The following is a 117,420-nucleotide window of genomic DNA, read 5'->3' as shown; positions in this document are numbered from 1 at the left end:
GCTGATTCACGGAATTCCTAATAAGGATAGTGAGAATATTGAAGAGACAGTCCACGACTTTTTATCAGGAATGCCAGTACAAAACTCGAAGGATATAAAATTCACGGCAATGTACAGAATTAGAAACAAGACCAAGCGCCCTTCCCGCTCGAACTCTCGCCCCGTTTCGGACCCTATTTTTGTCTCTGTTCTGAATCTTAGGCATAAAGATAGGATCATGGCTTGTGTTGGTAGCCTAAAAGGCACAGGAAAGAGCATCAGTAATGACCTACCATCTGAACTTGCAAAGCGTCGGAAAGAACTTTTGAGTACGGCTTACAAGCTTCGAAATTCCAAAGTAACCGCTGAGAAAGTATCTCAAACTAAAGTCATGCAACAGGGTACTAAACTATGGCTAGAAACAAAAAAAACTTCTAGCTCAAACTGGGTTAAGTTCAGTGATGCATGCCATGACCCCCTCGCCTTGGTTTTATCCGCAGTTATTAGTGATGGTGCTTCTGACGCGTGACGTAAACTATCGAGTATTTTCGCCTCAGTAAAGTGAGGGGATGCAATTTTGCTGCTCTTTTTTTGCAACGTCCGTATCTGTGTGTGTTTTTTTTAGTTATTGTCCTATTTTTCCTTTTCTCTATTTACTATATTATTTACTCCTTTTTTGCTTTCTTTTGCAATGTGCGTATCTATGTTTTTTTTATATATTTATTTTCTTATATTTCTCTCTTTCCATGTTATTTACTCTTTTCTTTACTTTTTTACTTGTAAATATTTTTCCGTTCCAGAGCGAAAATTCAAGTTCGTGCCTTCGCCTTATGAATTTGCTGTCATTAGGATGTCTACGTCACCCGTGTTCACTCGACTACAGCGTGGTCTCTATTCATCACCTATATTGGTAAGTAGTAATGTATGAAATTGAGTTTTCATCGAGGACTGACGCTAATCTCACGAAAAGGAAATTAGATGAATATGAAAGTCGTAGAGTAAATTTTAATGAAATTTTGAATAACCCGATAGGAAGAACACCAAATATGAATTTTGATGAAAATTTAGATAATATGATTGATAGTAATTTTGTGGAGGAGTTTGGGCTATGGGATGTTGGGGCTCGGTGGGAGGATGTCCTCCGGGTTGTGCATTTGAATGCTCAAGGGCTGAATTCTTCCCTGGATGATATACAGCTTATATGTAAGAATTCTCGCCCTGGAATTATTGGTTTATGTGAAACTTTTTTAAATGAAAAGAACCAGCTACTTATGGATATACCCGGATATAATTCAATATTTCTAAATAGAAAGATAGCAAAAAAGGGGGGGCTAGGATTTTATGTATTGAGTAATCTGGCAGTTGTAAGAAGAGATGATCTGTCTATAAACATTGAACGGGTATTTGAATCTCTATTCATAGAATTGGCTACTAGCTCCAATGAAAAGATAATAATTGGCGAAATATACAGATCTCCAAGCGGATCAATGAAACAATTTATGGAAATATTAGAGATTGTTCTTGGGAGAGTATTGTCTGAAAAGGCAGACATAATTTTAATGGGTGATTTTAACGCTGATATGATGGATATGTCATCGAGTCAGGCTTGTGATATACTGGCACTAGTAATCTCGTCTGGGTTAACTCCCTGTATGAATATCCCTACACGAATTTCAAACCAATCTGCAACCTTAATTGACAATGTGTTCTCATCTATACATTCTGTAAAAAATGAAGTGCTACTATCAGATACATCGGATCATTTTCCAGTAGGAGTTTTACTTCCACTCCCCCGGTCTGCCCGCCGAATAGTCCCTGATAATAAACCAAGATTCCGATATACACCAGCAAACATCGAAAAGCTCAAAGATGATTTATTCACTACGTCATGGGAGTTTACAATACCTGAGAGGGTGAGCTTAGAAAATTATAATAAGGCTTTTGATTTTTTTTATGAAACAGTAAAGAAGAAATTTATCCACCATTGCCAAACACCCCAACCAAGTCTTTCTAAGAGATCAACACCCATAGCCCCATGGACTACAGCTGGAATACTAAAGTCAATAAAGAGAAAACAGAACCTTTGGAAAGAGTATAGGAACAGACCAAGTGATGCTAAATTAGAGACTTTTAAACTATACCGGAAGATGCTTAAAACTCTGATTCGAAAAGCTAAAATTACATATTTTTCCCGAAGGTTTGCGGATTGCGGCAAAAATATTAAGAAAACTTGGGATGTAATTAAGGAAGTTACGCAACCATCGGCAAGACCTAGAAAGCTCCCTAAATCACTTAGTGTTCAGAATCAGTTTTTCTTGGATGAAGACCAAGTACGACATCAGATGACTAAATTTTTTGCTGAGGTTGGGAAAACAACGGCGTTAGGTGTGGTTCCTTCTTCAAGTTCTAGAACTTGGAAGCAGTTCCTCGGTCCTTCCTGTGTAAAGTCAATGGTTCTTGAGTCAGTTACGGAGCAGGAACTGATAACAATAATTTCGTCATTGAAAAATTCTTCATCTGGATTCGACCAAATTCCGGCCAAATTAATCAAACAGATTCTTCCCTCAATCATTACACCACTGTGCCACTTAGTTAACCAGTCATTCAAGCTCGGAATATTCCCTCAGCGTCTCAAGTTGGCACGAGTGATAGCACTATTTAAAGGAGGTGACCGGGAGGACCCGGAGAACTATAGGCCTATATCTCTTCTGTCTGTCTTTTCTAAAATATTTGAAAAGGCTATGCTAAAGCGTTTGCTGAGTTTCCTAGACGCGAAGAAGTTTTTTCATCGGCACCAATTTGGTTTTCGGGAGAAGTGCTCAACAGAACACGCATGTAATATGCTTCTTCATTTTGTACGGCAGTCTTTAGACTTCGGCCTTATCCCTGCGGCAATATTCCTTGATGTGAAGAAAGCTTTTGACAGCCTCACACACGAGATACTTATTGGTAAGTTGTCGCATCAAGGCGTTCGTGGAGAAGCTCTGTCCTGGTTTTCTTCATTCCTAACTGGCCGATCCATTGCAGTTGAAGCTTCTGATGAGCATATTCCAGTCGAATATGGAGTGCCACAAGGCTCAGTTCTTGGGCCATCCCTTTTCCTCATATATGTCAACGACCTCTATCGACTATTTAGCAACCCACGATCTGATTTCTGTTGTCATTTGTGCCAGAAAGGAGATGCTGTGGTTGAAGCCTTGGATACGCCTTGTCAACATGAAGAACTCTTTGCATTCGCCGACGACACCACCCTGGGGGCTGCAGCACCTGATGAATCATCTCTTATCCTCAAGCTACAATTGATGGCAGAAAATATATATCGTTGGTTTGATGGAAATTTGTTAGCTTTGAATGTAAAAAAATCGTTTCTTCTTATATTCTCCCGCATAGGCAAAAGCTGCCCTACAGTGACAGAGCTTAAAACATCTAAGGGATCCATATCCCGCCCAGCTGACCGGTTTATTCGATTCCTTGGGATACTTCTGGATGAAAATCTATCTTTCAAACGGCATACTGAGTCAATGAGATTAAAGGTTTCTCGAGGCCTTGGAATTATTCGAAAGCTGAAGCGAGTCTTTCCTTTCTCTATCCTTCGTCTTTTATATTTCTCTCTTATTTACCCTTATTTATGCTACTGCTCGTCAGTGTGGATGTCAACATTTCCATCTGTACTTACACCTTTACATAATCTCCAACTGAAAGCAGCAAAAGTTCTTCAGTCTACCACCCATATTTCTATTGAACTTCTGAAGATTAAAGATATTCATACATTACACCTCTCTTTCATTGCGTTTCAGTATTTCCGTGGAGACCTTCCATCAAGTTTTTCCGGGCTTTTTGAAATTGTTCGAAATGTCAGTCCTTATGAAACTAGAAACAAGGATGATGTGCTAGTGCCATCCACCCCTGCAGTGCGCTCGGACTTTGGTCTGATAGTTGCTGTCGGACGTGCCTGGAATTCCATTCCTGTTGGGATTCGACGGTCCTGTACCAAAGGATCCTTCAAGAAACGGTTGAAGAATTTTTTAATCAAAAAAAAATAAATTAAATTATAATATTGATCAGTTATTTATATTGTTTAGTTACCAAGATTTAATTTATTTATTTAATTATTTAGATTGAATTTATTTATTTAGATTTGGGTGGTGTGAGTGTTGGATCCTCGATGTATATATATTTTTTTATTTTTATTTATTCTTTGTAAGTAGGTGGTGCGGAGACCGGTTGTACTCGGGTGAAGATTGGTGAGTAGACTCTAAATATATTTTAAGTGTGAATGTAATTAATAGTTATTTATGTATTGTTTTGTTGTTTTTTTTCCCAAATAACGGGCCATTGAGCCCTTTGGGATATTTTTTGTTTATAAATGGATGGATATTGGTAATAAAAGGAACTTGAACTTGAACTTGTCCCACCTGTGAATATAGATAGATTTATATATGTGTTTCAAACTACGTAAAAATTGTGAATATACAACATTCTTGGCTTTCCCACTACTGGGAGCTTTCCGTTTCCAATTGCCAACAATTGATCTGAAAATGTTTGACCTGAGTCATCGTTTTGCAATCAGACACGCATATTTGTAGTTAATTTTAATATTTTTACGTGTGCCCATAAATTAGAATTTTTCAGGCAAGCATTCATTTCGTCTGCAGGAGTTAAACTACGTAAAAATTGCGAATATACAACATTCTTGGCTTTCCCATTGTCTGTGCATATACAAAGCCGTATGTACTAATAAAGAAGTCATATGCAAACGCTCTTTTTACAAACAAACAAACATGCATACACACAACTCGTTTTTATATAGATAGATAGATAGATAGATACAATACAAATTAACTGCGTAAAACTTACGAATATACAACATTCTTCGCTGTCCAATTGTCGCTGCATATAAATAGATTGTCAGGTTTACCGACCCTCAAACATGCAACGTACAATTGTCCATGGGAAAAACAGTCAGTATTAAGATCTATACCACATTTTTCTAAGGATTGACCTTGAGCTTTGTTAATGGTGATTGCAAATGCTAATCGAATTGGGAATTGCTATCTTTTAAATTGAAAAGGCAGATCCGTTGGAATCATGGGAATGCGAGGAATAAGAACAGCCTCACCCTCAAAAGGCCCTGTCAAGATTGTGGCCTCTATTAGGTTTTCCATTGTTTTTTTTTTACGGCAAGTCGCGTGCCATTGCAAAGCTTTGGTGGGTTGATATTTCTTAAAAGTATTATTGGTACGCCTATTTTTAGTTGTTGCACGTGTGGTGGAAACCCTAAAAAATCTATGGAATATAAAAATTCAGATGGATAATTAACCGCTTCATTTGGTTCCAAAACTGTGTCGACTGACTTGTAAAGGACTGCCTGGTCTCGAATCTTGGTCAAAACAATATTGTTGATTTCGTGGACGTCTATATTTTTGGGTGCGAGAATCGCTCTTTCACTTAGCCATTTATTATTTTTATAATTTTTTAGAATATTCGGAAATACTTTTTCAATCAATTCATTTTTGGACGTCACTAAATTACAGAAATCAGCAGGTAGTTGTATACGTCCTGAAATTGAGTCTACTGGGAGCTTTCCGTTTCCAATTGCCAGCAATTGATCTGAAAATGTTTGACCAGAGTCATCGTTTTGCAATCGGAAACGCATATTTGTAGTTAATTTCAATATTTTTACGTGTGCCCATAAATTAGAATTTTTCAGGCAAGCATTCATTTCGTCTGCAGGAGTTGATCTAGGTATTATAGGTAATGTTTGCCTGAAATCTCCCGCAAGCAATATTAATGTGCTGCCAAAGGGTTTCGACTTCCCTCTCAAACCTTTCAAGCATTGATCCAGAGCCTCGAGCGATTTTTTGTGTGCCATTGTGCACTCATCCCAAATAATAAGTTTGCATTGCTGCAATACTTTACCCATCCCAGATGATTTGGAAATATTGCACGTGGGAGTTTCTGTAGAATGCAAATTCAGAGGCAATTTCAAAGCGGAATTAGCAGTTCTTCCACCAGGCAGCAATGTTGCGGCTATTTCAGACGATGCAATTGCCAACGCTATATCATTTTTTGATCGAATTGATGCCAGAATCAGTTTTATCACAAACGTTTTACCAGTACCTCCTGGCGCATCCAAAAAGAAAATTTCTCCAACGTTGTTATCGACACAATGCATTATCGTATCATAAATGTCTTTTTGTTCCGACGTTAACTTGGAAATGTTATTTTGTACATACGACAATAGATCACTCGTACTGTAACTTTGTTCACGATCCAATTCTACACATGTCGAAACAGCAGCGATACGGTTAGGTGACGGCATTCCCAAATCCTGAAGAGGTTTGTTTGCCATACGTACGCACAAATCTTCTATAATAACTAAAGTGTAGTTATAAATTTCTGATAAAAAATCAAAAGTCATATCTGACGTCTCTAACTGTTTTCGATGGAGTATATATTCGGACATTTTGACTTATATTTTTCCCATAACTCTGTAGGAGCTGATGGAGAGCAAGTTGTTAAAATGATGCCAAACAATGCACGAATTTGACTCGGGGTTGACGTTTCGCACGCGTCATTGATGCAGTTATCCCAGTGTTGGTCATTCTCCAATAAATTCAGAGCTTGGCATGCACTACGGTAAGTGTCATGTATAGTACCGTTTACAGTTCTCAAATACTCAAAGGATGTCGGACCGGGTACATTCACCAAAAGCAGGCGTAGAAAGAAGCATTCATGTTGATTGGGGTGAACGGTGTATGAGTCTTCCTATCGTGGTATCTTTGAAGATGGTAGGTTGGCCGTCGACTGACTTACCCTGTTTTCGACGTTCAAATACTTTATTTTTAGTATTCCACGTGTAATACGAAGGCACTTCAGTATACAGCAGTTTTTTTGCAAAAGAATCATTTTTACAAAGCGAAAAAAAGCTGTTAATTTTGTATCCAGTGGATTCAGGGCTCTTTGTTGCACGTTGGTTTCCGAGAAATAAACACGTTGACCATTCTGTAAATGTACCGCTAAGTGAACAACAGCTGGACTACGTTCATGTATCGGAAATGAAAGAATTCGCCAAACAGCTTCATTACTGCTTATGTATCTTCCAGCCTGATATTGTACGATTTCTACGAAATCTTTGATTTCGGGCTTCAAGCCAAAAACTGCTATGTCACTACCTTTGTTGACGTATTTACATATGTATTTGATTGCCTTTACGGAGTTACAGTTTTCAACGTTTATGTGTGCATTAAATGTTTTTGATAATAATGGGGAATATGGAACAACCCACTGGTTATCTACTTCGATGGTGGTACCGTTACGCTTCTTTATTATTGCTGTTTTACCGCCATCTTCAGTAGATCTTCTTCTATATTGTGGGTAACCATCATTGCCAGTAATTGTGTTGGATACTAAAAGTCGAGGATATTGCTTTGTGCACCTTCCTTTGGCCATCCATGGTGAATTTTCGTTCAGTACACCGCAAGGTCCATGTATCATATTTTTTACAATAATATCGTGTAACCCCTTATCGACATTTTTATCAGGTATTTCAGCGGAAATCACATCATCAATTTCGTTCGAAGTAATTTTTTTATGTAGCCAGATTAGTATATGTGCGTGTGGCAAACCTCGTTTTTGCCATTCCACTGAGTACATCCAGCATCGCACTGACCCAAACACTTCAAGTTTTACTATGTAGTTTATCAGTGATTTCAACTTTTGCCGGAAGACATGGGCCGTAATGTCATGCCTATGAACCGCCGATTGTCCTTGAAGTAAAAGCTGCAGTATCTCGTCCCAAGATTGATTACATGTAAATGTAATAAATAAATCTGGACGACCATAGAGACGAACATACGCAATAGCATCTTGAGCATATTCATGCATATGACGGGGACTGCCAGCATATGACGAAGGTAAAATTGTTAATCTTCCAACGTTTGTGGTATTACCGTCATTTATAACTGCATCTCGCAAATGAATGTATTGTTCAGAGCGGAGCTTGGTCTGATTCAGGCGGATATATAGCAAACGTTCTGATTCAATTTTAGCATACATATCAACGACAAATTGGTGAAACAATTCACGGCATTTTAAAATATTATTTTCTTCATCCTGCCGAATCATTAGTCTATAGGAATAATAATGCATTGCACTGCATTTCTTATTCATTTCTTTGTTAGTGGCTGGATTCATCAATTTAATATTAAAGTGATAGCCGTCGGCTCCATCCCAAAAAATGATAGGATATTGTAGGGCATCGTAGCATGGATGAGTTTCTGCAATTCTTAACAACTGAGCGTTTCGCTTATGAAGAATAAATTCTCGAGGTAAAAACTGATCACCGACCATAACGATTTCCACTTCGTCGATAGTCGGAGTATTGTATCTACGCACATGTTGGCCAGGAGGCGTTTTGTCAGCGGAAATAACAATTTTATGCGTATCAGTAGGCATCAAATCGATGGCTGTTTTGAACAGACGCACTAAATTATTATTTTCGTGGAAAAGATGTTGCAATTGGGAAACGATTGTCCTTTCAACGTTGGGAGAAATTTCGCAACGTGCATTCAATTCAGAATTTCTATCACTGATGAAGTACAATTGTAAAAATTTATGATTCTCGCCTGAGAATGGTAGAAGGGACCCTGCTCTATGATAAATTTGCCCTTTTACTTTGAAAGTAGACATAAATTGACCTGGATTTTCGGTTTGGGCTCCAAACGACGTCATTTGGAAACATGAGTTGTATTTTCTGATTTGTGACAAAAAACGCTTAGATTCTGACGTAGTTCCAGTAAGGAAAGTCTTCAATGGCTCTGGTGGTGCAGCCAATAGAGGAAGTTTAACTTTTCCTGAGGCGCAACACATTCCCATGGTTTCACCTTTGAATTTCAAGGCCTTGCAATAGGGACAAATTTTAGACATTGTCCCGATTTGAACACATCTACTTAAGCTATAATCATCGACTGGCCTGTACCTGAATGCCAGGCGATAACTTTCAGGTTGCTCTGATTCCTCGGCACGCTTTCTTTTCTTACTTTCTCTATCAGCAGCAAGCCTGATTTCTTGCTGTTCTTGTGATTCCTCGGCACGCTTTCTTTTCTTACTTTCTCTATCAGCAGCAAGCCTGATTTCTTGCTGTTTTTGCGATTCCTCGGCACGCCTTCTTTTTTCACTTTCTCTTTTAGCAGCAAGTCTGCTTTCGCGTTGCTCTGGTAGTTCCTCGGCACGCTTTATGTTCTTTCTTTCTCTATCAGCCTCAAGCCTGTTTCCTTGCTGTTCTTTTGATTCCTTGGCACGCTTTTTTTTCTGACTTTCTCTATCAGCGGCAAGTTTTTTGGCATAGACTCTTTGAGCATCTTCATCGGCTTTTGCCATTGTAAGTTCATCAGTCATTTTAAACTTAAACATGAATAGATTTCTACGTGAACATATATGTCTTAAATATCTTTAATGACGTCACCGTCATAGCAAAAATGACGACAACTAACTTCATGACGTCAGTCAACACAGAAACATGACGTCATCTGACAGACACACAGACAGACAACTTATTTTTATATATATTTAGAATTAGAAAATTTAAATAAAGAAGAGAAGAATAATAGACTACGTAAACAGGAGGATTTCTGGATCCATACTCTTGGTACAGCTTATCCTTTTGGGCTAAATGATCGTGTAGCAAAATATGGTGACATGTCTCATGTTGTTGTTAAATGTATTGATGGTTTTATGGACCATCCTTCTTTTACTTGTCCTACTAAACGTAAAAAACGATCGAGAGGACATAGGAAAAATAATAGAAACAAGAGCTCATTTGGACGAGGTCGGAAGAGCCGAGAGCTCATATGGTACGAGGTCGGAAGAGCCAAGAGCTCATTTGGCACTTGTTAGAAGGTCAGAACCTAAAGTTAAACTTTATAGCACAAGATCCTTCTAAATATCAAATTTCATTAAGATCTGGTCACCCTTTCGTAAGTTACAAATACCTCAATTTTCAAAATTACCTCCCCCCTCCCAATTCCACCAAAGAGAGCAGATCCGGTCCAGTTATGTCAGTCACGTATCTTAGACAGGTTTCTATTCTTCCCATCCAGTTTCATCCTGATCTCACCGCTTTAAGTATTTTCTAAGATTTCCGGTCCCCCCAACTGCCCCCCCCCCCCAATTACGTTTGATCCGGTTGAGATTTAAAATAAGACATCAGAGTTACGAGGTCCTTCTAAATATGAAGTTTCATGAAGATCCGATCACTCCTTCGTAAGTTAAAAATACGTTATTTTTCTTATTTTTCAGAATTACCCCCCCCCCCCCCCCGCAATTGAGCGGATCCGTTCCAATTATGTAAATTACGTATGCAAGACCTTTGCTTATTTTTCCAACCAAGTTTCATCCCAATCCCTCCAATCTAAGCGTTTCCCATCATTTTAGGTCTCCCCACCCCAAACTTCCCCCAATGTCACCAGATCCGGTCAGGATTTAAAATCAGAGCTTTGAGCCACGATATCTTTCTAAAAATCATGGAGATCCAATCACCCGTTCGTAAGTTAAAAATACCTCATTTTTTCTAATTTTTCAGAATTACCCCCCCCCCCCCCAACTACCCAAAAGAGAGCGGATCCGTTCCGTTTATGTCAATCATCTATCTAGGACTTGTGTTTATTTTTCCCACCATGTTTCATCCCGATCCCTCCACTCTAAGTGTTTTCCAAGTTTTAGGTTCCCCCTCCCAACTCCCCGCCCCCATCACCAGAACTGGTCGGGATTTAAAATAAGAGCTCTAAGACACGATATCCTTCTAAACATCAAATTTCATTGAGATCCGATCACCCGTTCGTAAGTTGAAAATACCTCATTTTTCTAATTTTTAAGACTTACTCCCCCCCCCCCCCAGCTACCCCAAAGAGAACAAATAAGTTCCGATTATGTCAATCATGTATCTGGGACTTGCGCTTATTTTTCCCATCAAGTTTCATCCCGATCCCTCTACTCTAAGTGTTTTCCAAGATTTTAGGTTTCCCCCCTCCAACTCCCCCCAATGTCATCAGACCCAGTCGGGATTTAAAATAAGAGCTCTGAGACACAATATCATTCCAAACATCAAATTTCATTAAGATCCAATCACCCGCTCATAAGTTAAAAATACTTCATTTTTTCTATTTTTCCGAATTAACCGGCCCCTACTCCCCCCCTCCAGATGTTCAAATCGGGAAAACGACTATTTCTAATTTATTTTGGTCCGGTCCCTGATACGCTTGCCAAATTTCATCGTCCTAGCTTACCTGGAAGTGCCTAAAGTAGAAAAACCGGGACTTTAGGTTTTCCCCCTCCAACTCCCCCCAATGTCATCAGATCCGGCCGGGATTTAAAATAAGAGCTATAAGACACAATATCATTCCAAACATCAAATTTCATTAAGATCCAAATACCTGCTGATAAGTTAAAAATACTTCATTTTTTCTATTTTTTGCGAATTAACCGGGCCCCCACTCCCCCCCAGATGGTCAAATCGGAAAAACGACTATTTCTAATTTAATCTGGTCCGGTCCCTGATACGCCTGCCAAATTTCATCGTCCTAGCTTACCTAGAAGTGCCTAAAGTAGCAAAACCGGGACCGACAGACAGACAGACCGACAGACAGACAGACCGACAGAATTGGCGACTGCCATATGTCACTTGGTTAATACCAAGTGCCATAAAAATGAATTAGATGTACATATGCTTTCTATAGATCTATGCCAGCTACTTGAATCTAGGGGTATGATTTCTGTAATAAAGTGTCTAAATAATTTATCCAAGAGGAATTTAATCAAACTTTTCTGGATTGTTAAGAATAATACAGCTCTTGATTATAATTTTAAAGTAATATGTGATACAATTTGCATTCTAACTAAAACGAAATTTATTTAAAAAAAAAAAGTTCGATAAGATTAGTAATAAGGATAACAGATTATATTTACCTATTAATTTTACTTGTAAGCAGATTGAAGATATTAATTTACCAGAAATTTTAAATCAGCGGCAGGTGAAACAGGCCCTTCCTAGTAATAATATGAAAAAAACTTCGTTTTCTTAAAGAGTTAAAGAGGCTGCGTCCCAAAGTCGAACCTTAAAACGTACAGGAATTAGAAGAGGCAGTTGGGGGGCTGCCGCCCCCCAAACCCCCAGCTTTTAAAGACTCTTTTGTACAGGTTTTTTGTTTTTTTGCTAACCCCCCGCTCTTGGCTTCGGAAAGGCCCTCTTTTAATTAACAAAAAATTGAAATGAATGAATAATGGAATAACTTCGAAAAATGTTAAACACAAGAGGACAGGAGAACCATTGCACCGAAACTAGTAATTAGTAACAATGAAGTCCCCCCACAAAAAAAAACCAGTACAAAAGAGTCTTTAAAAGCTGGGGGTTTGGGGGGCGGCAGCCCCCCAACTGCCTCTTCTAATTCCTGTACGTTTTAAGGTTCGACTTTGGGACGCAGCCTCTTTAACTCTTTAAGAAAACGAAGTTTTTTTCATATTATTTCTGTACGTTTTTCTACAATCCATGGTGGATGTAATTTAATAATTCCTGTACTCCTCGTACAGGAATTAGGAGAGGAACTTGGGTGGCTGCCGCCCCCCCCCCCGCTTTTAAATCATTGTATAAAATAGAAAAAAATTAGGACTATAAGAAGACTATTAGGAGAGGCAAACCCCCCGCTTTTAAAGACTCTTTTGTCCAGGTTTAATTTTTTTTCATATTAATTCTGTACGTTTTTCTACAATCCATGGTGGATGTAATTTAATAATTCCTGTACTCCTCGTACAGGAATTAGGAGAGGAACCCCCCCCCCCCGCTTTTAAATCATTGTATAAAATAGAAAAAAAATAGATAGAATGACCGAAATGTTTCTTTTGCTCATAAGAAGCTAATATTCTGTTATCTCTCAAATGATAAGCTGTCCAGGTGTTATCAAATTTTTTTTGATGTTGTGAAAAAAAACCGCCCGTAAGGGACTTGAACCCTTGACCCGAGGATTAAAAGTCTCACGCTCTACCAACTGAGCTAATAACTTGCATGTGTGTAAATATAACTTCTCAATAGCTTTTAAAAATTTCAAATTAACATGGGCTCTTATGGAGAGAAATCCGTTAATTAAATAGCTAATGGGTGGTTTCTGGAAAACAGGGAAGGAGTTATCGGATCAAGCTAAAATTTCGCGGATAAGCTCCTGGGCCGTAGGGGACCTTAACTTGTGAATTTCAGCCCGATCGGACAACGTTAAAAGGGGTGGGGGGTTGGAGGGTCGAAACTTTCGGGGGGTTAAGATTTTCCTACGAAACTTTCATGGGCACTTACTCGGAGAATTCCGCATCGAATGAGTCTTCGTACACCCAGATCCGATGTCGGATGTGACCTGTAGGCGTCTAGGAAAAAAAGTAAATGAATTTTAAGTGGCTATGCGTGGTTTCTGGAAAAGCTGAAATCGGATCAAGCTGAAATTTCGCGGATAAGCTCCTGGGCCCTAGGGGACCTTAACTTGTGAATTTCAGCCCGATTGGACAACGTTAAAGGCTTGGGGCTTGGGTTGACAGGTCGAAACTTTCGGCCAGATTTTCCCCATGAAGAAAAAGTTGGAGGGGGATGAAATTTTGCAGGTTTCTTAGTTGGAGCTCGGGCTACGAAATGCATCCCTCCCCATCCGTCTGCGACCACTGGAACCGAAGATCGCTTAACATTGTCGTGTGTCGCCTCTTTATAGAGGCACGAGTGTGCCTCCTTGATTTAAATTATAATGATAGTCCAGTTTTAACTTATAAATTTTCAAAAACTATTGGGCAAATTATTTTTAATTATAATTTAATACTAAAAAAAACTAGATAGTGATATAAATTGGAAACCGGTTTGTAATTGTAAGCAACTTGGCCCATTTGTAAATCCTACTTACAAACATGTTATAACAGGGGACTTGTCAATAATAAAGCAAGATGATCTTCAAATTATAATGAATAAAGGGGCTAATTTCCGTCTTTCTCATCATTTGAAACCATCGAGTGTTCTTGATGGCTTGGAAAATGATTTTGATTTATTTATTGATAAGTGGTGTAAGAAAGAGAATAAAAATAAAGAGAGTTTTCAAAGTTGGAAGAATTTAATTATTAGTAGAGTAAGAAATAAAAAATATTCTAACTTAAAAAATAGTAACACTAAATCATTATTTTATAATGCGAAGATGAATTTGTAATTGTGCCAGTGGATAAAGCTAATAATAATTTTGCCATAATTTGTCAGAAGTTGTATTGTGATATCTTAAAAAGGGAGTTATGCACAACTAATGTTTACGAAAAGGTAAATATAGAGGATGAGAATTTAATTGAAAAGACTGAAGAAATTCTTTTTAAAAATTTTAATATTAAAATAAATGACAATAATAAAAAGTTCCCTTTCCTATATTGGACTGTAAAATTTCATAAGAATCCCCCTAAACCACGGTTTATTGCTGGAGCAGCTAAATGTCCAACCTGCATTGCTGCTACTGACCTCTCTTTAATTTTAAAGGAAATTGTAAATAAACTTAAAACCTATTGTTCTGGTATTAAAAAATTTTCGAATTTTAATCCATATTGGAGTGTTAATAATTCACTGCAGGTGATAGATTCTTTAACAATGGTTTCAGCTAAAAGAATTGAGTCTTTCGATTTTGCGACAATGTATACTAATTTATCACTTAATTTAGTGTTTGATAATTTAAAAGCTGTTATAAAGAAATCTTTCCTCTTATCTAGTAAAAGGTTCTTAAAAACAGACATTTATAATAAAAAAGCTATATGGACAAACTGCTTTAATACTACAGTTAACTTGAGATGTTACAGCTTGGATATGATTTTTGAGTTATTGGAATTTGTTTTATACAATACTTATATAAGATTTGGGGGTGATTTGTACAAGCAAATTATGGGAATTCCCATGGGGGGGAATGCCAGCCCATTTATAGCTGACTTGTTTTTAAGTCAACTAGAATATAAATATATGATGGATAAGAATAATCCAATTAATTTAAAACATGCTTTGTCAAATAATAAAAGATATTTAGATGATATTTTGGTCTTAAATTATAAGGATTTCATTGATATTTCTAAAAATATATATCCATTAGAGCTTATTCTTGAGCCTAGTCATGGCGCTGGTCATGAAGATCATTTCTTAGATTTAAATATTAATATTTGTGATAATAATAAATTAAGTTTTAAAATGTATAATAAAACGGATGATTTTGATTTTGAAGTGATTAGTTTCCCATTCCCTGAAAGTAATTTACACTCAAATATCACATATTCAGCGTTTTTCTCACAGTTACTTCGTTATGCAAGGATTTGTAGTAATTATATTGATTTTAAAAATAGATGTAAAATCTTAAGCCAAAAATTGATATCAAGAGGTTTTTCTGCAAATAAATTAACTTGGCAATTTAAAAATTTAGTTTTCATTATAACGAACTTTTAAATAAATATCAAAAGAATTATCTAGAAATACTTAAAGAAATTTTTAACTAATTTCGGAGGTTCGAGAAATGTTGTCACAGCGCCATTTATTTTGAATTGTGTTTCTAATTGAGCGGATTTTCTAAAAAATTAGCCACATGGTAAAGATGAATTCTATAATTGTTTAGTTCATTCAGGTTTTTTGCAATGTGTTAATATTTGTGATTTGGTAAAATTTATAATATTTAGTTTACCTATTGCTGCTAAAAGGAGGGATATATTAACACGATAAGCTTGTTTTTGGTTTTACTTGGTTGTTTTACATTTGCTATTTTTTTTTCTCATAGGCATGTATTTTGGGGGTGATACCTGACGCGGGGATGCCATGGATATTCTGTGGTAGCCACAACACTGTGCTGGGTAGAGAATTTAGAGTGGCGAAACCCTATATAGGCCAGTGTATTCTCCTGATGAGCCCTTATGTTGGGTGTTGCCTCTGAATTATTTGTCTATATTATTTTTTCTATTGTTTGGTAAATGACGACTTATACTTATTGACGACATGACTGCCTGTCCATGGATTATTCTTTGTGGTTGATTGTGTGTGGCTATGCTGTTTGACCTATGTGATTGTATGGATGAGTAGGGTTAAGGCCTCATTCAAGTGCTGGTCTATATTAGTCACTAATTTAGGAAAACAGTCTTCCTTTTCTCCTTATGTCTCCTTTTTTTTTTTTTTTTTTTTTTTTTTTGTGTTTGTGCTGTAGCATTGGTGATTTCTCTTTTCATTACATATATATATATATACATATATCTACAAATATATTATATATATATATATATATACATATATCTATATATATAATATACATATACATATATATAAATATATATATATATATATATATATATATATATATATATATATATATATATATATATATATATATATATATATATAGTTGTCTGTGTGTGTGTATTTGTCAAGTGACGTCATGTTTGTGTGTCGACTGACGTCATGTTTGTCGACTGACAAAATTAAAGACCGGGACATCGGGACACAAATGACGACCGGGACACTGGGACATAGGGAATATAAATGACGACCGGGACACTCAAAGAGAAAGCGACCGGGACACAAGGAATGTTCGATTAGCAATCACCATCAACAAAGCACCGGGACACAAATGACGACCGGGACACAGGGAATATAAATGACGACCAGGACACTCAAATAGCAATTACAGACCGGGACACCGGAACACAAATGACGACCACGACAAAAATGACGACCGGGACACCGGGACACAAAGAATATAAATGACGACCGCGACACTCAAAGAGAAATTACAGACTGGGACCCCGGGACACAAATGACGACCGGGACACGGGGAAACAACAACAACGGGGACGCCGGGGGGACAGGGGGATATATAAATGACGATGGGGACACAGGGAATGTTCGATTAGCAATCACCATCAACAAAGCTTAAGGGCAATCATTAGTATAATGAGGTATAGATCTGAATACAGATTGTTTTACCCATGGAAAATTATATGTTGCATGTTCAAGAGTCGGTAAACCTGACAATCTATTTATATGCACAGACAATGGGACAGCCAAGAATGTTGTATATTCGCAAGTTTTACGTAGTTAAAAAATATATATATATATATATATATATATATATATATATATATATATATATATATATATATATATATATATATATATATATATATACATATATATATATATATATATATATATATATATATATATATATATATATATATATATATATATATATATATATATATATATATATATATATATATATATATATATATATATATATATATATATATATATATATATATATATATATATATATATATATATATATATATATATATATATATATATATATATATATATATATATATATATATATATATATATATTTACAGGTGGGACACGGGGACACAATAGGGAATATAAATGACGACCGGGACACTCAAAGAGAAAGTGACCGGGACACAAGGAATCAAGGAATGTTCGATTAGCAATCAGGGACACAGGGAAACAACAACAACGGGGACGCCGGGGGGCACAGGGGGATATATAAATGACGACGGGGACACAGGGAATGTTCGATTAGCAATCATCATCAACAAAGCTCAAGGGCAATCATTAAAAATAATAAGGTATAGATCTGAATACAGATTGTTTTTCCCATGGACAATTATATGTTGCATGTTCAAGAGTCGGTAAACCTGACAATCTATTTATATGCACAGATAATGGGACAACCAAGTATGTTGTATATTCGCAAGTTTTACGTAGTTAAAAATATATTTATATCTATCTATATTCACAGGTGGGACACAGGGCCACAACTACAATGGCGCGTAACCAATATGGCGCGTAACGACTTACGCGCGCGGGGGGCTTGGGGGGGGCCCACCAGCTAGAGTATATATATATATATATATATATATATATATATATATATATATATATATATATATATATATATATATATATATATATATATATATATATATATATATTATTTTTCCAGTTATTGTAAGCAATTGAATTTGTTAGACCCTATATATTAACAAAATACATACCCTCCCTCCTCCCCATCTTGATGTTAGGAGTGATGGAAAGGAGTGAAGATAGAAGTTCGCCCGCTGCAAAATATATTAAATAGGAATATTGTGTATGTTACGAAATAAGAATTGTTTTCTTGACATGTGGTGGGTTGCTAATACATATGTACCCAAAAATGTTTGGGTAAGATTTACAGTATGTAGGCTATTTTTAGAACCTAAAACAGAGACAGATTAATTAAAAAGGAACAAAGTTTTTGTGACGGAAGGAAAGAGCGGAGATGTAATTTGAAACGAACAGTAAGGGGAGGGGAAATAGACAAAATAATTTTCTAGCTCTGCTCTGCAGAATGACCCAAGTGCCCCCCCCCCTTAACCTTGTTCTTTCGTGTGCACACACATGCACATGAAGACCAGAGATAAATCGTCTGAGTGTTTTCATGGTTCCAATTGCCAGATAAGAATATATGAATAATAACAAAATTACTTACAAACAGGTTTCTCGTTTGTAAGAACATCCTCGTTCAATTAGTCATTTCCATTAAAATAATGACCACTAAACAAACGAATGAAATGGAAACCGAAGTACACCAAGCCGTAAAGATTCACAAACTATGGATTGACAAACTTGTGGAACCTAGAGTTTCCGGATGCGTTCCAAAAATGGAAATTGAAAGTGGTCTTTTCATGGTATTCCGCCAATTCGTTCCTGATTGCCAATAACCCATAGCTATGACATTGTGCCAGTAGAACAACAAAAAGAAGTAACTAAAGCAAGAATTTAAAATTAATATGCCGATTTTTACGACTTTTATCCACAAAAGCCATTAGAAACTACATTAAAAACATTCCTGTCAAGAAAACAGAACGAAATTAGCCTCATGAATACATATCAATATAGGAAATCAAAATCTTGTACTACTTACGTCTAACTTAAAATAAGAGAAATCAGTTACCCAACTTTCAAACTAGAGTTGTCATTTAGAAAACGTTCAATGTAAATATGTCTTCGCTGTCATCCATATTCGTCGAATCTGACATTCTTAAACTTATTAAACAATTTCCAAAAATTGTTTGCTAAACTGTCCTCAATGGGAGGATCAGAACGGAAATGCATGTTCACTTAGAGTTTGAACCTCCTAAACTACATTCTTTGGCTGATATTCACTTGGAAAAAGGTTGGTAAACAGTTTTGGGTAATCATGTCAAAAGTTCTAAAATATCAGATACTAGCTTTAGGCGTAATGGTGGTGATATGTAAAAATAATCCTATCGGTGAAAATCCACACTTTACATTATCGGTGAAAATCCACATTTTAATCCTTTGGTTGATAGAAATTCTATTTAAAATAGAATGTAGAAGTTATAGTTTTAAAGACTTTAGCTACTTTTCTTGGCAACGCCAATTCGCATAGCAATATGCTAAACGAAACATAACGATTCTAGACGCAGGCAAATAGCCTTACCAAATAAAAAAAATATTAAACTAAATAAAAAACAAGTTTTTTTTTTAACTGAAAGTAAGAAGCGATTTTAAAACTTAAAACGACCAGAAATTAATCCGTGTATGAAAAGGGCTGCTCCCTCCTCAACGCCTCGCTCTTTGCGCTAAAGTTTGACTCTTTATCTCAACTCTACTTTTTAAAACAGTAAAAAATTTTAGCGTAAAGAGCGGGGCGTTGAGGAGGGAACATCCCCTTTATATACGGAGTAGTTTCTGTATGGCAACAGTGGAGCAGATGTATTCTGAGCATATATAATTGGTTCTCTGTTCTTAATGAACTATAATTTGTTTCATATATTTTAGGGATCTTTACGGCTGGGAGGAAATGGGGCAAAAGGCGATAGATGCGTATTATCAAACAGTTCGTGGTAACGATCAAACAGTTCGTGGTAACGAACCCGGTAAGGAGCGACCCGGCTCAATAGTAACCAAAACTCTAAAAAATTGAATTTTGATATCAATAGCTACATCAAAAGAATCGCATTTTAATGCTGATTTTAAATATATAAGTTTCATCAAGTTTAGTCTTACCTATCAAAAGTTACGAGCCTGAGAAAATTTGCCTTATTTAGGAAAATAGGGGGAAACAATCCCTAAAAGTCATAGAATCTTAACGAAAATCACACCATCAGATTCAGCGTATCAGAGAACCCTACTGTAGAAGTTTCAAGCTCCTATCTACAAAAATGTGGAATTTTGTATTTTTTGCCAGAAGACAAATCACGGATGCGTGTTTATTTGTTTGTTTTTTTGTTGTTTTTTTCCAGGGGTCATCGTATCGACCAAGTGGTCCTAGAATGTCGCAAGAGGGCCCATTCTAACGGAAATGAAAAGTTCTAGTGCCCTTTTTAAGTAACCAAAAAAATTGGAGGGTATCTAGGCCCCCTCCCACGCTCATTTTTTTTCCCAAAGTCAACGGGTCAAAATTTTGAGATAGCCATTTTGTTCAGCATAGTCGAAACCCATAATAACTATGTCTTTGGGGATGACTTACTCCCCAACAATCCCTGGGGGAGGGGCTGCAAGTTACAAACTTTGACTAGTGTTTACATATAGTAATGGTTATTGGGAAGTGTACAGACGTTTTCAGGGGGATTTTATTTTGTTTGGGGGTGGGGCTTAGGAGAGGGGGCTATGTTGGAGGATCTTTCCTTGGAGGAATCTGTCATGGGGGAAGAAAAATTCAATGAAAAGGTCGCAGGATTCTCTACCATTACTATAAGAAAACAATGAAAAATAAACATGAAAACGTTTTTTCAAATGAAAGGAAGAAGTAGCATTGAAACTTAAAACGAACAGAGATTATTACGCATATGAGGGTTCTAAAAATACTTTAGCATAAAGAGCGAGGTATTTAGGAGGAGATAAATACCTTGCTCTTTAGGCTAAAGTATTTTTAGTAATTTCAACTATTTATTCTACGGCCTTTCTGATTCAGGGGTCATTCTTAAAGAATTGGGACAAAACTTACGATTTAGTGTAAAGAGTGAGGTATTAACGAGGGTACAAACCCTCTCGCATACATAATAAAAATATAAGGTTATGAAAGTTTGTTACGTAAGTTAATTCTTAAATTACGTATATTTTTTACTAATAAAAACGTTCGTTAAAAATTAAAAGTTCTAGTTGCCTTTTTAAGTAACCGAAAAATTGGAGGGCAACTAGGCCTCCTTCTCCACCCCTTATTTCTCAAAATCGTCTGATCAAAACTAAGAGAAAGCCATTTAGCCAATAAAAGAATTAATATACAAATTTCATTTTAATAATTTATGTGCGGAGAGCCAAAACCAAACATGCATTAATTCAAAAACGTTCAGTAATTAAATAAAAAAAACTAATTTTTTTAGCTGAAAGTAAGGAGCGACATTAAAACTTAAAACGAACAGAAATTACTCCGTATATGAGATGGGTTGTCCCCTCTGCAATCCCTCGCTCTTTACGCTAAAGTTTGACTTTTTGCCACAATTCTACTTTTTAAAACAATTAAAGGCTTTAGCGTAAAGAGCGAGGGATTGCGGAGGGGACAACCCATTTCATATACGGAGTAATTTCTGTTCGTTTTAAGTTTTAATGTCGCTCCTTACTTTCAGCTAAAAAAATTAGTTTTTTTTATTTAATGCTCACAAAGACCAATGGATGTACATGACCGCTAATGCTGTCGCTAAGGATCTACACTTGGAAGAAAAGAAGGATTGAATAGCTTTTCATTTCTGTATTACAACTGTGTTACAGCTTAATATACGAGCAAGCTTCTTTGGATTACTTAGTTGAGTCTAGTACCTGAGTTTCTTTTTTTTGTATGATAAAAATTTATAGGGGTAATAATGACGAGGGGTAATAAACAAAATTGGATAATAGCGATGATATACTCTAGATCCACAATTTCTGTTCCTGTTTCGTAAGGACAAAAATCTCAAAATTGGAAAGACTCCGTGGAAAACTTTTTTAAGATAAAATTAAGAAAAAAGTCTAGACTTATTTGTTTAATCACTAATTTTTGAAAAATGGAAACATTTTGTAGATGTGGCAAGTTTTACTACAATCTCTGGCGTATAATTCATATATCCGTAAACAGTAACTATGGTATCCTGAATTTCATTGAATCTATCCACTTCACCGACTTTTTTTCATGTCCTATTAGATTTTTTTTTTTTTTTTTTAGTTCCACTTATTGGCTGTATGAATTGAACAAGGCCAGTGGTGTCAGGGCCTCTTTTGTTACTTGAGCAACTGCCACCCATGGATGACTGGGCCAGAGTAACACAAACGGCAATACCGGTTGGCAATCAGTATGAGTTTAGTATCTGAACTAAAAGGAACTAGCTTATGAACCTAATCGGATTACTTTTTGTACTGTATTGTGTTAGATTGCGCAATTAACTTGCGGACTTAATTGTGAGGGATTGCTCACTTCATACAAAGTGAGTTATTTTTAGTGCATAATTGAATATATTGGTGTTATCGCTGATTAAAAACTGTGATTAACAATTAAAAAGACTGATTAACAGTTTGTGAATCTGCAGTATCTCGTCGGAATAAATGACGGGAAAAAAGCCCCTTAGGCTACCACCCGAGAAGGATACTCCCACTGAAACCCTTACCCGGTCGCCATTCCAACCTACCTATAAAACTCTTCCTAGAACCCCCCCAACTACGCGATCCAAAACTGTTAGCCACTTGTCAGGAATTCAGGCCTTAGCCGAAACTAACTCTAATGAAAGAGGTGAGACGCCTGGCAAAAAGAGGAAAAAGGATGAAACTCCTTCACCAACGATAGTGCAACCCCTCTCTTCAAGTGTCCCAGAAACAAGTGCTAACGATCACCCCAATTATTATACTGTCTCAATCAAGAAAACCAATGGCCAAGCCTTTTCAAAAGATCGAATAATGCAAATTAGGAAAGCTGTCTTTCTGATCACCAAGGTGAATTTTGAACTTGTTTTCAAGCAGGACGAGTCTATTGATATTTACTTTACGTCTTCTCAGGCGGCAGACCATGTCCTGTCAAAATCCAAAGAAATAATTTTTGATGGCTCAAAAATTTTAGCCACAAAAAAAGATGTGGAAAAGTTACACAAGTATGGGCTGTATGGTGTTGATACCATTGTAAAAGTGGAGGAAATACAAACTGAACTAATAGATTCTTCAGGTCTTCTCGTCAATCCTTCAACTGCTATAAGGCTAAGTTTAAACAAATAAGGTTTTCTTCACCCTAGCCGTTCCATCCTCATTTCCTGTAAAGTTGAGCTAAGTGGAGAAATATTCTTGTACGGTATGTCTCTTTTTTACAAGATTTATAAGCCTAAGCCCCTACAATGCTCCACTTGTCTGGCCTACGGCCACAGCAAAAAACACTGCAAACAGTCCCATCCGTCTTGCCTTAAGTGTGGCAAAACAGGCCACGTAATTAGTGAATGCCCTGAGTCAGACCCTTTCTGTAGAAATTGTAACCGTAAGGGACACACAGCCCTCCAAAAACAATCTTGTCCAGCTCACCAAAAGCGAGTTGTAATCCTTAGAACATCTGATAAAATGAACCTACCCTACTCAGTTGAAGCTGCAAGAATCCCTTGGCAACCCACACCCCATCGGCCCAGTAGAAGCCAAGCAACAGTTGCTGTAGCAGATGCAAAGACAGTATCATTTCCAAAAGAGGCAAATAATGTTCATACTCAAGGTTCTAGTCATTCCCCCCATCCCTTACCTAAGTTTACTTCAACATCCTGCCCTCCAAAAGATTCATCTAAAAATAGCCAAGAATGGCAAAGGCTTGCAACTTATCTCACAGTCAGTCACTTAATTGAGGTTAGTAATGAAGCTGAGGAAACCAAATATATTCTCAAGAAGAAAGCTATCACTAAACTCCTAGGTGATGACATATTAGAAACAGCTATGGCTCAATTATCCTCCCTGAAAAAGGACATAGATTCCACATCAAAGCTATTTAAGCCTGTAGACTCAACTGCAAATCAAATCAATGCAGGCTCTGAAATTGCCACAACCCCCAAGACGGTAGTCGATGCCACTGCCCTAGTCAAAGGCAATAAATCTAAGAAAAAAATGGCAAACTTTCCATCCCAGTCCAAAATTACCACCAATGATATTTCGTCGGCTGAAGAAGATTTCCAATATTCTAATCAAGGAGATGATGAAACTCAGACCACAATGGATGTTTAAATGTGCACCGTATAAGATTTTACGTTTCTCACGAATTTATCACTGTGTAATAATGTTGTTTTTAACTATTACGATGACCAACATAATTTGCCCACCAACCCCTTAGCTAGCCCCGATAGCCCTTTAAACCAAATTAACTGTGAATATCTCGACACTTTTGATTTTGTGAAAAATGTAAAACCTAAACTAGTGGAAGAGACCAAACTTAATGTAATTTGCTTTAACATCAGAAGTATACGGGATAAGTGGGCTAATTTTAAAGACTTAATTTTAATTAATGGTTATTGCCCTTTCGACGTAATTGGAATAACGGAAACGTGGCTTTCAGAAATTGATGATAAGAATGAATTTTCCCTCCCTGGTTTTCAAGCTATTCATATTGAAAGAAAATTAACCAAGTCCTCTGGCGGCATTTCTCTTTACATCCGGTCAAGTCTGAAATTCACCAGGCTATTAGACTGTGAATCCTTATTCTAGCAACCTATAAATAATAGATGCATTTATTCAATAATCGTAGACATAAGTGTTGACGAGAATTCTTTTATTTTTTCATTACTTTATAAGCCCTCCTCATTTCCGACCCCTTTCTTTTGTAACCTGTTGGATGATTTTTCTAGTTTTATTAATTTACCACAAAAGAAGGCAATAGTTTTTGGGGACTTCAATTGTAATTTACTAAATGTTAGCAATAATAATGATTGCGATACCTTTTTTGAAACATTCACCTCAAGTGGTCTTCTTCCCACAATCCTTTTCCTACTAGAGTTGATCCTGTGAGGTCTACAGCTACTGTAATTGACAACATTTTTGTATTCACTTCCCTGGGAAACCACCTGTCCTCCAAAATAATATTTTCTGACCTGTCAGATCACTTTCCAATCTATCTCTCGCTACCCTTCCTACCAACTACTGAGCCCTCTAGAACTAAAACCCCTACGTATAATAGAATATATAATACTGTGAATATGAACAGGTTCACGGATCGTTTGAAATCCTTCGACTGGTCCAAGGTTTTGGATTGTCAAGATGTTAATTCAGCCACAAATGGTTTTACACAGGGACTGAGTGATCTTATCAGTTCAACCTTTCCAGTTCGCAAATCAAACCGAAAAACTACCCATATACGCCCCTGGATGTCTAATAGCCTGATAATCTCTTCATACCGAAAAAATGACCTATATAAGTTAGCTTGCAAAACCAGTAACGTTATTGACCTGACTAATTACAAAAAATACAAAAATTTATATACCAAACTTGTCCGGGAAGCAAAAAAAATTATTATTATTCAAAAATCTCTCATTGCAAAGGGAACTTGCAAAAAATTTGGTCAACAATAAATGAAATTCTTTCAAAAAAAAAAGAAATTCAAGATCTGTACCTCTTAACCTTAAGGACTCTTAACCATTAATCTGCCTTGTGGCAGATTAATTGACCCAAGTTCAGTACCGGATGCTTTTAATAATAATTTCACTAATATTCCAAATCCAAACTCCTGTTCCTTCTCCCAGTCAGTACAACCTAGCAAGAATCCTGGATCCATGTTTTTCTCTCCAACTGATCGTAAAGAGGTGCTTCAAGTTATCAAATGTCTCTCTAATAGTATTACACCTGACTTCTTTGGCATAAGTAATAAGCTTCTTAGGACCGTATCTTCCTATGTTTGTGAACCCATTGTGCACATAGCAAACCTGTCTATGACCAATGGAGTCTTCCCAGAAATATTTAAATCAGCAATTGTTATCCCGATTCATAAAAAAGGCGATCCGTCTGAGATAAGTAATTATCGTCCAATCTCACTTCTCCCAGTTATATCTAAAGTGCTCGAGAGAATTATGTTCCGACGTCTTTCTCCCTTTTTATTTGGGATTCATTCTTCAGATTCGTTGATTTCTCCTCATCAATATGGCTTCCGTTCCAAATTTTCAACTGCTCATGCACTAATAGACGCCACACAGTTTATACGTTCCCAACTTGACCTTAAAAATACTGTATTGGGCTTATTTCTGGACTTTTCTAAGGCCTTTGATATGGTTGATCACAGTGTTCTATTAAGTAAACTCAACAACTTAGGGATTCTTGGAGTTCCTTTCTCATGGTTTGGCTCTTATCTCTCTGGTAGAGTACAGAGTGTGAGTCTGGGCGGGTTGACTTCACATCCCTTACCTGTCCGAAGGGGCGTCCCACAAGGCTCTGTTCTTGGTCCAATACTTTTTCTCCTTTATATTAGTGATTTGGTTACGGACCTGGGTCCATTAGTGCATCCAATACTTTTTGCTGACGATAACAACTTTTTCATCACCGGTCCTAATTTACCATCCGTCGTCGCCTCTACTCAAACCCTTCTGAATAGAGTACAGGAGTGGTGTCTAGTTAACTGCATGACCATTAACATCAAGAAAAGTCAGGTTGTATTATTTCGAACCCCTTACAAAAAAAATGAAGCTCAGCAAGCACTTGGCCTAAAATATTCTACCAACCTCCTCCCACAGGTCGAAGTTGCCAAGTTTCTTGGTGTCCACATAGACTCTTCCCTATCATTTGCAACACACGTGTCCTACATCAGAGCCATAATTTTGCGACAGGTAAGTATGATTAATCGTGCGAATTATTTTCTTCCTCTCGATATCCTTGTCACCCTTTATTACTCTTTTATTTACCCATATATCTCATACTGTGGATCTGTTTGGGGCAACACTTTTCCTTCAGTTACCAATAGATTAAAATCTGCCCAAAACCGTGGCATCAAAGCAGTTTTTCGGCTGCCCCGACTATATCCCACCCAGGACTTGTACTCCAATTTTGGTATTATCCCTTTTGAACAAATCATCAAAAAATTAAATCTATACCTTGCATACTCCGCTTACCATAAAAATCTTCCTCCTCAATTATTATCTTATTTTAATATTAATAATTCTGAAGGTCTCTGTCTCCGTTCATCCAACCGTTCCTTCATTGTCCCCATACGTGTCTCTAGTTCCGCCCAGCGATCCCCCATTTATAAATCTATACTTCAATAGAATATAATACCCTCCAGTGTCGAGCTATCCACAAGTTTTCGCACGCTGTATAACAATGTACTAAAATTTTGATATTATAACTCTCTAAATTCTTATTCAATTTGCTTTAGTTACCCATGTTTTCTCTTTCTTTTTTTTTCTCTCTTCTTCATTTTCAATTTTTTTGTGGTTATGGTCCTCAACAAGTTCGCTTCCAGGATCTTTATTATTATTGGTGTTATATTCTAGTTTTATTTGAATAAATTGAATTGACTTGAATTGAATTGATTGGGTTTAACTCAGAATTCTAACGGTGTAATAGAAGTTTTAGCTGTTAACCCCCGTCAGATTTAATTGAGAACCTTGCAGACCCTTATTTTAGATATAAATGACGGGAATATAACGGCTCGCTGTCATAGATCCTGTCAAAGAACCTGGGGCCATAACCGTAACGTATTTATTAGCTTATATTGAGTGATCTTCCTCAGCCCGCCTCGAAATTCTCCTAAAGAAAAGAGATTTTGATACTTCAGACCCATCTCCTCTTCCTTACCCCATTGGCTCCATAAAAGTTACATAAGGGGAAAAACACAGCCTTGGTGGTGAGACTGCTGCTATGCGTAGGTGCATCTTGAGAGGTTGACCTTAAGATGGTGACACTTACATTTAGCGGGGTTGGAAATGGGCACTTGGTATAACACAATGCCTTGTTTTAATGAGTTTCAGATATAATTTCTTAATTTTGTGGGAATTTCATCCCTAACTTCAATATTTCTCAAATCCTTTAAGACAATTTTGATTATTCAACGTAAGCACTGAACAAACGATCAATAGTCGTAATGCTTTCAGCTTCAAAGTAGCTGGTCAAAGTTATCAAAAAATCAATTTAGCGGCACATCCATCACAGACCACTGACGGTAGTTTTGAACTACATTCATTTGGCCAAATGTACCTTTTTGACCGCGATAAAGCTGTTAAAGGACACCCTACACATCCTTTAAATTGTGGAATCTCTCGTAATCCAATGGATCTCTTGGAAGAAATATGGTGTTACACAAACAACTATGCTAAAGGTTACATGAAAATGTGAAAAGTGTAGGATGATTTATAGTAACTTGCTGCTTCTTTGGGGCAATAGGCTCGGATAGAAGACAATGAGAATCAATGTATAAAAGCCAGTCGCGTAGCCGATTGTTGCCGTTGGCATAGCAGTGATATATATATATATATATATATATATATATATATATATATATATATATATATATATATATATATATATATATCCGTCCTTCTCATCATCTGAAACCATCGAGTGTTCTTGATGGCTTGGAAAATGATTTTTATTTATTTATTGATAAGTGGTGTAAGAAAGAGAATAAAAATAAAGAGAGTTTTCAAAGTTGGAAGAATTTAATTATTAGTAGAATAAGAAATAAAATATATTCTAACTTAAAAAATAGTAACACTAAATCATTATTTTATAATGCGAAGATTAAAACAAGCAATTGCTAATCTAAAGAATGAATTTGTAATTATGCCAGTGGATAAAGCTAATAATAATTTTGCCATAATTTGCCAGAAGCTGTATTGTGATATCTTAAAAAGGGAGTTATGCACAACTAATGTTTACGAAAAGGTAAATATAGAGGATGAGAATTTAATTGAAAAGACTGAAGACATACTTTTTAACAATTTTAATATTAAAATAAATGACAATGATAAAAAGTTCCCTTTCCTATATTGGACTGTAAAATTTCATAAGAATCCCCCTAAACCACGGTTTATTGCTGGAGCAGCTAAATGTCCAACCCGCGTTGCTGCTACTGACCTCTCTTTAATTTTAAAGGAAATTGTAAATAAACTTAAAACCTATTGTTCTGGTATTAAAAAATTTTCGAATTTTAATCCATATTGGAGTGTTAATAATTCACTGCAGGTGATAGATTCTTTGACAATGGTTTCAGCTAAAAGAATTGAGTCTTTCGATTTTGCGACAATGTATACTAATTTATCACTTAATGTAGTGTTTGATAATTTAAAAACTGTTATCAAGAAATCTTTCCTCTTATCTAGTAAAAGGTTCTTAAAAATAGACATTTATAATAAAAAAGCTATATGGACAAATTGCCTTAATACTACAGTTAACTTGAGATGTTACAGCTTGGATATGATTTTTGAGTTATTAGAATTTGTTTTATACAATACTTATATAAGATATGGGGGTGATTTGTACAAGCAAATTGTGGGAATTCCCATGGGGGGGGGGGGGAATGCCAGCCCATTTATAGCTGACTTGTTTTTAAGTCAACTAGAATATAAATATATGATGGATAAGAATAATCCCATTAATTTAAAACATGCTTTGTCAAATAATAAAAGATATTTAGATGATATTTTGGTCTTAAATTGTAAGGATTTCATTGATATTTCTAAAAATATGTATCTATCAGAGCTTATTCTTGAGCCTAGTCATGGCGCTGGTCATGAAGATCATTTCTTAGATTTAAATATTAATATTTGTGATAATAATAAATTAAGTTTTAAAATGTATAATAAAACGGATGATTTTGATTTTGAAGTGATTAGTTTCCCATTCCCTGAAAGTAATATACACTCAAATATCACATATTCAGCGTTTTTCTCACAGTTACTTCGTTATGCAAGGATTTGTAGTAATTATATTGATTTTAAAAATAGATGTAAAATCTTAAGCCAAAAATTGATATCGCGAGGTTTTTCTGCAAATAAATTAACATGGCAATTTAAAAAATTTAGTTTTCATTATAACGAACTTTTAAATAAATATCAAAAGAATTATCTAGAAATACTTAAAGAAATTTTCAACTAATTTCGGAGGTTTGAGAAATGTTGTCGCAGCACCATTTACTTTGAATTGTGTTTCTAATTGAGTGGATTTTCTTAAAAAATAGCCACATGGTAAAGATGAATTCTATAATTGTTTAGTTTATTCAGGTTTTTTGCAATGTGTTAATATTTGTGATTTGGTAAAATTTATAATATTTAGTTTACCTATTGTTGCTAAAGGGAGGATATATTAACAGGATAAGCTTGTTTTGGTTTTACTTGGTTGTTTTACATTTGCTGTGTTTTTTTCTTTCATAGGCATTTATTTTGGGGGTGATACCTGACGCGAGGATGACATGGATATTCTGTGGTAGCCACAACACTGGGCTGGGTAGAGAATTTAGAGTGGCGAAACCCTATATAGGCCAGTGTATTCTCCTGATGAGCCCTTATGTTGGGTGTTGCCTCTGAATTATTTGTCTATATTATTTTTTCTATTGTTTGGTAAATGACGACTTATACTTATTGACGACATGACTGCCTGTCCATGGATTATTCTTTATGGTTGATTGTGTGTGGCTATGCTGTTTGACCTATGTGATTGTATGGATGAGTAGGTTTAAGGCCTCATTCAAGTGCTTGTCTATATTAATCACTAATTTAGGAAAACAGTCTTCCTTTTCTCCTTCTGTCTCTCTCTTTTTTTTTCTTTTTTTTTTGTGTTTGTGCTGTTGCATTGGTGATTTCTCTTTTCATGATATATTTATATACATATATATATATATATATATATATATATATATATATATATATATATATATATATATATATATATATATATATATATATATATATATATATATATATATATATATATATATATATATATATATATATATATATATATATATATATATAATGAAAAGAGAAATCACCAATGCAACAGCACAAACATACAAACATCACAAACACAAGGAAGACAGAAGGAGAAAAGGAAGACTGTTTTCCTACATTAGTGATTAATATAGACCAGCACTTGAATGAGGCCTTAACCCTACTCATCCATACAATCACATAGGTCAAACAGCTTAGCCATACACAATCAACCATAAAGAATAATCCATGGACAGGCAGTCATGTCGTCAATAAGTATAAGTCGTCATTTACCAAACAATAAAAACAGTAAAGACAAATAATTCAGAGGCAACAACCCAATAAAAGGGCTCATCAGGAGAATACACACCTGCCTATAGGGTTTCGGCACTTTAAATTCTCTACCCAGGCAAGTGGTGTTCCTACCATAAATTACCTATGGTATCCCCGTGTTAGGTGTCATCCCCAAATACATGCCTATGAAAAAACAAGCAAATCTAGAACAACCAAGTAACACCAAAACAAGCTTATCCTACCTTAGTTCTGGCTCTCATGTATTTAAGTTACCAATTCACAATCTATATTAAAACTAAACTCTATCAATGAATTCTTTACAATTCAAAACCAAAATATCATCTAAATATCTTTTATTATTTGACAAAACATGTTTTAAATTATTTGGATTATTCTTATACATCATATAATTATATTCGAGTTGACTTAAAAACAAGTCAGCTATAAATGGGCTGGCATCCCCCCCCCATGGGAATTCCCACGATTTGCTTGTATGAATTACCATTAAATCTTATATAAGTATTATATAAAACAAATTCTAATAAATCAAAAATCATATCTAAGCTGTAACAATCTCAAATTAACTGTAGTCTCAAAGCAGTTTGTCCATATAGCTTTTTTATTATAAGTGTCTATTTTTAAGAACCTCTTACTAGATAAGAGGAAAGATTTCTTGATAACCGTTTTTAAATTATCTAACACTACATTAAGTGATAAATTAGTATACATTGTCGCAACATCGAAAGACTCAATTCTTTTAGCTGAAACCGTTGTTAAAGAATCTATCACCTACAGTGAATTATTAACACTCCAATATAGATTAAAATTCGAAAACTTTTTAATATCAGAACAATAGGTTTTAAGTTTATTTATAATTTCCTTTAAAATTAAAGAGAGGTCAGTAGCAGCAATGCGAGTTGGACATTTAGCTGCTCCAGCAATAAACCGTGGTTTAGGGGGATTCTTATGAAATTTTACAGTCCAATATAGGAAAGGGAACTTTTTATAATTTTTATTAATTTTAATATTAAATTTTTTAAAAAGTATTTCTTCAGTTTTTTTCAATTAAATTCTCATCCTCTAAATTTACCTTTTCGTAAAGATTAGTTGTGCATAACTCCCTTTTTAAGACATCACAATTAAGCTTCTGACAAATTATGGCAAAATTGTTATTAGCTTTATCCACCAGCACAATTACAAATTCATTCTGTAGATTAGCAATTGCTTGTTTTATCTTAGCATTAAAAAATAATGATTTAGTGTTACTATTTTTTAAGTTAGAACATATTTTATTTCGTATTCTACTAATAATTAAATTCTTCCAACTTTAAAAACTCTCTTTATTTTTATTTTCTTTCTTACACCACTTATCAATAAGTAAATCAAAATCATTTTCCAAGCCATCAAGAATACTCGATGGTTTCAAATGGTGAGAAAGACGGAAATTAGCCCCTTTATTCATCATAATTTGAAGATCATCTTGTTTTATTATTGATAAGTCCCCTGTTATAACATGTTTGTAAGTGGGATTTACAAATGGGCCAAGTTGCTTACAGTTACAAACATGTTTCCAATTTATATCACTATCCAATCTTTTAAGTATTTAATTATAATTAAAAATCATTTGCCCAATAGTTTTTGAAAATTTATAAGTTAAAGCTGGACTATCAGCTATCCGGGAACACAATCAAAGTTTTCAGGGTAACTATTTAGATTAGCTGTACATGCAATATATCAAGAATTTTTTTAAATCTAATCAAAGAATCTTGTTTACCATGTGTCAAGTAATTTCCAAATGAAAGATCATTTCTGGAATGATCCTAAAACATAACACTTCTAATAGTCAAAAGGAATTGCGAAATGGTAACGAAGAATCTTGGCTTTATGTGTAAAGTAATTCAAGTTTATGAACAATTTTAGAGAAAAGACTAATTATCATGCCAATGGCGTACATTCACAATTTTTTTCGGGGGTGGAGGGGGAGTGCATAATATATTTCCGATATATAGGGGGGGGGGGGGGGGAGAATTATCATTTCTTCAACGAAAGTACCAAAAATCATAATTTTGTGAAACTACTCAAAAAGAGATATTTTTCAAAATCCAGGGGAAAACAAGGGGTACAAGAACACCCCCCTCGAGTTGAGGCAAATGTACCAAACACTTGTTTGCCGATTCCTCTTGGGACTGGAAACAGTGGCATTTCATACAGCGCTTGGGTTGTAGTTGAATTCTATTCTTATAAGTTGAATACTTATTATTGAATAAGTTGAATATCTAAATAAATATTTTATATCATAACTTTTAGTAACTACATTTTATAAATGAGCTAAAAAGGGGAAAATGCATTTTTCAGTTCTAAAAATTTGAACGCGGTGCGCACTTTTAGTCAACTGCCTATTGATATCTAACTATAGATCATACAAGCAAAGTTTTATGAATGCTGTGGATGACAAAGTCACACTTTTTTATTTAAGTAAATTTCACGCTACTTTTAAATTTTTAGAATAGTAATTTATTTGTGATGCACTGAATATCCGGACACACTGCTCATACACAAAAATAGCTTAAAGACAAGAATGCTATTGAAAACACTCACATCTGCAGTGGCAAAGGTACGCTTGTGCTACAATTTTCATACATTTTTAAATTGTGTGATAATTAAGTATTTTTGTAATTAAAATATATCAGAATATTAAAATGTTAGGTAAAGCAAAGCTCTAAACGAATTCTCAGCTAAATCAGATGAGAGGAAAGGGTTGAAGTAAGTATCTCAAATTTTCGGTCAGACAGTCAGGCAGACGAAGCAAGTTAAGTAAAACGTGGTAAAATTGATTTTTTTTGGTTCATTTTTCTAGTGAAATCTAAGAATTTCTTATACAAATGACTTTTAACTGTATATTTGGGCGTCAAAAATTTCAAGTATGCTAACAACTGCCTCAGCAGTAGCCTGGATAAAATATAAGTACCTTAATTGAAATGTGCTTGGATTCTTTAAAATTCAAGACATAATCTGTAAATCTGACTGTAAGTACTCTTGGGTTTACAGAGTTTTCTTTCTTAAATATAGCTTTGGTCTTTTCAAAATTCAAAAGCAAAGTTGTTTTAAAAGGATTTGAGAAAAATTGCAGTTAGGGACGAAATTCCCCAAAAATTAGGAAATTGTCTCTGAAACTCATTGAAACAAGGCATTGTGTGATTCCAAGTGCCAATTTTTAACCCAGCTAAATGTAAGCGTCACCACCTTAAGGTCAACGTCAACCTCTCAAGATCACCTACGCATAGCAGCAGTCTCGCCACCAAGGCTGTGTTTTTTCCCCTTATGTAACTTTTATTGAGCCAATGGGGTAAGGAAGAGGACATGGGTCTGAAGTATCAAAATCTCTTTTCTTTAGGAGATTTTCGAGGCGGGCTGGGGAAGTTCACTCAATATAAGCTAATAAATAAATTACGGTTATGGCCCCAGGTTCTTTGACAGGATCTATGACAGCGAACCGTTATATTCCCATATATCTACAATAAGGGTCTGCAAGGTTCTCGATTAAATCTGATGGGGGTTAACAGCTAAAACTTCTATTACACCGTTAAAATTCTGAGTTAAACCTAGATAACTTCGAAGACCACACTGCCTTTCCATGACGAAAGTAAAACAGTTCAAAATAGGGATGATACCTTTTTATTGACAGCGAAATATAAAATTATTTAACTGGATATTTCGAATACATATACAGTGTTCATCATCAGCAGTAAAATTAAAAGACATGAATAAAAATAAACAGAATTTATACCTAATAAACCAATTACATATAGTTTATTGCTCTTATTTTTTTCAATGCAACAGCCGAGGCAAATCTCCTTGACCTTTTCGGTTCCGGTTCATTAGATTTAACTGACGTATTACGTGGACAGAGGTCATAGCTCTTAGGTGAAGTGATATTTACTTTATTTGACCTCAGTAAATTATCATAAATTGAGTTCAATCCAAATTCACCTGTATCTCTGTTTATGGAATTATTCTTGAATAGAATTTTTTTAATTTCGATTGTTTCCCTGAAAGTTTGCTTTAAACCTTGGTCCCTAGAAATCAAAGAAACATTTTCAAACAAAATAAAATGATTTGGAAAATTAAAGATATGCTCCGCGAGGGCCGACGTGAAATCTTCAGGTTTGGTATTTCGCTTTAAAGACGTTGAAATGGAATTATGATGTTGTAGCAATCTCGTTCTTAAATTCTGGTTAGTACGTCCCACATAAGAGCTTCCACAAGTACATGGAATTTTATAAACCCCACTTTGTTGCTCTACGGAAGTCCGATCCTTTCCAGAATTTAAAAAACTTGTCAAAGTATTACTACCTCTTAAAGCTACCTTTAAACCATTATTTTGTAAAATTATTTTAAGTTTTTCACTCAAACCTGGAACATATGGTAGAGAACAAAAGATATCTTTCTTTTTTGTTGTTTCCAGAATATCGTCAGAACATTCTAGAAATTTTTTCCTTCTTTTTGAAAAAGTCTGGTCAACTAACCAACCCGGATAATGGTTACTTATTAAAATGTTTTTTAGCAATAATAATTCCTCCTCAATGAATTTTGGAGAACAAATTCTAAAAATGCGGTCAGTTAAAGATATGATTAAACCAATTTTTACTTGGCGGGCATGACCGGAGAAAAATGACAAAAATCTGTTATTGTTAGTAGGTTTTCTGTAAATCTTAAAATCCAGACTATTTTCATTTTTTTAAAAGAAGGACATCCAGGAAAGAAAGTTTATTATTCTCTTTTAATTCTCTTGTAAATTTTAAATCACCTCCCCAAAAATTAAGATGTTCTAAAAAACTTTTTAATTCCTCCACCCCATAATTTTATACTGAAATTATGTCATCCATATATCTCCCCCAAAATTTATGTTTTAAAAAATATGAATCTAACGCTATTGTTTCAATATTTTCTACAAAACAATTTGCTAATAAAGGACTTAAAGGGGCCCCCATAGGTAAACCATTTACTTGTTCGAAAAAAAAACCTCTGAATTGAAAAAAATAAGAGAACATATTGCACAACCTAACTAAACTCATAATTACACCGACCTCCAAAACTGTTTCACCACCAATTAAGTCCAAATTTCTTAGTATCTTTCTCTCAAGAAGAATTTCCGCTGCTTTTACATCAATACTCGTATACATTGACACTATGTCGAAACTTAAAATTATAGAATTTGAAGAAATCTCAACTTCTTTTAGTTTTTTTACAAGTTCTGACGAATTCTTAATGTAAGAAATTTGTGTAGACAGGAGTGGTTTACACAATGACACTAGCCACTTACTCAGAGCACTTGTTGGTGACTTGTTACTCGCAACAATTGGTCGTAATGGCAGATTTGGCTTATGTATCTTTGGAAGTCCATATAATTTAGGGCACAAAGAACCTCTTGGTAAGAATTTGTAGAAAAGTTGAGGTGTAATCTTCCCTTCTTCCTTCAAACTCTTTAACTCGTTCTTAAACTTCAAGGACCTTAACGTTACAAGAAAAGTCCGCATTAGAAAAAGGTCCAAAATTTTGTTTTAAAACTAATAGAGTCCCAGTAGAAGAAATTATCTCTTCAATAGAAACATCTTGACATAGAAACCCCATCTTAATTAAAGATGTTAGCCTAGTAAGAGCTTCTACTGTTAAAGCCCTGTCAGAGTTTGCTTTAAAACCAGAAATCCCTAACAATTCTATCAAAGACATAAAGATTCTTAATAATTTAAGAAGGGATGAATCTATTATTATTACAAAAGCAGACAAGGGTAACACTTTAGTGGTAATGGACACCAAGGACTACGATTCAAAATTAAACGCTTTACTGAAAGATGAAAAAACTTACAAACAACTTTCTTTTGACCCGACGGACTCATACACAAAGAAGTTTAAGAACGAGTTAAAGAGTTTGAAGGAAGAAGGGAAGATTACACCTCAACTTTTCTACAAATTCTTACCAAGAGGTTCTTTGTGCCCTAAATTATATGGACTTCCAAAGATACATAAGCCAAATCTGCCATTACGACCGATTGTTGCGAGAAACAACTCACCAACAAGTGCTCTGAGTAAGTGGCTAGTGTCATTGTGTAAACCACTCCTGTCTACACAAATTTCTTACATTAAGAATTCGTCAGAACTTGTAAAAAAACTAAAAGAAGTTGAGATTTCTTCAAATTCTATAATTTCAAGTTTCGACATAGTGTCAATGTATACGAGTATTGATGTAAAAGTAGCGGAAATTCTTCTTGAGAGAAAGATACTAAGAAATTTGGACTTAATTGGTGGTGAAACAGTTTTGGAGGTCGGTGTAATTATGAGTTTAGTTAGGTTGTGCAATATGTTCTCTTATTTTTTTCAATTCAGAGGGGTTTTTTCGAACAAGTAAATGGTTTACCTATGGGGGCCCCTTTAAGTCCTTTATTAGCAAATTGTTTTGTAGAAAATATTGAAACAATAGCGTTAGATTCATATTTTTTAAAACATAAATTTTGGGGGAGATATATGGATGACATAATTTCAGTATAAAATTATGGGGTGGAGGAATTAAAAAGTTTTTTAGAACATCTTAATTTTTGGGGAGGGGATTTAAAATTTACAATAGAATTAGAAGAGGATAATAAACTTCCTTTTCTGGATGTCCTTCTTTTAAAAAATGAAAATAGTCTGGATTTTAAGATTTACAGAAAACCTACTAACAATAACAGATTTTTGTCATTTTTCTCCGGTCATGCCCGCCAAGTAAAAATTGGTTTAATCATATCTTTAACTGACCGCATTTTTAGAATTTGTTCTCCAAAATTCATTGAGGAGGAATTATTATTGCTAAAAGACATTTTAATAAGTAACCATTATCCGGGTTGGTTAGTTGACCAGACTTTTTCAAAAAGAAGGAAAAAATTTCTAGAATGTTCTGACGATATTCTGGAAACAACAGAAAAGAAAGATATCTTTTGTTCTCTACCATATGTTCCAGGTTTGAGTGAAAAACTTAAAAGAATTTTACAAAATAATGGTTTAAAGGTAGCTTTAAGAGGTAGTAATACTTTGGCAAGTTTTTTAAATTCTGGAAAGGATCGGACTTCCGTAGAGCAACAAAGTGGGGTTTATAAAATTCCATGTACTTGTGGAAGCTCTTATGTGGGACGTACTAACCAGAATTTAAGAACGAGATTGCTACAACATCATAATTCCATTTCATCGTCTTTAAAGCAAAATACCAAACCTAAAGATTTCACGTCGGCCCTCGCGGAGCATATCTTTAATTTTCCAAATCATTTTATTTTGTTTGAAAATGTTTCTTTGATTTCTAGGGATCAAGGTTTAAAGCAAACTTTCAGGGAAACAATCGAAATTAAAAAAATTCTATTCAAGAATAATTCCATAAACAGAGATACAGGTGAATTTGGATTGAACTCAATTTATGATAATTTACTGAGGTCAAATAAAGTAAATATCACTTCACCTAAGAGCTATGACCTCTGTCCACGTAATACGTCAGTTAAATCTAATGAACCGGAACCGAAAAGGTCAAGGAGATTTGCCTCGGCTGTTGCATTGAAAAAAATAAGAGCAATAAACTATATGTAATTAGTTTATTAGGTATAAATTCTGTTTATTTTTATTCATGTCTTTTAGTTTTACTGCTGATGATGAACACTGTATATGTGTTCGAAATATCCAGTTAAATAATTTTATATTTCACTGTCAATAAAAAGGTATCATCCCTATTTTGAACTGTTTTACTTTCTGAGTTAAACCCAATCGGTATTGTCGTTTGTGTTACTCTAGCATAGTCATCCATGGGTGGCAGTTGCTCAAGCAACAAAAGAGGCCCTGACACCGCTGGCCTTGTTCAGTCCATACAGCCAATAAGTGGAACTAAAAAAAAAAAAAAAAAAAAAAAAAAAAAAAAAAAAAAAAAAAAAAAAAAAAAAAAAAAAAAAAAAAAAAAAAAAAAAAAAAAAACTTAAAGGACATAACAAAGAGTCGGTAAAGTGGATAGATCCAATGAAATTCAGGATACCATAGTTACTATTAAATATGAATGCTACGACAGAGATAGTAGTAAAACTTGCCACATCTACAAAAGGTTTCCATTTTTCAAAAATGAATGGTTAAACAAATAAGTTTAGACTTTTTTCCCTTAATTTTATCATACAAAAGTTTTCCACGGACTTTTTCCAATTTTGAGATTTTTGTCCTTATGAAACATGAACAGAAATTGTGGATCTAGAGTAAATCATCGCTATTTTTCATTTTTTTTTATTATTATTACCCCTCGTCATTATTACCCCTATACATTTTTGTCATACAAAAAGATAAAGTCAGGTACTAGACTCAAACAAGTAATCTAAAGAAGCTTGCTCGTATATTAAGATATAACACAGTCGTAGTACAAAAATGAAAAGTTATTCAATCCTTTTTTTCTTCCAAGTGTAGATCCTTAGCGACAGCATAAGCGGTCATGTACATCCATTGGTCTTTGTGAGCATAATACGCATCTATCGCCTTTTGCCGCATTTCCTCCCAGCCGTAAAGATCCCTAAAATATATGAAACAAATTATATCTCATTAAGAACAGAAAACCAATTATATACGCTCAGAATACATCTGCTCCACTGTTGCCATACAGAAATTACTCTATATATGAAAGGGGATGTTCCCTCCTCAACGCCCCGCTCTTTACGCTAAAGTTTTTTTTACGGTTTTAAAAAGTAGAGTTGAGATAAAGAGTCAAACTTTAGCGCAAAGAGCGAGGCGTTGAGGAAGGAACATCCCCTTTCATATACGGATTAATTTCTGGTCGTTTTAAGTTTTAAAGCCGCTCCTTACATTCAGTTTAAAAAAAAATTGTTTTTTTTTATTTAGTTTGATATAAGAAGATTTTTTTTTCACCTGGTTCTACTACTTTCTTTAAAATATAGAATAAAGTTTGCCTAGAAAACCGTTGTTATAGTAAGGGACAGATGCTGTATGCTCGCGGATTGAAATGTTTTTTTTTTCTCTTTCACTTTTTCCCTAAATTAGCCAGTTTTCTGCCACTTTGATCCGCCATGTGCATATGTTTGCTAGATGGCTATCCAGTTTCTAAGAACATACTGTTTTTCTATGGGGATTTTGTGTTTTCAGTAAAGCACTACTTTTTTAGAATTCAACAAACATAGGAAAGTCTCAAGAGTCAGCTTATCTTAACTAATTTTGAGCATAAATATTGCAGAAACTCCAAGACTAAAACTTTTGTTCATTTTAATTTTCAACTAACTATGCTCTTTACTTCCATCATAAAAATCTTTTTTTTAAAGAGCTACGAAACATGGCTATAATTTTGAAGTCGAGAGGGAGGGGGTAGGGGTAGACCAATTATTCTGCAGTTATGCAAGCCAAAATCTTTGCATAATCTTAATTTCAGTAATATATTACATAATTATTATAAATAAATTTCATAATCGATATAAAAACCATTTCCAAGAAAAAAATTTCGAAAGAAAAGTAAAAAGCAATGTAAAGGCTAAGAGAAGTAGAAATAAATCATATAAGGTAAACTTGTAACAAACAAAAATTTTAATGAATGAATAAATGAAACCTAAATAGACTAACGTTAGAATGAATAATCAAGTCAAACTGAAAATGAGCAAAAAGAAATGCCAGTGAATAAATGAAAATGAAGAACAATAGAAGTTCAAATTGATAACCAAGTCACATTAAAACAGAAACAATCATAAACAACAGGGGGGGATAACCGTCTCCCTAAAACCTCCTAAATACTGGAGTGTCATTTTATGTTTTAATTTTGTTCGTCACCTTTCTTTGAAAAAATCTTCCTAGACTAATTTCTTATCATTTTCAAGCAGCATATTTTTATCATTTAATAATTGCAAGTCATCCTAGTTGGCTAGTTAGCAAGCTAAAATTGAGATTTCATGACCATGAAGACGGAAGTTTGAATCCTGGTGTCACTGAACATTTTTTTTTTTTATTTTTTTTTTTTTTTGTCATCTGATTAGGTTGTTTAGTTTAGTTATTAGGTTATCTAATTATGATAAGTTTCTATTATTTTTTTTCGATTGTATGCCCATTTTGAAAAATTTTAAAGAGCTAAATCTTGGGTTGGAATTTAAAATTTACACGATTCAATTAATTTGAATATTCAGTCAAGATTGTCAATCAGCCGTAAATTTTAGCAATCATTTTTAACGAACTTTAATTCGGGGTGAACAGGAGGGGGAGTCTTCAGTCATAGGACTTGGAAATCTATATACTTTTTGGTCTTCTAAGGGAACGAGACAATTTTGCCCCCCCCCCATTCTGTAGATATCATTGAAAGTAGATGTATCTATTCATCCATTTTAATCAAAGAGTCTTCTCATGTCCTGTTTTTTTTTGCAACTGCTAACGTGTTCAAACAAATACACGAGTATGTCATTTACTACAAAAGGATTCTGTTTTTGTTTCAACAAAATTTAACATCATTTTATTAAATAATTCCTCATTAAGCTAGGGAGCACTTTCTTTGGATTCAATGTCTGAAGTATTTTACCAACAATTTTTTTTTTCTGAAGCTATGATGTACTATTATTTTACTATAAGATGCAACTTCAATTTTTATCTTCAATATACCGTTATTACTATTTTGTAACAAACCTTCATACTAGTGACAGCAAAAACACGTTAATATATTGTAGACAAGTTGATCCAGAAACGGAATTGTTGGCGTCGCAAAGAGGGAGAGCACTACTTGGAGAGTTCCTTGAGAATTAGTGGGTTATGCCCCCCAGAAGCATATTTTTTATCTTTCGAAGATGTGAGTGAAATGGCTGTCTCAAAACTTGGATCTGATCCCATAAAAATTACAGAGGTGGCTGAGGCAAAAACATATCCCCCCAGCGACTTTTTTCCCTTAGAAAGGGTGCTATTACTTTCAAATTCAGACAACCAAGCCACCTCACAAGTTTCTGTAATCGTCCCTTCTTTAAACAGTGAAGAAGGGAAAAAAAGTAATAGAGATACATCGTTCTTTATTAATCAATAATTCAGCATTGACTCTAAAATGCATCCGTGAAGCTTTTGTATTAAATATATGCTTGACAGTGTCAATTTGAGATCCTTGACACTGTCGTCCCACAGACCATATCACATCGACTGGCAAATCTTTTACATCTATCAACCATTCTGGTTAAAACGGTAATTGTTTTCAATACATATCTTGATCCTATGTTGTGTGAGGTTATGAGGGCACCAAGGGCAAAACGGTTCGTTGGTTGCACACACTCTGACAAAAATTGCCCCGAATAGGGGAGCTAGACCTTGTAATTCAAGATCGAATGAGCTTCCATTACTTTTCTGTAGGTAATGGGGCTCGTGCTCGAGTCCCCTAAATGTAGTTCAGAGGTTCGTGGAGTTTCAACATAATTTGAAAAAGGAAAAGAACATAAAAGTCCAAAAATATTTTTTATAAACTAGATATACATAATAAAAAAGTAGAGTAAAAACTTGAAATAAAATCAAAACATGAGAAAAATTGATGGACTATTAAAAGGTTTACAGTCCCACCCTTCCTCGTTACAGCTTTGTCTCTTGCCCTCTTAGTGCTGATACCCCTTTGGAAAAAAAAAATATTAAATTCACTCACCTAAATATTGGGCGGACAAACTTCATCCTTCCTTGCGAAGTTGCATAGTCAAGGGCAGGCGAAACTTGTTCTTTCCAGCGCCCTTGAATGCATAGTCTCATCCACCTATAAATAGTGTAAAAATACAGGTATCTAAAAATACAGGGTCGGGCCTTTCGAACTATGCAAGCAGATCCTAAGTTATCTTAAAAACTATTTTCATATTAGGAGACTATTTGTTAAATAGTTTTCCTGGTTTAAATCGCCAATATTTTTGGCTCGAAATAACAGGTACACTTCTGCAAATAAGCTTCGATAAACATCGCATTTAAGAATGTGGAAACTAATTAAAATACATTATTCAAATCTTTATTTCTTTTTCTACTTCTTCAAGAGCCAAAATTAATAGGGTGACATGGGTTTTATCTTCCAGATCTAAAGTCCTGCTTGTTCCAGATAAGAAACCGAGCATTAAATGGTTACTTAGGCACAATTTTCCCAGTAAAAGCAAAAATAGAGAAAAAATTAATTAATGCTGGAAAACCTTTAAGTTTTCACGGTAGCAGGGCCTTTATTATCAGTTTATACACTAAGGCACTACAGTAGACTGCATTAATAAAGCGATTTAATCAAATAAAAAGTGATATGTTCTACTATTAGGCGGACGGATACCCCCCCCCCTCCCCTATACACAGATACGGTCACAACTACGTCAACGATAAACAATATTTAAAGTGATGAAAACGAAGTAAAATAAACAGATGAATTACTATTGAAACCAAAAATCTAAATTCAACCAAATCTTACTTCCCAGAAAGTTTGGTTGGGGTCCGACGTCCCTCTCTGGTAGATATGCTGATAACGAGAATCTACAAGCACCTCCATTCCCTTGCCCATCAAAAGGTTAAAATGGACCGGACCCCCGAGACAGAATTAGAGCAGAAAAATTTACTCCCCCCTATGATTGGTCAAGGTCCAACGATTCCTTCTTAAATATATTTTGAAGAAAAGATATAAGAGGCATCCTATCTCTCCCTAACGAGTGTCGAACAAACCCCTGATATCAGAAAGGCAGAATTAGAACAAAGATAATTATTTCTGACTAAGTTCGACTGAAATCCACTAAACCCTTCTGGTTCTTATTGTGGCAAAATAAATTCAGCCCCCCCTCTCTTTTTCACTCACACAAAGGCTAGACCAAATCCTCACCTTGACTTAAGTCCCATCCGGCCTTGGTGGTCGTCTAAGGGCCTCTTTCCTCACGAGCGAATGTATTTGCCGTCTATACTGCTATCTGTTTTGTGCCAATCTGAGAAGACCAGGGAGGTCGCAGTTGGAGCAGTTCTCCTTCCAGTGCTTCGGTGGGCGACCTCAAGGGCGAGAACCAAGGATACGACCTTCGAAGGCAATTTTCGGTAGTTGGTCGTTGCAAATGCAATGGACGTGGCCAAGCCCCCTAAATTGTTGGACATGGACCCTGTTCAAGATGGCAGTGGTATACTGCAGCCTTTTGAGTAGGTCGGCATTTGAGACTCGATCTACGTTATGCCAGCAATTCGACGCATGTTATGCCAGCAATTCGACGCAGCGGCTTTGTCTCAGACACGGCGAGTTGCCTGGAGTCATCTACTCTGACTGTCCATGGTTCACACTCGTAAATAGCTATAGGAATAATGATGGAGCTTCGACGGAGATTCGATTTTGCTTCCATATTGGCACCAGAGCTTCGAAGCTGGCGCTACCTAGAGCGAGGCGTTTTTTTTTATATACACTGAGCGATTATTGTCACTCGTAATCTGGCTCCCCAGATATGTGAAGCTGTCTACCCATTCTATTTCCGCTCCACTAAGCTTTATTTTTGCTGGGGATGGGTTATTGAACCTTGACACGCGCATTGCCTTCGTTTTATCCTCGTTGATTTTCATTCCAAAGGCTCCTGTAACTACTTCCAGGTTATCTAGTTTGGTTTGGAGTTCAGCGACGGATCTAGTGAGTATATCGATATCGTCTGCGTATGCCAGCTTGTCGATTACGATCCCTCCTATCATTGCCCCATTAGTTGCTTCAACATGCGACATTACAAAATGGAGGAAGAGATTAAACATGTGAGGTGAGAGGATGCATCCTTGCAAAACACCAACAGAAGTTCGGAATTCTTCGGTGGTTCCCTCAACTGTTTGTACTTGGCTTCTGAACCGCTCATATATGTTACGAATGAGTGATACGACACATGACGGGACGCCATGATGCAGTAGTATATGCCAAAGGCCCTCTCTCCAAATTAAGTTGAAAGCTTGTTTGAAGTCAATGAAGAGTTGATAGAGGTCCTGACCGGATTCAAGGTACTTTTCCATTACTTGACAGATGACAAGAATCTGGTCTATCGTCGAGGGGTCCGCTCGGAAACCCACTTGATACTCAGGGATGATGTGACTGAATGATGCTTTTATTCTGTCCAGTAGTATCTTGGTCAACACTTTGGCGGGTTGGCTTGTCAGGCTGATTAGACGGTAATTGTCACATTAGGCTTTCGACCCTTCCTTATGCAGAGGAATTAATGCAATCCATCTGGTCCACGCGATTTATTTGATTTGAGTGACTTTAAGGAAGTTTCAACCTCGCTTCTAAGTGATGGTGGGCTTGGTTCCAATGGGAAGATGGTTAATTCCTAAAAACGGCAGGATTAGAATTGATTGGGGGGTTTAAATTTTCAAATCCTCATCCTGAAAGGGAAATGGATGGTAGAATAGCTTTATTTCCCACCAAGTTTAATTGAGATTTGACGACCCGTTCTGATAGATGTCACGATGAGAAGAGTATTGGTGCTCACTCCCCCCATAGAGGTCGAAATGATTGTACAGCCCTAGATAGTACAATAAACCCATCTGCTCATACTTTTGAACAAGTTTGGGTGAGATCTGATTTGGATGACAAGGCAAAAAGTTTATGTTATCAAGCCTACTAAATAGCATAAACAAAGTATTTTGCTAAATATATTCATAGCAATAGTTCCAATTATAGATAATAATATTATCAACACAAATAGGAATAATAAAAATAAAATGATTTATAAACAACTTACCGTAGTCTAATCTCTGAGTTGTGGTTATCGTTCAATGCATATGCCTTTTCCATCTGCTTGATCGCTTCCTCAGGAATATTTTCAGCAAAGATCTGAACCAAAAATTCAACAACCTGCATTGAAGAAAACTTTCGAATATCCAAAGGCGAAAATGGTGCGGGTTGTGGCATACCATCCTTAATCCAATCGACCCAACGATTCTTTAGAGCGGTACAGGCCTCAGCCAGGGTATAATCGTAACTAAAACAAAACATTTCTCATGTCCCATTTTGACAAGGCAACATAGGACAAAGGGTCACACAAATTTAAACTTTATGACATTTTATAAGTCATCTTTTCCAATAGCTTAGATAAAACCAATGGAGCACCAATGGTAGAATAGGCAATCAACAAGATGCCGATTTGTTCAAGATTCCGTTATGTAGCAAGACGGACACAAGAAACTTGACATATTTGGAATAATTCACTATTAACTACTTTCAATACTTTGCTCTTAACGGGAAAAAACCAACACGTAAAAAACATCAGAGGATCACAAATAACAGTAAAAACTCGTCCCAGTAAGCTACGGTTGACGTACCAAGGACATTAAAATAAAAACGTTATTTGCCCCCTGGACCAACCATAGGTCTATTCATGCATGAGACAAATCCCCAAGATTTTTCTTTTGGTTGTTTCAAAATTGTGAATTTCTTAGGACAATACCACCTTTTCATCACCGTTGCCAGGTCAAAATGTGAAAAAATAAGCGAAACAAATCTGACGACAATTTGTGTAAGTAAATATTCTTAACAATCCGTTGATCCCCAAAAACAGCTACACCTTTAAAGGAACAGTAAGCCTTTTTAACTAGTTTGATGCCATGTACTTTTAGCTTTCTGTTTGCTGATTTCCCCCCAGATTTTCTTTCTTTAAATTTTGCAACCGCTACTACTTAAAACTGCATATGGAGATGTTTTTTGTTAATATTGGGTTCCTGGTTATTCTTAGTTTTTACTATGTAGACGGTTCTGTAAGATTCCGCTTAATCGATTTAAACGATCAGATTGTTTTCACTGTCCTTGGTACTTTAAATTGACTTCGATTAAGAGACATATGACCGTATAGAATAAGAATATTCCTGATGGAGTCACTAACAATCAAAGAGGGGGTAGTTAAAAGGCAACTCTTAAATGGTGTTAAAAAAAAATCACTGAAAATAAGGAGCGACATTTAAACACAAAAATAAGAGAAACTATTCGGTATATGAAGGGTCGCCCCCTCCTCAATACATTGCTTTTTACGCGAAAGCTGTTAGCACTTTTCAAAAATCTTCCTATTCTAAATAAATCATCCCTGTGTTTCAGTAGCCGTTCTTAAAAATTGGGACAGTCAAATTTTGGCATAAAGAGCAAGGTATTGAGGAGGGACAACCCTTCATATATTCCAGCATGGCCTTAACTGATAAAGCTTGTTACGATTTATCTGGTTATGTTAGAAGACATAGTCATAATAACAAACATAACAAATATTTTCGAAATTAAAGAAGAGAAGACCATAGTAAGCGCATACTATTGATGTACAGGGTTCTTTTTGCGGCTACCCTTGTGGCACAGAAATAGTACTACATTCATAGAGTACCATATTATACACCTATAGAAGAATCATAAGATTCAAGGCAGATAAATTTTGATCATTCGTGGATTTCATAATGTCTAATAGTGTTTCGTGATCTTGTTGTGGCGAAGGGTTTTTTCCCCTTTTCTCCTTTACTCTTTCCTTTATATTTGGTTTTCTAGGTGGGTAGCAAATTAGTAGTAATAGTAATACTAATCTCAATCATTGCTACAGCAAGAACACGTAATTAACACTAGAGCAACAACTAAATAATCTAGTGCCATTGTTTACACTGGTACCCAAATGCAAATTCGGGTACTTTGGATCCATTTTTAAAGGTATAAAATACACGAAGTGTTCTGTGTTTAAGTGTATCAAGAGAAACACATTTTATTTCACTGAGGTACGGTAAAAGATATGTTCGTATAGCAGCAGCAAAATTTTAATACAGAGATAGTACATCATAACAAAAAGATGTGAAAAAAAGATGTGAAAGACGTATAAAAGATGTGAAAAGACGTAAAAGCTTTCGTGTAAATAAACTTGGTCGAAATTAGTAATCTTTAAGTTTTTAGTAATCTTAAGTAATCTTTAAATTAAAGTTCTAAACCCACATATAATCTTTTCACACAATCTCTCTTAACATAAGTGTACACTTACTGAATCAATCAATCAGATAACCATTCAATAGATTTAGACAAAGCCAATAAAATTTCCACCCCGAGATTCTAAACATGGTTGTTATTTCCGAAGAAGAGGTGTTCCTTCACTACATTCACGAGGAGTAAGATCAGCTGATTTTATCCCGACGATTTTTTTTTTTATTTTAGGAGAGATGGGGATTTAAAAATAAACTTTATGGTTGAAATAATAACCCACAGGGATTTTGAAAATTTTCGCCTGAGACTCAAGAAACAAAATATAATAATAAATAAGTTAAAATATGCAAAGATGTTGGAAAAAAAGCTTTTTGAAGCTTGAAAGGTAGACTTAAGACCCTAGAATTATATTGTTTATATATATATATATAACTGTTATTAGCAAGTATGATTATGCATCTACTCAAGAAATAAATATTATCAGTTACTACTTACCTTGGTATATAGAAACTATACACATATCGCTGGCTTTGCATGGTAGCCATATTTTACATCTCGAGCTGAATTGGTTGTGTTGATTACATTCAATATAGAGGGAGAATTTTAATTGATGTTCGCATAACTCCGTATATTACTATATATGTATAACTCCGTAAATTACTCTGTATATGAAAGGGGCTGTTCCCTCCTCATTGCCCCGCTCTTTACGCGAAAGTTTTACTCTTTCTCTCAACTCTGCTTTTTAAAACAGCAAAAAACTTTAGCGTAAAGAGTGGGGCTTTTAGGAGGGAACAGGAGTGAATTCTTATGTTAGAGAGATTGCAAGTAATATATAGTTTTACTTATAAGCATAAAATTTACACATGTTTAATAGTTACCTAGTTTTGAACTACCTGCAGTATAACGTTATTATTCTTTAAATAATTAAACATTGTTAATAAATAATTAAACAATTAAACCAATTAAAAAACCACTACTTCGTATTTAATTTTCGCTAAATTTTCGTTTATTTTCGCTAAAAGTTCCACTATATTTTTCGCAATGCAAAGGCGTATCAATAGATGTAAAACAGTTATACCCCTGAGCTAAAGGAAGTGCAGAACTCAAAACTCAAATTTAAACACATCGCATCTTCAAAGGACATCTCTAAACAAAAGAGGGAAGATGAGAAACTACGGGTAGATGAAGATTTTGAAAAGAAAAAGATGGGAAACGGTTTCAAAAGTTAAAAAAATATTTAGGGAGATATTGTTGTACATTTTCCTTCGAATCGACCTTGGGGATATAGAAGCATGTCGTGTCTGTCTAGGGTTTTTATTCTAAATATAAGTAATGGATAAAAATGATCGTAGTATTTCTATGTGGAGATTTAATGAACAGTCGTGAAATTTAAAGAGCAAGCCAAAAATACCTTCAGAAAACAATGAAAATCAATATCTTACCTGGGTTTGTATGGAGGTAAGCCCTTCCCATGGAGCCATGTATCCCATTCAACCTGATCTAACTTATCTGCCATCCTATGATCTTTGAAATAGTTCAGTAAATGAGTCTTAAAATCTTCTGTCTGGATTGACTGATATTGAAAGTGCTTAATATAAGTTTTTAGCCATTCTTCAAAATCCTCATTGCCAACAATATCGCTGAGGTACCATAAGAATACGCTGCCTTTTTCATATGGGATTGAGGAGAAAGCGTCATCAGGATCAGATCCAGTTAAATCTGGGTTCAGCTTGGTGAATTCATTATCAGCCCCAAGAGTATTTACCTGAAGGTAAATTATATAAGCTTATTCCAGCACTACAAGCCAACATCCAACAATACTTATCATGGCTACAGCGATAGCTGCAATCTAGTAAAAAACGAAGTTCAGCAAACAGTGGTGGAAAATCTAAAACCCTGTAAAATAACTGTGTTGGGAGTAAAAACTGCCATTTGACGCTGATTCAGGAATGGAAACTACTATCTCAGTTAGTATCAATAGTAAAATATTATTTTGAAAAAACATTCACATGAATTTTGAAAAAGAGCCAGAAATTCCGCAAGAGTGCGTCGGGTTAAAACATTGAGTACACCACTGGAATCGTCATTGTGACGAACTCTATAGAAGAAACTTGCAATTGAAGCAATTGAAAGAGAAAGCAGTAGTGAAAAACAATTCATAAGTCATTGCTCGATTTGGTTTAATAGACGTGCCTTTTCGGATTCAGTCTTCCAGTGATGATTAATGTAAAAAGACTATCAACTTTACTCATGTTTATGACCCTCTGCAGCCTTTTTTCCATATTGATACTGGTTAATTAGTTCATGTTGTCTTTGTTAGTTGGATTTTTTTTCGCTGTTTGTCGTTTTTGTTTTCGTTTAATTATAATACTCTGTATTTTGTTTTTTATACTTTTAAGGGTAATAAAGTTCATTCATTCATTCACTAATATAAAAGAGAAAACCTTATTACGCTCAAAACCAAAGGGCTTAACCTGTCTAACCTTTTCATTGTTTTACAGCAGGGTGAAAATAAACTTTTTATTCTTTTTACTAAAGAACTTTTTTTTGGGGTGATTACAATGAGATTTTACAAAATTTAACTAGCATTAAAAATCAGGTGTGCATCAGTTTGTTTGTCAAAAGTAACTGTAAATATACTGAAGCTAGAAAACATATTGTTGCAATAACAAACGAGGAATCTAAATAAAAACCAAAAAATAATCGATAGAAAAAAAATAAAACTAAATAATCTGATGGCTTGAGCGCCACAAGACGGAAGTGAGGGTATATTTGATAGGACCAAAAACCCGAGCCTGTTATTTGAGAAAAAAGAAAGTATAAAAGAATGTAAAAATAAGAAAGCAGAACGTAAGGACTTTAGAAAAAAAAAGACAAGAACTTACTACTTCCTCAAGGTCATTCCAGCCACCAATTGCTGCAAATTGTCTCGACTGTTCTCCGTAAAGTCTTCCGTTTATTTTGCGTTCCAAAAAGACAGTGAATCCTTCATTAAGCCAAAAGTGTTCGAAGTTGGCATTAGTTACTAAGTTCCCAGTCCAGCTGTGTGCTATTTCATGGGCTATGACAAACGTTAGGGAGCGGTCACCAGCCTATATAAAAGTAAAAAATAAATTAACCTTAAGATTAAAAGATCCAGTTATACAAAAATTGTTAGGATTTTCTGGGGAACGGAAAAAGACAGACAAGTTTGACTTCACAGAAAAAGCAGTTTTTTTCTGAAATTCAGCAAAGAGTAAAGATATGAATATAATATGGAAAAAAAAATTGTTGGAATTTTCGGGGCAAAAAAGATAGACAATGACTTCCCAGAGAAAGTATTTTTTTTTTTAGAAACTCAACTAAGGACAGGGATGTGGATAGGATAGGAAAAGAAAAGGATAGGGACACAACAATTGTTAGGATTTTTCGGGAAACAGAAAAAGATGGACAGGTTTGACATCCCAGACAAAGCAGTTTTTTCTGAAATTCAACAAAGAATAAGGACAACACATGTTTCCAAAGACTTTCTATCGGATATGCATATGCCCCAAATACTCCTTAATTTGTCTAGTCTAAACGAATCAGCAGCGACTAATTATTTAGGCATCCTGGTTTATAACAGGCTGCTAGATATCCAAACATACTGGTCATTTTTTTTTACTTATTATATAAAAACCGGTTGGCCAAGCAGGAAATAAACAGCCGAAATGTGTTTGTATTTTGCTGCGTTCACCTTCACTAGCCAAGCTTGATAAAATTGTTCCTAATATTTGCAATTCAATTAAGTCCCGTACCCAAAGCCGTTCCTAGGGTTGGTGGTGCCCGGGGGTAAATTCACCATAGCACCCCCTCCCAACTCGAATATAAGCAAAAAAAGCCGAACCGAAGTGAAAAGTCGGGTCAAAGTGGGCAGCCCCCTAGCTGTGGCGCCTGGGGCAGGTGATCCAGTTGCCCTAACCCCCCCCTTGAATGGATCTGCCCGTGTCCCAGATAGGTCTATTGGAAAGCTCAAAAGCCTTATTTGGCTAATGAACGTCGTTATCGAAAGGTGCCTTAAAGGTTCCATTCCTTTATTTTCGCAGATCTGCTGAATTGACTGATTTTCAAACCCGTCAATTCCCGTTTATGTGCTGAATATTTTAGCTTTAAGTAAATATTTAGTGGTTGGCCTCTTCAGAAGGAAAAACGTTAATAAACAATTCTTATTTCATAATATGCATAAAAATTGTAGTCAACATACTTCGTGGGTTTCTTCCTCTTTCATTCACGTTTTCTCCATTTTGTCAAATAAATATATCATTTTCCTTTTTATCATTGCGTGCATTCGTATCTTAAACATTGGCAATGAAATGCCATCTATAATTTCATTTTATTGAGGCAACGTTTAAAGAATATTTGACAATTTTATCTTAAAAACAACATCTATGACATTTTATAAATTGTCCCCTATATCTATAGCTTTCAAACAAAATCTTAGAGATTCCTTAAGTCACTTTGAAAAACGCTAATTTAGATGGCGTTTAATGGCCAATATTAAAACACATCACGGTATAAAAAAAAACAACAAAGGAAGATAAGTCCTGTGGTGGAATAGTGGGTTTGATAACAGCTTGGAAAAACGAGCTGCAGCTGCAGCAGCACGCTGTTGGGCCGACACAAGGAGCTTAGTAGTCGAGAAGCGTAGTTAATCCGATAAAATATAATACAAGAAAGGAAAATGATATATTTATGCAGAAAAATAGTAACAAATGTGAATAAAAGTGAAAGTGACCCAGAGAATCTACTGACAACAAACTTTGTGTATATTATGAAGTACGATTTGTTTTATTAACATTTGTGCTTATGAAGAGGCCAGCCACTAAATGTTTACCAGACTTTCTCTTTTTAAATACTTTTGTATGTAACTTGTACTCTTACCATCAATATTTGTCTTTGATACGTTTTTTAGAAGCTCGTATTCCAATGTTTCCCTTTACTGACTCAAATACGATTTCAAAAGGGCTCGTCGAACAGACCAAGAAAAAAGATACAACTGAGACAATATATGAAAAAAAAGAAGCAAAAAAACCGAATAAATAATATATCTGCTTACAAGAAGTGTAGGAGTGGCAAAGGTAAGACAAGGGTTTTCCATTCCTCCAAAAGGAAATGAAGGAGGTAGAACTAATATATCATAGTTTCCCCAGACGTATGGACCAGCAAGGGATTCTGCTGCTTTCAAAAAGTCATCCGTCTGAAAAGAAAATATATTTATAAAGTAAAATGATACAGCATTTTTAAAATTTCGAGCGGTTGACAACTTCTTTGTTGTGGAACACACACAAAAATTGCTGGATAATGACTCTGCCCAGAAACGAGCTAAGACCTAATCTGTTACAAAAGAAAAATAGAAAGAAAAACAAGTGACGGCCGGATTCTGGGCAAAAGCAAGCTGGAGGTAAAAGTGGGTTCGTGAAAGCTGAACCCATGATATGACGTTTCCAAAACGTCCGAAAACAAACCAGGATCAAATCTCAAGTGACAGTTGAAAACAACCTGTCTACCCGTAAGTCTGTGAGGTGCGTGGACGTTACACACATACCCATACTAAGACTACCCATTCACAATCAGATTTCACTTATACCTAGGTTTAACTAGCGTTAATTTGAGCAAATCAGATTTTCATTGAATTTTCTGATTGGCTGAAAGATTCTGATTGGCTCAACTTAGTGCTAGCTAAACTTCGGTATAATTAAAATCTTATTGTGAATGGGGCATTACTGAAACTTATGGATTAGAACTCTTATTAGCTTACTTTAAATACGTCAAGTTTTGTGTATTCACGAGATGAATGAAATACATGTATTTTGAAATGGTGAAACATGGTGAGTCAAATGAGTTTCATCCCATTTTCGAAATAAGTGTTGAAAAAAGACGGAAGGGGGCTAAACCCTTTCCTCATAAAGAATGCAAGTTATTACTTTATTCTTGGGTACTGTTTGGTTTTGTTGAAAAGAGTCACATAATCGTCCTTGCCTTCGGGTCTCTATGATGTTATTACACGTCGAGCTTTCTGTCTTTTTTTTTTTTAAACGAATTTACTCATACATAGTCCATTCTGTTATAAGGGTTCGAAGGTTAACCTCCTTTCTTGCTTCATTAGTTTAGCTTAATTAGTCTAATCCAGCTTTATCAATCAGGGCTGCCACCACGGTCAGTTTTTAAAGCGCAACAATTGCCCAAATTTACGTGCTACTAAGCGATTTTCGGTGCTACATTCAAAAAACTGGCTGAAATAGCGCTAAAATAGCACTTATATGCTACAGGAGGCAACCCACAGCCGTGCTACAGTGCTATGCATAATGAAATAGTGCTAAATAGTACTTTCGTGTTACAGGTGGCAACACTGTTATATGTAGCTTTAAGCTAGCATGAACCTGTCAATAGAAAAACGAACGTCGGGACTAAAATTTCATCATCAAAACTAAAAGCTTGAAATTTAGTTTCTTACAATCAAGGGCTTTCTCCATACGATTATCTGACAATAATACCTTGAAAAAAAAGTGTTTTTTTTTTTTATTTTATCTCTTAAAAAGAAAAAAAACTCTGGTATACTTATCTCTCGTCAGGATTAAACTGTAATTAGATGAACATAATGAACTTATGGAATGAAAGTTTACAAGAAATGAGAGTTGAATTTCAGATGTTTTTCCTTCAGATTTCATAATGGCGTCAAAATTGACCCTGATTAGATTTTTGTTGATATTAGATTAGATTGATAAGTCTAGCTTAACTAGTTTTCACTTTATATGCCCATTGTCACATTTACACTTGGTTTTATATACGTCTAAGTATATGTGTGAGACTCAGGCTATAACTGGAATATCTACTTTAGAAAGAATAGAAAGGTAAACCTTGCTGACTTTCTGGAAGTAAGCTTTCTTTGCCATTATCACTGTCGTCACATGTCACCGTCCTGGCTAAGCGGTTGGCACGCTGGTTTGAGAATTCTATGTCCAAGGGGCACGGGTTCGATCCCTGGCATAGCCAGTTATTTGGTTCGGGACGGGGTCAGTGGCGAAAATCTGTAAGCTCAGCCAGGATCGACCCTGCTTTTAATAGGTACCTGGAGAAATATGACGAAGGTGAGCAGGAAGGGTGGGCGAAAGCACAGGATGGCTGGCCCCCAGCCCCAATTGCACTTCCTGGCTGAAGAGCCACGAAACGGAGATCAGCACCACCGGCTTGGACCTTAAGGGTCTGGTCCCGTCACACTTACTACTACTACTACGCATATTACTGGCATTAGAATATTTTGTCTTTTTTCTTATGTATTGCTTGGCTTCTCTTTATGTTGTATGAGAGGGCAAAAAATACATTGTCATGATTATTTAGCGCATACTACCGTACTTGGCTTTAAAGACACATCTAAACTTGTTTGTGTATTATTATATTATTATTACATATTATAAATACCATGGAGGCAATATTCCTGAAAAGAATTCTTGAATATAAAAACTAAAGATCCTTAAGGAAAAATACAAATGTGGAAACGTTCCTAAGTGATTGCGACATGTGACTTATTCTTTTCAGGTGACTTGTTCCATTATTGTGTACATAAGCTAAATATACTTTGACAAATACACTTTTTCTTCCTACATAAAACGCATATTTTGTATAGGGTTAGTTGACCTTCTTCAATAACAGACAATGCATAGCTCATCTATCGAAGACTGATATTTACGAGAAAACACATTTTAATCCAACATGACAATTCGTTTTATAGAAAGAACAATGAAAAGAAAACCAGCGTTTGTTACAAACTTCTTCTGTTATAAACACAATATTTATACACTTGATCAGTGTATTTGAGATTTATTTCATAAATTGATTGTTTGATTACAACGGAATGACTTAACGACTGAGCATCACCACGAACATAGTAGAAAATTAAGTTTAAGGAAATAGTATTTTTTCCTAAGTTCATTTTTATTTTTTAGAAAGCACATTAGTTCTTTAAAAATTAGTACTGACAAAAAAAGCAAAGGAGTTATTTTCATTTTACTGGTTACTATGGATTATCATTCCTTGATATCATTGAAATTCTGATATGGAAAAAGAAATTTGATGTTGAAATGGGAATGTTGAAAAATTTAAACTTTGGCAATCAAAGAACGAGCTGAAAATTCGATTTCTCCCAGAGGATTACATTTGTTTTATATAATACTTAGAGCAATAACCTCCCTGGATAAGACTATTTTTGTGGTAATATTTTTTTTTGTTTTTTTTTCTAGAGAAAAAGAAGCAAGAAGCAATTGAAGCATCTAAATACATTACATCTAAATACAATACATACATCTAAATACATTTAGTCTAAATATTAAGAGTGGTGACTGAAAGGAACCCCCTTGTTCGGTAAGGATGAATCTTTGGTGTTGAATAGGACATTAAATTCTTGTAATAACTGGCAAAAACATGACGATGAGTTCAGTACCGTACGAGGCGATTCTTCAGCACCACGTAACCGGATCTTCAAACAAGATTTAGTTTTCTGAAATGAACCTGGTCCCAAAATATTAGAAAACAAAGCTTTACTTACAATACCATTAAGCACTTTTTTTTTACACTAACAATTCATATTAGTTTTCATCATTAGTGGAATATACATCACAATCGAAAACAAAAAACATCCATTTGACACTATAAAAGTCTTGTTATGCAGATTTAGTTCTTTTTTTCATCTGAAACAAAACCATTTAAATACAATAAGCATGAAAACCTATTTTGATGGAACCCATAGCTTACCTCTGCAAATTCATAGGCAGCCTTCTCGACAACATCAGGCTCTGCCCAAACTCTTGATCTATCACCAATAACGCGTGAATCTAATTTGCCGGCAACAATAGCTATTAAATAGGCTGGAATGGGTACTGACTGTTCAAATTTATAAACACCTTCTGTTTCACTGACATTTTTTCTCTGGGCACTCATAAGAACAACAATTTCTTTGGGAACCCTTACCTAAAAAAAAAGAAATTCGAATTTCATTAAACCATATTCAATACTGATAAAGTTGATTAAATAAAGAGCAATTGCTCTCCCGTGTAATAATTTTTCCCTATAATTTCGTACAGAATGGATGGTCATAAAATTTGGGACAGGTCTCATTCAATCGAATCTCATTCAAGTTTCCATATCTTTATTTGAGGTCACTAGTAAGAGGTGGGCAAGCATCCTTGTGGTATTTCATGGCATCAGATCACATTTTGCTTAAAATGATCAAAAGGTCCGAAGATTTTACTCCCCAGGAAAGGCAAGCCCAACACAGTACAGGGGGCAAGGGGCCAAATTTCATCAAATAGCCATTTCATCATAGATACATTTTATTAGAAACGTTAGGCATATTGAACCTGGCTATAACTTAAACAATTCAAGCGCTTCAAAGCTCTATAACCCCCTACAATCTCCCCTCCGTTCACCCTTTCTTCAGTACATTTCTTCGGGAGCCCATGGCCCCTCCGGTACTCCCACAGCCCTCTCACAGCTATTTCATTCTCGATACAAAAGATAAGCACTTTGCATCTTTTTGGAAGAGGAATCATGCAAGAATTCTCAAACTATATTATTAAAGGGACAAAGTTGGCTCTTGGCCCCCCAAAATCCCTCCACTCGTCTCATTGTGGGAATAACGTAAGGATTTTGATTAGCTTACTGAGGAGCTAAAATGAGAGAGAGAGGCCTTCCAATTCCGTCCCACCTTCCCAAAACCAACCTTTAGCACTAAGGTGGGCAGAATAAACGTTTTTGACAGGAAACGATTTCAATCTGCATGACCAGAAGACCAAAGTGGGGCCATGCCCCTCTGGATAAACACCCCCCACCACAAAATTTTCATTATCAAATGAAATAAATAGGAGTTTTCCGACTGCTTTCTATAAAGTGACGGCTTTCTAATAAAATATTACATAATGAAACCAACTAAATTAATTTCAAAAAGAGTTTATACCTCCCACTTATAGCTTAAAAGCCTCAAGATAATTTTTTTTCATCTAAGAATGGCACGGTGCTATATCTGGACCAAGTTTAACTATAAAATGGCGGAAAAAACATCTGAAATAGAAAAACCGGGAATAGGTAAATCTTCTAAATAGACGGCGAACGTTGAGAGAACAAAAAAGAAAACATCTACATTAAAAAAAAAAAATAATAGAATTCCGAATATTTCAATTTCACTTTGCATTAATCAACGGGACGCGAAAGAACGAAAAAATAGCTTGATGGTGATGATGATGATTTTATTAAGTGATTAAATCTTTACAAGCATTTCAGTGCTAAATGTCTACAAACTAAGACTAAAAAGAAAGAGAAAAAAACTAGAATAAGTAAAATTAATAAATGCTACAATCAAAGCCAACAATCATGTATAGATATCAAATATTTACATCAAACCAGTCTTCTAGTTGAATACAAAAATCTGTTCAAATATTTCCTTAACACTTTATCAGAAACTACTGAACTAGGACAAAATAGGAAAATTAACTCCTAGAGATTGGAGTTCTACATCCATACCAAAACGTTATAAAAAATAAATAGGGCAAGTAAATAGGAAGTGGCTACAAGTTTCCCTTTCACCACAAATGCACTCTCTGCTTCTAACTTTTCCAATTTTATTTAAGAAATAATTTAACCGGCAACGTTTAGTTATAATTTGCGTTAGCTGGTGTGTAATATTTATTTTAGAATCAGTTATTAAATGATCTTTTGACGGAAAGAATTGTATCGGCCATGAAATCACTCTATTAGTGAAACCTTGATGAGCAATTTTCAATTAACGTCTATCTATGGGAAAGAGAGCTGAGCTATCATCTGATTGAACATAAACAAAACTTTTATAATCCCACATGTGTATATACTGTGTGACTTTGTCCTACTGGATATTGGGATGACTAGAGTAGAAAGTTCTGGACAGTATTCTGGCCTACCCTTTTTTGCATAGCGCATAATTGTTAATTCTTTAGCTTTCAAATCTATTCGTTAAAAACTCCTGCTAACGCTGTTAGTACGTCAGTTTGAGCGGTGCAGAAAGATTTAGACATTAAAATTAGAAAAAGCCTTTGAACTGAATTTAGCATCCGGACAATACATTTTTTACTTAATGCTGTAATCCATACAGGGACTGCATATGAATGAATGAATGAATGAGCTTTATTACCCGTAAAAGTATAAAAAACACAAAGTACGGAGCATTATAAATAAACAAAAACAAAACGATAAACAGCGAGAAAAAAATTCAAACTAACCAAAGACAACATGGACTTATTAACCAGTATCAATATGGAGAAAAGTCTGCAGATCGTAAACGTGAATAAAATTGATAGTCTTTTTACATAAATCATCACTGGAAGACCGAATCCGAGAAGGCACATCTATTAAACAAAATCGAGCAATTATTTTTCTGTTTCGGTGCCATCTAGGAAGTTGGAGGAGGAATTTCCAATATCTGAAATAAGCCACACGTAGAGTATGGCGATCACGAAACAGATCAGCCATGCCTGATAAAAACGAAAGCACAGGGGCGCAATAAGCTTTATAAATCATGCACAAACCGTTGCGGTTGTAACGGCTTTTGTTTGGGGATATTTTTCGTAAGCGACGCGTAAGTTTTTCACGGCTTGATTACTAGGGATGAACAGGTAGTGGAAAGTGTTGGGCCGAAACACAGACCAAGCCAACTAATTAAAGAAGAACATGGTAGAATTGCAGTCCCAGCGACGAATGGAGCGACCGCATAAGAGCTATTAAAAAAACACATTAACTGACCACATTTAGACACATTAACTGACTGTCCAATCTTAGACAGTTCATTGGTTAAGACAGTAAAATTGGAAAGCAATCCACGGCGAGTCCGGGCAACAAGAAGAACGTCGTCTGCATATGCAACAGAAGACAATGGGACACAGGCACGATGCAAGCACACATTTAATTATACTAGGAGACAGCACGGCACCTTGCCAAACTCCCTTGTTAATTTTTACCAGGTCAGATATTTGGCTATTCCAGGTAACTTGAATTTTAGACTTTGAATACCAAGAAGACAATAAACATAGTACAGAAGGTTTAAGACCTGAAGACGCAAGGGAAAATAGAGCCTGAGAGTGCGCAATACTGTCGAAAGCCCCAGAAATGTCAACAGTAAGACAGTATAAAGACATTTTAGTTTTTACAGCATCTTTCATGAGTCGGCTTAAAACATGATGTGCATGGGAACAACCGAAACTTTTCGGAAAACCAAACTGAAAAGGCGTAATATCACAATTCGACTCAATTTCTGTTAGTAATAAATATTCAAGCAACTTACTTAAATAGAGACAACTTACTTAGAGAGCACGATAGAATCGTGCTCTCTATAACCAATAGGTACAAATTTTTAAGAGCACGAAGTTTTAGCCCCCAAGTACATTTAGCTGCACCCATAAATTTTGTAGAATATTGTTTTGCAGAATTTATCCGGGTTTTAATATGTTCCGCCCAGAATAACTTCCTGTCTAAGGTAACTGCCAAGTATTTAGCTTTTTCTTTTATTAAAATTACATTACCATTAAAAATAAGGTCAGGTTTAGGAAATATTCCGTTTACTAGTGAATATAACTGCTTCTATTTTCTTTGAATCAAAAACTAATCTATTACTGTTCGCTCAACGATCTAAGATTCGAAAAACTTCAGATGTTGTAAACTCTAAAGCGCTCTTAGTCTTGCCTGCAATGATAACACATACATCATCAGCATAAGCTTGTATGTGAGAATTATTGGGTGAATTTAAATCTAATAAGTCATTAATATTGATATTCTATAAAAATGATGATAATATTCCACCTTGCGGACAGGATTCCTCAATATTTAAAGAAAACTCATTATTATATGATACAACTCTGTCTGATAGATGGCTATGCAACAACTTAACCATCCAAATTGGGTTTCCAGACTCTTTTAATTTATTCACAATGCCAGGGTGCCAAGCGTTGTCAAATGCACCTCGAATATCAAAAAACAGGCATAGCGTGAGAAGTTTATGTTGCTTATTTTTTCAATATTTGAAACATGATTATCTATAGCATCCAAAGTACAACTACCTTTCATGAACCAAAACCGGTTTCTTGAGATCCAGTTCTTGAAGCCTGAGTGATCAAGTTTATATATAATCAAACGTTCAAAGACTTTCCCTACAAACTAATTGGGCGGTAAGACTGGGGACTACCATTATTACTTTTACCGCTCTTTAGAATTAATATGACATTCGCCTTTTGCCAGGCTGACGGGAAATACCGGAGTGTAACGCATGCATTTAATATTTTTAATAGTCATAGTATTATAATATTTATATTCTTTTTTAAAATTGGGCTAACAATGCAATCTGGACCAGGGGCTTTTAAACGACGCATGCTATTAATCGCTTCGTTTAATTCTTCTTCCATGATGGTAATTTCATCATTGTCCTCCATTATCAAGACGTCCGTAACTACGCTTCGTAATTTTGTGTGATATTGGGTATGACTACTTACATCATCTTTTCCAAACTACTTCTGGAAAAGTACTTCGCCTGCCTCTTTAGTAGACGTTGTTATTGAAACATCATCTTTAGTGATATGAATAGGCCTAATCGGAGGTTTATTTCATTTTATTACTTTATGAATAGTATTCCAAGGGTCAAATATTCCTCTATTCTCCCAAAATTTCCTCCAGTCATCCTGTTTTGCTTCTAAAATTGATTTTTTATAGCCATTTCATGCGTACTTCATGTTTTGGTCACTTTCCCATGTTCTCAATATTTTATAAATTCGTAAGGCATGTCTATAAGCTTATCTTTTTGCAGATAAATCTGGATTTCACCATCTTACATATTTTCTGGATTTGGGACCATGTTTTTGTGTTGGTATTGAGTCTAACATTGCTTGTCTTATTAAATTGGTAAAATTATCTGAAGCTAAATCTATTTCGTCCGGACTTGGGTCGCCACTCATGCCATATGTACTTTTATTGGGGTCATTTAGCACTACTAGGTTTTTACTAGCTAAAAATCCTCTAATTCTTTACCGCGAAGGTCTGTAGCTGTTCTTTGGGACCATATTGGGCTTCTAGCATTAAAATCACCACCTATAACTAAGCGAGATAAATTTTTCACGTTGTCTAAGATAATCAACTGGTAAGCTAAGGAACTAACCGATGGAGGGCAATATAAAGAGGACACAGTAATCATTCTACTCTTGAGGTACACAGACACAATAACTAACTAATTTCTAGAATTTTCATGATGAATATCAGCTTTTATTCCACTCTTAACTAATATTGCTCCACTATAAAACCTCTAATCAGGATCAAATTTAAAGAAACTACTGTAATTTGATGGTATGCAAGAAATATTTCCGGATTTACTCACATAGGGTTCTTGTAGAGGTACTACGTCTGGTTTATAATCATCTAGGGTCTTTTCTAATGTTACCATTGCATTATAAGAATGTTGCAAGTTGACTTAAAGGAACTTTAAACCAATCTTTGAATCAAATTTATTCATAAGAATATTCAATATGACTTTGCATTAAATCCCGTACGAGGTATATCCTGTAAGTCCTTTTGACTGACATGGTCGGCAGGAGGGTCGAGAAGATGTGCATGACACATATTCATGTTCTCCAGTGTAATATGGACAAAGGGTAACTCCTGTGGAATCACAGGTTTTGTGACCGTACAAACAGCATTTGTTGCATCTTAATAGGTAGATATAATCTTCACATTCGTGCAACATGAACCCTACTTTCAGACCACGGTGGTCTTTAATACATTTAAGCACCTTTGGGGAGACTTCAACAACAGTATGGGTTTTATTTTCTCCTTTGCGAATACTTGTCACTATTTTGAATTCTTATCCTTCAACTTCTAGTTCAGACACACTTAAATTGTGATTCAAAAACGATTCTTGTAGGTGTTCTTTTTCATTTGCCCAAGGGATGCTTTTAACAATCATTCTGGGAATTTTTTTTTGGTTGAGTGTTTAGGGGTATGGTTTTTCAGCTCTGATTTCGCATTAAAAACTGTGACTGCATTTCGTGCATCTTCTTGAGATGGCAGTTCCAATATTATTTTTCCATTTCTTCCAGAAGTAGCATTTTTGACAAGAGAATTTTTTAACGTGATCATTTGTCTTTTTGCCTAAATCTTCGACTGTTTTATTTAACTCGTTCTGGGCGATCTTCTTATTAACAGTACTTTGACTGTGGGGGATTCGATGGGTTCAAGGATCACAGTATGTTTTCCTGGGACTTTCACTTTGCTGGCATAGGTGGGATGGTAATGACCGGGAGGAGAGGAGAAATAAAAAGGAGACGGCTTGGATTTTAGAGCAATGATTTCTTGTTGTAAATTTAAAATCTCAGAAAGTCTTTCATTTTCTCTTCTAAGCAATGTAGAATTTTCTTCCAGTAAACCAGAGTAAATAGAATCTATCCTGTGGCACATTTGTGGGGTAGTTCTATCCCCGCCAGAAACTCTTCGGTCTTTGATTGCATCTTTGAGGTAATTAACTAATTTGAAAATACTCTTTTCTTCAGCATATGCAATTTCGCTCACATCCACTTCCGACATTTATAATCCAGATGTATGAAGGGTTATGACAATGGGTCCACCTAGTTATGAGAGACTCAAAGAATACATACAAATTTTGTGTGTAGGCAATAGCAATAAGGCACGTAAAGTCCTTCAGACTCAGAACATTACTTGGGAAAAAATCAAATAAAGAAAATAATATTAAATCTTGTTCCTTTAATTTCCTGGAATTAAAGAATATTTTAATTATTCATCTTCAAAATAAATCAAGGAATGTTAAATAGATTTAAATATTAAATAAAGGAATATTAAATAAAGGAATATAAATAAATCAAAATATATCCTCGGGCTCTTAGATGTTCACCCTTTCACGAATCAAATGAGACCAAAAATAGCTTAACAAATTAACATATATACGAGACGAGAAAAACAAACGCTAAAAAAAAACAATAATAAATAAAAAAAAATTACTCGCATTTCACGAAACTAAAGTTGTTGCTGTTAAACAAGTCCAATATTAATGCTAAGCTTCTAGCCTTTTTTTTGCAAATAAGAAAATGTTATGAGTCACAGTTTCGAGACATTCATAGAGAAAAAGAAAAATAGAGAAATGTCAAGTTGAGAGTATAGGCATGTACTTACAGTAGCTGTGTATGGTGCTTTCACGGCTGGAGTATCTTGACAAGGTAACACAGAACGACAATGGATAGCCTGAAAGATTTGAATAAACATTACGTACGTGTTACGAACAAAATAAAAAAAAACTCAATAGAATAATTGTATTATTGGGAGAAAGTACAAAAATAATGTGCCATTTATTCCTTATATATGAAGCTTTAATTGCAAAAGAAGGTTTATTGAGTAGATATTATGTACAGGGCATTATTGTCTTTCTGTCACAACAAAACCAAAGTGATTTTGCTGTTTTTGAAGAAGCAATGTTGCATCTGATGCTGTTTATATTAGTTATTTAGACCAATTTTGTCTTAGAGAACACAGCAAAGACAAAGAGAGAACACAGTATGCGACTCCAGGATTCACAGACAAACACAGATGATTTGAGAGTCGTAGATTGAAATTTTAAATAAACAAATTAATTTTGGAGGATTTAATAATTCAGGATGAAAAACAGAAAGTCCTCGAATGGATAGGGAAAAGCCAATAAGATAAGATTTAAGAAAAGTAGGAACTTGACAACAGGGAGGGCACGCAGAACAACGTTGGCTTCATGTGAATTGATGCTGCAAAGAGCTGCCATTAGTGGTAGTAGGATATTGTACTTGTATTGGGACTACAACAGCTCATCACAGCACAAAAGCCATTCGAGGCCAACAAGACAGCGTAAAGCTCTGTCACTTTCTTGGCTATATTATACCTCGAGGATAGCCGTTCTATGAGGAAGGCGGCCTTGCGACAGAAAGGTGTGAACTACAATCCACAGAGCTTCCAAAGATGGCGTTTTTACTCTACTATTACAATGTGGCGTCCACACTATTAATTTTCTGCGATGAAATAAAAAATGCATTGTTAAATCATTCCATGGCCTCAAATCATTAAGTGAAGAAGAGTGCATTAGAAAAATGTTAGACAGACTAGTTTTGGTGTGTTATTAGTACACCTCATACCTAAATATGACAACCTAATACAAAGAAACTGCAGTAATTGACGTCTAGGTAGATGCCTTGCAGTAACTCTTTACAAGTTTTGACACAAGCATGAAAAATATAATAGCAAATATTTCTAAAGATCATTTTTTATTTCTTGTTTTAGAATTGGGCAAAAGGTTTTCTACGGATTCAATGTTTATGCATTCTGAAATCATTTCTGTAGAATCATATATTTATTTATGAAAGAAGCAAATTCAAAATTCTTAAATAAAGGCAACGAAGTTAGGCATCTAAAATCAAAGGAACCTACCTTGTGTAAATACTTTCACAGTTTTATGCCGAATACACTAGCTATGAATTTTTAATATAACTTATAAGGGTTTATCCGCAACTTCTCAAAGACACCTGCAATAATATATGCGTAGGATTTTTTTTCTATCTGACAAGATTTCAAATATCTCGAGGGGGAATTTTATGGAAAGTAAAAAGTAAAACATATACTTAATGCCCAATTTAAAAAAAAACACATAGACTTTTCTATCTTCATTGCCTTAGTCAGAAAAGATCTTTTTGCAAGGTTTATTGTGTATATTTGAAAAAAAAGCTAAAAAAGCAAAACTATAAATAAAAAAAATTCATATAGGAAGTAAATAACGAAGTTGAAACTTAAAACAAACAAAAATTCACCAAATTAACATACTCGTTATATTTCCCTATATTTGTAGAATCCTAGAACTAGCACTTCACTGAAAACGGAGCTTGCTAGAGTTTTTGAAAAATTATGATTATATACTAAAGGGAATCAATATCATGACCCATGAAAGATGTTTGAGAGCCTTATAGATAAGTCTTTCATTTTCTGCACTCTACTTATAGTTCTTTCTGCTCCTACAAGAAACGTCCTGTTTTTTGCGTCGGCTTTGTGTTTCAGCAAAGCTCCGGTCTTTAGAACTCTATAAATATAGGGAAATATCTCGAGTCAGTTTATTTGGGATAGTTTTGTAGATATACTATAGCATAACCTGCTAATAGATAATTTTTAATCGTCTGAAATTTCAACTTTGTCTTTTACTTTCATAGAAAATTTATTATTATTTTTTTATTACTCAATTAAAGAGTGCTAAAAATTGCAATATGAATTGAAAGTAACGGTTTTTTTTGGGCAGCCCTATGTCCTCAGAATTCTCAAAGATAGGGTGATGCGATGCCTCGGACAGCTTATCATTCCAACTAGTTTCCAGTAGCATTGCTTAGTTCTTTTTGAAAATTTTGTTAGAAAATTTCAGTTGCATCTTACAAATTTTCATATACTTACACTTGGAAGGATAAAATGATCCTGTGACACCTTTAAAACCAAGAAGAGGAGAGAAAAAACGAAGATGGAAAAAAGTAAAAAAAAATAGGTACAGGTATCTATCCGGGCATCTAACCAATTCACTAACAAAATGTTCAATATTAATACAGTAATCCCTTCACCACCATTGATCAAAACTGTATAAATAATTTGAAATAGCTTCTTCCAAAACTAATTAGAAAGATTTCACATTTTTAATATGAAAACCAATGTAAATAAAGGTTGCAATTACCTCACACTGGCTAAAAAGGAATGGATGAGTCTTTCCGCTGGTTTGCTGGGGATTCAACCATTGCAAACCTGTAGCATTTGGTGAGGTTTCATACTCGATTACAACAGTTGCCCTGAAAAAGAACTAAAAATAATTCATATGTACGCGAGAGTGAGAGGGGTGGACAACTGACATAAACTGAAACAATATACGAAACGCAACACTTCAGTTCAGAGATCTACAAGTTCGGTTTTCCGTCTAATTTTTCAAAAAAGCGCATTATTTCAAAAATGTTAGCTGCTCTATTACTTCCTTATATAGTTCCACAAGCTGAGGCTATATTCACACAAGAACTGACGGATAAATTACCCAGTGAGCAGTATTCCATACTCCGAACTCTGGCATCAAGCCACGATAGTAGAAGAACTTTCTATTTCATTGAGTTGACGCCTTCTGCGTAATTAATTACTATCAGAGTATTCTTTTTTTTTAAGCTTGAAAATTATGTAATATTGTCACCAAAGTCTTTAGGTGACATGTTGTAATGCTGTATGTAATTTTGTCTAATTCTTTAACTAGGCTGTTAATAGTGTGTGCAATCTTACAAACTTCAGATACAAAATAAAATGTAGCCCCTTTTAGCCCGTATAGCCTCCCGGTTCATATTTTCCAGTTCTCCTTGTTCCCCAACAGCACCCTTTGAAAATTCGACCCAATAGCCCTAACCGTTCCCTTACAGATTGACCGAACATTTTTCAAGCCCAGTAACTCAATACCCTAATGGATGCAAAAACTCTTTTCTGACTGGGGAGTCAAATCGCAAAAATTTCGAAATTGAAATATGAAAATATTAAAATTGCTATGTCAGTGATGTCCGTAATTCAAGCTTTTATTCAAATATGAAACATCGCGCCTAGATGCCTGTTTATTTTTTAATAAAGATAAGATGAAAAGAATGTATATACAAAATAGAAAAAAACGTAACAATTCTCCGTTTTCTTTTTATTTAGCCAACGATCCGGTACATTTTATTCAATATGCTTGACAATTACATTTAAAACTTCCTGTATACTGAATATTGTCATTTTCTTTGCTTTAACTGTAAAATACATCTGTTCGTTCGTTTCGGATCGACTCAATGATATTACACGTTTGCTGCCTTTTGCATTCCACCCAAATATCAATGTCCATCCCCTTGCAGCTTCAACTACAACATTTGGAACTTGTATTTTCACTATTCTCTTAGAATCTACTAGTGTGAAACTACTCATTTCCTACAAGATATTTTATAACTTTAGCATCAAAATTTTCGTTAGAACTATAGTATTAATACATCTTCTTTCAAGCTTTAAACAAAATTTTATATTTGTCATACTAAAAAAAAAAAATACTCCAACAATGATTAATTACCCGTAGGTCCCACAGAGCTCTAGGGATGGAACGTACTCTAGTGTTTCCCAGCCATTTTTGGCGTGATCCTGTTAGTCATCTGCCAAGTTTTGATCGCCTATCTGTGACATGTAATTACACATCGTACAAGAAGTGAACCATTTGCTAATACAAAAAAAAATCCAAGGTCATTAACCAGACGATTCCTAAACCAACCCTTAAGGAATTTAAATATACCCAAGAAGACATGTAACCACGTTTGGAACCATTATGTTTGTCTACTAGCCAAAAAAAGGTGACAAAGACTCAATTTTGAGGGTAGGCAAACCTTATGTTATGAATGAAGCAAGACAAGTCGGTTGGCAAAAAGGGGTGGACTAAAAAAAATGGCGATCAAATAGGGCAATCAAATAATGATTAATACTTAAAAAACGGATTATTATCATGGGCAGACTCATCAGATTGAGTTAAGGATCAGGCCGAAAAGGCCCATTATTTCTAACACTTATAGCTGAATCAATACCGAATAATTTTATGATGCATCAAACGGTTTTTCAGTTTTCTCTCGTCCCTACTCACTTCATGTTGTATTCTAGACTGAGTTTCATTTTTAAAGCTAACTTCTGTTCTCGATAATACCTTGATAAAATACTAAGGTCAAAAGCCAAGGACCTAGCACACAGTAATGCATAACACAAATACTTTTCTCCTTTCAAGTGGTATACCACATATTCAAGGGGAAAAGGCTCTTCTTCTGATCAAGTAGGTAAAATATTGATGCAATGCGAAATTTCCCCTGAAAGTGTTTTTCGATTAATTTTAAAAAGCCCTGACCTTGTTCGGTCATTTTTGGTTTATAATTAATTCAATATATGCTCCGAAACAAGCGTTTTATTACCAATGCACCACGTTGACTAATTGTATTTTCACTATAATATTACAAACGTTCAAAAGAAGCTCAAAACTTCCTAGAATGCCGATATTTTAGGCAAAACCTTGTGACAGTTCTACTTCAAATGAAAGACTAGATTTACTTTGCATGCAAGAAAAACGATGAATCTTCATTAAAGGCAGTTTAAAAATAGGCCAACTCTGCTTAAATCCAACTTGACTCTTTATTTCCTTAACCCAGCCCAGGTGCATTTCTACACCATCTGGAAATAATAGTTCCTACTTCAATTTAGCGCAAAGTCTATCACAGTTACTGCAACAGCTGCAAAAAAAACTACCAAAAGATAAAACTTTCCGTCTAAAATTTATTCAGAAAGACCAATTGTTGTTTAGTGTACCTTAATAGTAAAGTTGATCTCAAAAATAATTTGTCGAGAATTTCAAAAAAGAGCTTGAAAAACTGATGAAACTTTATCCGTTTTTATTTCTTCAGCACTAGCAGGGTACTCAAAGAACTCATTTGAAAGCTAATGCTTTTTATCTGACAGCATCATCGAGAAGTGTCATATAGTACCAAAAATACGACTTCTTGTGTTATTTCTAGGCAGAAAAGGCCTGAAACTATTTCAGTTAAGTTTGCAAGGACAAGCAAAACATTTTTTGGCCTTGGGTAAAAAAATAAAAAATAAAAGTAGCTTTTCAAAACGTTATTTCATAACCATCAGTCCAGGCAGAAATCCATCCAGCAAGAAATCCACACTCTCTATAAACCAACATAATTAAATCCTAATTAATTTCTCCAACAAACTGAAATTTGTGTCACAAGGAAAAATAAAAAAGGACAAAACTAAACTTTCGCTCCCGCAACACAATTATGAAAAAAACGCATATTTTCTTTTCTTTTTCAAAGCTTCAACTAATGAAATAAAAAACCTACACTATACTTAAATTGTTCAAATGTTTAACACTATAATACATAAAATAAAAACAATACATTCTTCTGTAAGAGCGGGGGTGGATATTGATCAAGTCCATACTTACACTGCCCCACCAAATACGTCAAACAATACATTCATAAAAATGTAATAGATAATAGTTTCTTACGAGGTAATTTTTAAAGCAATTGTAAGTTTTGAACCAAATGATCCAAGAGGAACATCAAGGGTATGGGCCAAAATTGATCCAACTTCATCTTTTACTTGCTTTATAGTTAGATCTTTCGCATCCAATACCTTAAAGAAATGCAAATTAAAAGCTAAGAAATAAAACGAAGAAAAAGAAATAAAGCACAAAGACATATACGAACGGCTGTGTCCATAAACATAGGGAATTTCTTTTCGATCGAATTCACAATTATTCTGTTTGAAATTATACATATTTTCCAAATTTCTAGCCATACGGACGGATTAAAGTTACCAAGTTGTGAAACCCAGTCTGCAAGTGAGTTAGGAGTGCAGTGATAGAAAAAGGCTGATAAATTTGGCGTCTGCTAGGATTAGTATCTTATTTTGCTCTCTTGACCAAGAAATCTCTAGAAATTGTCACTCCATATGATATTTGGGCTTCTCTTTTGACGTCACCAGCCTAGGGCAATTGGGTACAGGTCAAGTATCTTGCAAGTCGCATGTCCCATGGGTGTAACACAAGATTGTTGGACGGAAAAGGAGTGTAAGGAAGTTAAAAATCTTAACTGAACTTTTCAAAAAAAGGTCTGAGTACTGGAAATCCCCAATTCGACTGGGCCATTTTCTCCGGAAGAAGTCGAGGTGACTTAGGATTACCGCGTTTGCCAGCCAAGTTACCATTCTGTATAATATAGTGAAGCCTAAAGAAATTCCAAAGACCTTCTTTTGTTACTCTCCAAACTGACAGGGTATTCTAGACGGCACCCAGCCACTCAAGAACAGAAAATATGAAGGCTGAGGAGAGAAGCACTTCTAGGCATTTGAAGCAGTCCGGAAAGATAAAAGCCAAGATGGCTTGAATTATCATTCAGTTGAGTGCGATTGAGTTAGAATGTCACAGATCATTTTCTGAGTGATACTAATTTGACAAAGCCGGACAGAGGTGCAATATGTCCTAAACAGCGTTTAAGGTATAGGGATGGATCTAGACCCCAATTATGGCTCTTAAACAAAAGAAATTAAGCAGGTTGACTTTTCACATGGTACAAGGCGCCCAAATTTTTACCAAGATAATCCCAGATAGTGGGGGGTAAGCTTGAACACCGAACATTCTTAGGAATACTTATATCCAAATAGATGCAACAAGACAATATAAATTGTGGGAAGGCACGGGTGGGCGTTACAAAGCAGACGAGGGTATGGCCCTCAGCTATATACAAAAGTTGGTCGATTTTTGGTGGTTTGCATTATATTTTGGATTTTAATGAAAATTTAATTCATAATGCCAAATTAAATGAAAAAACTACAAAATTTGCACACTTTTGCATATAGATGGCCCCTATTGTTACATCATAGCATTAGGGAGAAGAATCTGGGATGCAATAAAACTGGAAGTGGCTGGAAGTAAAAATCAAAAAGGTAAAAAGAATTTCAACAATGAAGCAAAAATTTTGTTATTACAGGTTTTATTCAGAAAACAGACGAACTGCACCGACCATTCAGATAGTAGCAAATAACGAGCATTTGTAATTTCATTTTTTTTATAGTAGAAAGTCATTCTCGACTTGATGTTTCCTAAATATGGAGGGGGGTATTGCTTTGCCTTTGGGTCGATCATGTCTTTCAACGGTTCTAAATATACATAAGACTACTCAGGGAGGCTAGGGAGTTGGGTCCCTCTCCCCTCGCAGACTTTTGTTTACGAAATACATCATAAATACTACAGAGAATTTGGTTTTTCCATCAATCCAATTCTTTATTTTGAATTTTAAAGCAAGATAAATGCTTTTGAAAATCACCAATTTACTTCCTTAAACTACGTTTTTGATTGATAACAGCAACCTAACAACATTTTCTTACACATTGGGTTAAATTTAGTTAGCCTCTCTTCATAAAAATAGTAAAATTCAATCATTGTTATTTAAATTATGTATGGTATTAAAAGTTCTTGACTTAGTCATAGGCCGGAGAGAAGGACAAACTTCTTCCTCTCAGATAAGTCCACTGAGTTTCCTCATTAACATAAAAAGAAATCACTAAGTTTCTCAATTTCATAGCCAATCTATTTTAAGCCATGTTGTTTGTTTTCTGTCAAATAAATATACCTTTTATTCTTCAAACTTTTTTCTACTGTACTATGAATGTATTCTATTCTCTGTTAGCTATAGAAGTCCTGTGTATCAGACTACCGCTCAAGTATGGAAGCAAATTGACATTCAAAAATAGGCATTCATTATCCATCATCCTTTCTAATAGAATATATATTAATATTTGAATTTAAAAAAGAGGGAATAGTTGTGGGAAAAGTGGAAGTCATGGCCAATTGTAGAAAAAAGCCAAGACAGATTGTTGAATTAAGTGGGCAGCCCAGTCAAGGGTTAATTTTATCCCTTTGACTGGCGTTGTTACTGTCTGCCATTTATGCTACACCTTTCCGTGCATGTGTGTCCCTTCACAAATGCCAAACTAGAGTCGTACCTGTTGGAGGTTCTCGCTGGGGAACACACGCAGGTTGACTACGGGTTAAATTACTTGAAAATTTTCCTCTCATGGCTATCACTCGACAACGCTGAACTAGAGTCAACCCTCTCATGCTAATTCACGGTGGGTTGGGTTCAACCTGTTGGAGGTTCTCTCTCAGGTTAATTCACGGTCGCAGAAAGGGGGAAGCAGCATATTGACAAATTTGGCAATCTATTTACAACTGATTACCCCGCCAAAGAAATGAATATGAATGGAAATAACGAGTCCAATTCAAGGCCTACAATGGCCTCCTGCAATCTGCCTCGACTCTTATGCAAGTGAACTTGCATTTTAAGCCAAGGGATTTGGGCCAGAAACAAAAATTTCAACTGTCTGTAATTGACTACAAAAAGTCGAGTAGACATGGGCTAGATGGGAACCCCAAACACACAGACACACATGAGAGGACGTCCAGGCCTCTGTCATCAAAAGTAAAATTCAAATAGATCAAACATATAATTGTTTATTGCATAAGTCGCCTGTATTTTCACTGTTGTTTTTTCCGAATCTGCCATTCCCTTAGCCTCCTAAAAAATTGTTGGATACAGATGGCCTTAACTGTCATATTTTTGAAAAGAAAGAAGATTCTAGAAAAACTTGCCCCTGGTGAGAGTAAAACATAAGAGCCTTCAGCAAGAAGCTCTTATTCAGCTTCTAATTTTTGATAAACTATTAATATTTGAAAACATGGGGTATTCTTGGCAGGAAAAAAATATGGAAAATAAACAACAAGAACCCAGCATGCATAAACTACAAGAGGACCGTAGCCAGATTGAGGACTGTGACTTCTTACATATTCCTTTAAAATCAGAATACCCTTTATTTTCAAGTTTTTTCCAGTTTAATGATTGTTTTCTAAATACATGTGACCAACATCCCTTCCCCCTTATTGAGTGGCCCAAAAAATATGTTTTGACTAGAGATTTCAGTTTCAGGCACACTAAAAAAGGCAGTAAAAATTTGTAGAAGATTACACTCTTTTATTTTCAACAAAGCTATTGCTACCTTATAATCGTCAAATTATTGACATATTAATGATCCAAACCTATTATTGTTGTGATCATTTTTTTCATATTTAGAATTATACAGACTGCCTAGGCAAGAGACTCCAAAGTAGATTTACAAAACATAAAGATATACTCGGTAACTTTCGGGACCTTTTGCCTGCTGTTAATCCCTGCTGTTAAAATTTTATAAATAATTAAAAATTAATTTTTAAAATTAATTTTAAAATTAATTAAATTAGTTAATTAAAATTATTTTTTTAATTTATAATTTAATTAAAATTTTGTTAAAATTGTAATAGGACCAAAGAAATGACGACAGTTGTAAAAAAAGTTAAAAATAGACGTGTACCAAGAGTCAATGGTATAACGGCAGAAATGTTGATAACGGCATTATACAATGGTATAACGGCAGAGATGATGGACCCCACTTGAGAGCGAACTGTAAAAAGAAGAAAATGACAATTTGATAGGATGAGGAAAAGAAAAAAATAAAGTGAGAGGATTTAAAAGTCTTAAAATTGGAATAAAAAATTAAATTTATATTTTATTAAGGAGTTACTGTACTTAGTCATGGGGACTTTGCTTTCAACGGGACTTTGCCACCGTTTATAACACTTCAGAACACTTAGAAAGTTCATAAAAGCTTGTTGAGCTTTACGAAAGCGATCGGTCCAAAATCAATTGGAGCTGTTTAACAGCCGAATTGCAGCTTTGACAAATTAGCATAACAGCTTCCAGATAAGAGTTAGATCAGGTTAAAGTACTGTGGAACCCAACCCACAGAATGTAACTTTCCCAAAAATGCAATAGACGCCCTAAACGCTCGTAAAAGTAGCTTCTTCCTTCCTTCATGTACTATTGAAAGTTTTCACCCCCTTTAAGACAGTTGGAATAAGTTCACAGTAGTTTAAATAGAAAAAAAGTCCCAAACAACCAGCTTCGTTTTTGATTGCCTGAAGCTATTTTTTGGGTAGTTCCCTTTTAGTTTAAAAGTGAACTTCGTTGAAGTGAAACTGAACATCATTTCATAACTGAAATGGAGGTAACTCTAGAATGCACCTATCTCTGCATTCTAAAATGAAAGTAAAGAGATTCAAATTCATAAAAATAAATTAAATCTAAGTTCACAAAACTAAAGCCTATCAGAGACGTATAAAAAGTTAGGATATCTATAAATTTTTAGATTGTTTCTACAGTAAAGACCAAATCTCATGAACACATAGAAGAATATAAGGATAATTAAAGATGAATATACAAAGATGATGTATTAGGGGCAATACAGGGTTATATAAGCATAAGGATAATATAATGATAGTTAGAGGATAGTTGCTGAATTTCTTTAGTCTGATGGATTGCCGAAGGGAGGTACCAAATGGTTTTCATTTGATTTTTTGTCGTTTCTTGTTTTGTTTTTGGTAGTTAATTGTCATCACCTTTCATAAACTGATTTATATTTAGGCCTAGTGGGGTGATTATTTACCTACACAAGCTTTGCTTCAGGTTTTGTTGTGTTTATTGATGAGGAATAAATTTTAAGCAGGTCGTGCGCGGTTGGGATGGAAGAATGTCATAAAGAAAAATTTGAAGGAAATGTGAACTTCCTGGGAGGAAGTACAGAGGGAGGCTTTGAATAGATTTGGATGGAGGAGGAGCGTACGGGGCTGTGTTGGCCTCAGGCGGTTGGGTGTCACGGCGAATTATTAGCAGTAGTAGGAGTAGGTAGGACGTTGCTCAAGGCCATATTCAGGGTAGGGGTTAGGCGGTTTATAATGGATGATATAACAAGATAAGGATAATACAACGATAATTAAAGTAGAGTTGACGGGTTTTTGGTTTGATGGATTGGTGATGGGAGGTACCAAATGGTTTTTTATTTCAGTTTTGTCATTTCTTGTTTTGTTTTTTGGGGGTTGACTGTCGTCACCTTTCATAAGTTGATTTACGTTTAGGCCTAATGAGGTGATCATTTATCTACATAAGCTTTGCTTCAGATTCTGTTATTTTTATTGATAATGAATAAACCCTTGCTTCATAAAAAAAAAAAAAAATTAAATAAAAATTAACTTTGAATTACCAATGAATCGGCGGTACTATTGATACGTTGAATATCAAGTGATGCTGTTCCAAAGAGGATATGACGGTCAAAGTCAACATCCAAATCGAGATCTATTTTTGTCACCTTCACCAAATCTATAATAGAAAGTTTAATAAGTGTCTGGATAATTCAAATGAGCATATTAAAACAATAATGATATCATATATTGACATTTGCAACATTAAAAGGATTTATGGGCTACGGTTAATGAAATAATTTACTTCAATACTAATTACAAAACAAAGTACAACTTTAAATCAAAAATAAATATAAAGATTAAAGAAAATGATTATATGTGCCACACATCAACCACTTACCTTCCCAACAAATTCATCCCCAAAATGGAGAGAGCAAAGTTAGCTCCTAAGCCCTAAGAGATGAAAACACAAATGAAATGAGCACAAAATAAAAGAGATGAAACACAATGAAATGAGCACAAAATAAAAACGACAGTATCGGTAGGAAACAATAGATAAAGATGTAAGATACAAGCGGATATATCTGAAAACCAATTAAGTTACTGTGCCTGTTCCTAGTTGCTACTATTAATATTTGTGCTATTTCAAAGTGTTAAATTTAATCAAAAATTATTATATAAGTAATTAATTAAATAGTAGTTATTACTTAATTATTAATAGTCATACAATCAATTGAAAGTAAGCCAATTGGATTTCATTTTCATTTTTACTAATAAGCTCAAATCAAAGAGACAAATTCTTCTTCGATTTAACATGCAGAATATTAACGCTATCGATCTCTTGTTTTTGTACCGAATTCTTTTTCTTACATGTTATATTTCCTTCAGCATTTTACCTAGTGATTTCAGCAGCGTGTTTTTTTTTTTTTTTTCGTTTTTTAATAGCAATATCAATTTTCAACGAGCAACAAAGGATTTTATCAGAAAGGAGTTTCTCTGGTTATTTCGCTGTCCATCAGCTATCAATAAAAACCACTGTTGCCGACATCACCATCAAAAGAAACCTAATTGGTCACTTTTCTTTCACTCTGATAAATCTGCCTTTCTGAAGCATATTCGGCCAATTACATTTTTGTTTCGTATCTAGATCATTGTGTAAAATCAAGTTTTTTAATCTTAAATTTAAACAGTCACAGGAGTATCGCCTGAAAATAAGCATAACTACGGTACCAAAAATTGACAGATCACTTTCTTTTCATCGAGCTGTAATATTTTTTGTAATGGGCTATCGAACCGAGTTCATTCTAAATGCAGTTAGGAACATGTTCTATACTGAAGCATACCGAAATTACAAGTAAATTCTTGAGTTTTTCTTCACCAGGAGGGTTAATGCGCTAAAATCAAGTGGTTCAAAGTAATGAACTGTAAGTGAAGTCAATGTCTTTCTGTAAAATCATCTGCATATACTACGAAAAGCCTAGCAAGATGAAGAAAAATCTTAATTTAATAACCTTTTTTGGCTTCAGTTAGAATTTTGATGACCTTCTTTTATTTTATTTTGTTTTATAGATTCGTCTAAATGTGAGGGACAAGGATATTCATGGTAACTCTAGGAAATCCTGCATTGAAGGATGTCATAACACTACACAAAGAAATGGGTACTAAGCATGTCATGACTGGAGAAAATAACCTATTCCCGTGATATCCTTAATATTGCCAATGTTTTCAGATTTTTTATATTTATTTAATGAACGTCTTCAACTAGGGCTGGATTGCTTCGAGTCCATTCAGCCAAGCAATAAAACTTTTTTCTGAACAAACTGTTGGGGATGCTTTATTTTCCAATATTTTCCTAAAATATTCGGAAATGAAAATATAATGGTAAATAAATTGGCTCTTCAATTTTAAAAGCAATTTGATACAAAATTCACAATTTGGGTCACATTAGTATCTAGTTACATTCAATGAGCAACGATTTGACAGAATCGCAGGAAAAATAATAAGAAAAGACGCCTGTATCCATAACCATCAATTTTGTTGATTAATTAATAGAAGCACTTTTTCCCCAAAAGAAGTTTCCAAAGAAAAGTAAAGAGCTACATTAAAACAAAGACGAGAAGAAATAAAGTCAAATAATAATATAACCGTAAAACGAGCATAAATCACTCTCAGTAAGCAAATGAAACGCAAAAGGAAGCGAAATTACAATAAATTATCAATTAAAATGTAAAGCAAATTGAAATCACGTCAAAGAGTAGGGCCCCATTTGCCTTCTAGAGACCAGAATGTCATTTGCGCTTTACTGAAGACCACTTTTACTTTAAGCTGTGGGTTTTTATTTGTCATAAAATCAACAAGAAATAAAGTAAACATTATACCAAGATTACTGAAAAGAACTAATAATGTATATTGACAGTTTAATATTCCTGGGCGTTTCAGGAATTCAGGATTTTTTGAAGTTATAAAAGAGAAAACGTTCAAAATGTATTTTGTTTTCATTGAAGTGGAAATGAAGTTCTGGTCTCTAGAAGTCATAGGAGGCATTAACTCTACTCCTGTTTGTAGTAGTTTCTGTTTGTTTTAAGTTTGACTTGATTGTTTATTTTAATTAACTTAAATAAAAACTCTCCGAAAAAGAAATTTTTCAATGAAAAGTAAAGAGTCATGTAAAAATTTATTTTGTTTAGCATTCCTCATAGCATTCCACAAAATTTACAACTTAATACCCAAATATGCCCAGATCCACCTTTTTGAAAACTTGGATGCACTTTACGACTTTTGTTTTAGTCCAACATATTCATGAACAATCACTGAACTTTCGAAATTAATAGCATTAGCCATTCGTGAGATATTGCGGAGGGGTTCTTTTGACAACATGGATGTACCATCCCATTTTGACAATCAAATTCCCAAGAAATTTAAGTCACAAGTAGTCACAGTCAAAGTCACAAGTTGCCACAGTCACAGTCACAAATAGTTTCAGCCGTAGTCGTAAGTGGTGGCAGTCATAAGTAGTAGCAGTCACAGGAAGTCGCAGTCACAAGTAGTCACCAGTCACAGTCATTATTAGACGCAAATAATCAAAGTCGCAGTCACAAGTTATCAGAGTGTCAGTAGCAAGCAGTCACAGTTGCAAGTTGTCGCAATAGCAAGAAGCTGAAATCATAGTCGCAAGCAATCGCAGTCACAGTCGTAAGTAGTTGCAGTCGTGAGTACTCGCAGTCACAGTTAAAAGCAGTTTCAGTCGAAAGTACGTTATAGTAGAAATCGCAGTCGCAATCACATTCAAAAGCAGTTGTAGTCCCAGTCATTTAAATAATTAAATAAAAAAAACTAGTTTTTTTAACTGAAAGTAAGGAGCGATATTAAAACTTAAAACGAACGGAAATTATTCCGTATATGAAAGGGGCTGTCCCTTCCTCAATGCCCCACTCTTTACGCTAAAGTTTGACTCTTTCTCACAATTCTACTTTTTAAATAATAAAAGCGGGGTAAAGATGCCCCGCTCTTTACACTAATGTGTTTTATTGTGTATATATACGGAATATACGCACAATTTCATACCTTTCATATACGGAATAATTTCCGTTCGTTTTAAGTTTTAATGTCGCTCCTTACTTTCAGTTAAAAAAAAACTTATTTTTTTATTTAATTTCTAAACGTTGTTGAACTAATGCAGGTTTTGATTTTGGCTCAACGTACATGAATAATCAAAACAAAATTTGCATATTAATTTTACTTTTTTTGGCTAAATTGCTTTCTCAAAGTTTTGATCGGATGGTTTTGAGAAAAAAGGGCGAGGGAGGGGGCCTAGTTGCCCTCTAATTATTTGGTCACTTAAAAAGACTCCTAGAAATTTTTATTTTGTTTACGAGTTTTATTAGTAATAAATATACATAACTTACAAAATAAACTTAGGTTACCAAACTTCTATATTCGTATATTTTTATTACGTATATGAGGGAGTTCGCCCCCTCGTCAATACCTCGCTCTCTACACACGTTTTATGTTGTTCCAATTCTTTAAGAATGACCCCTGAATCACAAAGGCAGTTTAATTAGAATAAATAGCTCTTTTGAAATTGCTTAAAAAAATACTTTAGCGTAAAGAGCGAGGTATTGAGGAGGGGACAAAACCCGTTATATACGTAAAAATGTTGTGTTCATTCTAAGTTTTAATGTTGCATCTTACTTTCAGTTGATTGCAAATTAATTTTACTTTTTTTTGCCAAATGGCTTTCTCAAAGTTTAGATCGGACAATTTTGAGAGAAAAGGGGTGGGGAAACTAGCTAACCTGCAATTTTTGTGGTTGCTTAAAAAGTCCACAAAAACTTTTAATTTTATTTTAAGAAGATTTTTCATTAGTAATAAATATACGTAGCTTACAAATTAACCTACGCAATAAACTTCAATATTATATTTTCTTTACTTATATGATGGGGTTCTCACCTCGCTCTTTACACTAAAATTCGAATCTTGTTCCAATTCTTTAAGAATAACCTCTGAATCACAAAGGCCGTTTAATTAGAATAAATAGCTCTTTTGAAATTACTAAAAATACTTTAGCGTAAAGAGCGAGGTATTGAAGAGAGGACACACCCCCTCATATACATAATAATTTATCTTCATTTGAAGTTTTAGTTTTAGTCCTTACTTTCAGTTGAAAAAATGTGTTGTATTTATTTAATTTATCATTATTTTTATAAATAACACTGGAGAATCTAGCACCCCCTTCATGGAAATTCTCTTCACCCATGATAAATTCCTCCGTGGAAAGATCCTTTCACGTAACCCCCTCCCCAACACCAGAAAAAATTCCCCTGAAAACGTCTGTATACTTCTCAATAACCAGTTCTATATGTAAACAATGGGCAAAGTTCATAACTTGCAGCCCTTCCCCTGGGGACTGTGGGGGATTAAGTCGTCCTCAAAAACATAGTTATTAGATTTTTCGACTATGCTGAACAAAATGACTATACTGAAATTTTGATCCGATGACTTTGGGAAAAAATGAGTGCGGGGGGCCTATTTGCCCTCCAATTTTTTGGGTCACTTAAAAGGGAGAACTTTTAATTTTAAACTAGAACTTTTAATTTCCGTTAGAATGAACCCTTTCACGACATTCTAGGGCCACTGGATCGATACGATCACGCCTGAAAAAAACAACAACATATAAACAAATAAACTCACATCCGTAATCTTTTTTCTGGAAAAAAAAAATACAAAACTCCACATTTTTGCCGATAGCAGCTTGAAACTTCTACAGTAGGGTTTCCTGATACACTGAATCTGACGGTGCGATTTTCATTAAGATTCTATGACTTTTAGGGGTCCCCCTTTTTTTCAAGTATAAGGCGAATTTTCTCAGGCTCGTAACTTTTGATGGGTACGACTAATTTGATGAAACTTGAATATCAAAATCAGCGCAAAGGTCCTATTCATTTGATGCATATATTAATATCAAAATTCCGTTTTTTAGAGTCTCAGTTACTATTTAGCCAGCTCACTCCTTACTACAGTTCGTTACCAAGAACTGTTTGATTATTATTATTTTTTCCCAAGGCACTTCATATGGAAGAGGTCGTCAAATAAATTTCAAAGAGGGCTCATTCGACTGGAAATCGAGAGTTCTAGTGCCCTTTTTAAGAGTCAAAAGTGATCGGAGGGTAAATACCCCCCACATGCCCTTTTTCCCCAAATACATCTGATAAAAATTTTGAGATGGCCATTTTGTTAAAAGTAGTTCAAAGATCACATAACAATAACTCCGATGTCGACAAAACCCCCCAGGGCCCGGGAGCAGGAGTTGTAAGATATACCCTGGGGGAAAATATGGTTTTTATCGAAGGGATGTTCGTATTAACTTCAGACAGGGCTCATTTGATTGGAAATTAAAAGTCCTAGTTCATTTTTTTAGAGTCGAAAGACATCGGAGGGCAACTAGCCCCCCCCCTCACGCCCTTTTCCCCCAAATACATCAGATAAAAATTTTCAGTTGGAAATTTTGTTAAAAATAGTTCAAAAGTCATATAATAAAACTCTGGTGTCGACAGGGCCCGGGTAAAGACGTTGTAAGTTATGCCCTAGGGCATATATGGTTCTTGTGGAAGGGATGCTCGTATAAACTTCAGAGAGGGCTCATTTGATTGATATTCAATTTGAATTTGATATTCAACTTAAGCTTTATTCGTTTTGAGATTTATTTATTCATTTATACTAGTACCGGCTGTATGTTTTTTTGCTATGATTGTTTATTTGATTTATTCTTTAGTAGTAATTTCTGGTTATTTGGAGTTTGAGCTATTGAAGGTTTCTATTTCTTCTAACTTTAAGTTTAATATGACCTTTACTTTTCTTTAGAAAACTTCTAATTCGGATTCCTTTTTCTTTTTTAATTAATAGCACGAAAGACAGGGACAATGAGCTATAAAAATCCTACCAGGACGTGAATTTGAGTTAAGATCTCCGGGACTTATTGGAAATTCTCCACTTCTGCCCCCCGATTCAACAATTCTGATTCCGCAAATTCCAAGATATTGTATGAATCTGCCTCCGTGGTGATCTATCGCTGACAAATGGCAACCCTCTGCTGCACATTATTACGCCTAAGGCTTGTTTTAAACTTTTTCCTCATAAAAATAGCTTATCCAGGCCTTTGAAGTTATGCTCTAGGGGCATATAGGGTTCTTATGGTAGGAATGTTCGTATAAACTTTGAAGGTGGCTCCTTTGATCAGAAATTGAAAGTTCTAATTCACTTTTTGAGCGTCAAAAGTGATCCAAGCCCAACTAGTCCCCCCCCCACTCTAGCCCTTTTCCCCAAATCCATCTGATGCAAATTTTGAGATAGTTATTCTTTTTAAATAGTTCAAACATTAAATAATAAAAAGACCGTGGTTGACAAAACCCCTCAGAGCTCGGGGGCAAGTGTTTCAAGTTATTCCCCGGAGGCGTATAAGGTTTTTATGTAAAGGGTGGTCGTATAAACTTCAAACGCGGCTCATTTGATTGGAAATTGAGAGTTCTGGTTACCTTTTTAATAAAAGTTAAAGTAAACGGATGGAATCTACACCCCCCCCCCTTAAACACAAACAATCTCTTTTCCCAAAATGTATCAAATGAAAATTTGAGATAGCCAGTTTTATTGAAATAGTCCAACGATAATATATCAAGAACTTCGTTCTCAACATACCCCCCCCCGCCAGAGCCAGGGGAAGGGTTGCGACGTATGCCACGGGGGCACATAAGGTTAAATGAAAGAGGTGGTCGTATAAACTTTGGAAGGGACTCAAATGATTAGAAACTGAAAGTTATAATTCGCCTTTTAAGAGTCAAAAGTAATCCAATGGCGACTAGCCCCCCCCCTTCCCTCACAACCTTCTTTTCCCTAAATGCGTCCAATCGATTTTTTATTTAACCCTTTGTTCAAATATATACCAAAGATCCGGGAGCAAGTGTAGTAAAATGTGACCTGGGTACATATTAGGTTTTATGGAATGGATAGTCGAATAAACTTCGGAGGGGGCTTATTCGATTGTAAATCAAAATTTCTAGTGTCCTTCTCAAGAGTCAAAAGTGATCGGAGGACAACTAGCCTCCTCCCCCCTGGCCCTTTTTCCTCAAATTCATCCAATCAAAATTTAATGATAGCTATTTTGTTCAAAATAGTTTAAAGATCAAATAACAAAAACTCCGAGTCGAAATATCCCCTCAAAGCCCGGGGGTAAGTGTTGTAAGCTATGCCCTGAGGGAAGATAAGTTTTTTGTAAGGAGTGGTCGTACAAACTTCAGAGATAGCTCGTTTGTTTGGAAATTGGAAGTCCTAGTTACCTTTTTAAGAGTCATCGAAAGTGATTGGAGGGTATCTACCCCCCCCATGTCTTTTCCCCAAATATGTCCGACAAAAATTTTGAGATGGATATTTTGTTTATAATAGTCAAAAATTCAAATTACTGAGAACAGAATTTAGATAAGTGAGAATGTTGGACGAGGGAATTGGTTGTTGGACCGCGGTCGTCTTCGGGGACTAGGGTTTATGTACTTCTTATGAATGGTGTCTTCACTACAAACCAGACTATGGCTACTACCCGTTTCCATAAAGGTAAAAGTATTATTCTATTACTTAAATAACAAATTGTCTGACTTAGAACTGTCATTCTCTTACTTAAGCGGCTACAAAGTTCTTCAAAATTAGTTTACCCTTTTTATTCTAATAATTGGGGGAACAAAATTTAAACATAAGTGAGAATTGTATTAACGATGGGTTGGTAGATCAGAAGAAATAGAAACCTACAATGACTCAAACCCAAAACAACCAGAAATTACTATTAAAGAAGAAATGAAACCCAAAACGAACAGAAATTATGAAACGAACAAAAATCTCTACAAAGAAGAATTTGGGCTTTGCCTCCTTCTTTCGCTGAAAAACTTTAAAACCTGCTGCAACTTTGGCGCTTTACTGAAAACGAATTATATTACAAAGTAGCTAAAACACCTAGATGGTGGGGGCACTTCGCGCCCCCCCCCGCGCGTAAGTCGTTACGCGCCATATTAGTTACGCACCATTGTAGTTGTGTCCCTGTGTCCCACCTGTGAATATAGATAGATATATATATGTTTTTAACTACGTAAAACTTGCGAATATACAACATTCTTCGATGTCCCATTGCCTGTGCATATAAATACATTGTCAGGTTTACCGACTCTTGAACATGCAACATAAAATTGTCCATGGAAAAAAAAATCCATATTCAGATCCATACCTCATTATTCTAATGATTGCCTTTGAGCTTTGTTGATGGTGATTCATAATCGAACATTCCCTGTGTCCCCCCGTCGACATTTATATATCCCCCTGTGCCCCCGGCATCCCCGTTGTAGTTGTGTCCCTGTGTCCCGACCGTCATTTATATTCCCAGTATCCCGGTCGTTATTTGTGTCCCAGTGTCCCATTCTGTAATTTCTCTTTGAGCGTCCCGGTCGTCATTTATATTCCCTGTGTCCCGGTTTTTAGTTTTCTATTTCTCCTTTATTTTTCAGTTTTTTTCCTTTTTTATTTTTTTCTTTTTTTGTAGTTTCTTAATCTTTTTTAGTTTTTTTTTTGTTTTTTTTTCTTTTTTAGTTTTTTACCTTTTTTTAGTTTTTTTAGTTTTTTAGCTTTTTAGTTCTTTTAGTATTTTCTTTTTAATTTTTTTTTGTAGTTTTGCCTTTTTAGTTTTTTTCTTCTTTTGTATTAATGCTAAAGCCAAGGTTCGAACCTGGAACCTCTCGGACCTAGAACCTGGAACATAACGCTTTACCAACTCAGCTACTTCGGCTTGAATACATTCGTTTTTGAATTGGTATATGATGGAATAATTCAGACGTCATATGCGGACAGACAGACAGACACACAAACAAACAACTTATTTATATATATATATATATATATATATATATATATATATATATATTTTTCTTTTGTTCATAATTACAACATTGAACATAAATATAAAAATTACAGTAAAATACAATTTTGAATCATATATTATATATATCATTATATATTAGATATTTAGTTTGATTTTATTAGTTCTTTCCAAGACTATTCATGACAAATATAGCTTCACTACAAACAAAAGTTTGTATACTGCCCCCTAACTGTAAAAGTCTAAAGCCTACTACGTCATTGGTGCCTCGCTGAAAACTAACTATATTAAAAATACTTTTTTGATATTGTCCCTTTTCCTAACTGTAAAAGTCTGAAGCCTACTACTCCATTGGTGCCTCGCTGAAAATGAATTATATTACAAATACTTTTTTGATATTGCCCCTTTTCCTAACTGTAAAAGTCTGAAGCCTACTACTTCATTGGTGCCTCGCTGAAAATGAATTATATTACAAATACTTTTTCGATATTGCCCCTTTTCCTAACTGTAAAAGTCTAAAGCCTAGTATGTCATTGGTGCTTCACTGAAAACGAACTATATTATATTTTTCAGTTATTGCAGCATTGAAAATAAAAATAAAATTACAGTCAAATAAAATCTTGAACTAATGATCTTTCAATAATTAACAGAATTATATGTCAAACGTTCAGTTCGATTTAATTTATATTTTTCAAGACTGTCCGTGACACATACAATTTTCAGTAAAGCGCCTTTAAAAAGCAATTTTTCTTCAGAAAACTTCTTTTTCGGAAAGTTTTTTTTATTAAAGAGCCGTACAAATTTAACATTGAGCCAAAAATGTTCCAATAGCATAAAACGGGGAGTGGGGTGGAGGATGTCAAATATTCAAAACTGCATTCTTAACATAATATTTGTTTTGGTAATTTGTGGGATGTCCCCCAAGGAAACTGTGATTCACAGTCTCAATGCAGTTTCTAGGGCAGGTATGTCTTAAAAGCAAATTTGGCAGTTCTAATCTCTTCTAAGAGATTAAGAGTACAGTAAAAGTTTGTAAGTTTGTATTGAATAGAGAAGATGACAGGCAACGGATAGGTAGTTGGCTTAGGACCATACCTGAGAAATAAGAGAGTAAGAAATTTCCCTTGGACTCTTCCCATTTTCCTTAGCAGTGTTTTCATTTATACTTCTCTTCAAAAAAGGTCTTAACCCCCCCCCCCTCCCAAGTCAAAAAAAGTATTTGGGTACAGCGTATACAGTACTGCGCATTTGGCGCTTTACTAAAAAAAAAACAACTTATATTAAAAATATTTTGCTCTTATTACAGCATTGAAAATAGAATTGCAGTGAACCCACACCAAAATTTACCAATAGACCCACTAGGCCCTAAGGCTTGGCTAAGTTTTGGGGATTTCCCCAAAAATCTTACAAAAACGGAACGGCAAAAACACTTGGGCATAGAGGCGTCAAAGCTTTAAATCCGGCCTGGGTGAAACAAAATCTTGAGCTGGTGAGCTTTCAGCAATTAATATCATTATATATCCAACATTCAGTTTAATTTATGAATTCTTACCAAAACAGTTAATTTATTTTAGAATAATAAAAAATTTATAAAAAATGAAATCCAAAACGAACAGAGATTAAATAAACAATCGGCAAAAAAAATACAGCAGGTACTAATATGAATAAATTAATAAATCTTAAAACGAGTAAAACTTAAGTGAATATGCAACTCAAGCTTAAAACGAACAAAATATTTTGCTATTGAAGTATACATGAAACCCAAAACAATCCGAAGTTAAATAAACAATCATAGCAAAAAAAACAATACTTACTAATATAAATGAGTAAAAAATCTTAAAGCGAGTGAAACTTAAATTGAATATGCAAATTCAGCTTGAAACGAACTAAAATCTCTACAAAGAAAAGATTGGGTTTTTCCTCCTTCTTTCAATGTAGAAGTCTAAAACCTACTGCGTCATTGGAGCTTTACTGAAAACGAATTATATTACAAATATTTTCTTTTGTACTTATTAAAACATTGAAAATAAAAATAGAAATTACAGTAAAATCAAATTTTAAACTGATAAGCTTTCAGAAATTAATATTATTATATATAAAACATTTAGTTTGATTTTATTAGTTTTTTCCAAGACTAATCAAGACAAATATAGCTTCACTACAAACAAGGGTTAGTATACTGCCCCCTTCCCTAACTGTAAAAGTCTAAAACCTACTCTGTCATTGGTGCCTCATTGAAAACAAATTATATTACAAATATTTTCTTTTGTACTTATTACAACATTGAAAATAAAAATAGAAATTACAGTAAAATCAAATTTTAAACTGATGAGCTTTCAGAAATTAATATTATTATATATAAAACATTTAGTTTGATTTTATTAGTTTTTTCTAAGACTAATCAAGACAAATATAGCTTCACTACAAACAAGAGTTAGTATACTGCCCCCTTCCCTAACTGTAAAAGTCTAAAGCCTACTACGTCATTGGTGCCTCACTGAAAACAAATTATATTACAAATATTTTCTTTTGTACTTATTACAACATTGAAAATAAAAATAGAAATTACAGTAAAATCAAATTTTAAACTGATGAGCTTTCAGAAATTAATATTATTATATATATAACATTTAGTTTGATTTTATTAGTTTTTTCTAAGACTAATCAAGACAAATATGGCTTCACTACAAACAAGAGTTAGTATACTGCCCCCTTCCCTAACTGTAAAAGTCTAAAGCCTACTACGTCATTGGTGCCTCACTGAAAACAAATTATATTACAAATATTTTCTTTTCCAGTTATTGCAGCATTGAAAATGAAAATAAAATTACAATGAAATAAAATCTTGAACTTGTGATCTTTCAACAATTAATAGCCCAATATATCATGCATTCAGTTTTATTTGTACTTTTCAAGACTGTTAAAGACACATGTAGTTTTCAGCAAAGCGCCAATGACGCATATTCAATTTAAGTTTCACTCATTTTATGATTTATTTACTCATTTATATTAGGAACTATTGTTTGTTTTTATGCTATGATTGTTTATTTAATTTCTGTTCGTTTTGGGTTTCATTTAGGCTTCAATAGCGAAGTATTTTTGTTGGTTTTAAGCTTGATTTGCATATTCAACTTAAGGTTTACTCGTTTTGAGATTTAATTATTCATTTATATTAGTACCTGCTGTATGTTTTTTTGCTATGATTGTTTATTTGATTTATTCTTTAATAGTAATTTCTGGTTGTTTTGGAGTTTGAGCTATTGAAGGTTTCTATTTCTTCTAATTTTAAGTTTAATATGACCTTTACTTTTCTTTAGAAAACTTCTGATTCGGATTTAATGAGCTATAAAAATCCTACCAGGACGTGAATATGAGTTAGGATCTCCGGGACTTAATCTTGGTATAGGTCCAGCCATACTGTTTTCTTTCAGAAAACTAGAATGAAAAATAAATCAGAATAAAAATCTAAAGTAAAAAGCAGGAAAAATAGGCTTTAGTAGAATTAATAAACCTGAATAGTAACTTACAGACTAATAGTCCCTTCCTTGCTAATTGAATAAAATTGCTAATTAATTAAATTATATTTCTTGCTAATTAATTAAATTAAATAAAAAAACAAGTTTTTTAAATGAAAGCAAGGAGCAACATTAAAACTTAAAACGAACAGAAATTACTCCGTATAGAAAAGGGGCTTTTCCTCCTCTACGCCCCGCTTCTTACGCTAAAGTTTGACTCTTTCTCTTAACTCTACTTTTTAAAACAGCAAAAACTTTAGCGTAAAGAGGGGGACGTTGAGGAGGAAAAGCCTCTTTCATATACGGAGTAAGTACTGTTCGTTTTAAGTTTTAATACCGCTCCTTACTTTCATAAAAAAAGTTGTTTTTTTTTTATTTAATTTCTGGACGTTTTTGAATTAATGCATGTTTTGATCTTGGCTCTCCGCACATAAATAATTAAAACGAAATTTGCATGTTTTTTTTGGCTAAATGGCTTTCTCATAGTTTTAATCGGAAGATTTTGAGAAAAAAGGAGCGAGGGAGGAAGCCTTGTTGCCCTCAAATTTTTGATTACTTAAAAAGGCAACTAGAACTTTTAATTTTTTACGAACGTTTTCATTAATAAAAATATACGTAACTTGCGAATTAACTTACGTAACGAACTTCTATATTCGTATGTTTTTATTGCGTTTATGAGGAGGTTCGCACCCTCGTCGATACCTCGCTCTTTACACTAAAGCTTAAATTTTGTCCCAATTCCTTAAGAATGACCTCTGAATCACAAAGGCCGTAGAATAAATAGTTGAAATTACTAAAAATACTTTAGCGTAAAGAGTGAGGTATTACGAGGAGGTAAACCCCTCATATGCGTAATAATTTTGGTTCGTTTTAAGTTTTAATGCTGCTCCTTACTTTCAGTAGAAAAAACTTTTCATATTTATTTTTTCATTGTTTTTTTCAAATAATGCTAAAAAATCCTACGCCCCCTTCATTGAAATTCTCTTCCCCCATGAGAAGTTCCTCCATGGAAATATTCCCCCAAGTAGCCCCCCCTAAACCAAAAAGAAACTGAAAACGTCTGTACACTTCCCAGTAACCATTACTAATGTAACCATGTAAACACAGGTTAAAGTTTGTCCTCCACTTCCGGCCCCTCCCACGGGGACTGCAAGGGAGTAAGTCGTCCCCAAAGACATAATTATTAGGTTTTCTGACTATGGTGAATAAAATGGCTATCTCAGAATTTTGATTCGGTGACTTTGGGGAAAAATTGAGCACGTGAGGGGTCTAGGGGCCCTGCAATTTTTTGGTCACTTAAAAAGGGCACTAGAACTTTTAATTTCCATTAGAATGAGCCCTCTCGCGACATTCTCGGACCACTGAGTCGATACGATCACCCCTGGAAAAAAAAACAAATAAACACGCATCCGTGATCTGTCTTCTGGCAAAAAAAGCAAAATTCAACATTTTTGTAGATAGGAACTTGAAACTTCTACAATAAGGTTGTGTGATGCGCTGAATCTGATGATGTGATTTTCTTTAAGATTGTATGACTTTTAGGGGGTGTTCCCTCCTATTTTCTAAAATGAGGCAAATTTTCTCAGGCTTGTAACTTTTGATGGGTAAGACTAATCTTGATGAAACTTACATATTTAAAATCAGCATTAAAGTGCAATCTTTTGGTGTAACTATTGGTATCAAAATACCATTTTTAGAGTTTCGGCTACTATTGAGCTGGGTCGCTCTTTACTACAGTTCGTTACCACAAACTGTTTGATAATGGTTCACAATATTTCAAAACCATAAAAGAGAAATAAGCCGTAAAGCTGGGCATACAGAGTGACTTCTGCTGGCCAGAGAGCAATGACACGAGGATTGAAAACTAAAGATTTTTTTTACATCAATTACTTAGTAAAACAGTAGAGCTGAATATATATATATATATATATATATATATATATATATATATATATATATATATATATATATATATATATATATATATATATATATTGTTGGTTCGGACAGTTCCATTATAAAATCCAGTTTTGCACAAAAATTCTGCCAAAAATCAGAATCGAGTACTGAAGAGTGGCCGACATTGCGCAAAAGTTTCAACACTTACCGTACACACGTTTCACAGATATTGCCGATGAACCACTTTTTAAGGTATTCTTTCTATTTCCACTAATATGCGCCACGCCTTATGGTCGTGTTACTTACGTGAGTACCTAGTTGTGTTGGCAGGTGCTTAGCCTTATCATGTCGTTAAACACAGCTAGTGACAAATTGGACTCACATTAGCTATTAACGGTCTGAGTGGGTTGATTTGGATTCCACGACCGGGTTGGTTCGGACTTTTTGAAACCGTCCGAAACGATCTGTTCTGTCAAATTAACCCCGGGAGGGGAGAGACAAGCGCAAAAAGAGATAAAAAAAGCGATTTATAGCATCCGATACATTACATGTGTTTAGCGTAACGATATAGACTACAGCTTTACTATTGAAAAACAAATAAATGACCTATTATCTTTTCAGATGCCAAGAAATTTTCAACAAAAGCGCGACCATCCATCAGCGAATATTGAGGGATTTGAAAAGGGCTACATCAGCAGTTATCCTTGGCAATATGTCAAACCAAAAACTTCCTAGGAATTTGGCGTTAAAAAGTCTGCAATGCAGGATTATGTTAAATGCTCAAAGAATTTATCAAAAAATATAGCTGAAACAGCATTAGAAGACGAAGTTGAGCCTTCCACAGCGGCAGGATCTCAAGTTCCAGGGCCTACACAAGCCCCAGCCACGGAGAAGGTACCAGATATCACCTTTTCAGGTAAGATAGTTCATAACAGGCAAGTCATTAAGCCCAACGAGGAGAAAGAACTTTCAAACTACTTTCAAACAGCTTCAGCATTGAATGACGGCTTAGTCGCATTGGAAGCTCGCTTGTCATTTCACTCAAGCTAACAAAATCTGATGCCCTTCATCCTGGGAAATCAAGGTAGAAGCTTTGGCAGACTGGATGACTGCATTCCTCAAGCGGAACAGTGAGATTTTTATCAGATCCCCCGAGGCAACATGTCAAGCTAGATCAAGTGGTTTCACTAAAGTGGTTGCAGGGAGATTTTTTAATAAGCTTGGCTTAGTCTATGCTAAATACCTAATCCCTCCGGTCTGTATTTGGAACACCGATGATACATGTGTCCCAACTGCATTACCGCCTGCTACAGTGCTTACCAAGAAGGACCAGAAGGTAGTAGCCCAGACGACAACAGCAGAACGTGACCAAAATTTAACAATGGTCTGTTTTTTTAGTGCAAATGGTAACCACGTGCCTCCGGTTTTTGCCTTTCCAAGGGTTGATTTTCAACCACGGATGCTGAAAGATAGACCTTGGGTGCTTTTGATACTAGCCCATCCAAGTGGTTGGATGAGCTCTGACACATTCTTGGAGACAATGAAACATTTTTTGAAGCATACCAGATCATCAAAAGAAACCAAAATTTTACCGTTACTGGACGATCGACACCAAAATAGTCAACTACAGTAACGAAAACGGGGTAATCTTACTTACCTTCCCACCTCACTGCTCGCGTCGCGTGCAACTCTTCGATGTTTGGGTCTATAGACCATTCAAAGCAGCATTAAGAAGCAGCTTTAATAACTGGTTAAACCTACAGCCAGGCCAAAATATATCTATATTTGAGGTAGCAGAGCTCCGCCGTGTCCTCATCTCGAGAAGTTCAGCATGAGCAACATTTTGGCTGGCTTCAGAAAGCCCAGACAGTGGCCATTCAACCACAACACTTTCTGCCGCGCCGACTTTTCTGCTGCTTCGATTCCAGATTATTAATTGCAGGACAGCCATTCTCAACCCGCTGTGTCAGATCCACATGGGTGAGATCAAGGAACTGACGAAACTCAAGACCCTTCTGAAGTCTTTTCGGTAACTCCCGAACAACTAAGACCATTTCCCGTGTGCCATCTACAGCTACCGAGGGTAGAAGAGTAAAACAAAGAGAAAAAACTTTGAATACTTACAGAAACATAGGAAAAAGAAGAACTAGAGCCAATGGTAAAAAATGGAAAAAGATCTCGGAGGAATTTATCGCCATCCTTTCAAAAAGAAAGCAAGAAACCCGAGGGCGGCAAACCAGGGTGGAGATAGTGATGATGAATAACAAGAATGTCTATCCATAGATGAAAGTTCTAATGAATTTCTACATCTTGGAGAAACAGAACCGGAAGATCTGCATGATGTAGATGTCCTAGCTGCTGATGACTTTGTGCTTATGAAATTCGGCGTGGGAAAAGGAAACGTGTTTTTTATGTTGGACGTATAGGAAAAATTGGGAATGATGATGTGGAGGTGATGTTTCTAAAAAAAAAATTGGCGATAGTTCGTCTGTCCTGATCGACAGGAGGTACAAAAGGAGCTGCGAAAGCTCTCAGCTTGTTTTTCCAAGTCTAACTTTTGCAAAGTAAGTTTTGAATTAAGAAATTTAATAATAATTTGAAGTTTTATGAGTATATTACAAGGTGTCAGAAGAAACTCGTGGCATGTCCGAAACAACCGCTTGCACTGTGGTTGTTTCGGACGATTTTTTTTAGCCATTTTGGAAAAAAAAATCTGCGAAGACGAAAATCGGGAAAAATTATTGTAAGTGCGGAATTTGTGGACAAACATTGGGGTTCCCGAAATGCCCAGATGTATCTGTTGGTTAACGATACTGTGAGAAAGAAAGAAATCGTTGGAGTCAACCCCAGGCTCCCCCCACAATATGGATCCGTAAATGCAGATCTTTGAGCCAAATGTCTTGAATCATTATCAGTAAAGCTCTTTTTACATTTATTTTTACGGTGAGGTTGCCTACCATACCAAAAAGCAAAATTTGGCCGAAGTTCCGAAATTTTCAATGACTTTATATGCATCAGGAAGAGGGGAGGATGGAAATAAATTAGAAAAGGATTTCGCATTAATTTTATAAAGTTCACTAAACTTTAACGGGTAAATATTTGGATAAAGTGAAGATGCAAAAAATATAGTTTAGAAAGTGATGATGAGCAAGATTGGATAGTAAGAGTGCAAGAAGTTTTTCTACTGTTAAAAATAGTTTGAAGGAACGGCTACACGAGTCTTGAACTAAAAAAGAAAACTATTAGCTACATTAATTACAGTTGTCAAGTATGGCTCAAAATATGGGCGGTTTGGGAGGCTGAAAATGATACTCCAGTCATTTTCAAAGGGAATGACCATAGATCAAATAATGAGTGGTTACAAAAAACCGCTTCAAAGACATAGAGCTAGAATACTTTTTACAAGACCAGGTGCTTAGTGCAAAACGAAAAGCAGGACATCCTCAAAGGGACAAGAGGAGGTCATTAGGACAGACATAAAAGAAGTTAGAATTTTATGGACGGAGTAATGAGTGCAGCTTTGAACAAAGGGAAGCAGAAGAGGAGCGTTAGTAATTATGTCTGCCTATGGTGGCCTGATGCTGCGAGTGCTTAGCAGTGGTTGAATTTGCTGTAGTTAAAAGTTATCAACAGTAAAACTAGTGATTTTTTAACTTGAAAGAAGATCATGCTGCAAAAAAGTATAACTTTCAGCGTTTTTTTTTAACTAATAGGGCAAAAATGCCAGTCAGTGCAAATTCTGAGATAGCCAGTCTGATTTTCTTTTTTATGGTAAATCGCCAACAACAGAGGTAATATTTCTCTGACACTAAATGTTAGCATTTCTACCTTAAAGACAATAGATCTTTGGACTGATCGTGGATGGAACCAGCTTTCTTTATTGTGTTATTTTTCTTAGCCAATTTCCTGGTTGTCGAATTTCATTCCATGGTTTCAGAAGTAGCTACAGCATAGTAAAGAGTCAACCACATCTTGTTACAGCCGAACATTATAAAATATGTTTGCAGAAAAAATATCACTTAAAGGTTTCAGATCCTCATCCGTTGAAGGTACTCCTCCCTTACAAGCAAAGTTTTATTTTTGCATGAGTAATATTAATGAGCCTCCTTTTAATTTTATTTTCTCCTCCAGTGCCAGCGGGTTAATGGAAGGTTATAAAAAAAACAGTAAGATCTGACCGGAAATCTAATGCTGACATCATAACTTCTATGGATTTAGTGTGATAAAATCAAAGTAAAGTACAACACAAAACTAAAGATTGTTGTTTTTCAAATAATAAATAAAAAAGACAAGTTTTTTTCAAATGAAGGTAAAGAGCAACAATAAAACTTAAAGCGTACAGGAATTATTCTGCATATGAGGGATGTGTCCCCTTCTCAAACCACTGTTCCATTTACACTTCGCTTGGTTCTTAGCAGTGGTAGTATTTGCGTAAGACTTAGAAGTACTCTGCAGCTGGAACAGTTCGAGATTGAACTCCCAATTTCTCTGTTTGTAAAAATGGGCATAAATAATTTTCTTCGTGTTCCCGTCAAAAATTTGTTTTCAAACCAAATTTTTCTTAAATCTAGTCTCTTTTTTTTACTGTTGATCTGCGCAATATTTACTGAAGAGAAGATATTCCACTTTTAAGGTTTTCTTATATGAACTATTGGCAACATATAAATATTACTCTGTCCTTGGAGTGGTTCAAGATTATTTGTCACTTTATTTTTACTTGAAATACAGCATATTTCTTGAAAATGAGAAATCTCGCATTTAATATCTTGGTCTCAACAAAAAAACACTGGCAGGGGATTAGCGAATTTGGGACTTTAAATGTATACCATGGATCTCCTGGTTGATTCTCCTGGGCTCCAGAGCAACAATTTTTGTTACTCAGTCCCAGTCTGGGATCTTAAGTCCTAGTATTTATTCAAAAATATATATTAGATACTGAAACCTCTTGACTGGTGTTCTTGAAAAAAAAACTTTAGAAAAAAAAATTAAAATCCAATACAAAAGAACTGAGACACAATTATCAAAGCATTTTATTCCAAAGAAAGTGTCTGTCAAATTTACATATAAGAAAATATCGTTCCAAGGATACAGCCAATTCAAAAATACAATTTAAAATCACGAACAAGGAGCTAACTTTGGTGGCATGTATCTCAGGACAGGGACATGACAAAGAAAATATTGGTAGGCTATCCAGTTTTGTCCTGGATATTAATTCATTTTATATAGTTGAGTAAAACAAAAAGGCCAACTTCTGTCTGAATGTTAGTGGAGCCGACCAGGAGTGAAATGTTTGGCAATTAACGACCGACTGACCACAAATACAAACAAGAATATTGTACAGAAAAATATAAAGTTTAAACTTCTACTTACCAAAGAGTTAAAACACCTTGAGAAAGGGCCGACCAAGCAACTATTGACGACAAAACAACAATAGCACCAAGATAAATTGAAAAATTCCTTATCGGTAAAACGTGATACATGAAGACACTGGAAAATAAACAGAATCTTTGCTTTATCTTTCTTACCAATTTAATTATTTGCGTCAAATAAAATTAAATAAAAATTAGTCGATTTAGACATAGTAGTAGATGTAGGTATCTACGTCCCATGAGGACATAATTAGCAAAACCGGTTACAATCCTTTTAACAGGTCCTAGACGAACCTCATTAGCATTTCCGGTTACTATTCCTCTAACAGGGCCAACGACTACATAATTCGGGTCATTGACCTACTCAGATGACGATACTACACGAGGTACATCATTAGCATAATCTAGCTGACATCTCATTTTCATATACCTGTCTGGACATGAACAAAAAAAGAGAAAATACGCGTTTTGACGATTTAATTATATGAATAAATTTTTTTATTTGGATTGAATGAACCTGGTCATATCACGCGCTTGTGTTTAGTTAACCGCCGAACTTATGTTCCTTGATGAATCACTTGGTGTGACATTTTTTTTAGAGGGAACTTATGGTCGTTCATATCCCACCTACAAAGAGTCTCCAATGCCCCTCCCCTGACTTTTTGCCACCCCCCTTTTTCAACTTAGTTTTTTAAGTTGAAATTTTGTACTTAAGAATTTTTACTTATTTTGAGGGGGGGCTTAGAAATTTTTTCAACTTTATATATATATATATATATATATATATATATATATATATATATATATATATATATATATATATATATATATATATATATATATATATATATATATATATATATATATATATATATATATATATATATATATATATATATATATATATATATATACATATATATATATATATATATACATATATATATATATATATATATATATATATATATATATATGTATATATATATATATACTAGCTGTTGGGTGGGGCGCACCCCAACACCTAGTTGGTGGGGCGCTTCGTGTCCAACCCAAGCCCCCCCTCCCGCGCGCGTAAGTCGTTACGCGCCATTGTAGTTGTGTCCCTGTGTCCCACCTGTGAATAGAGATAGATATATATATATATACGTTTTTAACTACGTAAAACATGCGAATATACAACATTCTTCGCTGTCCCATTGTCTGTGCATATAAAAAGATTGTCAGGTTTACTGACTCTTGAACATGCAACATATAATTGTCCATGGGAAAAACAATCCGTATTCAGATCTATACCTCATTATTCTAATGATGTGTCCCTGTGTCCCGGTCGTCATTTGTGTCCCAGTGTTCCAGTTTGTAATTTCTCTTTGAGTGTCCCGGTCGTCATTTATATTCCCTGTGTCCCGGTCGTCATTTGTGTCCCGGTGTCCCGGTCTGTAATTTATATTCGAACAATCCCTATGTCCCGGTCGTCATTTATATATCCCGCCTGTACCCCTGGCGTCCCCGTTGTAGTTGTGTACCTGTGTCCCGGTCGTCATTTATATTCCCTGTGTCCCGGTCGTGATTTGTGTCCGGGTGTCCCAGTCTGTAATTACTCTTCGAGGTTCCCGGTCGTCATTTATATTCCCTGTGTCCCGGTCGTCATTTGTGTCCCGGTATGTAATTTCATCAGTTGACAAACATGATGTCAGTCGACAAACAACTTAATGACGCATACAGCTCAATCCTTATAATGACGTCAGTCGACAAACATGACGTCAGTCGACACACACACAGACACACAGACAACTTATTTTTATATATATAGATAGATATATATATATATATATATATATATATATATATATATATATATATATATATATATATATATATATATATATATATATATATATATATATATATATATATATATATATATATATATATAAACTAGCTGTTGGGGTGGCACTTCACGCCACCCCAACACCTAGTTGGTGGGGGCGCTTCGCGCCCCCCCAAGCCCCCCCGCGCGCGTAAGTCGTTACGCGCCATATTAGTTACGCGCCTTTGTAGTTGTGTCCCTGTGTACCACTTATGAATATAGATAGATTTATATATGTATTTTGAACTACGTAAAACTTACGAATATACAACATTCATGGCTTTCCCATTGTCTGTGCATATACAAAGCCTTATGTACTTATAATGACGTCATATGCAAGCGCTCTTTTTAAAAACAAACAAACATGCATACACACAACTCGTTTTTATATAGATAGATAGATAGATAGATACAATACAAATTAACTGCATAAAACTTGCGAATATACAACATTCTTCGCTGTCCAATTGTCGCTGCATATAAATAGATTGTCAGGTTTACCGACCCTCGAACATGCAAGTACAATTGTCCATGGGAAAAACAATCAGTATTTAGATCTATACCACATTTTTCTAATGATTGACCTTGAGCTTTGTTGATGGTGATTGCAAATGCTAATCGAATTGGGAATGGCAATCTTTTAAATTGAAAAGGCAGATCCGTTGGAATCATGGGAATGCGAGGAATAAGAACAGCCTCACCCTCAAAAGGCCCTGTCAAGATGTGGCCTCTATTACGTTTTCCATTGTTTTTTTTTACGGCGAGTCGCGTGCCATTGCAAAGCTTTGGTGGGTTGATATTTCTTAACAGTATTATTGGTACGCCTATTTTTAGTTGTAGCACGTGTGGTGAAAACCCTGAAAGATCCAAGGAATTTAAAAATTCAGATGGATAATTAACTGCCTCATTTGGTTCCAAAACTGTGTCAACTGACTTGTAAAGGACTGCCTGGTCTCGAATCTTGGTTAAAACAATATTGTTGATATGTGGACGTCTATATTTTTGGGTGCAAGAATCGCTCTTTCACTTAGCCATTTATTATTTTTATAATTGTTTAGAATATTCGGAAATACTTTTTCAATCAATTCATTTTAGGACGTCACTAAATTACAGAATTCAGCAGGTAGTTGTATACGTCCTGAAATTGAGTCTACTGTGAGCTTTCCGTTTCCAATTGCCAGCAATGGATCTGAAAATGTTTGACCAGAGTCATCGTTTTGCAATCGGACACGCATATTTGAAATTAATTTTAATGTTTTTACGTGTGCCCATAAGTTAGAATTTTTCAGGCAAGCATTCATTTCGTCTGCAGGGGTTGATCTAGGTATTATAGGTAATGTTTGCCTGAAATCTCCCGCAATGCCAGAATCAGTTTTATCACAAACGTTTTACCAGTATCTCCTGGCGCATCCAAAAAGAAAATTTCTCCAACGTTGTTATCGAAACAATGCATTATCATATCATAAATGTCTTTTTGTTCCGACGTTAACTTGGAAATGTTATTTTGTACATACGACAATAGATCACTCGTACTGTAACTTTGTTCACGATCCAATTCTACACATGTCGAAACAGCAGCGGTACGATTAGGTGAAGGCATTCCCAAATCCTGAAGAGGTTTGTTTGCCATACATACGCACAAATCTTCTATAATAACTAAAGTGTAGTTATAAATTTCTGATGTAAAATCAAAAGTCATATCTGACGTCTCTAACCGTTTTCGATGGAGTATATCTTCGGACATTTTCGATTTATATTTTCCCCATAACTCTGTAGGAGCTGAAGGAGAGCAAGTTGTTAGAATGATTCCAAACAATGCACGAATTTAACTTGGAGTTGACGTTTCGCACGCGTCATTGATGCAGTTATCCCAGTGTTGGTCATTCTCCAATAAATCCAGAGCTTGGCATGCACTACGGTAAGTGTCATGTATAGTACCGTTTACAGTTCTCAAATACTCAAAGGACGTCGGACCGGGTACATTCACCAAAAGCAGGCGTAGAAAGAAGCATTCATGTTGATTGGGGTGAACGGTGTAGAATCTTCCTATCGTGGTATCTTTGAAGATGGTAGGCTGGCAGTCGACTGACTTACCCTATTTTCGACGTTCAAATACTTTATTTTTAGCATTCTACGTGTAATACGAAGGCACTTCAGTATACAGCAGTTTTTTTGCAAAAGAATAATTTTTGCATAGCGAAAAGAAAGCAGTTAACATTGTATCCGGTGGATTCACGGCTCTTTGTTGCACGTTGGATTCCAAAAAATAAACACGTTGACCATTCTGTAAATGTAATGCTAAGTGAACAACAGCTGGACTACGTTCATGTATCGGAAATGAAAGAATTCGCTAAACAGCTTCATTACTGCTTTTGATTGCCTTTACGGAGTTACAGTATTCAACGTGTATGTGTGCATTAAATGTTTTTGATAATAATGGGGAATATGGAACAACCCACTGCCTATCTACTTCGATGGTGGTACCGTTACGCTTCTTTATTATTGCTGTTTTACCGCCATCTTCAGTACATCTTCTTCTATATTGTGGGTAACCATCATTGCCAGTAATTGTGTTGGGTACTAAAAGTCGAGGATATTGCTTTGTGCACCTTCCTTTGGCCATGCATGGTGAATTTTCGTTCAGTGCACTGCAAGGTCCATGTATCATATTTTTTACAACAATATCATATAACCTCTTATCGACATTTTCATCAGGTATTTCAGCGGAAATCACATCATCAATTTCGTTAGAAGTAATGTTATAATGTAGCCAGATTAGTATATGTGCGTGTGGCAATCCTCGTTTTTGCCATTCCACTGAGTACATCCAGCATCGCACTGACCCAGGTTGCTCTTGTGATTCCTCGGCATGCTTTCTTTTGGTGATTTCTCTTTGAGACGCAAGCCTAATTTCACGCTGTTGTTGTTATTCCTCGGCACGCTTTCTTTTCTTACTTTCTCTATCAGCCGCAAGCCTGTTTTCTTGCTGTTCTTGTGATTCCTCGGCAAGCCTTCTTTTTTCATTTTCTCTTTTAGCAACAAGTCTGGTTTCGCGTTGCTCTGGTAGTTCCTCGGCACGCTTTCTGTTCTTACTTTCTCTATCAGCTGCAAGCCTGTTTTCTTGCTCTTCTTGTGATTACTCGGCACGCTTTCTTTTCTTACTTTCTCTATCAGCAGCAAGTTTTTTGGCATAGACTCTTTGAGCAGCTTCCTCGGCTGTTGCCATTGTAGGTTCTTCAGTCATTTTACAATTAAACATTTTTCCGTGAACGAATGCCTTAAATACCTTTAATGACGTCATCGTCATAACAAACATGACGACAACTAACTTCATGACGACATGACATGATGACATGACGTCACTCGACAGACACACAGACAACTTATTTTTGTATATATAGATACGTCAGTTGCCAAACATGACGTCAGTCGACACACATAAATGACGTCAGTAGACAGACACACAGACAAACAACTTATTTTTATATATATAGATATATGCATATGTTAGTCATTATTTTTTCTAGTAGAAACATAATGTCTGTAATAACATTTTTTTTAAATCGTTTAATTTATCTAAGAAAATTTTTACTTTTTTTCGTGTCTTAAAATAACATTATAAAACATGATATACTAGATATGGTATAGGGGAGACCGGGGCGCCTTCGGTCACGGGGTGCCTCCGGTCACCCCCAATAACTCATTTTGAGTTTACGTATTTTTATGCTAGATGGCACTGGGGAGGTTGTTTATCCAAGGCGTGTGTCCGAAGAAAATTTCCCTCAGTTAGCTTCAGCCAGTTTAGCTGGAGAGAGTTTCGTACCATTTTTTTTGCGAAAAGTAAGTTTCTCTACTTCTGTTTGAACCTAGCCTTCCCCTTCTGTTTGGCATGGATTTCGATGATTAAATTTGTATACACATAGAAATGATAGGACTAGAAGATAGTGGTATTTCTAAGGAGAAATCTTTCTCTGTTTTCGGGTCAGAAAATAAGTTTGACAAAATGGCGGCTGGGGCACCTTCGGTCAGTCCACGACGGGGCACCTTCGGTCGCTGACCGGAGGCACCCCAACCTGATGAATAACGTAACCTTACCAGTTTTAAGTTAAAGATAGGTCTCTCTACAATTCAATTGTGGTTAACATTGATGCTCCCAGCATAGAACTAAAGTAAGGTGTACCAAAAGAGTTTGTTACTTTCAGAACGAGAGAAGGGCAGTGATATTCCGCTGCATCAGCGAGTGTGTCCAAAAGAAATGAAGCCTGTAAATGACGTGCCCGGGCCACAGTGCATTTTCTTTGACGCTTGTTGGGTCGTGCTATTAAGTTCCACGAACTTATTACGCCGGAAATAAGTTCGTTTGTGTCTTCTCTTTTACTGTAGGTCATTTTTACACTGCCAAATTCGGTAAGTCTTAATTTCATTGTTTCTTCCAGATCATTGGTTATGGTTCGGAACAGAGTTCCAAAACGCCCGAAGGGTGTGTCAGATGAGGCTATGAACATTGCTGTTTCCAAAGTTTTGATGGACAAAGCTTCAATTCGTAGTACTGCAACAGCTTTCGGAATACCGAAATCAACCCTTATCGACAACGTTCGCCGAGCAAAAGAACTACGCGAGCAAGAGCAAGGGGGCATACCAGTGCCTATTCAAGCTGGGGTCTCTAATTCTGGAACCTCTAGTGGTGGCACATTCAATAGTGCTTTTCTTCCAACAAGAAAAGAGAGACTGTCAACTGCAAAAGTTTTCACGGCCAATGAAGAGGGCCAGCTTGCTGTTTATTTAAAACATTGTTCGAAAGTCCATTATGGTATGACCCTGATGCAAACACGAAAGTTTGCATATGATTATGCAAAAAGACTAGATAAGAAAGTTCCTCACAACTGGGAAGAAGCACAGATGGCTGGGCCAGACTGGATGAAGGGCTTTATGATAAGGCAAGGTGATTTGTCTCTCAGAAAGCCAGAGCTGAAAGGGGTGAACTTGTTACTGTTTGTTGCTTTGTCAATGCTATTGGTGGAACCGTGCCACCAGTCTTCGTATTCCCCAGAGCAAAGTTCAAGGATCATATGATGTTTGGGGCCCCTGCAGGAAGTCTCGGCCTAGCCCAAACAACTGGTTGGATGACTGCAACATTGTTTTACGAGGCGATACAGCATTTCAAGAAACAAGTTCGATGTTCCAAGGACAGCCCGGTCCTCTTATTGCTCGATAACCATGAGAGCCACATCGGTCTTGACGTTATCATGTACGCCCGTGCAAATGGCATATTTTACTATCCTTCCCACCCCACTGCAGTCATCGTCTTCAGCCTCTAGATATTACTATCTATGGACCACTGAAGTCTGCTTTGAAAAGAGCATTTCATGATTGGATGACTTCAAATCCGTTTCAGAGGATCCAGATCACCCATATTGCCCAGCTTGTAGGAAATGCTTATCCAAATGCACTGACCATGAACAACATCATTTCTGGGTTTTCGAAGCCTGGCATTTGGCCCTTCAACCGCAATGCTTTTTCTGATGAGGATTTTTATGCTGCGTCTGTCAGCGACCGTCCTAAGGCAGAGCCGTGCTCATCAGCAACAGAGAGAAACCCACCAGTATCGGATCTACTAGATCCTTGCCCGTCACCGTCAACTGCACCGGCAACACCAGCTACAGAGATTCGTTACTCTAATGCTTTGACCCCCGAAGATGTCCGACCGTATCCAAAGGCATTGCTAAGGAAACAGAGCAATAGGGGCGGAAGGAAAAAGGGTGCATCGAGAGTTTTGACAGACACACCAGAGAAAGATAAAATTGAAGCTGCTATGATGGCTAAGAAAGCAAAGCAAGATGAGAAAGATGCAAAAGCAAAAGCAAGATTGCTTAAAAAAAATATGAAGAAGCCAACAAGTCAAACGAAAAGCAAGGGTCAGAAGAGGAAGCAGCAAACGTCTTTGTGCGATCAGTCGACTGATGAAGAATCTGTTGTTTCAGTTCATCTGGATGATGACACGGATGATAGTCTACATATCGGTGATGACGAGCTAACTGAGCCACTTGCACTGGGGACCCTTAGTATTGGCGACTATGTGTTGGTGGAGTTCGAAGGCAAGAACAGTTCACTGCACTACGTTGGATTCGTCAAAGAAAAAGATAACAGTGAAGTTTTTGTAAGTTTCCGTGAGTCAGCGTGAATTAGGTTTTTACCAAAGTCAGCGCGAGAAGAATCGGATTCTCTTTAGAGTAAAAGACATAAGAAGTGAGAGTTTATCAAGATTCAGTCAGACACAAACACTACTACCAACTCAGAAGTGGTATACTAGAGACTAAAATATGTGATTTGGGTTATTACACAAGTCTGAGAGAGATAAATCGGACTTATTTTAGAGTTTAAAACAAATGAAGTGGAAATTTATCAAGGTTCAGTCAAACAGACACAATTACCGACTCACAAGTAGTATACTAGAGTCTAAAATAGGTGAATTACATTTTTAACAAAGTCTTAGAGAGGGATGAATGGAATTCCTTTTAGAGTTAGAGACGAATGGAGTGAGAATTCATCAAAATTCAGTCAGACACAGGCACTACTATCAGCTCACAAGTGGTATACTAAAGTCTGAAGAAGGTGAATTGGGTTTTTATTAAAGTACTAGAGACTTTTTTTAGGGTTTGAAAAAAAGGAAGTGGAGTTTACCAGGATTCAGGGAGAAACAGACACTACTATCCGCTCACTAGTGGTATACTAGAGTCTGAAATAGGTGAATTAGGTTTTTACCAAAACTGAGAACGATGAATCAGATTCTTTTTAGAGTTAGAGACATATGAAGTGAGAATGTAACGAAATTAAGTCAGACACACACACACTACTATCAGCTAATAAGTGATATAGTAGTCTGAAAAAGGTGAATTAGGTTTTTTGTCAAAGTCTAAGAGAGATGACTCGGATTCTTTGTAGAGTTAGAAATATTCGAAGTAGGAATTTATCAATATTTAGTCAGACACAGATAGTACTATCAACTCAGAACTTGTACACTAGTCTGAAATAAGCGAATTAAGTTTTTTCCCAAAATCTGAGAGGGATGAATCGGATTTCTTTTAGAGTTAGAGACACATGAAGTGGGAATTCCCAAAATTCAGTCAGACACGGACACTACTATCAGCTCAGAAATGGTATATTAAAGTCAGAAATAGGTGAATTAGGTTTGAAATAGGTCAAAAGTGGTATACTAAAGTCTGAAATAGGTGAAATAGGTTTTTAATAAAGACTGAGAGAGATCAATTGGATTCTTTTTAGAGTTTGAAACATATGGAATGAAAATTTATCAAGATTCAGTCAGACACAGACACGACTACCAGCCCACAACTAGTATACTAGATTCTGAAATAGGTTAGTTAGGTTTTTACAAAAGACAGACAGATGAATCGAATTGTTTTTAGAGTTAGCAACATATGAAGTGAAAATTCATCAAGTTTCAATCGGACATAGAGACTACTATCAGCTCACAAGTCTTATAATAGAGTCTGAAATAGGTGAATTAGATTTTTACCAAAGTCTGAGAGATAGGAATCAGACTCAGTTTAGAATTAGAGACATATGAAGCGGGAATTTATCAATATTCAGTCAGACACAGACACTACTACAAGCAAACGAGTGATATACCAGAGTTTGCAATAGGTGAATTAGGTTTTTACCAAAAAATGAGAGCGATGAATTGGTTTCTTTTTAGAGTTAGAGACACAAGAAGTGGGAAATTATGAAGATTCAGTCAGACACAGACACTACTACCCGCTCAGAAGTGTTAAACTAGAGTCTGAAATAGGTAAAATTGGGTTTTTACCAGAGTCTGAGAGAGATGAAGCGGGTTCAGTTTAGATTTAGACAAATGAAGTTGGAATTTATCAAGATTCAGTCAGACACAGACGATACTACAAGCTCACAAGTAGTATACCATCAGCTCAGAAGTGGTATAGTAGAGCCTGAACTAGGTGAATTATGTTTTTACCAAAGTCTGAGATAGATGAATCGGATTCTTTTTGGAGTTAGAGATATACGAAGTGGGAATTTATCAAAATTCAATCAGAGACAGAAACAACTGCCAGCTCATAAATGGTATATTAGAGCCAGCAATAGGTTAATTAGGTTTTTACCAAAATCCGAGATCGATGAATAGGATTCATTTTAGAGTTAAAGATATACTAATTGGGAATTTATCTAAATTTAGTCAAACACAAACACTACTATCAGCTCAAAAGTGGTATACTATAGTCTGATATAGGTGAATTAGGTTTTCACCAAAGTCTGACAGGGTTTAGGTTTTTATGAATCAGATTCCTTTTAAACTTAGAGACATACTAAATGAGAATTTATCAAAATTCAGTTGCAAAAAGACACTACTATCAGCCCACATTTGGTATAATAGAGTCTGCTATAGGTGAATTTGGTTTTTATCAAAGTCTGAGAGATATGAATCCGATTCTTTTTAGAGTTAGAAAAATATGGTGGGAATTTATCAAGATTCAGTCAGCCGCAGACACTACTATCAGCTCACAAGTGGTATACTCCAGTCTGAAATAAAATAGGCAAACTACATTTTTACAAAAGTCTGAGAGAAATGAATTGATTCTTTTTAGATTTAAAAACATAGAAAATGAGATTTATCAAGATTCAGTAAGACACAGACACTAATTTCAGGTCGGAAGTGGTGGTATACTACAGTTTGAAATAGGGCTTTATAAAAGTCTGAGATAGATGAATCAGATTCTTTTTACAGTTAAGAGACATAAGAAAGGAGAATTTAACAAAGTTCAGTCAGACACAGACAGTACTATCAGCTCTCAAGTGGTATACTCGAGTCCGAAATAGGATAAATGAACTAGGTTTTTACAAAAATGTGAGATAGGTGAATCTGATTCTTTTTAAAAAAATATGAAGTGAGAATTTATCAATATGTAGTCAAACAGAGACACTACTATCAGTTCACGAGAGATATACTAAAGTCTACAATGGTATACTAGAGTCTCGACTAGGTGAATTGGCTTTTTACCAAAGACTGAGAGAATATGAATCGATTTTTTTTTACAGTTAGAAACATATGAAGAGAGAATACTAAAGAATACAAGTGGTATACTAGAGTCTAAAATAGGTGAATTAGGTGTCTACCAAGTCAGAGAGAGTGATAAATCGAGATAGAGAGAGAGAGAGTTGCTTTTTAAAGTTAGAGACATATGGAGTTGGAATTTATCAAGATTCCATTAGATCTAGACACTATAAACAGGTGAAAACTGGTATACTGGAGTCTGAAATAAGTAAATTAGGTGTTTACCAAAGCCTGAGAGAGATGATTCGGATTAGTTTTAGAATTAGAGACATCAAGTAGGAATGTATCAAGATTCAGTAAGACACAGACACTACCACCATCTCACAAGTGGTATACTAGAGTATGAAATAGGTGAATAAGGTTAATTGCCAAAGTCTGAGAAAGATGAAACGGACTCCTTTTTGAGTTTAGAAGATATGTAGGTGGGAATTTAGCAAGAAGCAGTCAGACACACTACTACCAGCAAACAAGTGGTATACTAGAGTCTGAAATAGGATAGGCGAACTGGGTTTTTACCAAAGTCTCAGAGAGATTAATCGGATTCTTTTTAGAGCTAAAAAAATGAAGTGAGAATTTGTCAAAGTTCAGTAGGACACAGAAACTACTACCAGCTCACAGGTGATAAACTACAGTCTAAAATAGGTATATTAGGTTTTTATCGAAGTCTGAGAGAGATGAATATGATTCTTTTTAGAGTTTGACTTATGAAGTGGGAACTTATGATGATTCAGTCGAACAAAGACACATCCACCAGATCACAAGTGGTATACTAGAGTCAGAAATAGATGAATTAAGCTTTTACCAAAGTCTGAGAGCAATGATTCAGATTCTTTTTAGAGTGAGAGACAAATAAAGTAGGAATTTATCAATATACAGTCAGACAATGACACTACTACAAGCTCACAAGTGGTATACTAGAGCTTGAAATAGGTTAATTAGGTTGTTAACAAAGTCTGAGAGAGATAAATCGGATTCTTTTTAGAGTTAGAGACATATGAATTGGGACTTTATCAAGATTTATTCAAACAAAAACACTACTATCAGCTCAAAAATGGCAAACCAGAGTCTGAAATAGTGAACTAAGGTTTCACCAAAGTCTGACAGAGATGATTCAGATTCTTTTTAGAGTTAGAGACGCATGAAGTAGGAATTTATTAACACTCAGTCAGACACAGACACTACTACCAGTTCACAAGTGGTATACTAGAGTCTGAAATAGGTGAATTAGGTTTTTACCAAGGTCTGAGAGATATGAATCAGACTCTTTTTAGACTTTAAGATATACGAAGTGGGAATTTATCAAGATTCAGTCAAATACAGACACTACTACCAGCTCACAAGTGGTATACTAGAGCCTGAAATAGGTTAGTTAGGTTTTTACCAAAGTCTGATAGAGATGAATCAGATTCTTCTAGAGTTACAGACATACGAAGTGGAAACAAATCAAAATTTATTCAAACACAAAAACTAATATCAGCTCAGAAGCGGGATACTAGAGTCTGAAATAGGTAAATTAGGTTTTTGCCAAAGTCTGATGTAGATGAATCATATTCTTTCTAGAGTTACAGACATATAAAGTAGGAATTTATCAAGATTCAGTCACACACAAACAGTACTACCAGCTAACAAGTGGTATACTAGAGTTTGAAATAGGTGAATTAGCTTTTAACCGTAATCTGAGAGATATGAATCCGATTCTTTTTAGAGTTCGAGACATATGAAGTGGGAATTTATCAATATGCAGTCAGAGACAGACACTAATATCAGCTCACAAGTGGTATACTCGAGTATAAAATTGATGAATTAGATTTTTACCAAAGTATGAGATAGGTGAATCAGTTTTTTTAGAGTTAAAGACATATAAAGTGGGAATTTATTAAGATTCAATCAAATACAGACACTACAATCAGCTCATAAACCTGTGTGGAATAATGATTCAGAGTCGAAGTCAATTAAGAACCGTGCAAAGTTATGGTTGCATATATGGTCAGAATGCAGAAGGCCTGCTTCTGGTATTGTTTTCAGTATTAAAAATCGCACTAAATCTGCTTATAAGAAATACCTTTGTGCAGTCCGATTTTGGGGTCTTGATTTTCCAATCAAATCCAAGTGATTGGAAGAATGTTTTAAATTCTAGTAAAATTATTGGTGATGGTCCTGGCAATTATATTTCTAAGTCAGCTTGGGAATCGCATTATACTGCTATTTGAAACGTATGCTACCGTCTCCTCTATCTCAGTAGGAAATATTACCGATATCTGCTGATTCAATTTACCTGGCTATTAAAAGTCTAAGTCAGTTGACACCAATGGAATATCAGTGAATCATTGAAAACCTGATTGCCCCCCTTTAATATCGCATTTACAACTACTTTTTCAAATGTGTTTGTGTTGTTCTGTTGTGCTAGACAGTTTCTTGTGACACAGTTACTTCTATTTTAAAAAGGGGAAAAGATACATTTTCATGTTCATCTTATCGTCCTATCACTGTTTCTTGTACCTTAATCAACCTTAATTAAGTCCTTGAGTATTTACTTCTCCCTTCTATAACAGATAATATAAATTTTGGAGTTAACCAGTTTGGTTTTCAGCATGGTCTGGGATGTCAGCATACCCACAAAGTTCTTTCTACTCTGCTTTCTGATGCTTCAGGGAAGGGCTATGATCTTTATTTTTGTTCTTTAGATCTATCTAAGGCTTTTGATTCTATAGTTAACTCCCAAGCCCTGTTTTCTTTGCTTAAATGTGGAGTGAATGTTTCTATTGTTTCTTTATTAAAATTTTGGTATGGTCATTCTTTCCTTCATATTAAATCTTCTCCTTCTGATCCTTCTATGTTAAAGATCTCAGTAAGACAAGGTGTGAGACAAGGTGGAGTTTTATCTCCATCAATTTTCAAAATGTGTATTGCTGATATTTTAAATAGTCTTCCAACAACTTACCTTTTAGGTAGTTCAAATGTCTCATATCTTGCTTATGCAGACAATATTCTTCTCATTAGTAGAACTAAATCTGGGTTTTTGGCTTCTGTTTGTTCTATCTCTACTGCTTTCTCAAATGTAGGTCTAACCCTTAACCCTGATAAATGTGAATTGCTTCATTTCAGTCCTTCTCCTAACCAATCTTCTAGACTTAATGGTTCTGAATTTAGCATTCCATGCATGACTTCTTTAAGGTGGTTGGGCATTACCCTTATGAACAATTTAGTCTCTTTTTGTAATAAAGTTGTTTCTGATGCTAAGGTTAAACTTCAAGTGGGTTATTCTAAAATTGTTTGAGAACAGGGGGAAACATAACTGCAAAGCCCTTTCACAAATTTATTCTTGCTTTTGTGATCACTCGGTTTTATATCTTTCTGGAGTGTATCCTGTTTTAAAAAGAAAAAATTTAAAGGCTCTCAAGTCATCTTATTTTTGTTTCCTCCAATTTTTGTTGTATCTTCCTCCCTGGTACAAGAACAGTGATATTATAACAAATTTCTGGGCTCCAGACTTATTAAATAAACTTAAAGTGCTACACCAGAAACTATCTGACTCAATACATTTTACTATTAACCCTTTTTATGGCCTTCTAAAATGTTTTCTACACTAATTTAATGTGTTATCAGAAGTTTTCTTTTTGTGTGTGTGTGTGTGTTTGTTTTATACTCTGCTGTTTCAAGTGGGTCACAAATAAATTATTATTATATGCTGAAGATAAGAGTAGACAATCTATTACATCCCTATTCAACCCTGAAGGAAAACAACTTGAAGATCTGAAGGATATTACAAATTTGCTGAAAAATACATTTGCATTCAAATTCTTAGTGGACCCCCCAGACAAGCCACTGTGCCCTGCCCCAGGGGTGTTTGAGCATCAGATGCCTAAAATTTATGCCATAATGGATGAGATTATGAAAAGGTTGAATAAACTAGACCCCAACAAAGCTAAAGGTCCAGACAGTGTACATCTCAGGCCCCTTAAAGAACTTGTGGCCACTCCAGTTGTTGTTCAAACTGTCTCTTCAGACTACTACTTGCAGATTGGTAGGCAGCCATAATTACTTTAATATTCAAGAAAGGATCTAGAGCCCAGCCTCACAACTATCAACCAATTAGCCTGACCTTGGTTGTGGCCAAACTTATTGAAGTGAAAGTCAATGATGCAATCATAGTGCATACAACCAACAATGGCCTTCTTTTGGGTGGTCAGCATGGCTTCATGAAAGGCGTGTCTATTGAAACAAATCTAACACCAACTTATGAATCTATAGCTGATCTACTGGAGCAGGATCTTCGAGTCACCATGTTCCTACTGGATCAAGCTAAGGCTTTTGATAAAATATCTCACCACTACCTGATGATCAAGCTATCAGTATGTCAGATAGATAATGATGTTGCCCAGTTGATCCACACCTTCCAATGTGATAGAATCCAGATTGTTGCTGTATACAATTAAAGAAGTTACCTCATCTACACCACCCCAGTTCAAATCAAGAATAGTGTCTCCCAAGGGACCAAACTAGGCCCAACACTGGTTAACCTTTGTATAAATGATACTTCTGAGGTTGTCAAGAATGGCTTGGAACAGACAATTCCAAGCTCTTTGGTCCAGAAGCCTTGACAAAAAATTGCTCATCTCTGCCAGAAGATCTCAACAACCCCTGTCTGTGGGCAACAACCTAGATACTTAAGTTCAATCCATCTAAATAGAAAGTCCTGCATCTTGGTCCAAATAACCCCTGCCATAGTTACCACATGGTTGACTTGCTAGGTGCCAATATGCCCATTCAGAGCAAAGGAAGAGCATGATCTTGGGGTAATCATTGACAATGAACTTAAATTTCATAGTCACTGTTGGAACCAAGCAGCTAAGGCAAACAAGGTCCTTTTTTATGAAAGAGAGAGAAAGATGGGTTTATTAATATAAATAAACAAAACAGGACAAGCAAATGGCCCAAAGCAAAGTTTGTTTGGGCTTACAACCCCAGTACACATAAAAATAAAACCATACATAAAAGGAGAGGAAAATGAAAAACAAAGAAAAAAAAATTCAATTACCCTGCATTTTGATTGATTTAGGATTACATTTCAAAAAAGTCAAAGTAAAAAGAAACTAAAACCACTTGACCAGTATAACCTAAAACAAAACCAACATCTTGGCTCCACTTGAAGTCCACTATTAAGGCAAAATAGGTTTAATTCCTGCCAAAACTTCCATGCATAGAGTCCTAGATGCCAAATCAAAAATTGAGATCTATGGGTATTATGATCAAGTGTTCAGTGACAAACATCCAACCAGAAGTTATCAAGAAGCTTTACACATCCCTTGTTTGTCCCCATCTTGAGTTTGGCATGTCAGTTGCCAACCCACGTGTTAACTGTGACAAGGAGATACTGGAGATTGTCCAGCATAGAGCAGCCAAGCTCCCTTTTGCCAAACAACAAATCTCCTATGAGCAACAACTAGAAAAGCTTGACCTGCCTATTCTAACATACTGTAGAAAGAGAGGATATGGCATCATTGTATTGAAGTTAATGACCAGTAACACCATTAAGATCCTTTTTGATCACAGTGAATACACCAGAACACAAGGAAACCCAATAAAACAGCAAAAATTTTGCCAAAAGCACAAGAAGTTCATCAATTGCATTGTTCCACTGTGGAATTGACTTGGCAAATGGTCAACCAATCACATTGTTCCACTGTGGAATTCACTTGGTAAATCTACCATGTCAGCCAGATCAGTTGACAGATTCAAGATTGATGTCAACCATGATTGGAGCAGCATGTCATTGAAGATGCAGTAGAACAAACCAGTATCATGCAGGAGGATCTCTTAGATGCCACCCACCCCTTTTTGGCTCTCAAACATGTGTGGCCTGCAATATGTCTAGTGAAACTCAATGATGAAACCAAACTGTCCTGTATATATGTAAAATGTGATGATCCACTCATAAACTGTGACATAAATATTAAGTCAATATTACCTAGCAATATCTACAGGTTCTTCAAGCTTAGTCACTTGAAGATGCAATTTAAGGTATTTAGCCAAAGGTATGGGCCTAACTTTAAAAAAAGGATTTATAATGAAATAGTAGGCTAAGTTTGAAAAAACTACTTTAACCAATTGATATATTCAAAAATACAGAATGAAATTATTATTTTCAAGGGTAATAAAAGGGGTTAAATTTGAATTTGCAAAAAAATCAATAATTAGCCTATACTCAGAAAGAGTACAAAAAATGGCATTGTTCTTTATGTTCAATTTATTTATAGGTCAATCATATGACCTACTGAATATTTAGTGCCTACCTAAAATACTCCTAGCATTAATTATTCAGATGATCCAAGCATCCTGGATGAAAATTAAAATTTTACCAAAACATGCTGCATAGGGTATTATCAAGTAGACTAATAATGTCTGTTTTTTAGTATTTACCTTTATTTATTATGTATTTTAGACTAGGACTACATCTGGTACAACTGGGAGGGGATGCATTGTCAGAAAAGTCAAATATGATATTTGATAACAGGGAAAAGCTTTACTTTCATCACAAGGTTTTGAAAATGCAAGCATATAGCAAGATTCTCATGATTGTATATTATTTCTTTATCATTATTACAGAAGCAAGTCCATTTTTTAGCTTTCTCAAAATTCCCTTCAATTAAACTAAAAATGAGTAAAGTGGGCAGGGTTTTGAAGCTGAGGGAAATGTTGGGGCTGGGCAATATGAATGAATAATGACATAAAAAAATATACACTCATAAGAATCTAGCTATATGCATTAATTCCTAAAAATTATCCTCCCTTCAGACTTTCAACACCACAGAAGCTTGCCCTTGACTAACTGCAATTTCTGTGGAAAATAGGGTTGCAATGATGAAAGATCATGAATATAACAAACAAGGCTTAACCAATCAGACCTTGCTCCACTGCCCACAGGGCATATAGACTAATAGGCTTTGCTCTATAGGTAGGCTAATGTTACCTGTGAGCAAAATTTACCTGTGAGACTTTCAACACCACAGAAGCTTGCCCTTGACTAACTGCAATTTCTGTGGAAAATAGGGTTGCAATGATGAAAGATCATGAACATAACAAACAAGGCTTAACCAATCAGACCTTGCTCCACTGCCCACAGGGCATATAGACTAATATGCTTTGCTCTATAGGTAGGCTAATGTTACCTGTGAGCAAAATTGGATGTTGCACTGCCTACCTTTTGTAATATTTAACTAGCCTAATTGCTCTGATTTGCTGGTTCAAATTTCATCACAGGCCAATGTCACAACAGCTACTATTGCAATTGTTCAAAAACAGCTGGCTAATTTAAACTTGAAAGTGAAAGTCAACCATCTTGTATATTAGCATTAATGGAAGTGTGAGTTTTTTTAATTATCTTTTGCTTCCTACTATACAGAAATTATGTCCAGAAAAAGAAGCTAGGATGGATTCATCATCTCCCCTTGTAAACCTTTATTTAGCCTTGTAAACTAGGCTATGCTAATTTAAAGGATTAAATGTGATATAAAACATAATCAATAACAGATCAAGCTGAACTTACACTTAGTCTGTATGTACCACGGTAGCTGCCAAAAAGACAAGCTCTTAAAAAAAAAATGGCTATAACTTAGACATAGTTGCACACCAGGAATAGACCTCTTCAAATATTTGAATGTCTTTGCTGTTTTGTGGCAGGTATTGCCAAGTATTTCAATAATGAAAGAAAAATTCAAGAACAAAGCTTCATAAACAAGACAGAAATGCACATTACCAGTAGGCCTACTAAGCACTTCTAAGTGCTATAGTATGGAAATTATGCTGGTTTGCAGCATAGTTTCCAATTTAGACAGCTTGCGATAAAAGTTATAGTATAATTGTGCTCTTTTTATTGTATAATTTTTATAAGTTCACTTCTTAGGAGCTTGAAACCTAAAACACTAACAAACTTTGCCTAAAAAAATATCTGTCCAGAAATAGAGTCTAGGATGGATACATTCCTTTCCCTTGTAAACCTTTATTTAGTCTTGTAAGCCATGCAAGGCTAATTTAAAGGATTATATGCGATAAAAACGTAATCAATAACAAATCAAGCTGAACTAACGTTTAGTGTATGTACCAGGGTAGCTGCCCAAAAGACAAGCTCTTTCAAACAAGAGCTAAGAGTTCATATGGCACATGTGGCGAGGCAAGAAGAGCTAAGAGCCAAGAGCTCATATGGTATGAGCTCTAACACAGTTCTAAGAATCAATAGATTGATTTAAAAGGAAAATCAGAGGCTTAATGCCGGTCAGGATTTAAAATAAGAGCTCTGAGTCACGATGTCCTTCTAAATATCAAAATTCATTAAGATCCGATCACCCACTCGTAAGTTATAAATACCTCATTTTTTATAATTTTCCCCCTCCCTTTAGCCCCCCAGATGGTCGAATCTGGGAAAACGACTTTATCAAGTCAATTTGGGCAGCTCCCTGACAAGCCTACCAATTTTCATCGTCCTAGCACGTCCAGAAGCACCAAACTCGCCAAATCACTGAACCCCTCCTCCCAACTCTCCCAAAGAGAGCGAATCCGGTACGGTTATGTCAATCACGTATCAAGGACATTTGATTATTCTATCCACCAAGCTTCATCCCGATTCCTCCACTCCAAGTGTTTTCCAATATCTCCCCCTCCAACTCCCCCCAATGTCAAAAGATCTGGTCGGGATTTCAAATAAGAGCTCTTAGATATGAATTCCTTCTAAATATCAAATTTCATTAAGATCCAATCACCTATTCGTAAGATAAAAATACCCCAATTTTCACGTTTTCCAAGAATTGCGGTTTCCCCCTTCAACTCCCCCCAATGTCACAGGATCTGGTCGGAATTTAAAATTAGAGCTTTAAAGCACAAGATCCTTCCGAATATCAAATTTCATTAAGATCTGGTCACCCCTTCGTAAGTTACAAATACCTCATTTTTCCAAATTACCCCCCCCCCCCCCAACTCCTCCAAAGCGAGTAGATCCAGTCCGGTTATGTGAGTCACGTCTTAGATATGTTTTTATTCTTTCCATCCAGTTTCATCCTAATCTCTCCACTTTAAGTATTTTCTAAGATTTCCGCCCCCCCCCCCAATGACGCTGGATCCGGTTGAGATTTAAAATAAGAGATCTGAGTTACGAGGTCCTTCTAAATATGACGTTTCATGACGATACGATCACTTCTTCGCAAGTTAAAAATACGTCATTTTTTCTAATTTTTTGAATTAACCCCCCTCCCCCAATAGAGCGAATCCGTTCCAATTATGTAAATCATGTATCTAAGACTTCTGCTTATTTTTCCCACCAAGTTTCATCCCGACCCCTCCAATCTAAGCGTTTTCCATGATTTTAGGTTCCCCCACCCCAAACTCTCCCCAATATCACCAGATCCGGTTGGGATTTAAAATAAGAGCTTTGAGACACGATATCCTTCTAAATAGCAAATTTCATTGAGATTCGATCACCCGTTCGTAAGTTAAAAATACCTAATTTTTTCTAATTTTTCAGAATTAACCCCTCCCCCAACTACCCCAATGAGAGCGGATCCGTTCCGGTTATTTCAGTCATGTATCTAGGACTTGTGCTTATTTTTCCCACCAAGTTTCATCCTGACCCCTCCACTCAAGTGTTTTCCAAGATTTTAGGTTTACCCCTCATAAATCCCCCCCCCCAATGTCACCAGATCCAGTCAGGATTTAAAATAACAGCTCTGAGGCACGATGTCCTTCCAAACATCAAATTTCATCAATATCTGATCAACCGTTCGTAAGTTAAAAATACTGCATTTTTTCTATTTTTTCCGAATTAACGGGCCCCCCACTCCCCACCCCAGATGGTCAAATCGGGAAAACGACTGTTTCTAATTTAATTTGGTCCGGTCCCTGATACGCCTGCCAAATTTTATCGTCCTAGCTTACCTGAAAGTGCCTAAAGTAGCAAAACCGGGACCGACAGACAGACAGACCGACAGAATTTGCGATTGCTCTATGTCACTTGGTTAATACCAAGTGCCATAAAAGTGGTTATAGCTTAGACATAGTTGCACACCAGAAACAAGCTACTTCAAGTATTTGAATATCTTAGCTGTTTCGTGGCAGGCATCGCCATGTATTCCAATTATAACCCAAAAATTCAAAGTAGTCTTTATAAACAAGACAAAAATGCACATTACCCTTAACTCTTTAAATACTATCATTGGCAAAAATCAATAATATTTTAAAATACAATATTTTAAAAGTGAAATTTTAATCTTTCCAACTAAGCGTGTGCGTTATCATTTTGCATTATCAGTTACTTCTTTGAAAGTTATGTATTTAAGGTTGTTCTTCTTTTTACTTAAAAAAGTTCCCATCATAGAGATAATAAAAGGAGTAGAAGTCAAATTTTTGCGAGTTGGCAATTGTTCAATGTAATGAACAATTTTAATAATTGTTTAGACCTGTTCATTGTCTTTTTTTAAGCCTAAAATTTACTCT

The 117,420-nt window shown here is 35.4% G+C and overlaps 1 protein-coding gene across 1 annotated transcript; it reads right to left on the bottom strand.

Annotated features, from left to right (window-relative positions):
• Positions 1–39,584: 39,584 nt before the first annotated feature.
• Positions 39,585–114,611, bottom strand: LOC136028138 (leukotriene A-4 hydrolase-like). Its single transcript, XM_065705795.1, has 14 exons — positions 114,485–114,611; positions 95,985–96,101; positions 88,559–88,635; positions 75,857–75,972; positions 70,233–70,360; positions 66,870–66,981; positions 64,319–64,387; positions 56,885–57,100; positions 53,193–53,333; positions 51,004–51,210; positions 49,561–49,883; positions 45,924–46,163; positions 42,863–42,967; positions 39,585–39,775 (listed from the first exon to the last, which is right to left on the bottom strand). Exons 2-14 carry the CDS (start codon positions 96,092–96,094, stop codon positions 39,646–39,648), a joined length of 1,974 nt encoding a protein of 657 aa, XP_065561867.1. The 5' UTR covers positions 96,095–96,101; positions 114,485–114,611; the 3' UTR covers positions 39,585–39,645.
• Positions 114,612–117,420: the final 2,809 nt, after the last annotated feature.

Source organism: Artemia franciscana, chromosome 6 (assembly GCF_032884065.1).
Source record: "Artemia franciscana chromosome 6, ASM3288406v1, whole genome shotgun sequence".
Classification (NCBI taxonomy): domain Eukaryota; kingdom Metazoa; phylum Arthropoda; class Branchiopoda; order Anostraca; family Artemiidae; genus Artemia; species Artemia franciscana.
This window is presented reverse-complemented; position numbering and strand designations above follow the sequence as displayed.

Coding starts and splice junctions, on each gene's coding strand:
- LOC136028138 (XM_065705795.1), bottom strand. CDS start 96,094: ATGTATCACGTTTTACCGATAAGGAATTTTTCAATTTATCTTGGTGCT. Junction 75,973..88,558: donor TAACTCATATTCACGTCCTG/GTAGGATTTTTA, acceptor TTTCTATTATAG/ATTTGGTGAAGGTGACAAAA. Junction 57,101..64,318: donor AAGCACCATACACAGCTACT/GTAAGTACATGC, acceptor CTTTTTTTTTAG/GTAAGGGTTCCCAAAGAAAT.